Genomic DNA, 144,179 nt, shown 5'->3' on the forward strand with positions numbered 1-144,179 from the left:
CTCTGCTCTTCCCCCCTCACCTCTTAATAATGTCTATGTCACCTCTACTCTTTCAGTCCAGATGAAGGGCGTCCGCGCAAAATATCAACCATCTATTTCTCTCCACAGATGTTGCCTGGTCCATTGAGTTGCTCTGGTAATTTGTGCTTGCTCCAGATTTCAGCATCTGCAACCTCTTTAAGTCTCCACAAGCATTATATATCTGATGGAACTGAGATTTTAAGATGCCTTCTAAACAATGGTTACTATCTGTCTAGGAAGGAACTGATGACGCTGGTTTAAACCGAAGATAGACACAAAAACCTGGAGTAACTCAACGGGACAGACAGCATCTCTGGTGAAAAGGAACAGGTGACATCTTCAGACCCAAAACATCACCTGTTCCTTTTCCATGGAGATGCTGTCTGACCCGCTGAGTTACGCCAGCTTTTTGTGTCGATCTTTGATAAATATCTGTATCTTGACGAGTAAAAAATAAAAGATTGGAAAGCCTTGACCCTTAGATTTTCTCTATTGATGCTGGAACTCTCTTTAAACCTCTCCACATCTACAGGTCTACATGTCTCCTTAAGGACCTTACTTCTGACTGAGTTGCACAATGTAACTTTCTAGTCAGTCCTCCCCAGAGGGCTCATGCCGAGAAAGCTGCCTCCCACCGATTGTCCCATTTGCCTGCGTTTGGCCCATATTCCTCGTGTATCCACTTACCTGTCCAAATGTCATTTAAATGTCATACTTGTACCCACGACTACCATTGCCTCAGACAGCTAGTTATACCCTGTCCCTATACCTCCTCCCTCGACTCTCTCCAGGGACCCTGACTGTCCTTTCAGGTGAGGCAGAGGTTCACTCGCACCTCCTCCAACCTCATCTACTATATCCGCTGTTCCAGGTGTGGACCCCTAAATATCGGTGAGTCCAAGCGCCGACTGGGCAATCGTTTCACTGAACACCTTCGCTCAGTCCGCCTTAGAAACACAGAAACATAGAAAATAGGTGCAGGAGTAGGCCATTCGGCCCTTCGAGCCTGCACCGTCCAATCATCCAACTCAGTATCCCGTACCTGCCTTCTCTCCATACCCCCTGATCCCTTTAGCCTCAAGGGACACATCTAATTCCCTCTTAAATATAGCCAATGAACTGGCCTCAACTACCTTCTGTGGCAGAGAATTCCAGAGATTCACCACTCTCTGTATGAAAACTGTTTTTCTCATCTCGGTCCTAAAAGACTTTCCCCTTATCCTTAAACTGTGACCCCTTGTTCTGCACTTCCCCAACATCGGGAACAATCTTCCTGCATCCAGCCTGTCCAACCCCTTAAGAATTTTGTAAGTTTCTATAAGATGCTCTAAATTCTAGCGAGTACAAGCCGAGTCTATCCAGTCTTTCTTCATATGAAAGTCCTGACATCCCAGGAATCAGTCTGGTGAACCTTTAGAAGATTGAGGGGGGATCTTATAGAAATTTACAAAATTCTTAAGGGGTTGGACAGGCTAGATGCAGGAAGATGGTTCCTGATGTTGGGGAAGTCCACAACAAGGGGTCACAGTTTAAGGATAAGGGGGAAATATTTTAGGACCGAGATGAGAAAAACATTTTTCACACAGAGAGTGGTGAATCTCTGGAATTCTCTGCCACAGAAGGTAGTTGAGGCCAGTTCATTGGCTATATTTAAGAGGGAGTTAGATGAGGCCCTTGTGGTTAAAGGGATCAGGGGGTATGGAGAGAAGGCAGGTACAGGATACTGAGTTGGATGATCAACCATGATCATATTGAATGGCGGTGCAGGCTCGAAGGGCCGAATGGCCTACACCTGCACCTAATTTCTATGTTTCTATGTTTCTATCTGCTCCCAGGATGAGGCGTTCCACACCAGGACATTTAAAATGTCCTCATTCGTCAGGGAACGGGGGTTCCCCTCCTCCACCATAGATGAGGCTCGCACCAGGGTCTCTTCCATACCCCGCAACACTGCTCTCTCTCCCCATCCCTGTACTCGCAACAAGGGCAGATGTCCCCCTAGTCCTCACCTTTCACCCACCAGCCGTCACATACAACAAATAATCCTCCGTCAGTTTCGCCACCTCTAACGTGACCCCACCACTCGTCACATCTTCCCATCTCCCCCCCTGTCTGCCTTCCGCAAAGACCGCTCCCTCCGCAACTCCCTTGTCAATTCTTCCCTTCCCTCCCGTACCACCCCGTCCCCGGGCACTTTCCGTTGCAACCATGATGCAACACTTGTCCCTTCACCTCCCCCCTCGAATCCATTCAAGAACCCAAGCAGTCGTTCCAGGTGCGACAGAGGTTCACCTGCATCTCCTCCAACCTCATCTACTGCATCCGCTGCTCTAGATGTCAGCTGATCTACATCGGTGAGACCAAGCGGAGGCTGGGCGATCGCTTCGCCGAACACCTCCGCACGGTTCGCAATAACCAACCTGACCTCCCGGCTCAGCACTTCAACTCCCCCTCCCATTCCCCATCCGACCTTTCTGTCCTGGGTCTCCTCCATGGCCACAGCGAGCAACACCGGAAATTGGAGGAACAGCACCTCATATTTCGCTTGGGGAGTCTGCATCCTGCGGGCATGAACATTGAATTCTCCCAATTTCGTTAGCCCTCACTGTCTCCTCCCGTTTCTCAGCCCTCGGGCTGTCTCCTCCCATCCCTCAGCCCTCGGGCTCCTCCTCCTCCTTTTTCCTTTCTTCTCCCCGCCACCCCCCATCAGGCTGAAGAACGGTTTCGGCCCCAAACGTTGCCTATTTCCTTCGCTCCATAGATGCTGTTTCTCCAGCATTTTTGTGTACCCAAGAGAACATAGGTGAGAGGAGAAAGATTTAAGAGGAACTTAAGGGGCATCTTTTTCACACAGATGGTTCACTAGTTCACAAATTGTAGGAGTAGAATAAGGCCATTTGGTCCATCAGGTTCACTCCATCATTCAATCATGGCTGATCTCTGCCTCCTAATCCCATTTTCCTGCCTTCTCTCCATAACCCTTGACACCCACTCTAATCAAGAATTTGTCTATCTCTGCCTTGGGTGATGGGTATATGGAACCAGCTGCCAGAGGAAGGTACTATAACAACATTTAAAATACATTTGGACAGAAACATGGATAGGAAAATTAACAAGGGATATAGACCAAATGGACTAGCTTAGATGGAGTATCTTGGTCAGTATGGATGAGTGGGTTGAAGGTCCTGTTTCTGTGCTGTATGACTCCATGACTCTAAACTCAAACGAGCTTTAGATTGACCCCTGTCGATATCTATAGACATTCAACAGTGCATTTACTGTGGCTGTTAGCTGCACAATGCCATTGTGTCAATTGCTAGTCAAAACAAAGCTGGAATGTAATCTGTATCAGAATTCATGGCTGCGGAAGTCAAAGAGCCGCTCAGCATGGAAACAAGTCATTGGCTCGCCGAGTCCTGACGGATATCATCCACTCATTGGTGCTGACTAATCCCACATCATGATCCCAGCAAAATGAACCTGGGCCCCAGCTCTCCTGGTCTTCCCAATATGTCATAGGACATAGATTTACGGTGAAGAGATTTAATAAGAATCTAAGGGGTAACTTTTTCACACAAAGGTTGGTGAGTGTATGGAACCAGCTGCCAGAGGAGGTAGTTGAGGCTGGGACTATCCTAACATTTAAGAAACAGTTAGACTGGTACATGGATATGACAGATTTGGAGAGATATGGACCAAATGTGAGCAGGAATTCTTGATTAGTTCAGGTGTCAGAGGTTATGGGGAGATGGCAGGAGAATGGGGTTAGGAGGGAGAGATAGATCAGCGATGATTGAATGGTGGAGTAGACAATGGGCTGAATGGCCTACTTCCGCTCCTATCACTTACGACTTGTCTCTTATGACTAGTGTAGCTGGGACATGTTGGGCGGTGTGGGCAAGTTGGGCCGAAGGGCCTGTTTCCGCAATCAATCACTCTATCACTATCTGTCACCGGATGAAACTTCTCTTTATACGAGGGATGGGATGTTGGATGGGAAGACAATATAGGGGGAGGCAGAAGGTGACCATGCTGTAGAGACCAATTGTCAGTTGACGAGGATCTAATGTAGGTTTAGGTAATGGTGGTGAGAGGCTGAATAGGGGGAGATGAAAGATAGAGTGTTGGGAAACATCATTCTTACGAGAGCTGGGAAAGCAGCCCATGTCATCTGGTTAGACAATGGCCGAGAGACACTGGAAGAGGGTGGTATATAATCAACACTGTTAAAGGCTGAGGATACTTTGTGATGTATGAACATGCACCAAGGGCTCACAGTCACTGGGAATAGTATCTGTCACTTTAATAGGAGCCACTCCAGTGCAAACGGGAGTTTAAGAATAAGGAGTAAGCCATTTAGAACGGAGACGGGGAAACACTTTTTCTCACAGAGAGTGATGAGTCTGTGGAATTCTCTGCCTCAGAGGGCGGTGGAGGCCAGTTCTCTGGATGCTTTCAAGAGAGAGCTAGATAGGGCTCTTAAAAATAGCTATAGAGTCAAGGGATATGGGGAGAAGGCAGGAACGGGGTACTGATTGGGGATGATCAGCCATGATCATATTGAATGGCGGTGCTGGCTCAAAGGGCCAAATGGCCTACTCCTGCACCTATTGTCTATTGTTTATTGTCCATTGATCCAATGCTGGCCAACCCAGTCACTGTGTTAGATCATTTACAAATATTAATGGCAATGAAATTCAAAACATAAGCCATGACCTTTATCAGACATTAACATGTATTAACTCTGAATTTGTACAGTTATATACAGTTTAACTGGGGTCTACAATCATCACAAGATCAGATTAATTTTCACTGCTCAGTCTCAAGAAGTCATCAGCAGACCTGTGATAAAAATGAGGACCAGGCCTTCAATGTCAGTAAGTAATTGAGCGATCGGAGGCAAGGAATCATCCCAACAGAATCACTGCTTCCAGAAGCTTTGCTGCAGTGTAACCAGGCCCACTGAAGCATGTGGTGGATTGGATCCAGTCAGGTATAGAAGCAGGCTTCCGCTGCCTTGAAACTTGTTCAACAATTATCACTGTGGGCTCAACTCCAACTCACTGTTACCTCCATTAAGTATTAGCATGAGTCTCCAGTGGATGTAGGAGATGATGCAGACCAGGCACAGGTTGTACTGTTGTAAACGCCGGCATCTCCACATAGGTGACTGGTTGAAGCAAAGGGCTGTTTCATCGGCTGGAATTGAATGGAGAGGGGCCATAGAAACCCTGGAACATTCATTGGATTGTGAAGATCAACATGATTTTCCTTCCCCTTTGAAGGTTGTTTAATGTCAGGGTTTTTGGTCACAGCTTTGTTCATACTGAGTTATACCTGGTCTGGGGAAAGAGATAACGGAGTATAGTCTCTCTGCAAAACACAAAGGGCAGGAGCGAGCTGTCCCTCTTCCCTCAGGCTGCAGCAGGCTGGAGGCAAGCTGGGCTTCCAGGGTGACCCGTGTCCATCCCCTCGAGGGTACTTGTTGTTGAGGATACTTCGTGGACACCCTGTTCTTTGTCTTTGTCCAGCAGCACATTGTTCACCCTTCACTAGAGGCTCTCCGATGCTTCCTGTCCTACTGTGCGGTGTCCCGACTGCACTCGTTATATCTGACGTTCCTTTGGGAGACGCAGCGATTCCCACTCGGACAAAAGCAGCTGCTTGGGAACAAACTAGAAGTCAGGTTAACCGGTCCATTCTGTGCCCCCCCTCCCCACAGATGAACGGTGGAACACTTTTCAGACTTTTACAATTAAAACGCTGCCTCCCGTTTTCCCAAAGGACTATCGAGTAACCTGGAATACAATAAGGGTGAATAGAATGTCACACACCAGCTTCTAGTTGAAGAAAGCTGATGGCCCATGGATTCCAGCTCGCAAATGCTGGCCCACAAGCCTCTGAAAACCTGTATCATCACCATTGCGATTCATCCAGCTCTTTGTCATTTTGGAACTTCTTCCATTCTAATGTAGTGCATTGGCCCTTCACAATATGGCCTCCTCTACATTGAGAAACCAAATGGAGATTGAGTGATCGGTTTGCCCAGCTCCTGCATTCAGTTCCCTGGAGCCTTCAGTTGCATGCTATTTTAACTCCTCATCCCACCCCCACCCCCATTATCTTTGGGCCCTGCACTGTTACCAATCAAGCTGAAGGAACAACACGTCCTTTATCTGGCCACATTGAGACTAGCTTGGATAGACACATTGGTCGGCATGGGCAAGTTGGGCCGAAGGGCCTGTTCCTCTGTTGTATTGCTGCCTGCAGGACATCAACCTTCATATCAGCACTGGGCATTTATGTCTGCCATCCTTTTTTCCCTCCTGCTGGCCATGTCCCAGTGGACCAGACTACCCAGCATCACCGAGTCTTAGGGCACCACAAGGGCGCAAGCTGGTAGAGCTGCTGCCTCACAGCGCCAGAGACCTTGGTTCAATCCTGACCTTGGGCGCTGCCTGTGTGGAGTTTGCTCGTTCTCCATTCTGTGACGGCGTGGGTTTCATCTGGGTGCACTGGCTTCCTCCCACACCTCAAAGACATGTGGGTTTGTAGGTTAATTGGCCTCTAAAAAAGTTGCTTCCAATATGTAGGGAGTGGATAATATAAAGCTTGTATGAATGGGTGATCAATGGCCTATGTTATATTTCCAAATTAGCAAAACATTAGACAGTCATATAAGAATTTAACAGCCTCTTAACGACCACATTATTTCAATCTATCAGAGACATCCTCTGGGTTTCACTCATCATGTTCCCCACCTCCTCTACTATCGGCACTAATTTGTTTTCTCTTTCTGTTCTGACAAGGTTCTTTGACCCTAAACATTAACCGTTTATCTTTTCACAGACGCTGTCTGACCTGCTGAGTTTCCTAACATTTTCTGTCCTTATTAACAGCAGAATAGCCTCCGCCTGTGCACAACAAATCCATGATTCCCAAAGGGCAAGACCAGCAAGTCTGCAATAAAAGATTTGGATCTGGGGTGGAAATGTCAAACCAACTGTGATCTGATTAAATACCATTAGCATCCACTCAGCACACTATCATGTTACACCATGGAGCTGGAAGATTGAAAAGCTTGCCCTTCACATTGTCCTTCAATGTATCCTTCACTGTGCTTGGCCCGACACCAATAGATTTCTGGTAGACAAGAGTGCTGGAGAAACTCAGTGGGTGCAGCAACTCTATGGAGCAAAGGAAATAGGCAACGTTTCGGGCCGAGAATGTACAAACTCAATGCAGGCAGAAACTATACTGCTCCGCCACTGTGCTGCCCACAAATCGATGTCTCCAGATCAATGGTCCATGCCAATGCATTTCAATCCAGTAAATGAAGCACTATTCTACAAAACCTCTATGGAACTACAACCTCTAGAGTTGCCCACATAGCTAACTGACATCCAATTACAACAATAAAAAAATGACATGTGTAGGAAGGAACTGCAAGTGCTGGTTTGCATCGAAGATAGAACACAAATTGCTGGGGTACCTCAGCGGGACAGGCAGCATCTCTGGAGAGAAGGAATGGGTGGCGTTTCAAGCCGAGACCCTTCTTCAGAAAGCTTTGCCATAGAAACAGAAAGTTTGGCTCACTGAGTTTGCACCAACAATCAAGCACCTATTTTGGTGTGTCCCCCCCAGGATTTCCGCCCATCACCCCAACACAGAAGGGGAAGAGTTGTACAGTTTGATAGCCACAGGAAAGAAGGATCTCCTGTGGTGTTTTGTACTGTATCTTGGTGGAACCAGTCTACATTAATAAACTCAAAACAAGCTTCACCATATTTTCAAGGACATTATTGCACTCAGAACTGATGATGACCTGGACTCATCCACACCTAACCATGTTCTTGTTGGTTGGCAAAGTGGCATTCAGGGAAGGGTGTGGTGAAATTCGAGAACGTGTCGGATTAATGTCGGATTAATGTCGGATTAATGTCGGATTAGTCTAAAATGGGTGCAGGAAATGTTCTAGCAGGATTAAAGGTGGATGAGTTGTACTGCACAGAATTTGGCCCTTTGTTCCTATCACATCCATGATGACCTTTTGCCAACCCACACAAATCCCATGTGCCAGCACTCCATGTCCTTCAATGCCTAGTCTAAGTGGCTGTCTATATGTCTATTAAATGTCTCTCACGCTGCCTCAGCAAGGCCAGCAGCAACGAGTCGCACCCTTGGCCTCTACATCATCTCCCCTCTCCCATCGAGCGAAAGGTATAGAAGTGTGAAAATGCACACATCCAGATTCAGGGTTAGTTTCATCCCAGCTGTTACCAGGCAACTGAACCATCCTACCACAACTAGAGAGCAGCCCTGAACTACTATCTACCTCATTGGAGACCCTCGGACTATCTTTGATCGGCGTTTACTGTCATTATCTTGGTCTAAACATTATTCACGTTAATCCCTCTATCATGTATCTGCACACTGTGGGTGGCTCAACACTAATCATATATTGTCTTTCTGCTGACTGGTTAGCACGCAACAAAGGCTTATTACTGTATGGATTGATCCTTAGCTTACTATCTGTGCCTCTCATAATTTTATATATCTTGGGTTACCCTGCAGCTTCCTTCACTCCAGCCTATTCAATCTCTCGCTGTTACTAAACTACTCCAAACCAAGCACCATCCCAGTGAATGTCCTTTGGACTCTTTCCAGTGTAATCACATCCTTCCAACAGTGTGGCACCCAGCACTGCACACAACACTTTGTGCAGTCTAACCAATGCATTACATCAACTGTGACTTTCCAAATCAGCTCACAAACAAAAGCTACTTTTAAATCCAATCATTGTGGTTCTGCGGGCGGGCTGTACAAAGTGCATGGCCACCCCTGCAGTTGTCACTCAACCCGCTGTTGCTAATGTGGGTTGCCAGAGGTTTGGTATCTGGGAGAATTCCTATCAAATAACACCATGCCATTTTTTTTACATGTTGAACGTCTCAAACAATTATTGTAACAACTAGAGGAACAGCACCTCATATTCCATTTGGGTGGCTTATAAGCCAACTATGTGAACAGCCTGAAGAAGGATCTCGACCCGAAACATCACCCATTCCTTCTATCCAGAGATGCTGCCTGTCCTGCTGAGTTACCCCACCATATCGTGCCAATCTTTAATATGAACATTAAATTCTCCAATTTTAAGTAACACCCCTCCTTCCCCTTTTGAACCTTCTGAATTTGTAGTCGACAGGGCAGTACTCTGCATATCGCCAGCTTGGATGTGTTGTGCATACTAACGTGCTGTTAGTTCTCCCTTAAAACTGTCTAGGGAAGGTGATTTGACTATTTTGTTGTCTAGTTTATTCCATTCCCTTAAGGTTCCTACAAAGAATGAGTTCTTAAAAATACCTGTCCTGGGATTTCTATTTGCATATCATTTCTCTTTCTTGTTCTCCTTTCTGTCGAGTATGTTATGTATCTAACTGCAGTTCTGCCCGCAATCCCCTTTTGAATCTTGTACAACATGGCTAGTCTGTTCCTTGCCCTTCTTGTTTCCAGCGTTTCCCACTCCAGGTCGAACAGCATCTGGGTGACACTGCTAACCCTATTGTAGTTCCTGATGCAAAAGCGTGCTGCTTTCCTCTGTACACCTAGTTTGTTGATATGACCAGTTGTGTATGGGTCTCAGGCGCATGAAGCATATTCCAGTAAGGGCCTAACCAATGTTGTATATGCTGTGGTTTTCACTTCCTTTGGGCAGAACCAGAGGTTTTGTCTAAGGAATCCTAGTGTCCGGTTGGCTTTAGTGACCATGTGGTCCATGTGTTCCCCCCACGAAAGCTTGCTATCAAGATGAACTCCAAGGTATGGTCGTGAACTTGTACGATGAAGTATTTGTCCACGGAAGATGTAGTCTTGAGTAGGTGGTCTCGAGGTGTCCCTTTCTCATTCCTGTACCACCACCCCACCATACCACTGTCCACCCATTTCTCCCATTATCCTGTCCCTTCACCACCCACCCCCACCCCACACTCCCCCACCACCTCACCCCTCCCCACCCCCTCCCCTCCCTCCACCCTCCCTTCCACCTGTATCCCTTCCTCTGGTATACATGTCATTCCTCTTCTCGCCTAATCCAACAGACATTTACAGTAACTTCTTATCACCTCTAGTCCTTGTCCACCCACCTGCCTAATCAATTCCCCACATCTGCATCCACCCATCACCTGCCAGGCTTTGCCCCATCCCCACCTCTTTACCAGCTTTCCCCCTCTTCTACAATCAGTCTGAACAAGGATCCTGACCCGAAACATCTCCCATCATTCCCTCCACAGATGCTGCCTGACCTACTGAGTTACTCCAGCACACTGTGCTTTGCTCAAGGTTCCAGCATCTTCAGTTCCTTGTGTCCCTATTTCTAACAACTCATTTGGCATCTGTGACTCTATGACTCAGTTAGCAGAGCTGTCCATCAGGGCTGAACTACGAGTGTCAACCTGAGTTTTGTGTTCTCAACCCACGACTGTATATTGAAATGTCAGACGCAGAGATATCAATTCATGTGCAGATTCATTCATCCAAATCTGCTATGCAGCGAAATGCTGCAACCAAATCGTGCCTTCAGAATATGAGCCTCGCAGTATTTTGTGCATCGGCTGGGAATTTCCCTGGAGCTGTTCCTTCCCCATCATCATAACTTTAAAAGGGCTTGGGCAGGATTGATGAATGTCCCTCCTTTGGCCAAGACATATTATTAAACTCAAGGAAGACCAGTTTCCCATTGCATGTCCTACACCATAACTCATACCATGGAGAAATTTGAAATCATCCCATGAAAGTGGCTAAAGCTGCCTTTGGCCATTGAACATAAACGCATGGAGCTTTACACCAATTAGAAGAATCATCTAAGGATTAAGATGAAAAGTAGAATAGGCATTGGGTCCTTTAATAAAATTTCACTTGTTTAAGAAGGAACTGCAGATGCTGGAAAAATCAAAGGTAGACAAAAGTGCTGGAGAAACTCAGCGGGTGAGGCAGCATCTATGGAGCGAAGGAATAGGTGATGTTTCGGGTCGAGACCCCACATCAGTCTGAAGAAGGGTCTCGACCCGAAACATCACCTATTCCTTCGCTACATAGATGCTGCCTCACCCGCTGAGTTTCTCCAGCACTTTTGTCTACCTTGTAATATTTCACTTAATCTGCAATGGAACTATTTTACTGGACATGCTCAAAGATAAGAACCTTTTCCATGATTCAGGAATCGGGGATTGAATTGTAATTGTAATTCACATTAGAATCAGAACACTTCTCTTGGGATTTCACGGCCCAAAAATGGTAACACCTAAATGTATGGAAGCACGTCCCATCTCGATCAGACCCGAGTATCAATTCCAAGCCAAGAACTGGGAAACTGATTCTCAGTTTGAGAGGCTAGACCCCAAATGCTTAATGGAAGAGATTAAATTTAAAAGAATATGTCAGAGTAGCTGAGGAGTTTACCACTAAAATTCCAGGTCAGAGCCAAGGGAGTTAAAAGTGGCAAAAGCAGAAGGATTAAAATCAGGAATGCACTTAAGGCCAATGGTAGAGGGTTGCAGAGACCTTGTAGGTTTACCCGGCTGCAGGAGTAACAAAGGATGAGGCGACAGACACCCTGATGGTGTTTGAATATTAGGATGGAGTTTCCACAATGAGAGGAGAGTACAGAGGACTTGATGTCTACACACACTCAGGGAATCACTAACCTTGGTGGTTTTGACTTTGTTTCCAGTGCTACAGCTCCACCCACTCAGATCTGGTAGAACCCTGCACTCCTCCCCCTCCAGGCATGGTTCCATGTGACACCACCACTTCTGAACAACGATTAAGGCTGCAATGAAAGAGAAATCACCACTGTGAGAGTGGAACCCAACGTCACCTCTAACCTATCCACCCATGGCCCCAAGGCAAGGGCCAAAGATCCTATAGTGGAGCAAGATAGATCACTCCACGAAAAAGACGTAGTACGGTCATGGGCAGATTCATGGGTAATTTTCGGCCCCATTTCCGTAACCGGCTTCCGTCTCCGCACCAAAGATCCCGTAGCGGAGCAAAGATAGTAGTGCGGAGACGGAAGCCGGTTACAGAAACATCCTCGTAAAAATAAAAGTTATTTGGTAAAAATCTTCTCCTCATTTTCAGAATTTTAATTTATTAACACAAACTGTTCCGCCGAAACGTTGATTACACTGCGAGTCGGGTCGGGTCGGGTCGGGTTGGGTTGGGTTTGGTTACGGAAATGGATGAAAAAAAGGTCCACATTCAGTTCCGTTGCGTACTTCACGTCAGCCCATTGCATTTAGCAGGGGTGGTCTATCTTGCTCCGCTAGGCTAGGCTATGGAAACTGATATAGTTTGAGCACTCCTCAGAACTACCTGGGAGCATCAACCTGGATTACAGCTTGAGTCCATGGTGGAGGAAGTGAATCCTCCAAAGATTTGTAATCTTTGTAATTTATATCAATGATTTGGATGAGAATGTACAACACAGGATTAGTAAGTATGCAGATGACACTCAAATTGGTGGAATTGTGGATAGTGAAGATGGTTATCAAAGATAACAGCAGGATCTTGATCAGTTGGGTAAGTGGGCAGAAGAATGGATAATGGAGTTTTATCGCAGATCAAGTCAACTCTATTTGTCACATACACATACAAGATGTGCAGTGAAATGAAAGTGACAATGCCTGCGGATTGTGCAAAAACTACAGAACAGAATCATTATTTACATGTTAGAGAAAAACAAACATTTTAAAAAGACACAACACAACAGTAAATGAGTCCCTGGTGAGATAAGAGTTTACAGTCCTGATGGCCTGTGGGAAGAAACTCTGTCTCATCCTCTCTGTTTTCACAGCTTGACAGCGGAGAAAACAGAGAGGAGTTTTTTTCCCATGTATGCGCGGTGTTGCATTTTGAGAAGTCTAACCAGGACAGATTCTTCACAGTAAATGGAAAGGATATGGGGAATGTTGTGGAGTAGAGCTGTCCCGGAGTGCAGGTACATAGTTTCTTGAAAGTGGCGTCACGGGTAGATAAGGTGGTCAAGAAGACTTTTGGCACATTGACCTTCATCAGTCAGAATATTAACTGTAGTTGGGATGTTATGTTACAGCTACACAAGATGCTGATGAGGCCACAGTTGGAGTACTGTGTTCAGTTTTGGTCACCCTGTTATCGGAAAGACATGGTTAAGCAGGAAAGGGTGCAGTGAAAATTTACAAGGATGTTGCCAGGACTGGGAGGCCTGAGCTATAGGGTGAGGTTAGGCAGACTAGGTCTTGATTCCTTGAAGCGCAGGAGGATGAGGGTGATATTAAAGAGGTGCATAAGATCTTGAGGGGAATAGATAAGGTGGATGCACAGAATCTTTTACCCAGTGTATGGGAATGAAGTACCAGAGTACATAGGTTTAAGATGAAAGGGGAAAGATTTAATAGGAATCTGAGGGGCAACATTTTCACACAGTGGGTATATGGAATGAGCTGCCTGCCAGAGGAAACAGTTGAGACAGAATACATGGGTGGGAAAAGTTTAGAGGGATATGGGCCGACCGTGGGTAGGTGGACTGGTGTAGATTCGGCACCTTCGTTGACATGGGCAAACTGGGTCGAAGGATCTGTATGAATCTATGACTCTATGACTCAATGTAACCAACTATACCACAGCTGACAAAGTGATCTGACATGGTCAACTCGTGCATAACAAGTTAACCTCCTAAACGTGTGATCAAAGTCCATTCGATCGGAAATCTAATGGAGAGGTGTTATGCAATCCTGCCCTGTACCCACATTAGATATTTCCATAGGTTAGGGCTTGCACCCAAACTGGTTCCAGACTTCCTGTACGCTAAGATGAAGAGACAGTGGCACCTATCTGTTTGGGAAAAAATAATCGAGTGATGCATCAGCTACAAAGTGGAATGGAAAATCTGCAATTCTTTCCAATCAGATCCTTGCACCCCAGGGTTCCAGAAACGTGGCAGCTGAAATGAGGCAACGCAGGCTGAGGTCATAAAGTACGAGGTTTCACAGGATTAACTTGTGGCCAAAAAGAACAGCATTTCCCCCAAGCCTAATTAGGCAACTCAATAAATCTTTCACCAGAGTTTGCAAGCTGCTAACTCATCCCACAAAAGATTCCGAGTGTCCCCTCTATACCGATTTTAGTTTAGTTTAGGTTAGAGATACAGCGCAGAAACGAGCCCTTTGGCCCACCGAGTCCGCTCAATCCAGCGATCCCCTAAGGACAATGTACAATTACACCAAGCCAATTAACCCACGAACCTGTAATTAACCTTAACTATCTCATTCCCATCCAAGATCACAGCGAATTGACGATGGATTCCATAAGATAGGGTACTGTGCGGTTCACCTTCACCACATTGAGGACATTGGACTTTGTCCCAGGAACTGATGCGCTACAATGCTTTACAATACAATACTGCATTTTGTGTCTTCCCTGTTGAACTATCTGTTGTACTTGAGTTAAAACAGATTGTATCTATGTATGGTCTATTACCGTCTGTGCCATACACCACCAACATGGATAGGACAACTTTGGAGGGATATGGACCAAACGCAAGCAGGTGGGACTTGTGTAGCTGGGACATGTTGGCCAGTGTGGGCAGGTCGGGCCGAAGTGCCTGTTTCCACAATGTATCACTCTAGGAATCTACGACTCTATAACTCCAAGGCATCTCTTTCAACGAGAGAGGAAGGTCATACCGTCAACACAGGATGGAGCTGCCCGTGTTGTCCCTGCTACCTGGCCAGGAAGGCAGGAGCACTTCACCGTCTGGGAACGTTCCTCGATCTTGTTCTTGTTGCAACATCGATGAGCAGCAATCACCTCGCACGTTCCAGCTTTAACATGAACCACTGCACAACAGAAAAGGCAAAGCGAAGAGTAAATCTTCCAGCACTTACGTGAAATCCGAACTTTAGTTCTAGTTTTAGTTACAGAGATACAGTGTGGAAACAGGCCTTTCAGCCCACCGAGTCCGTGCCGAGCGGGCTGGAGTGTGGGCAGAAACCCAAGCACCCAGAGAAACCCACGTGGTCACGGGGAGAAATTACAAACTCTGCACAGACAGCACCAATGGTCAGGATAACACCCGGGTCTCTGGCGCTGTAAGGCAGCAACTATACTGCTGCGTCACTGTTTCACCCCGAAGAGTGCACTCTTCACACAACAGAATCCAAAATAGAGGTCAGAAATCCCACACTATTTGTCTCAGCACGGTTCAGTGAGGGCCTTTCCAACATGTGAGATATTACGTTGCAGGTTTCAGAGGTTGACCAGAGATCTGAGGTCATAAACTGGACGATCACTCCAGCATAGTTCTCATCGTTGTGTCATCGTTTAGATTAAAATACTTAAATCCAAGATCTACTCTCAGATCAATACTAAAGATTTAGAGTCATTTCAGCAGGAAACCCATTACAAATAAATTGGCATATTGACCGAGTCACATTTGTCTGCATTTGGCCCATAGCCCTCAAAACCTACCTATCCATACATCTGTACAAATGCCTTTTAAAAGTCATAATTTCATCTGCTTCTACTTCCTCTGCAAACTCATGCCAGTTACAGACGACCTCTCTGAGTTAAAGAGTTTCCCCTGAGGTCCCTCTTTAATATCTCTCCTCTCAATTTAAGCCTACGCCCTCCGATTTTAGAATCCTCTACCCTAGGAACTTCAACATTTTGTGTCTATCTCCTTGTCGCTCCATGCTTCTTGATACTACCTACATTACATGGATTGAACCAGTGACAGATGCATTCACACGCATTACATATTGGCGACATTGATATCAGAATCAGATTTTATTCGCCAAGTATGTTTTACAACATACGAGGAATTTCATTGGCCAGGTCAGTCATACAATTAAAAGCAACAGACTCAAAAACATATTTTAACATGAACATCCACCACAGTGACTCCTACACATTCCTCACTGTGATGGAAGGCAAAATAAAGTTCAAGTCCTTCCTTTTGTTCTTCCTCGGTCGGGGGCCTAAAGCCCTTCGTTGACGGGACAGTCTTGACTCCCGTAGCCGGCGGGGTTAGGGCCCTCCGCGTCGAGGCATTCAGTTCCTGTTGTCAGCTCCCCCGTGTCGGGCGATCAAACCTCGCGTTGGGGCTGGTCGAACTTTCTGTGGCGTTGGAGCTCCCGACTAGCCTCTCCCGAGACTGCGAGCTCTTGATGGTAAGTCCGCAGGCCACGGTGGGAGCGATCCCAGGCAAGGGATCTGCTCCGATGTTAAGTCGGTGGGGCTCACGACAGTCCGAGGAGGCCTCCAGCTCCAGCGACGGTAGGCCGCAGAGCGTGGAGAATGTGATCCTGAGAATTGATCACATCTCCGGGAAGGTAGGAACTTGAAAAAAAGTTTCCCCCGATCCCCTCCCTCCTCCCCCCACATAAAACAAACCGAAGTACATTAAAACAAACTTTTAATAAACGCTAAAAATAACAAAAAGATGAAAAAACGAACAGACTGCCGGCAGGGCTGCCATCTCCCCGGCGCCCCTGGTGGTCAGGATGGTAACCAACATACCGAGCTTGAAGCTAGAGGTAAAAAGAAGCTGACTTACACTTGAGCTGTCAGTACTGGTGACCACAAATGCCATTTGAAACACTAATGAGCCTGTCCCACTTACGCGACTTTTTCGGCGACTTCCGGCACCTGTCATAGGTCGTTACAGGTCACCGAAAATGTTCAACAAGTTGAAAATCCAGCGGCGACCAGAACAAGGTACGACTCTTTGGGCGACTACTCACAAGCTTCACCCCGTGTCATGTCACCGGGGTATCGCCTGTACGGTCGTGAATAGTCTCATCAGTCGCCCAAAGAGTCGTAGCATCTTTCTGGTTGCCGCTGGATTTTAAACATGTTGAAGATTTTCGGTGACCTACAACGACCTATGACGGGTGCTGGCAGTCGCCAAAAAAGTTGCGTAAGTGGGACAGGCTCATTACAGTGTTATCATAGTAGAGGATAACTGTGAGTACTGACAAGTACAGGCACAGGAAAGAATATTGGGCAAACTCTGCACTAGGAAGGATAAACTGCATGGCATGAGAGTGCCTCGGGCAGTGACTGGCACAGCTGGTATGGAGAAATGTGGGGCAGATGCAGTATGGCCAGGGCAGTGTCTATACATGTGTAAGTGTGCGTGGGTGACCTGACAGGTCCAGTGCGAATTACATCGTTAATGGTGTCGTAGTTGGTCAAATGAGTCAAAGGCAGACATTAAACTAAACACACTTTAGATAGGCATGAAGCCAACTACACTGATATGTCAACATTTGCTGTAGCAGGAATGGCTTCAGGAGAAGAAGATAAAATGGTTGTTCAGATACAAACTGGTCGTAAAGGAAGCCACAGTGTGTGCAACAGCCATGTGAACCTTCAGTTCATACATAGATCACATGAAAATGTAAATTATGCAGTGGAAATTGATGCTGGTGATGAGAATGTGGCAGCACGAATACGATCGAGAAACAGTTATTCTTCCAACTTCAATGTGATTAGAAGTGTACACTATTTCTTTGCTGTGGAAAGCAATTGATATTTCATTTAATAAAGTGCTATTGAACTGAATTGAATTGAATACATTTTAATAGCCACGTATGTATACATACAAGGAATTTGCCTTGGTGCTTTGCTCGCAAGTAACAACACGATATACAGTAGACAATTAAAGATAAAATAATATAATTTAAACATGTGAAGAACCAAATAAAATACCAGAGTTAAAGAAGGCTACAGACATTTGGCTGTTGAGTAGAGCTACTGCTCGTGGAAAAAAACGTTGTTTTTATGTCTGGCTGTGACAGCTTTGACAATCCGGAGTCGCCTTCCGGAGGGAAGTGATTCAAAGTGTTTGTGGCCAGGGTGAGAGGGGTCAGTGTTGATCTTACCCGTACTCTTCCTGGCCCTTGCAGTGTACAGATATAATAATCCCATACTATATCTTCAGCATTTATGGAAACAATAGCTTTGGAACTAGGAATAATAAGTCTGATATGACTGTTGTTGTGTAGAAAGGAACTGCAGACTCTGGTTTAAGCCGAAGATAGATACAAAAGGCTGGAGTAACTCAGCGGGTCAGACAGCATCTCTGGAGAAAGGGAATTGGTGACGTTTCAGGTCGAGACCCTTCTTCAGACGCCGGACTGGTGTTGACTGTTATTGGGCACATTACCCCCACTAAAACCATATAACCATATAACCATATAACAAAGATCTACATTGAAGGTTCACACAAAAAGCTGGAGAAACTCAGCGGGTGATAGCATCTATGGAGCGAAGGAAATAGGTGTTTCGGGCCGGAACTGCACGACGCTGGTTTAAGCCGAAGGGCACATACCCCACTAAAGGCATATAACCATATATCAGCGGGTCAGACAGCATCTCTGGAGAAAGGGAATTGGTGACGTTTCAGGTCGAGACCCTTCTTCAGACGCCGGACTGGTGTTGACTGTTATTGGGCACATTACCCCACTAAAACCATATAACCATATAACAAAGATCTGACATTCCTGACTATGCTCTGTGACAGGTAAACCAAGTGTAGTTTGATCAATTAATGAAATAAATTGGTTATTAAACATGCATTAATAAACCAGTTGTTAAACATTCATCTCACATTTGATGCTGTTGGCAACTGTGGCTTAGAAAAGTGAAATAATGTTGTCCAACGCAGGATACAAGATTACTCTCATTGGGGAAGTGGAGTTCCAAATGAAAACCTGAAGCAGGTGGGTAAGACTGACACAAATTGCTTTATAGATTCATGGGAGCAATCTTTCACAAGTGTTCTGGTTTAAAATGGCAACTTTGTTTAATTCTCAGAAGGAAAGTCCACCTTTCCCCAGCAGGCAAGTCTAAAGCCAGGCTCGTTAATCAAAGCAATTTCCATAGTGTGATTTCTTCACAGATGGGAAGTTTTCACTCTTTGGTTTTCACAGCAAAAACTTACAGGGAGAAAATCGATGTCGTTTTGAATCTTCTGAGAACAATGGCAAATTGATCTTACTTGACATAGATGGAATCAGCAGCAACAGTGGGAAGCAAATCACCTAAACAAGACAATGATATGGTGGAATGATGATATGGTTTACCCAATTATGGGTAAACACTTTAGCTAAGTACACTCAAGTGGTGTGAAGGTAAAGTACTTAAAACAACACTTTGGCTGTAAATATATTCAGACATAGTACCAAAGGCTGTTGAGTCACAATAGTCAGCAAACAGAATTAACGCTGGGTGTGGCCGTCAGGAGAACTCCTGTGCCAGTGTGCATAGATCACAATCACAATAATATTTCATTAGCCAAGTACATTTTGCAACATACGAGGAATTTCATTTGCCATACAGTCATACCAATAAAAAGCAACAGAACACAATACATTTTAACATAAACATCCACCACAGTGACTCCTCCACATTCCTCGCTGTGATGGATTTACATGTTATTACATAGACGCACAATCAAGCAACACTGTTGGGTAAAGATTGTCTTAGGGCAGCACGGTGGCGCAGCGGTAGAGTTGCTGCCTTACAGCGCTTACAGCGTCAGAGACCCGGGTTCAATCCCGACTACGGGTGCTAACCGTACGGAGTTTGTACGTTCTCCCCATGACCACTTGGGTTTTCTCTGAGATCTTCGGTTTCCTCCCACACTCCAAAGACGTACAGGTTTGTAGGTTAATTGGCTTTGTGTAAAGGTAAATTGTCCCTAGTGTGTGTAGGATAGAGTTAATACGCTAGGATCGCTGGTCGGTGTGGGCTTGGTGGGCCAAAGGGTATGTTTCCATGCTGTATCTCTAAACTAAAAACTAAACAATTGTAGCTGGACTGGAAAGAGTTGTTTGACTAGAATGGGTAAAAAGAAAAATCATATTTAGACCTGTTAGCAAAGTACGCAGAAATATTCCCAGACATCTACATGGGGTTAACCAGTTACTATGCCTATATTTGCACCAAACTAGGGGCAAAACCAATCTAGCGTTAGCCTTGACTTGTTGACCTGTATTGAAGAAATAAGGGTTAGAGAAATTAGAATAAAGCTTTTTCACACAGAGAGTGGTAAATCTCTGGAACTCTCTGCCACAGAAGGTAGTTGAGGCCAGTTCATTGGCTATATTTAAGAGGGAGTTAGATGTGGCCCTTGTGGCTAAAGGGATCAGGGGGTATGGAGAGAAGGCAGGTACAGGATACTGAGTTGGATGATCAGCCATAATAATATTGAATGGCGGTGCAGGCTCGAGGGGCCGAATGGCCTACTCCTGCACCTATTTTCTATGTTTCTATGTTTCTATGCTTTAGTGTGGAGAAGCAAGAGTGACTGGTCGACAGCAACTGAAGTGGTTCTTGAAAAGGACAACATTTTTAGACTGGAGAAACTCAGCGAAACGTTGCCTATTTCCTTCGCTCCATAGATGCTGCTGCACCCGCTGAGTTTCTCCAGCTTTTTTGTGTACCTTCGATTCTCCAGCATCTGCAGTTCCTTCTTAAACATTTTTAGACTTTTTGATGATTAAAAGGTAGTATTGAACAAAGATGAAAGCAAGGCAGACCCATGGCTTCCTTCACAAGATTCAGACCGGAGCTGTCACATCATAGGTTCTGTTGAATGAGGGTCCAAAGTCTTTGACACTGAATACACGTAACTTTTCTTCTGCACACAACTACCTTATGTGAGAACATCACTGAACATGTTATAAGCAACGGTGAGGAACTGCTATAGCTATAAATCTTTTGTCAATGAGAATGTCGAATTGGCATAAATCCCACAGAAGAAAATCTTTGAATATTAAAAATATTTCACATGAACCAAATGTAAACCATGTATGTGCAAATCAAGCAGAAGGAAGCAATTTATCTTATGTTAAATGAAAGGACAAATAGATTGAAACACATCAAAGGTGTAAGTGCTTCCAAGGTGACAGTTTGCATGCCAGCCACAGAGGTAGATCTACAATCACATATTACAATCTCTCCACACCCTTAAACGTTGCCTATTTCCTTCGCTCCATAGATGATGCTGCACCCGCTGAGTTCCTCCTGCACTTTTGTCTACCTTCGATTTTCCAGCATCTGCAGTTCCTTCTTAAACCCTTAAATCTCTATTCCTACAGCAACATCTCTTATCCATGCACTGTAAATGACGGGGAGAACGTACTAACTCCGTGCAGACAGCACCCGTAATCGGGATGGAACCTGGGTCTCTGGCACTGCAATCGCTGGAAGGCAGCAACTCTACCGCTGCACCACTGTGACTGCGATGTTGCTAAGCTCGAACGAGTTCAAAGAAGATTCACTAAGTTGTTGCCAGGACTTGAGGGGCTGAGCTATAAGGAGAGGTTGGGCAGGCTATGACTTTATTCCTTGTGATGCAGAAGGCTGAGTGGTGATCTTATAAAGGTGTATGAATTCATGAGGAGGGGAATCAAGAACAAAAGGACAGGAGTTTAAGCTGATCGGGGAACAATTTAATGGGAACCTGAGAGGCAACCTTTTCACACAGACAGTGGTGGATGTAAGGAATGAGCTTCTAGAGGCAAATAGTCAAATCTGCTCCTGAACAACATTTAAAGGACATTTGGACAGGTATGGGCCCAATGCAGCCAGGTGGGACTTTCGTAGATGGGGAATCTTGGTCGGCATGGGCTAATTTGGCTAAAGCACCTGTTTCAGATACACTGTAACGCCACGTTTTAAGAAAGAAGCGAGAGAGAAAACGGAGAATTATAGAGCAGTTAGCCTTACATCCATAATCCGTCAATTGTTAAAGATGTTATAGATACAAGACACATTTATTTGTCACATGTACCAATTGGTTCAGTGAAATGCGTGGTCGCCATACAGCCATACAAGTAATAAAGAGCACAGGACACGATCGTTTTTTTGATAGCATTTGGAAAGCAGTGGCAGGATCGGTCAAAGTCAGCATGGATTTATGAAGGGGAAATCATGCTCGACAAATCTTCTGGAATTTTTTTGAGGATGTAACGAGTAGAATGGATAAGGGAGAGCCAGTGGATGTGGTGTATCTGGACTTTCAAAAAGCCTTTGACAAGGTCCCACACAGTGTGTAAAATTAGTGCACATGGTATTGGGGGTAGGACATTGACATGGATAGAGAACTGGTTGGCAGATAGGAAGCAAAGAGTGGGAATTAACGGGTCCTTTCCAGAATGGCAGGCAGTGACTAGTGGGGTGCCGCAAGGATCAGTGCTGGGACCCCAGTTATTTACAATATATATTAATGATTTAGGGCGGCGATGGAATTAAATGTGACATCTCCAAGATTGCAGAGGACACAAAGCTGGGTGGCAGCGTGAGCTGCGATGAGGATGCTATGAGGCTGCAGGATGACTTGGATAAGTTGGGCAGATGCAGTATAATGTGTATAAATGTGAGGTTATCCACATTGGTGGCACGAACAGGAACGCTGATTATTATCTGAATGGTGTCAGATTAGGAAAAGGGAAGATGCAATGAGACCTGGGTGTGCTTGTCACTGAAAGTAAGCCTGCAGGTACAGCAGGCAGTGACGAAAGCTAATGGCATGTTGGCCTTCATTGCAAGATAATTTGAATTTAGGAGCAAGGAGATCCTACTGCAGTTGTACAGGACTCTGGTGGGACCACACCTGCAGTATTGTGTGCAATTTTGGTCTCCTAATTTGAGGAAGGGCATTATTGCTATTGAGGGAGTGCAGCGTAGGTTCACCTGGTTAAGTCCCGGGATGGCAGGACTGAATTTAGAAGGATGAGTGGGGATCTTACAAAAACATATAAAATTCTTAAAGGATGGGACAGGCTAGATGCAGGAGAAGTGTTTGTGATGTTACGGGAGTCCAGAACTAGGGGTCACAGTTTAAGAATAAGGGGTAGGCTGTGATGAGGAAACATTTTTTCATCCAGAGAGTTGTGCATCTGCGGAATTCTCTGCCACAGAAGGCAGTGGAGGCCAATTCACTGGATATTTTCAAGAAAGATTTAGCTCTAAGGGCTAAAGGAATCAAGGGATATGGGGAAAAAGCAGGAACGGGGTACTGATTTTAGATGACCAGCCATGATCATATTGAATGGCGATGCTAGCTCGAAGGGCCGAATGGCCTACTCCTCCACCTATTTTTCTATGTTTCTATGTTTCTATACGATTTGCATGAAAATATAGGTAGGCTAATTGGTCAGTTTGCAGACCACAGGGAAATTGGTAGAGTAGTGGATAATGAGGAAGATTACCGAAGGATACAACAACTCGTAGACCAGTGTGAAATATGGGCAGAGAAATAGTAGATGGAGTTTAATCTGGACAACTGTGAGGTGTTACCTTATAGGAGGTCAAACCTAAGAGGAAAGTTACAGTAAATAAAAGGAGCCTTAGGAGCATTAATGTACAAAGAGATAATGGCATGCAAGTCCACAGTTCACTCAAAGTGACAATCCAAGTAGATAGAGTGCTAAAGAAGATATATGGCATACATGGCTTCATTGGTCAGAGTACTGAGCATAAACATTGGCAAGACATGTTACAGCTGCATACAATTTTTTTTAGGCCACATTTGAATATTTTGTGCAGTTCTGCTGCCCCATTACAGGAAAGATGTGACGGCTTTGGAGAGGGTGCAAAAGAGTTTCACCTTGATGTCAGACACAAAATGCTGTAGTAACTCGGGGGACAGGCAGCATCTCTGGAGAGAAGGAATGTGTGGCGTTTGTTGTTGCGGTAAGTTACCCGCTAGGTTACTGCAGCATTTTGTGTCTATCCAGTTTAAACCCACATCTGCAGTTCCTTCCCATACATTTCACCTTAATGTTGCCTGGTTTAGAGCGCATTACCTGTGAGGAAAGAGTGCACAAACTTGGAATGTTTTTGCTGGAGCTTGAAAGACTGAGGTAGAAGTTTAGAGCATTATGAGAGGCAAAGATCGGGCTGATCGTAGACTCTTTTTACCCAGGGCAGAAATGTCAAATACCAGACGGGGTAGATTTAAAGTGAGAGGTGGAAAGTTTAAAGGAGATTTGTGAGTCATGCTTTTGTTAAACACAGGGTGCCTAGCTTACATTGCCATGAGAGGTGGTGTAAGCAGATAAGATGGCAATGGTTTAGATGCATTTGGAAAGGCACATGAACAGGGATAAAATGAAGGGATATGCAGGCATGTGGGACTAGTTTAAATTGGTCTTACTGACATCGTGGGCCAAAGAGTCTGTACTACACGTCCGCCCATTGCATTTAGAAGGAGTGGTCTATCTTGCTCCACTATATGATCTTTGATCAGGATTGTGTGCGGGTCATTAGGTTCCAGCTTCCTAATTGTCATTCGCATACCATTCCACCCTTCTTCTTCTTGCATATGGCGTGCACAGCCTAAAAGTTGTAGGACAACTTGTTCTATTTGATCTTATTTGATTGTGCACGCTGGGTTGATGGCATTCGTCGAAACAGGATGGACCATGTGAAGGTTGCAATCTCCCACCCCAACCATTCCACCCAATATGACAGGAGAACCTCAGATTCAGATTCAATTTTAATTGTCAGTGTACAGTACAGAGACAAACGAAATGCATTTAGCATCTCCCTGGAAGAGCGACATAGCAGACGATTTGAATAAATAATAATAAGTGTCCGGGGGGGGGAGGGGGTGATTGGCAGTCACCGAGGTACGTTGTTGAGTAGAGTGACAGCCGCTGGAAATAAGCTGTTCCTCGACCTGCTGGTTCGGCAACGGAAAGACCTGTAGCGCCTCCCGGATGGTAGGAGGGTAAACAGTCCATGGTTGGGGTGAGAGCAGTCCTTGGCGATGCTGAGCGCCCTCCGCAGACAGCGCTTGCTTTGGACAGACTCAATGGAGGGGAGCGATCGAGGAACCGGTGATGCGTTGGGCAATTTTCACCACCCTCTGCAATGCCTTCCGGTCGGAGACAGAGCAGTTGCCATACCATACTGTGATGCAGTTGGTAAGGATGCTCTTGATGGTGCAGCGGTAGAAGTTCACCAGGATCTGAGGAGACAGATGGACCTTCTTCAGTCTCCTCAGGAAGAAGAGACGCTGATGAGCCTTCTTGATCAGAGTAGAGGTATTGTGGGTCCAAGGGAGGTCATCGGAGATGTTGACTCCCAGGAACCTGAAGCTAGAAACACGTTCCACCTCCGTCCCGTTAATGTGGATGGGGGTGTGCGTGCCGCCTCTGGACTTCCTGAAGTCTACAATGAGCTCCTTGGTCTTCTTGGAGTTAAGGGCCAGGTTGTTGTCAGCGCACCATGCTGCTAAGTGCTGGACCTCCTCCCTGTAGGCCAGCTCATCGTTGTTGCTGATGAGGCCAATCACCGTTGTATCATCTGCATACTTGATGATGGTGTTAGTACCATGTACAGGTGTGCAGTCATAGGTGAAGAGGGAGTAGAGGAGGGGGCTCAGCACACAGCCCTGTGGAACGTCGGTGTTCAGGGTGAGGGTTGAAGAGGTGTGCTTGTCTAACCTCACAGACTGGGGTCTGTTGGTTAGAAAGTCCAGTATCCAGTTGCAGAGGGAGGGGTCGATGCCCAGGTTACCGAGTTTGGTGATCAGTTTTGATGGTATAATGGTGTTGAATGCTGAGCTGTAATCGATGAACAGCATTCTTACGTAAGTGTCTCTGTTGTCGAGGTGGGAGAGGGCGGAGTGAAGTGCCGTTGAGATGGCATCCTCCGTACTCCTGTTCTTGCGGTAGGCAAACTGATAGGGATCCAGTGTGGGGGGTAGGCAGCTTTTGAGGTGTGCCAGGACCAGCCTCTCGAAGCACTTGGTGATGATGGGGGTAAGTGCAACTGGGCGGAAGTCGTTGAGGCTTGCCGCAGTGGAGTGTTTTGGCACTGGCACGACGGAGGTGGTTTTAAGGCAAGTGGGGACAACTGCTTGGGCAAGTGACAGGTTGAAGATGTCAGTCCAGACGTCTGTCAGCTGCGCAGCACAGGCCCTGAGCACGCGCCCGGGGATGCCGTCAGGGCCAGCAGCCTTACGTGCATTAGTCCTACTCAGTGCCACGTATACGTCGTAGGGGGTGAGTGTGAGGGGTTGGTGATCGGCAGGTAGCACAGCCTTGATGGCTGGCTCTAGATTTGGTTCCAATGGAGAGCAGAGCAGTAATAGGTTGGTGCTGCCAAATGGGGTGCACATGGAGTGAATGTGAGGCATGTACAAGTGGAGCTCAGCTCAACTTGTTACCTTTCTGCTGAGTTACTGAGCCTCAGAACACCTCCAGTTTAAATTCCATTTGGAATATTTTGGAGGACCAAGAAACCAAGAACCAAGAACATGATTCACTTTCTGCTCAACCAAATCTTGAGGGAGAGGGGAAGGGAAGCAGTTGAGCCTAAAACAAAATTATGACTCAAGGTATAGAGAGAAATAATTCAAACAACAAGAGCTAGTGTGTTAGCACCTCCTAACAACTCCAACACGTAATAATGGAATGTAGGAGTTGAAATACATGTTACAAAAAGCTACCTTGTGAAAATAGGAGATGGAATCTGGAGCTAGCGTGTAAGTTACATTTCCAGCAGGAGGTAAAGAGGGGAATAACTAAGTCAGGTGATCATGCATGCATTTCAGACGCTGATCCAGAGAGGACTGCGGAAGAAACAATGGCAGGGATCTGTTCAATATTACCAAGTGACACCTTCCTCAGCAAGATAATGCCAACAATCTGCTCCCATGAGGAGATCAAATAACCCCAGAAAACATCTGCACACACAAGAAATTTTAATATGTAAATCACAAAGGACAAAGCAATGTTTAAATCCCTTAAGTATATATTCCAGAAGATTAGTCAAGCATGATTTCCCCTTCGTAAATCCATGCTGAATCGGACCGACCCTGTTACCGCTATTTCAAATGTGCGGCTATTTCATCTTTTATAATTGACTCCAGCATCTTCCCCACCACCAATGTCAGGCTAACTGGTCTATAATTCCCTGTTTTCTCTCTCTCTCCTTTCTTAAAAAGTAGGATAACATTAGCTACCCTCCAATCCACAGGAACTGATCCTGAATCTATAGAACATTGGAAAATGAACATCAATGTGTCCACGATTTCACCTAGAGCCACCTCCTTAAGTACACTGGGATGCAGATGCAAATCAGCCCCTGGGGACAGGAAAAATGCACTGAGAGTGCAGTGCTCCCACAGTACTGACCATGCCCACTCTATATTCAGCTTCAGCCAACTCCTGTTACAATCCTCTGAGTGTAAAGTCTACCCGCAAGCATTTATACTGAGTTAGTTATTTGACATTCCTCGTTCTAAAATTGGTGCATTTTTGACGGATCAAAACAACAGACGGTTGTCTTGAATCAAATTTATTCGCAATGTGATTCACGGTCTTGACAATTGCCACCGAAAACACAATTGACCACAACGGTGGTCTCACAATGACTGAAGGGCAGAGCCCTGAAAACCGCGCGAAAACACGACCCTTCCTGGAGTCACGTGCGCGCGGATTCCGAACGCAGGGTTCGATACTTGCGAGCACCAGCAGGTGCCGCTACAGATTATTGTTTTGGGGATAGGTTGTCCTTTGATAAAATCAAACAATTCCCAGCAAACATTCAATATTTCATTGGTTTATTTTTAAATGCAGTTGATAAGTGAGAGGCAGATGAGCCGAGGTCGAGCTGCGGAGAGATGGTCGGGCCGTGAGAACAAAGAGGGACTCGTAGGGGATGGGGCCATGAGAACAAAGAAGGATGCGGAGGCGAGGGGCCACTTAGAACAAAGAGTGACCATCAGGATTCTAATGAGTACATTGTCACTTTATGCTAGATATGTGGCGACTCTCACAATAATAAGCTAAACTACAATAAACTACTCAGCTTACACTTAACTCGAATCCTACCTCTTAATCCCTGAGGAAACTACGGTTGGGCAATAAAAACATATTTACACAATTTATGCTTGGGAATTAATATATTTCTGAGTGGATTCTCATTATCTGTAGCTGTGCTCTAACCCTGGCTGTCAATATTTCTGCGGCTGCCTTTTGATAAACAATTAAAAAACAATTAATTTTGATAAATGAGTGGCAGATCAATGTGGATATTTTCAAGATGGGTCACACTGGCAAATGACAAAGGCATTGACTGGTGACTTGTTTCAATCGAAATGAAATGTTTGTAGTAATGAATTCAATTAAGGCTTTTGCAGACAGGTTTCTTTGAGGGTGGGAATATGGAATGGAACAATCTTGCTAATACCTGCTAACACCACTGCTTTATCAGGTACCAGGGAAACAAACCAATAGCTACAAGGACACGTTAATAAATTTTACCAATAGGTTTTACTCCCTCCCATTAAGAACTGTGGATAAACCATTTCTTACATGTGCATTGCACAATGCACCATTGATCTGCTTGGAGAAGTGACTGTCTGCTATTACGAAGAGTTAGTTAAAAAATCTCATCACCAAACCAGTTTCTAACTGCCATTTCAGCCTCTTGGGCATGTAGCCTAGAACACTAGTCAAAGGCAATAGTAGGCCCAGCTCTCCTGGGTGGGAAACACATTTTATTTGCCTCTCAGGGCTTCTCACAGTTCATGACCGGACTCCAACGCATTCAACCAGCAAGGTGCTTACTGGGTTAAAGAGCAGGTGTAGAAGTCAGCTTAATTTTGGCTTATAATCAGTGGGCATTTATCATACCCGCCTAAAAGTGGCTCGATGTTGAAATCCTCGACAATGCAATGACTCCTTGGCCTCAATCTAATCCTATCTTTGTGACTTTCCCCAGCTCTACAGAGTCCCACAATTTCAGCCCTCTTCATTTCCAGCCTTTCACACAGCCCACTTGAAATCGCTTCATCACTTGCAACAATATTTGCAGTTTCTTTAGACTCTTTGCTCTGGAATTTCTTCCTTAAACATATCCAATGTTATTTCCCACTTCCCTCCGATTACATCTACTTATATGACAAGTGCTTTGGTCAACAGTCCTCATCTCTATATGTGTGACTTGGTATTCATGACAGGGTATAAGGTACTGCTGGGATCCAGGCATATTTCCATGCAATAAAGACGATGGATGCTCTCTCCACTGCATCCGAAATGGACACTCACTACACCTAGACCCTTAGAATGAGATGCCTCATACAGGGATATCTCCTTGTGCACACAATGTCACACAGGATAAGGTGTGAGCTATGGGGAGCTGCACAGTAGCAAGCAGTCAGCAATGTTGTCTCGTAGCTCCAGCGACCCAGGTTCAATGCTGACCTCTCATGCTGCCTGAGTGCAGTAGGTTAATTCCCTCTGTCACTTCATGGCTTTCCATTGAGTGCATTTTCCTCCAACATCCCAAAGGTGCACTAAAGGTTTGATTCACCAAAGGTGGGTGAATTAGTTAATGAAAGGTTAGCGTAGATGGGTGGTCGGAGAATTACAGTCATGATGCTTAGCATGTACGAAAATAGCTTACGGGAAAGATTGGCAAATGGGATGGTATTGATTGCTCTAAGAGCCAGCAAAGTAGGTATGTTACAAAACCTACCTGAATCGTGTCTGAGAATCTGTCCCAGCCCCGTGTGTGTGATTTTGGCGCTGTTTAGAGGGGGCGGGTTTAAAACGCGATTTTTACTAGGCTGTTGCAATCGAAAATGTTCAGCCTAGTAAAATCATAAACGGAAAATCGCTGAAAGACCCCGTCGCAAAAAGGTATTATTAGTTTTTATGGCCTTGTATAATAGTTATAGTAATTTAAAAATCACTCTCTCAACCCACAACCTCTCGCAGCCCCAGGGTTTTATAAATCAAACAATAAAAGGTATGTACCTTATTTTTACATTAAAAGGGGCTTCTTAAGAACCCTGTGTATAAAGTTTTCTATAGCGAATAGTTCATTTTGGGCTCTTTATATCCCGCAGTATTTTTCTGGGCATTTGAGGGCACAAATCCAGCGCAATGTGAACGTTCTAAGCCAGCGCGTTCACAGGAACCCACTAGAAAGCCGATTTAAATTGACTTTAATTTACAGCAATTGAACACTAAATTCCTTTCATTTGGCCTGTAAATTGATGTGAAAGATTTAAAAATCATGTTTTATTGTGAATTATTTTGAATTTTAGCCTTTTTGGACACTGAAATTGGCATATTTAAAAATATTTGCATTTATTAAGAAATTGATATTTCTTCCTTTTAGATCCCACTAGTAATTGAACTTTTGAAAGTGCTTTTCAAGCTACATATTGTGGGTAACTAACTAATAAGGTACTGCTGGGATCCAGGCATGTCCTCCAAGTAAAGATTATTTTATATCTTCCATTTCAGAATGGTTCAATCTATGATAGACCCTTGAAAAATTTCATTCAGGATATCTCTTAATTTTTAAGACACAGGTTATGGGCTTTTGACTGTCCTCGATCACAGCTTTTTTGTTATGTCCATAGAAAATCAATAGGGAACAAGATGCTAATTTCCGAGTATGAAAATGGCCATAACCTTTTTATTACTTGAGATATGAAAGTGAATTAGGTGTCAAATTAAACTTATTGTTATGCTTTATCTGATGGGATAAATTGCAGACTTGATTTTTTAAATCTCAAAATTTTGTAACATTGCTAAGCAAAGACTGAATGGGCTGATTAGCCTCCTTCTCTGCCATGAGTAACAAATATCATCCATGTAAACAAGTAGTCCAAACCCTTCCACTCTTGTTCCTCAGATCCCTGGTTTATATGATACGATACGATGCGATATTACTTTATTGTCAGAGCAAGCCTGAAATTTGTTTTTGCATACAGCTAGACAATAAAATAAAGAACACAACACACAATAGAGTCCAACATAAAACATCCCCACAAAGCAGAATCAAAAAGTTTCCCACTGTGGGTGAAGGCACCAAAGTCAGTCATCTTCCTCTGATGTTCCTGATGTTCACCCGTGGACATATAACCCCCTCCACAGTCGTCGCTACGGCCTGGCCCGCCACTCAAGTCCGCTTGCCGGGATGATGGAACTCCGACGTCGGAACGGGAGGCAAACCTCAGTGGCTTGGACTGACCTCCCAGTGCCGTGCTACATGCGACCTGCAACAGCGGATGTGCCCAGTATATTTTCTGCAGTGGACGTGAATAATCCCTTGGCATGATTGTGATGCTCCCAAGAGGTAAATTCCCCAGAATCTTGGTTAATACTTTTCCTTCAATCTACATCAGTCAAAAACCATCATCTAATCTTACCTCCCTCGTCCTTGTTTGTGTGATCTTTCTGTGTTGGTTCTGTTTCCCTACATTGCATCTATTTTCCACTGGAATAACTATTGGTTTGGCTTGGTTTATTGTTATTTTCAGGTGTACCAAGAGAGAGTGAAAAACATTAGTTTCACGTACTGTCCAGTCAATCCATACTACATATGAGTACAATCCAGCGACACACATGTACGACTAGGTAGTGCAAAGTGAAAATACAACCAGCGCTCACAATATAATGTTCCAGATACAGAGAAAGTGCACAGTTTTAAAAAGTGAATGGGCCACAGCAACATTGTATGGGGGAGTGGAGTACACTCCATTACCTTATGAAAGGACTGTTCAGTAGACTGATCATAGTGGGAAAAGTGTCTGAATGTGGCGGAACATGCTTTCAACCCTTTGTATCTTCTGACTGAATGGAAAGGGGAGAAGAGGGAATGGGTAGGATGCAAGTAGACCTTTATTATGTTGAGAGTTGAGATTATGTAGAGAGTTGGGTTTAGCTCTTAGGGCTAAAGGAATCAAGGGATATGGGGAAAAAGCAGGAAAGGGGCACTGATTGTGGATGATCAGCCGTGATCATATTGAATGGCAGTGCTGGCTCGAAGGGCCGAATGGCCTACTCCCGCGCCTATTTTTCTATGTTTACATGGTTCTATGCTGGGTACTTTTCCGAGCCAGCATGAAATGTAGACAGAGGCAATAGAGGGACACTGGTTGTTGTGGTGGACTGGGCTTTAGAATATCATACAGATATTCACACATACATTCTGTATGAATATCATACAGAAACTATTATCTCTATCCACTATTTCCGATCCTCCAAAATTGATAAAGATATTTTGATGAAGAGTTCATCAAATTTGCACTAACTTTTCTGCTTAGCTTCTCAACCTCATGTGCTCTAGCAGAGTCAGTCAGGCCGAGGACGAGACCATTTAGTTCCACAATCCTATGTTACACTGTAGATGAAATGTACCTTGGTCCCATTCACCCATCATATCTCTCGATACTGAAAACCCAACCAAAATAATACATTTCTCTTCTGAAAACTCAATTGAATTCAAGAAATGTAGCTATTTTGAGGAAGAGACTTTCAGATTTCTAATGCCTTAGAGAATAGGTGCTTCCTGAATATACTAGCTCTGAATGTACTGTTTCCTGTTGTTCCTGATCCCCCAATAGGAAAAATGGTATCTCTCCATCTACCCGAACAGAAACTCTCATCACTTTATACACCTTGGTTTTATTTGCCGCCTTCTAAACTCCAGCCAGCTATCTGCAAAGTGCCCTCATAATTCATACCCTTTAAACTCATGCTAGTTGTATTGAGTTGCAGTACCTTCACTCCTGATGTGTAGTTCATTCGTTCATAAGTGAAAGATACAGAATTAGGCCATTCGGCCCATCAAGTGTACTCTGCCATTCAATCATGGTTGATCTATCTTTTCCTCCCAACCCCCTTCTCCTGCCTTCTCCCCATAACCCTGACACCCGTACTAATCAAGAATCTATCCATCTTTGCCTTAAAAATATCCATTGGCTGGGCTTCCACAGCCTTCTGTGGCAATGAATTCCACAATTCATGATTGAATACAAAACTCTAGATGGGACCTGACCAAGTCTATACAAGCACAGCCAATATTATCTAGATAATATTCACATCCAGAACAGTTATACACATGGATAGTAAAGTAAGCACAGAGTATGTGTGTACTTACCCGAGTGGCTACGGTGATGTGTCGATGCTAAGCTCACTTTTCCCAGAGTAGTTACCAGGCAAATCGTGAGCAGGACAATCCACTTACCCACGCTCCATATGTACCTCCCACTCATCCTGCAAGGAATGCATAAAACAGGGACGTTATATTTTTAAATGCTTCCTGCACCTTTCTGGAAACTGCCCATTCATATCAGTAGATACAAGGAACTGTAAAAAAACACAATGTGCTGGAGTAGCTCAGTGAGTCAGGCAGCATCTCTGAAGGACATGGATAGGTGACATTTCGGGTCAGGACCCTTCTTCAGATTGAGGTGGGGTAGAACTAAGACTGGTAAATGATAAGTGGATATAGATAGGGGGTGTTTTGATTAGAAGATGGATGGACAAAGGATAGAGGTGAAAAATAGTCAAAAAGTTATAAGATAAGGACCCTTTTCTCTCTTTTTGTTTCCTTTTTACCTCTCGCCTTTTGTACACACTTCTACTAATTAAACCCCGCCCCCCCTCTCACCTATCCATGTCTTCCAGAGATGCTGCCTGACCTGCTGACTTACATCCAGCACAGTGTGTTTTTATTTTCTCTTATTTGTATATGTTTCAACTGGCTCTATATTAAAACCAGGGTAACAAATTCTCACCAGCTATCCAACTGAAGGCGGTTTCAGAACAAAACCAGAATCGCTGCCTGTTCCAAGTTGACCATTGATATGTGTTCAAGAAGGAACTGCAGATGATGGAAAATCGAAGGTAGACAAAAGTGCTGGAGAAACTCAGTGCATCCGCTGCTCTAGATGTCAGCTGATCTACATTTGTGAGACCAAGCGTAGGCTTGGCGATCGATTCGCCGAATACCTCAGCTCGGTCCGCATTAACCAACCTGATCTCCCGGTGGCTCAGCACTTCAACTCCCCCTCCCATTCCGAATCCAACCTTTCTGTCCTGGGCCTCCTCCATGGCCAGGTTTCGGCCCGAAACGTTGCCTATTTCCTTCGCTCCATAGATGCTGCCTCACCTGCTGAGTTTCTCCAGCACTTTTGTCTACCTTTGATATGTGGTTGTGAACCACATTTTTGACAGCTATACACCATGAGTTGAACTCTTGGAATATCCACAGCGATGTGTATGCCAGGAATTTGACCTAGACATGATGAAGATGAGGCCACTTTATCTCCAGCTGAGGTGGAAGATTGCAACCTTCACGTGGTCCGCCCTGTTTCGACTAATGCAATCAATTCGACGTGCACAAACAGAAGATCAAATAGAACAAGTTGTCCAACAACTTTAGGCTGTGCACGCCACACGAAAGAAGACGAAGATCTCCAGCTCAGATGGTGTGTATTGAAGAGAACCTGCTGCTGTTCCCATCTATCTGAAGCATAGAAACATAGAAACATAGAAAATAGGTGCAGGAGTAGGCCATTCGGCCCTTCAAGCCTGCACCGCCATTCAATATGATCATGGCTGATCATCCAACTCAGTTTCCGTACCTGCCTTCTCTCCATATGATGCTAGCCCACATCTAACTCCCTCTTAAATATAGCCAATGAACTGGCCTCAACTACCCTATGTGGCAGAGAGTTGAGATTCACCACACATGTTTGAAAACAGCTATACCTCATCTCGGAAAGGAACCCTTTATCCTTAAGCCACACCCCTTGTCCTGGACTTCCCTAACATCGGGAACAATCTTCCTGCACCTAGCCTGTCCAACCCCTTAAGAATTTTGTAAGTTTCTATAAGATCCCCTCTCAATCTTCTAAATTCTAGAGAGTATAAACCAAGTCTATCCATAAGACTTTCTTCATAAGACAGTCCTGACATCCCAGGAATCAGTCTGCTGAACCGTCTCTGCATCCCTCTATGCAAGTCCTTCCTACTTGCTGCGCACACTCCATGGAGGTCACAGATCAGGGTGGTGCTACTGAAGAATCATTGGTAAATTTACACGTTGGGTTTGCTGCCCAACATAACTTCACCCGAAACATTGATCAATGAACAACGATTAATTCTACATTTTCCTTGTTCAGCATCTCTTTTGATGTCTCGTTTTCACACCTTACCCTTCCTTATCTCTGTGTCTCCCTTTCCATTGACTCCCAGTCTGAAGAAGGGTCTCGACCCGAAAACTCATTCCTTCTCTCCAGAGATGCTGCCTGTCCTGCTGAGTTACTCCAGCATTTTTATCTATCTTCAGTGTAAACCAACATCTGCAGTTCCTTCCTACACTTTGGTTTCATTGGGCTGTGACTTCTTAGCAAAAGCCACTCCACTAACTTTCAGCCCCTGACTCTCTTGAATATCAGGCACATTGCTGGTGTCCCTCCACTGGGAAGATTGATACAAAAAGCATTCAATTTGCCAGCCATTTCTTTATTCCCCACTATCACTTCTCCAGCATCATTTTCCAGCAGTCCAATGTCCACTCTTGCCTCTTTCTTACTCGTTACGTACCTCCCTCATGCCTCTGTAGTCACCTTTGCTCAACAGTAATACCGACACATCCGATTTCATCTTCCTCTCTCAAATTGCAGGGTGAATATTATCATATTATGGCCACTACCTCCTAATGGTTCCTTTACCTTAAGCTCCTGTATCAAATCCAGTTCATTACACAATACCAAATCCAGAATTGCCTTTTCCCTGGTAGGCTCCACTACAAGCTGCTCTTAGAAACCATTACCTAGGCACTCTACAAATTCCCTCTCCTGGGGACCAGTACCAACCTAATTTTCCCAGTCTACCTGCATATTGAAATCCCCCATGTGTAAATCTGATATTATGATTCTTTAACATTAGGAAAGGGTTTGAGGGAATGAACAGGAGCTCCTGCAGAGCGCAAAACTATTCATATAGCTGTCTTTAATAAATCCAGTGGGGAATTGACAAGTAACTTCTGTGACTGGAGTAGTGAGAATGTAAATCTCTAGCCACGTGAATTAGTTGAAGTCTTTTGCCATAGATGCATTTAAAGTCAAGCTCAATGTATTTGAGAGAAAAAGAAATAATAGGATGTAATTATAGGGCGAGTGTAATAACACAATCTCCAACACTTATAACGTCTAATAATGAATGCCTTATCCAATAGTGTTCAACAATGCATGCTGTTCAGCAATGCATGCCATATTCAACAATGCATGCCAAGTTCAACACTGCATGCCATATTCAACAATGCATGCCATATTCAAATATGTATGCAAGACCAAACAAGATTATTGTAGTTTTGCATCTTTAATTGTCATATGCACCAACAATGGAACAATCACATTCTTGCTTGCTGCAGCATAACAGACGTATAAATGCAATAACCCACAGTCAAAAATAAGTAAAAACAAAAATACTATAAATTAGTAACTAACCGCTACTGTCAACCATAATAATGGAATTATATTTACAATGAATTCAGATGCAATAATGCATGTTACACTTAGAAATGTACGTCAGACCTAAGAAATGAAGCTACATACCAGCCTAACAATGTTGCTGTAATGCAAATGGGAATCATTTGCGAGCAGAGGCAAATTCCTTGTATGTGCACATACTTGGCCAATAAACTTAATCATTCATTCATTCATTCATTTATTCATGTATGTATTACTGAACAATGTATATCCTACTTAATAATGCACCTCATAAACAGAACAGAACGGTAGATAGGCTGAAAATGCTGGAGTAACTCAGCGGGAAAGGCAGCATCTCTGGAGAGATTGAATGGGTGACGTTTCGGGTCAAAACCCTTCTTCAGACTCACGTTTTGGGTCGAGGCACTTATTCAGATTGAAGAAGGGGCTCGACCCAAAATATTACCCATTCCTTCTCTCCAGAGCTGTTGCATGTCCCACTGAGTTATTCCAGCACTCTGTGCCTATCCCTGCCAAACTGTGCCCAGCACATACGTATAATAACAAAAATCACATGGAATATGACCTTCATAGATAGCAATCAGTGCTACTTATAAACACGTGGGAAGTGGAATGGGAAATACCTATCAAGCCTGGACCAAAGAGTCATGAATCAAGAGACTGCATCGTGGCACTTTTCCTATCTACTCGCATGATTAAGTTTCATGATATCACAGTGATTGCAACAAGGCATTCGACAAGGTTCCACATGGTAGGCTGCTCTAGATCCATGGAGAGATAAATGAATGGATAGAAAATTGGCTTCATGGAAGGAAGCAGAGGGTGATGGTGAAAGGTTGCTTTTTGGAATCGAGGCTTGTAACCAGTGGTGTGCCTCAGGATTCGGTGCTGGGCCCGTTGCTATTTGTCATCTATATCATTGGATTTGGATGAGAACGATCATGACATGATTAGTAAGTTTGCAGATGACACAAAAGTGGGTGGTATTGTAAATAGGGAAGATGGTTGTCAAAAATAGCAGTCGGATCTTGTTCGGTTGGGGAGGTGGGCTGAGGAATGCTTGATGTCATTTAATACTGAGAAATTTAACATTTTGGAAAGACTAACAAGGGCAGGAACCACACAGTGATTGGGCTGTGGGGAGTGTTGTAGAGCGGCAAGATCTCGGAGTGCAGGTACATAATTCATTGAAAGTGGCACCACATGTAGAGAGTGGTCAAAAAGACTTTTGGCACAGTGGGCACCATGTTATAGGAAAGATATTGTCAAGCTGGAAAAGGTGGTGGGAAGATTTACGATGATGTTGCCAGGGCTCGAGGCCCTGCGCTATAGGGAGAGGTTGAGCAGGCTAGTGATCTTATAGAGGTGTACAAAATCTTGAGAGGAATAGATCGGGTAGATGCATAGAGTTCCTTGCCCAGAGTAGGGGAATCAAGAACCAGAGGACATAGGATTAAGGTGAGGGGGGAAAAATTTAATAGGAACCTGAGGGGCAACTTTGTCACACAAAGGGTGCAGGTGCATGGAATGATCTGCCGAAATAGGTAGTTGAGGCTACCTCATATATCTCAATTACATTACTATCGCAATGTTTAAGAGACAGGCAGGTCGGACTAGTGCAAATGGGACATGTTGGTCGGTGTGGGTAAGTTGGGTCAAAGGACTTGTTTCCATGACTCTCTAATTCAATGATGATTAAATACAAACCCTACACTCCACCTTTCTTTTCAATGCTGTGATATTGGGCACAGTGGAGAAACACACCTGCTCTTGCCAGAGTCGACAATACATACCACAGTACTTTTGTTCCCCTGTTGTTATTGTCCAACAATAATCTCGATAACATTGCTGAAACACAGTCTGACTCATCCCCAATTCATTCCTCCTGTTTATCCAGCCCAGCACTCAAAGAATTGCCCGAGATTTTATTGCCTCCATCGATTTTTTTGTTTTTTAAGGAATAATGATAAATGAAATTCTTGTTAAGAGCTCAAATGCAGTTGTTGGGTGATCCTGCAGTTTAAATCATGCATTATAAAATAGATGCAGCCACCAGCGCACTTCATGAAAGAAGTGAGTGAATTGTACCTCTTTAGCATTGCAGTCTTACGGAGTGTACATCAGTCGGTCTCAACTGGATGCGCTCTTGGAGAAGATAAGCACATGGGTACATCTAGAATGAAGCAATTCAATTAGAATTAATCCACAAGGCACTCATGCACTGTGATACTCATTAAAACAATAAAGCAATTTCTGAAATCATTGGTAACTTCGGCATTGTTGCAATCCGAATTGAATGTAGAGTACAGTGGGCTGGTGAGTATGTCAGGGACAAGAAACACAAATTTTGTGAGTTCAAAACCCATCACGACAAGCTGCAAATGTGGATTCAATAATTTTGACTCCAGAAAGTGACTTGCATTTATGCAGAGCTTTCAAGGCATCCCAAAACACTTTACACACTTTACATGCGATTTTTGAAAAGTAGTCACAATTGTAATAAATATACTAGTACATAGTCAGCTATTTGTTCCCTCAGGCTCTATCCAGCACTCCATGACACCAAGCTGTTCACCGTATTCCCCATCATATCCCTTACAGTGCAAAATTCAGTTAGTAAATCTTGGATACACTTAATGACCAAGTTTCTGCAGACCAGCATGGTAGAAAATTCCAAGGATTCATAAAACTCTGAGTGAAAGAATTTTTTCCTCATCTTAACTCTAAATTGCCAAACCCTTATCCTGAGACTCTGATTCCAACTCTAGACTCTCCAGTCCAGGACAAAATCTTCTCAGCATTTACCCTGCCAGCTCTTCTAAGAACCATATGTGCAAATTTTTCTAAGTTCTTCTAAGTAATCAATCTAATGTATGTATGTATGTATGTATGTATGTATATCTTTATTGTCATTTTCCTGAGTACTCACATACCCAGAGAAAAGAAAAAAACGTTGCTCAACCAGTGTCCATTCAGTGTGCAGTAAAAAATAAATAGAAATAAAAATACATATATCATGAACAAATTAAGCACTCTACTCTCTACTAAACATCAACAGGCGTTCCGATCGGCAGCAGCACAACAGTGGCTCTGCTGCAGTGTGTCCAGGTTGGTGGTTGGTGCGCAATACTTTGGCAGGGGGCAAAGTCCATTTATCAGTCTTATAGCCTGCGGGAAGAAGCTGAGGAGCATCCTGCTGGTTTTGCAGCTAATGCTCCTGTACCTCTTCCCAGATGGCAGGATGGAGAATATGTGATGCGATGGGTGGTAGGGGTCTTTGATGATGGAGGTGGCTCTGCTGATACATCTCTTCCTGTATATGTCCAGCAGGAAAGGGAGTGGAGCACCAATAATCCTGCTGGCGGTCTTCACAATCCTGTCTAGTTGGTGCCGTTCGTACGCCTTGCAGCTCCCGAACCAGGAAGTGATGCCGTAGGTTAATGTGCTCTCGATTGTTCCCCTATAAAAAGTTCGTAGGTGTGTAGTGGGGAGACCTGCTTTCCGTAGTCTTCGGAGAGGGTGTAGTCGCTGCTGGGCTCTCTTGACCATGGTGTTGGTCATGGACGTCAGGTCATCTGACAGGTGTAGTCCTAGGAACTTCACGCTGCTGACCCTTTCCACATCAGCTCCATCGATGTGCGGAGGTGTATGGTGTTGTTTTCCCGCCCTCCTGAAGTCAACCACCATCTCCTTAGTTTTTCCCACGTTGAGAATGAGGTTGTGGGATTTGCACCAACCTGTGAGCAGCTCCACTTCCATCCTGTACACCGACTCATCATTGCCACTGATGAGACCCACCACTGTTGTGTCATCAGCGAACTTGTTGATGAAGTTGTTGTTGAGTCTAGCAGTACAGTCGTGTGTAAGCAGACTAAACAGCAGGGGGCTTAGGACACAGCCTTGGGGCGAGCCAGTGCTCACGGCTATGGTTTTTGATGTCCTACTGCCCACCCTGACTGTCTGCTGCACTAAATGAATTTAGTGAACTGCTGAGCCCTAGACAAGGCACGTATTTTGTTCTTTAGGCCAGGGGCCAAAACCATAGAAGGTATTCCAACTATGGTCTCACCAAAGGTTTATGTAACTATAGCAATATTTCCTTAATCTTGCACACACAATGTTGCATCTATCAACGGGACAGGCAGCATCTCTGGAGAGAAGGAATGGGTGACTATTCGGGTCAAGATCCTTCTTCAAGGGTCTCGACCCGAAACTTTACCCATTGCTTCTCTCCAGAGATGGTGCCTGTCCTGTTGAGTTACTCCAGCAATTTGTGTCTTTCTTTGGTGTAAACCAGCATCTGCAGTTCCCTCCCACACATCACATCTCCCTACTTATACATGCCGAACAAGATGTCTACTTGAGCAAGTCCCATTTGCTTGCCGTTGGTATTTATCTCTCTGAAACTTTCCTACCCGTGTACCAGTCTAAATGTCTTATAAACATTGTAATTATACCTGCATCTACAACTTCCTTTGACAGAGTGTCCATGTACTCACCACCCTCTGCCTGAAGAAGTTGCTCCTTTGGTCCCCTTTAAGTGCTTCCCCTCTCACCTTTACTATTTGTCTCTAGTTTTAGACTTCTGTACCCTGAGTAAATTTGGTGACCATCCACCTCTTGTACGCACCTCATGATTTTATATACTCACCCTCTATCCTCCTATGTTCCAGGAAAAACAATCCTGGTCTATCCAATCTCCCCACGTAACTCAAGTCACATTAGCATCCACATGAATCTTCTCTGCGCTCTTTCCAGCTTAATGGCATACTTCCTAAAGCTGGACAATTCAAAGGTATTCAGTGGCCTGACTCATGAGGGCAAGCATGACAAGTGCCCTGTTCACCAACCTGCTTTAGTGCGTCACCAATTTAGTGTAGTTTGGAGATACAGTGTGGAAACAGGCCCTTCGGCCCATCAAGTCCACGCCGACCAGCAATCCTGTACGTCTTTGGAGTGTGGGAGGAAACCGAAGATCGCGGTGAAATCACACATGGTCAGGGAGAATGTACACAGTCCATAGAGACAGCACCTGTGGTCAGGATCAAACTCAAGACCCTCGCGCTGTAAGGCAACAACTTTACCGCTGTGCCGCTGTACCGCTGTGCCACCCAAGGGAACTATATACCTGTACACCTCGGTGTCTACGTTCTATAACACTCTCTAAGGCCCTGCCACTCACTGTGTAAGTCCTGCCCTGGTTTGATTTTCTAAAATGAAATACTTCAAAAGGGTCAGAGTACATAGCATTTTCCATTTCTTGCCTACTTCCTCAGTTCCTCCAGACCAACAATTTTAGGTGTCATTTGCAACCTTACCAACCAGATTAGCAACATTGTCACATAAATTGTTAAAGTAGATGACAGAGTGGTCCCAGCCCCGATCCCTGCAACACACCATTGGCAGCAAGCCTCCAATCTTAACGACAACCCTCCACTACCAACTCTGACTCTTTCCACTGAGCCAAATCCAATTGACCATCTCAAGGGGCTGTCCCACTGCAGCGACCTAATTGGCGAGTTTCGAAGAGTTTGAAAAAGTGTCATGTTGATGACCTCCATCAACTATGTGGAAGATCTCCTTCGACTATGTTGAAGACTAGCTTCAACTAGCTACGACTAGCTTCGGGAAAATTGGACATTTACCGAACACTCACCGAATAGTGGAGGGTGAAGACGACCTCCTTCGATCTCCTTCCACCACCCTTCGACTATGATGAAGACTATCTTCGACTACCTTCGATTACCTTAGACTATCTTCGATTACTGACGAATAACATGCCGACCTACTACGACCTACCTCGACTAAACCTACGAGTAAAAAATGTAGCGATTTTTTCCATGGCGACCTTTTTTTACTCGCGGGCAATTTTCAACGTTGAAAAATACGCCGCGACCTAGCTGAGGCCTCGACTACTATGCGGGGACTACTCTCGAGCATGAAGGAAAGTTATAAAGACCTCCTCAGACCTTGTTTCAACCATGCTGCGAGTATGAGTCGAGGGCAAACTCACCAGAACTCGCGGATTAGGTGGTCGCAGTGGGACAGCCCCTTCACCCTGGATCCCATATGATCTAGTGTTCCAGACTAGCCAACGATGCGGGACATTGTCAAACGCCTAGTTTAATGTCCACATCTTCTGCTCTGTCCTCATCAATACTCTTTGTCACCTCTTCAAAAAACTCAATTAAATTTATGACACAATTTCCCACACACACACGCCTGTGCTGAATATCCATATTTAGTCCTTACCTTGCCAAATGTTGGTAAATATTGTCCCTTCAGTAAGTTTCCCACCATTGATGTTTAGACTCACCAGCCTATAGTTCCCGAGCTTGCACTTGCAGCCCCTTCTTAAGGGCCTGTCCCACGAGCATGCGACTGCATGCGACAAGCGCGACCAAACCGGAGGCGGGGGCCACGCGGAGGTCGAGTAATCCCGTACGAGTTGATGTGAAGTTCGAGCGAAGGCGTACGCCGTCAAGACGCTGCGTACGGCGTTGAGATGCTGCGCACGCCCGTCGAGACGCTGCGCACGCCCGTCGAGGCGGTGCGTACAGCCTCAATGCGGCTGCAGGCCGGCAGGCCATTGCCGCGCGGAATTTTTGGACAGTGTCAGTTTTTCAGAGCCCCACGCAACGTCGGGACCAGCTCCGCACAACTCCATACGACTCCGGCGAACTAAGTGGACCGGCCCCGCAAGGCCGTACGGCTCAAGCGACCACGTTAGGTCGCGCTTGCCGCATGCAGTTGCATGCTCGTGGGTGAGGCCCTTCAAGTAAAGGCACAACATTAGCTTCTGGTACCCCACTCATGGGTAAAGATGATACAAATATCTCTGCAGGGTCCCTGCATTTTCTTCCTTAGCTTCTCATAATGTCCTAGGATTTATTAGATGAGTTCCTGGGGATTTATCCACCTAAATATGCCAAGACCTCTAGAAACGTAGAAACATAGAAATTAGGTGCAGGAGAAGGACATTCGGCCCTTCGAGCCACCACCGCCATTCAATATGATCATGGCTGATCATCCAACTCAGTATCCCGTACCTGCTTCTCTCCATACCCCCTGATCCCCTTAGCCACAAGGGCCACATCTAACTCCCTCTTAAATATAGCCAATGAACTGGCCTCAACTACCCTCTGTGGCAGGGAGTTCCAGAGAATCACCACTCTCTGTGTGAAAAAGGTTCTTCTCATCTCAGTATCTCCTCTTTTGTAACATGGTTATGTTCCAATACATCATTATTCATTTCCCTTAATTCCTTACTCCAAGATAAACAGAGATCACAATAATCACAATCACAATAATACTTTATTAGCCATGTATGTTTTGCAACATACGAGGAATTTAATTTGCCAAGTCAGTCATACAAATAAAAAGCAACGGGACAAACAAAACACATTTTAACATAAACATCCACCACAGTGACTCCTCCACATTCCTCACTGTGATGGAAGGCGAAAAAAAGTTCAATCTCTTCCCTTTGCTCTCCTGCAGTCGGGGGCCTCGAGCTTCTGTTGACGGGATGATCTTGACCCTCGAAGATGGCGCTGGGCCCTCCGCATCGAGGCGATCTGCCCCTGCAACGGAAGGATGTCAGCTACCCCGCGCCGGATGATCGAACCCTGCGTCGGGGCTGGTCGAATTTTCCACGATATTGGAGTACCCGACATCCACGGCCTCTCCCATGACTGCGAGCTCCTGATGTAAAGTCCTCAGGCGCCGCTGTTGGAGCAAACCCAGGCAAGGGATTGACTCCGATGTAAGTCCACGCCCCACGGTGGGGCCCAAGGTCAGTCTGAGGAGGCCTCCAGTTCCATCGATGCTAGGCTGCAGAACGACCGGAGAATGCGATCCGAAAATTAATCGCATCTCCGGTAAGGTAAGAAACTGAAAATAAAGTTTCCCCCTCTCCCTCCCCCCACATAAAACAAACCGGAGAGAACATTTTTTTGAAAAAACTGACTGTTGGTGGGGCTGCCAATCGTGCAGTGCCCCTGGTGGTGGATGAGAAATATTTGTTTAAACCTCGCCCATCTTCAAACCTCAACAACCCCATTGATCCTTAAGGGGACCAATTCACTCCCGAGTTATCCTTTTATTCTTTGTATACTTTAATTTAGTTTAGATATGGGATACAACATGGAAACAGAGCCTTCGGCCCACTAAGTCCATGCTGACCAAAGATCACTCAGATACACTAGTTCTATCCAAAACACTGGGGATAATTTACTGAAGCCAATTATTCTACAAACCTGCAGGCCTTTGGAATGTGGGAGGAAACAGGAGAAAATCCACACCAAACCCACAGAGTGAATGTGCAAACTCCACACAGACAGCACCTGTAGTCAGGATCACACCTGGATCTCTGGCACTCCACTGCTGTACTGTACCACTTATAGAGTCTCTTAGTATTCTCCTTTGGCCGATCTGCCAAAGCCACCTCATGAACACTTTTTGCACTTCTGATTTCTCCCTTATGTTTATTCCAACATCACTTATTCTCCACATGGAGAATGGAGTCGACAACAACAACAGACAGGACGGAAGAGGAGATAGGCCGTTAGGAGAGGAGAGGGAACTGGGGTCTGGCCTACTGCCCCCTTGAGGTCAGCTATGGGAGGCTCCCCCGGGGAACAAAGGTGGACAGGCGAGGAGAGGATGCTGGTTGCTGGGCCATGGTTGGAGGCCCACAGCAGCCTAGGGCTCACCTAAATTGAGCACCGCAATTAACAACTAGAGCGTGGACTGGACTTGGAAAATGGCGCCAAACATGGTGTCTCTTGCATGCGGGCTCAGTGGACTATGTCTGTACAATTGCTAATCTGGGGTGGAGTGCTGATACTACTGGACTGTTTGTAAGAAAATAATTTCACTGCACATTTGCATTTCACATGTGGTAACAACAAAGCACCATTGAAACATTGAGCGCAGGATTTGCTTGATGCCAGCTGCCTATACTTGACAAACGCCTCTTTTTCCTAATAGTTTCTCAATAACCTTGTGAACCAGGGATCCATAAGCCATGCCCTCCTCTCCATTAGCAACATGCCGTTCTTGAACCTCAGGTCATGCACAGGCAGAAACCAACAACAGGAAAGGAACGTTTGTAGGGAGGAACTGCAGATGCTGGTTTACACCGAAGATAGACACAAAATGCTGGAGTAACTCAGCGGGATAGGCAGCATCTCTGGGTAGAAGGAATGGGTGATGTTTCGGGTTTGAAGAAGGGTCCCGACAGGAAAGAACAGGTGATTGATTACTCAGTAAATTCATGCAAAATCTTCCACAAAACAAATTATGCTGTCTCTTAAAAATTAAAAAAAAATGGACTAATGAAATGAAGGTAAAATAATAATCTTGAAGTAATAATTGAAGAGCCAATTCTGAAAGGCCAGTATAATTTTCAGTTAATATCTCACAAACTGGTTCTGCTGCTGCAGACGGATGGTTGCCAATGGCAACGCCTCCCAGACCTCACACTGACTGATTGAAACACATGTGCAGATTCAGGTCGAACTGGCTGTGGGTTGTGTTCAAGGATCAAGAGCCCAAAATGTTTAATTGTCATATGTACCAGCAATGGAACAAATACATTCTTACTTGCTGCAGCTTACCAGGCTGATTAACACAAATAACATCACAAATAAATGTACAATAATCAATAATACAAAAATAATAATCAACAATGATATTAGGTAACCAGTTCCTAATGGTGAAAAACTGAAGTACACAGTAATGCCCCGGTCCCACTTAGGAAACCTGAACGGAAACCTCTGGAGACTTTGCACCCGACCCAAGGTTTCCGTGCGATTCCCGGAGGTTTTTGTCAGTCTCCCTACCTGCTTCCACTACCTGCAACCTCCGGCAACCACCTGCAACCTCCGGGAACCGCACGCAAACCTTGGGTGGGGCGCAAAGTCTCCAGAGGTTTCCGTTCAGGTTTCCTAAGTGGGACACGGGCCAACAAAATCCATAGTAGAACCTAGTTGCCAAGGTAGGGTTGCATCAGCAACTGTGTCAACCAGTATCTGCATTTCCTTCCTGCACATTTCATCTGCTCCACTGCAAAATCTCCTCAAGGTACGCCTACTTCTCCAATGAGAGTTATGTCTTGTTTTCATACCGTACCCTTCCTTGTCTCTGTGCCTCCCTTTCCCCTGACTCGCAGTCTGAAGAACGGTCACGACCTGGAATGTCACCCAATCCTTCTATTCAGAGATGTTGCCTGTCCCGCTGAGTTACTCCAGCATTTTGTGTCTATCTTCGGTGTAAACCAGTCTCTGCGGTTCCTTCCTACACATAAAGGGCAAATTCTGTTCAAGTACTTGTATCATTCGACATCCATATCCCCATCCCCCACCCACCCAACCTTGTTTCATTCCATGTTCTTTCACAGAACATAGAAGGGTGCAGCCCAAGAACACGCCCGTCTGTCTACCATGTTCTCCCATGGTCCGTATCCCTCTATTCTCTGCCTGTTCAGTCTCAATGCCTTTTACACAGTGCTGTAGGGTCTGTTTCTACCATCTTTGCTGGCAGCATGTTTCAATATAGAAAGCTCTCGTCCAATGTAATTACAGGTATACAGGTAACCCTCGTTATAACAGACCATGTGGGGAGGATGGGGTCTGTTATTGGTGATTTTCCGCCATAACCAAGTAAAAGGGGGGTAAATGAGTACAGTATTGGAAAAACAACCAATAACCATACATTAAACAAGATACACAATAAGCATGAAAAGTAAACTCAGACTGAGACAAGATTCACTCCAACCACCTCTGTGAAAAAGCAAACCTAGTCCTTCCTTCCTGATACATATGGGGGGTGGAAGATTGCAACCTTCACATGGTCCGCCCTGTTTCGACTAATGCAATCAACTCGACGTGCACAAAGGGAAGATCAAATAGAACAAGTTGTCCAACAACTTGTGCACGTCACACGAAAGAAGAAGAAGATACACATGGAAGCCTCGGTTACAAAAGATTTCACCAGCTGTAACCGAAACCCATTATTAAGAAGTCTGTAATAACAAGGGCAGACTGTATCTACATGTTCAAAATCCCAACTATCTAAACTCAGGTCTTCTATTTGACATAACACAATGTTTCCCATATTACAAAGACATGCGGGTTTTTAGGTTAATGGGCCACAGTGAATTGCCAGAGTGTTTAGGGTGGAACTAATGTGAATGGACGATTGCTGGTCGGTGCGGACTCTGTGGGCCGAAGGGCCTGTTTCTACGCTGTATCTCCAAACTAAACTAAACTAGACTAAACTAAACTAACCATTTCTGTAACTGCTGATCTGCCGCATCTTCACCCACACCTTTGATGCTCTGGTCCTGGTCCTATTGAAACTTTGATGCTTGTCAGCTTGGCACTCGATCTCTTCTCTTTATCCAAGGGTCACAGATTTCAACGGATAAGGCGGAGAATTAATTTGGTCATTCCCTGTCAAATCTGGCTGCACGACATTAAGCAACACACTTGCTCTTGTCTGACAAAACTGTTCACCATTCCCCAATCACACTGGAGCACGGCAACATCTCCTGGATTATTTTCTCTGTTGCACCCATTTACTCAACTCTCCACCTTTGCCGCCAACATTACAGCCACTGAAGCTCTAATTCTGTATTTGTCTCCTTTAAGGGCCTGTCCCACTGTACGAGGTAATTCAAGAGTTCTCCCCTGATTCGAACTCGAAGAATGTCCGTAGTGGGTCCGTAGGAGTTTGTGGATGTTCCTTAGCGGCTCGTAATGTTAACGGTAGGTACTCGGGAAATCCGGTAAATTCGTGACGTTTTTTCAACACTGTGAAAAATGTCCACGAGTAAAACAATACTCGTGATGAAAAATATTGTTACTTTTTACTCGTACGAGCCGCTACGAGACATCCACGAACTCCTACAGACCTGCTAATGACATTCTCCGAGTTTGAATCAGAGGAAAACTCGGGAGAACTCTTGAATTACCTCGTATAGTGGGACAGGCCCTGAAGTTTCTCTGTCCCTTTCCCTCCTGCAAGATGCTTATCAGAGCCCATCTTCCATCAATCAGCTGTGATCGTACGTGACTTCTGGCATATTTTGTTTACTGCGCACATTTAAACTATTTACTACAAGAAAGGTGTTACATAAATACAAGATGTTGATGCCTAAAGCCATTCAGTGAATGTTGGAATAAATGGCTGATTATTTCACTCAGAGAGATTCTTCATCAGACTGTACCTGCCTTACTTCTGGATGGAGCAATAGCCCCCCTGAAAAATGTGCAGAGGTCATTCTCCGTGAAGACTCCAGGCATTTAATTATGCTGCATTACTCCGGCTAATATTTATTTGAATTTAGATAGATTGAACAGGGTATTGGATCAAAGTGCTTAAATTATTGAAAGAATTCAACAAAGTCAATATAGAGAATCAATTTCCTCTGTCAGGTAAAATCAGAAACAAAGCAACATAATCCTAAATTTCAGCTAACCTGTTCAAAATTGAAATGAGAACCTATTTTTTTCCACACAACTGGCTGTGAATGTTAAGGAACAAGGGACACGGCAAAGGCTGCTGGACTTTTTGTTGATTAAATGTATTAACAGATTCAGTAGAGAAACAATATGTAGATTTGACAACACACAAATAGATGGGCTGAATGGCTTCCTCCTGTCCCCGCTGTTCCTAAATTCAGTTTAGTTCAGTTTAGTTTATTGTCACGTGTACCGAGGTACAGTGAAAAGCTTTTGTAGCGTGCTAACCAGTTAGCGGAAAGACAATACATGATTACAATCGTGCTAACCTCAGTGTACAGATGATAAGGGAATCACGTTTAGTGCATGATAATGCCAGTAAAGTCCAATCAAAGATAGTCCAAGGGTCTCCTATGTGGTAGATAGTAGTTCAGGACTGCTCACTAGTTGTGGTAGGATGGTTCAGTAGCCTTGATTACAGCTGGGAAGAAACTGTCCCAGAATCTGGAAGTATGCATTTTCACACTGCTGTACCTTTTGCCCGATGGGAGAGGGGAGATGATGAAGTGGCCTGGATGCAACTCATCCTTGATTATGCTGCTGGCCTTGCCGAGGCAGCGTGAGGTGTAAATGGAGTCAATGGAAGGGAGGTTGATTTGTGTGATGGTCTGCACAAGTTAAAAAAACATGATCTATGGTATTAAATGCATCCATCAAATTCCTTTATTTCACGGTTAGAGTAATGGTCTGGGGAACAAAAGTCAATGAGAAACCTACTATGTTTAAGTTTGCATTGATTTTAATATCAATTCCGGTGCTAAATAAACATCCAGGATTAATTGCCATTGGATTGTTAACCTTGAAAAGGTAATAATGGGATTTTGTTTGCCACATGAAATTCCCCCAAATTGAGCTTCAAGATTATGATCCAATAACCATGATGAAACTGCCAATGTATCCCCCCCCAAAAACCCCACAAAGTGCTGGAATAATTCAACGGGTCAGGAAGCATCTCTGGAGGACATGGATAGACAACATTTTGGGTCTGTAGATGGGTTCCGAACCGAAACGTCACCTGTCTATTTCCCACAGATATGACGCCTGGCCCGCTGAGTCACTCCAGCACTTTGTGTGTGCGTGTGTATTTTTAATAAACCAGTATCTTTAGGGCCGCACTGTGGCGCAGCGGTAGAGTTGCTGCCTTACAGCGCTTACAGCACCAGAGACCCGGGTTCGGTCCTGACTACGGGTGCTGTCTGTACGGAGTTTGTACATTCTCCCCGTGATTGCGTGGGTTTTCCCTGAGATCTTCGGTTGCCTCCCACACTCCAAAGACACAGAGGCCTGTAGGTAAATTGGCTTGGTGTAAATGTAAAATTGTCCCTAGTGTATAGTGTTGGTGTGCGGGGGTCACTGGTCGGACTCCGGACCCCATCCGGACTCGGTGGGCGGAAGGCCCTGTTTCCGCGCTCTATCTCTGAACTAAACTAAACTAATCTGCAGTTCCTTGTGTCTCCAATGTATTCCCAATTCAGATTGGTTTGTGACATGGAGCAAGGGTTGGAGGGGGCAGCGAGTTGCCATTTGCCTACTGGCCATGGCCTTGCAGGTCATGGGTTGGGAAGTGCTGTCGTAAAGGCCAGTATGAACTGGTGAAGATCATGCTGTGGAAAGTGTACCGCTGTTGGATGAATGAATGTTTCAGGGAATCATAAACGTTGCAATGATATGCACTGGACAGGGAGGGAGATTAAGTTATTGTGTTAGATCAGATGCTCATTTGATCCTGAGAATGAAGCACAAAGGAATAAAATAACTTTCTCAAGATCCATCCACCCCCACTACAATTGTGACCTGACCATTTTTAGAAATTGGAGGGCTTGCCTGACATTAATATTTTTCATCTGTGCTAAGTATGTTCCACTGGGATAAGTATTCAGGAGAGATATAAACCGAGATGCCAATACGACTCTTGCATACATTTTAAACTATTGCACTCTTAGTTTTATCCCACAGCATCCACCACAATGAATAGAAGTCAATGTTTAAACAAAGAATGCAAGAATTTACAGTTTCTTCACAATGATTTCCTCTTGAAATGTAGTCATGTCAATTTTCACATAGTGATCTTACAGAGATCAAAGATAAATGATGAGTTCTGCTTCTGTAAAATGCTATCCAGCACACATTAGAATGTCTTGCAGTCTTGCCACAGCTTCTTGACATGCCTAGTGGAAGGGCAGTCTCAACCCAAAGACATGTTGAGTCCTGTAATAGAGGTTTGATGTATGAAGAAAAGTCAAGCAAGTTGTCTCTATACTCATTGGAAGTTTAGAAGATTAAGAGGTGACAATGAATCATAAAGGATTCTGAGGATGGAGAGAGTTATAGTGATATACAGTGTGGAAACAGGCCCTTCGACCCAACTTACCCACACCGGCCAACGTCCCAGCTGCACTAGTCCCACCTGCCTGTGTTTGGTCCATATCTCTCCAAACCGGTCCATGCTGAGGGAACGTTTCTCCTAATGGAGTTATCTAAAGCTTGGCTACAATTTCAATAAATGCTAGCCCATTTAAGACAGGAGTAAGGAGGGATATCTCTCAAAGGGTCTTGAATCATTACAACTCTTGGCTCTAGAGAGCTGTGGAAACAATGTCATTGATCAAGCCAAAGATTGACAAACATTTAAACTCAAGGGAGTCAATGGGTATGGGAAAAGAGCAGCAAATCAGTAATAATGCCAATTTAAGATAAGCCATGACCTTACTGAATGGAGAATTTGCCTTCCCTCCTCCAATTTCTTATGTTCTTACTTTCTTAATAATGATTAAACTTATGAGGACTTTATATGGGATAAATAATCTGCCCACAGACTGTCAGGATGGGGTCCAATTACTCCCCAGTCCTGACGCTCAGCACAGGAGCGCCACAAGGTTGTGTGCTGAGTCCCATCTTGTATACAATATACACTTATGACTGCACACCAACACACAGTACAAACAGGATCATCAAGTTTGTGGACGACACGACTGTGGTGGGACTGATAAACAACAACGACGAGTCTGCCTACAGAGATGAAGTCCAAAAACTGACTGTCTGGTGTACCAAAAACAACCTGGTACTCAACCCATCAAAGACAAAACAACTGGTCGTTGACTTCAGGAGGAAGAGTAGAGAGGAACCTGCTCCTTTATACATCAAAGGAGACATGGTGGAGAGAGTCACTGGCTTTAAGTTCCTGGGAATAAACATCTCCCAGGACCTCAAATGGCAAATGAACACCGTCACTCTCATGAAGAAGTCACATCAGCGGTTGTATTTCCTGAGGTCTCTGCGGAGAGCAAACGTCTCACAGCCGCTGCTGCTGTCCTTCTACCGATGCGCCGTGGAAAGTATCCTCTCCTATGGCATCCTGGTGTGGTTTGCTAGCTGCACTGTGGCTGAGAGGAGGGCGCTGCAGAGAGTTATAAAAACTGCACAGAGCATTACAAACGCTCAACTGCCCTCCTCGGATGATATATACAGGGCCCGATATTTGCGCTGGGCCACAAACATCAAGCAGGACACATCCCACCCTGCCAACCACATTTTTACTCTGCTACCCTCTGGGAGGCGATTCAGGTCTCTGACGGCTCGCACCAGTAGACTAAAAAATAGTTTCTACCCATGTGCGATAAAATAACTTAATTCCAACAGAGAACACTGGGGAAGCAAAATGTAATTCCAAGAAATGCAACATTCTTTTAAAAATTCTTTTTAAATACTTATTTATTATTTTTACTAATAAGTGTACATATGTGTCAATGGCTGTCGTGTTTGTATTTTTTAACCGGAGGAGATGCAATGAAATTTTGTTGCACAGTATTGTGCAATGACAATAAGCGTACTCATTCATAAGATGAAGAAGCTTCTACAAGCCAACTGGTCAACAAAATAGAGAGAGTACAGAGGAGATTTACTAGAATGTTGCCTGGGTTTCAGCAACTAAGTTACAGAGAAAGGTTGAACAAGTTAGGGCTTTATTCTTTGGAGCGCAGAAGGTTAAGGGGGGAATTGATAGAGGTCTTTAAAATGATGAAAGGGATAGACAGAGTTGACATGGATAAGCTTTTCCCACTGAGAGGAGGGAAGATGCAAACAAGGGGACATGACTTGAGAATTAAGGGACAGAAGTTTAGGGGTAACATGAGGGGGAACTTCTTTACTCAGAGAGTGGTGGCTGTGTGGAATGAGCTTCCAGTGAAGGTGGTGGAGGCAGGTTCGTTTTTATCATTTAAAAATAAATTGGATAGTTATATGGACGAGAAAGGAATGGAGGGTTATGGTCTGAGCGCAGGTATATAGGACTAGGGGAAAATACGTGTTCGGCACGGACTAGAAGGGTTGAGATGGCCTGTTTCCGTGCTGTAATTGTTATATGGAAGCATTATGACAATCGATGCCTTATAAACCTTGGCACAGGCAGGTGATGAAGTGAATTTTAGTTTCACCCTGGTGATCTAATATGACCTACCTTATAGGAGCTCAACGGAAAGTTTCAAAAGGGAATCGGATAAACACTGAATGAGAAAAAAATGGTGTTGTTATGGCCCAAGAAAAGAGAGCAGACGGGGAAGCAAGGTGACGCAGTGGTCAAGTTGCTGCCTTACAGCGCCAGAGACACAGGTTCGATCCTGACTACGGGTGCTGCCTGTGTGTAGTTTGTACAGTACTATCTGCATGATGACCAATTTCCCTCCGGGGATGAATAAAGTTTTAAGGTATCGTATCGCATTGTACATACTGCATGGGTTTTCCCTGGGTGCTACCGCTTCCACCCACACTCCAAAGATGTACAGGTTTGCCAATTGAATGAATGAATGATACTTTGTTGTTACATGTGACAAGTCACAGTGATATTATTGGTTTTGCATTCCCAAGTCATGCGAAGAGTCACTACCTAAAGGGTGCCAACAAAGTTACAAGTATCCCGCACCAGGTGCTCCTTTGTCCTCCTCCCCAACCCCCACCCCCACCCCCACTCCCAACCCCCCCCCCTCCCCCCCCCCCCCACTCCCACCCCACCCCACTCCCACCCCCACCTCTCAGCAGTTCCCCCCCACACCAGGTCCTTTTGTTCGGTCAAATTGTTAATTGTCCCCAGTGTATGTAGGATAGTGTTAAGAGCCTGTCCCACTTTCATGACCTAATTCATGACCTTTTTTACTCGTGGACATTTTTCACCAGGCTAGAAAAACGTCCCAACCTCCTTGATGCCACGAGTACCTGCGACTAGCATCACAACCTCCTACGGCCTACCTACGACCTTGTGACGACCATGCTGCGAGTATGAGTCAAGGGCAAACTCGGCAGAGGTCGTGAATTAGGTCGTGAAAGTGGGACATGCCCTTTAGTGCGCAGGGAACGCTAGTCGGCGTGGACTCAGTGGGCAGAAGGGCCTCTTTCCACGCTGTATCTCTAACCTAAACTAAACGAAATAAACTAAAGCTGTAAAACTAGTGCTTTTTAGTGATGGGACCCACAATCTAATTAATAACTAGATTGATATACAGCAGGCAATAGCATCAAGTGAGCTGCTATATATGTGCCAGCAGGTTTTCGTCTACAAAATAGCATAGAGTAAAACCAAGGAGACAGCTCTTTCAAAGAGCCAGCCAACCCAATGAGCTGAACAGCCTCATTCTACACTGTACCATTTTGTGATTCTATGGGTTTGAAGCCAAGAAGAAGTGCTCATTAAATCCAATCCCTGTTCGTTAAATTCACGTGGCATGTTTATATTCAACAGGAATCAAAAAGAACAGCCAGTCATGGCTGCCAGCCAGTCAGATAAAATGCCATTTTAGCATTTCAAATGGAATGCAGAGATTAATATTGGAACTTTCCACTAATTAACTTGTCAGTTCAGGCAAATGTGAAAAGAAGCCAAAATAATCCATAATTAGATAATGCATCTGGTTTTCAGTTCAGTAATAGTAATTAGCATTCAAATCATTAATTAATAATCAGAGTTAATGGGCTGTAAATGTTACCCAGCATTTAACCTTTTGGTAACTAATCAGCAGACCATCTTCTTGTCCCGTGCTTTTTAACCCGTAGATTTATCATCTCTGCGAAGGAAATCTTGTGTTACAATGTAATGACCTCTGCTGCTGCAGCATCCAACGTGAATCACAAGTTGTGAACAAGACTCTTGGTTCACGAGGCCACTGGCCCATCCGACCTCATTACACCATCCCATTGTGTTGCCAATGACTCCACAGCCTCCACCCCACTAATAGGTCCAGTGCAGAAGATACCTGAGGGCACCACCATCTCCTCATTCCACTTCAAGACGTACAACATTTTAACATCATTCTCTGTTCCTTCACCACCTCACTACATAGTCTGCGATCTTCAATGCCAAGGAACAAGGAACTGGAGGTGCTGATTGTCACAAATATACACAATGTGTTGGAGTATCTCAGTGGGTCAGTCAACATCTCTAGAGAACATGGATAGATGACGTTTCGGGTTGGGACCCTTCTTCAGATGGATTGTGATGGGTGGAGGTGGGGGGGGTGCAAGAAAACCGGAAGAGAGAAAGGGCAAGGGCAAGGACAAGACAAAGCCTGGTAAGTGATGGGTCACAGGTGAGGGGGCGAGGTGCGGGGGCGAGGGGGAGGGGGCGGGCGGGAGGGGGGGGGAGGGGGGAGGGGGCGAGGGGGAGGGGGGGCGAGGGGGAGGGGTTGGTAGGCCGACGTGTGGACACGGCTAGAGATGAAAAGGCAAATTATGTGAGGTAAGAATAGATGAAGTGCGAATTGTGAACCCAAAGATAGGAGTATAGGTGGAAGGGAAGGGGGAGAGGAGAAATGGATGTGTATCCAGGTGGGGCATCGGGAAGGGGGATGGGAGGAGAGGAAAAGGGAGGGGTTGTAGGTTCGTGACCTAACATTCAAGAATTCAATGTTGATACCAAAGATCCTATAGCAAGCAAGATAGCCCACTCGACGAAAAAGACGTAGTGCGGTCATGGGCAGATTCATGGGGTAATCTTCAGCCCCATTTCCGTAACCGGCTTCCGTCTCCGCACTCCTATCCAAAGAAAAGATCCTAAAGCAAGATACTATAGCTTGCTATAGGATCTTTGGTTCAAAGATCCTAGTGCAAGTTGAATACAAACATCAACTCAAACACAGCACATGAGCCATTTAAAAATAAATTTTAAAAAAAAACTTTAAAAAAAAGAAGATTTAAAAAAAACATTAAAAAAAGAAAATTAACAGAATTAAGTTATTGACATTAATCATTAACAAAAAATAGCAGAATTATGAAGTCTGAAGAAGGGTATCGGTCCGAAACGTTGCCTATTTCCTTCTCTCCATAGATGCTGCTGCACCCGCTGAGTTTCTCCAGCATTTTTGTGTACCTATGAATATACAGAATTATGAATAATGGGTCTAACACTATATCACACACACAAACGGTTGATTACACTGCAAGAGGGATTTACAAAGTCGGGTCGGGTCGGGTTTACTGAAATGGTTGACGTTCCGCTCCGTAGCGTACTACACGTCAGCCCATTGGTTTTCGCAGGAGTGCACTATCTTGCTTGCTATAGTATCTTTGGTTCATATCATACAGTTGTAAGCTGTTACCAGACAACTGAATCATCCTACCACAACCAGAAAGCAGTGCTGAACTACGATCTACCTCTTTGGTGACTATCCTTGATCGGACTTAGCTGGCTTTATCTTGCACTAAACGTTATTCCCTTATCATGGATCTATACACTGTTAATGGATTAATTGTAACCATTTATTGTCCTTCTGCTGACTGGTTAGCATGCAACAAAGCTTTCCACTCTACCTCGGTACATGTGACAATAAACTAAACTGAAACTCAAGTAAATACGAGGTGCTGTTCCTCCACTATGCATGTGGCCTCACTCTGGCCATGGAGGAGGCCCAGGGCAGAAAGGTCAGTATTGGAATGGGAAGTGGAGTTAAAACAATTGGCAACTGGGAGATTCAGTCGGCCTTGGCAGACCAAGTGCAAGAGTTCCACAAAACAGTTGCAGAGTCTATGCAGAGCATGGTCAATAAGCACCAGCCTTGTCAGTGAAGCTCACATCCTGAGAATGAATACTAAAATAGAGAAGTACGATATTTTCTTTCTTTCCCTGCACTCAAAACCCTCAGGCAAGTTACTGCCAGCAGGCAAATCAAACAAAGTGTGATTTCTACAGTGGTGCATGCAGTGACCTGGGTGAATCAGATAGACAGTTGAATGAATGAATGCATGATGCATGAACGAATGAATGCATGATGAATGAATGAATGAATGAATGATTGAATGATTGAATGATTGAATAATTGAATGATTGAATGATTGAATGAATGAATGAAAGTTTGAATGAATGATGAGTATGTTTATTCGCCAAGTGTTCACATGCAAGGAATTTGCCTTGGTGCTCCACCCACAAGTGACAACATGGAATACAGTGACAGTTAGGAATGACACATAAAACATTAAACATTAATAATAAAACATTATTGATAAAACATGTGATTGAAATAAAAAACCAGAGCAAAAGGAGGCTACAGAGTTTTGGTTATTGAGTAGAGCTACTACTCGTGGAAAGAAGCTGTTTAGACATATTAGACAGATAGACAGTTGTTTGGCTTGATTTGATTTGATTTGATTTGATTCAACTTTATTGTCACTGCACACAGGTACAACAAAATGCAGTTTAGCGTCTGATCAGAGTGCAAGATAGTAAAAATACTGGTTAAAACAATATGTGCAATGTGGATGAATTGAACTAGTACATAGGCAAATAAATGCATACAGATAAAAGAGTATAAAAGATAGCTATCGTTGGGCCTGTGAGTTCAGCAGGGTGATGGTATTTTGGAAAAAGCTGTTCCGCAGCCTGGTTGTGCGAGACCTGAGGATCCTGTACCGTCTCCCTGATGGGAGGAGGGCAAATAGTCCATGGTTAGGGTGAGAGGGGTCCTTAATGATTTTCCCGGCCCGTCTCAGACACCGTTTGCGGTGGAGGGCATCCATGGCAGGGAGCGGGGCACCGGTGATGTGCTGAGCGGTTTTCACCACCCGTTGCAGTGCCTTCCTGTCAGCTGTTGTGCAGCTGCTGTACCATACCGTGAAGCAGGTGGTCAGGATGCTTTCCATGGTACAGCGGTAGAAGTTGGACAGGATCTGGGGGGACGGGTGAACTTTCTTAAGTCTCCTCAGAAAGTAGAGGCGCTGCTGCGCCTTTTTGATCAGTTTGGTGGTATTGAGGGACCAGGACAGATCCTCTGAGATATGTACCCCGAGGAAGTTGTAGTTGGCTTCTTCACCAAGCAAATAAAAAATGATTATTGAGCATCGTGGAGCCTAAACGGGGAGAGAAGCACTGAGGAAAGGAACATTTGGAAAGAAGGAAAGAATGGGAAATAGAAAAAGGATTGAATTCAGATTGAAAGAAAGAAGAGCAAAATAGATTTTGTAAAATATCCCATAATTAAACTCTGAATGAGCCCACACATATGTTAAAGAAAGAACTGCAGATGCTGGAAAAATCGAAGGTAGACAAAAATGGCGGAGAAACTCAGCGGGTGAGGCAGCATCTATGGAGCGAAGGAATAGGTGACTCGAAGGGTCTCGACCTGAAACATCACCTACAATACAATACAACAATACAATATTTATTACATGTCAAAGGAAACTCCATTTCTACAGCCATACAAACAAAGACAATTCCTACAAGACACACAAGCAATTCAATTTACACAAACATCCATCACAGTGAATCCCCTCCTCACTGTGATTAAAGGCAAAGTCTTGTCTCTCCCCTGCACCATTTCTCTCCCGATGTCGAAGCCCCAGGCGGGCGATGGTAAGTCGCACGGCCATTTAAGGCCACGCCGGGCAATATACAGCCCCACTCCAGGCCCAAAGGTCACAATGTTGAAGTCCCCGGCAGGCGCTGGAATGTCCCGCGGTCATTAAAGCCGCGCTGGGCGATGTACGGCCCCGCTCCGGGTCGTTCCAACCCCGCGACACGGGCTGGAGAAGTTGCGTTGCGGGAACTCCGGAAAGTGGTCTCCACCCGGATCTGCGAGCTCCCGATGTCCTAGTCCGCCGGTCTGCAGCTGGAGCCTCCAAGCTCCGGAGTCGGGCCGCAGCAGCGAGCCACCACCGCTCCCCACGCTCGGATGGTAAGTCCACAGCTCCGCGACTGGAGCCCCCAGGTCGTTCCGGCTGGAGGCCGCTCCACGGTGCTAGGCCCCAACGACAACGGAGACCCGACAGGGAAAAGGTCTGGTCTCCTGTGCAGGGACTTTTTACAGTTTCCCCCTCCACCCCCGCCCCCCACATAAACATAATTAAAGACAGTATTAAAAAACACGAACAACTACATTTAACTAGACAAAAAATAAAAGTACAGTGTACCTATCCCTTCCCTCCATAGATGCTGCCTCGCCCGCTGAGTTTCTCCACCATTTTTGTCTACCTACATATGCTAAAGGTGATTCTTGGAGATGTTACAGAGTTACGGGGGCCATGCAGCACAGAAACATGCCATTTGGCCCAACGTGTCCATGCTGACCAGGATGCCCCATTTGTCTGGCTGGCCCCATTTGCCTGGCTTTGCCCATATCCTTCCAAATCTTTCCTCTCCATGCACATGCCAAGCATCTTTTAAATTCTGTTTTCATACCTGCCTCAAATACCTCTTCTCTGTGAAAAGGTTGCCCCTCAGGTACCTATTAAATGTTTCCTGTCTCGCCTTAAACCTATGTCCTCTGGTTCTTGATTCCCCTATCCTTGGTAAAATACTCTATGCATTCACGCTATGAATTCCAATCATATTTTTATACACCACTATAACATTACTCCTTAGCCTCCTGCGCTCCAGGGAATAGAGTTCGAGCTTACCCAGTCTCTCCCTATAGTTCAGGCCCTTGGGTTCTGGCAATATCCTCATACATCTTCTTTGTACTGTTTCCAGCTACTTGGTATCCTTCCGAGAGCAGAGTTACCAAAACAATAGTTACACAATATTCCAACATGGCCTCACCAACATTTTGTGCAACTATAACACAGCATCCCACCTTCTTCACTCAGTACCATGACTGATGAACGCAGATGCACCAAAAGCCTTCTTGACCACCCTAGCTACCTGTGATGCCACTTTCAGGAAACTCCTCCATTCTACAACAAACTCGCAGGGCTACAATCACCGTAAAGGTGCTGCTCTGGTTCGACAACAAAAGAATGGATGTGGAGGGGATTATTCCACTAATGGGAGAGTCTAGGACCAGAGGTCATAGCCTCAGAATAAACACATTCCTTTAGGAAGGAGATGAGGAGGAATTTCTTTAGTCAGAGGGTGGTGAATTCATTGCCACAGGAGGCTGTGAAGGCCAAGTCAATGGATACAGTATTTTTAAGGCAGAGATAGATAGGTTTTTGATTAGTATGGGTGTCAGGGGTTATACGGAGAAGGTAGGAAAATGGGGTTAAGAGAGGAATGTGGATCAGCCATGATTGAATGGTGGAGTAGTCATGATGGGTTGAATGGCCTAATTCTGCTCCTATCACTTATGAATTTGCAAAAATGCTACACTTCACACTTTATCTGCATTAGCCATTCCTCAGCCCACTTGCCCAACTGATCAAGATTCTGCTGTAATTTTTGATATTCATCTTCACAGTCTACCTCCTACTTGTAGTTTGATCTGCAAACGTACTGCTCACCTTGGATATACTCATGTAAATCATTGACATAAACCACAAACAGCAATGGGCATTGCACTGAACCCTGAGGCACACCTCAGAAATAAAGGACGTTCCTTTAGGAAGGAGATGAGGGAGAATTTCATTAGTCACACGGTGGTGAATCTGTGGAATTCATTGCCACAGAAGGCTCTGGAGGAAAAGTCGTTGGATATTTTTTGAGGCAGATAGATAGATTCTTGATTAATATGGGTGTCAGGGGATATGGGAAGGCAGGAGAATGGAGTTGAGAGGGAGAGATAGATCGGCCATGATTGAATGACACTTGATGGGCTGAATGGCCTAATTCTGTTCCTATCACTTATGAACGTATAGACCTATGAAGATCGAACTTGAGTCCTTGGACCTGTGGGCAGCAGCAGTACCTGCTGAGCCACAATTGCTGCTTGATTTTCACATAAATGACAGTGTATGCTGTTAACATCACCAGTCTCTCACAGGATGAAGCTCTGCTCACTGCAGGTTGGTTCTCGGTGAATCTGAAAACGGTCCCGGCCCAAAGTGTCACCTATCCATCGTCTTCTGAGGTGCTAGCTGACCCGCTGAGCTACTCCAATGGTCTGGTTTTAAAGAGTCAGATCACAGGGTTTCTAGGCTGGTTGATTCAAGGGGGAAGTATGTTTCATGGACTTGAAAGGTGGTAGAATTACTTTTACTGGAGGTTTGTTGTTTTGAAGGAAAGCTTTGAAAGCACGGTCCATAAAGGGTTAAAGAGGGAACTGCAGATGCTGGAGAATCGAAGGTTACACAGAAAAGCTGGAGAAACTCAGCGGGTGCAGCAGCATCTATGGAGCGAAGGAAATAGGCAACGTCTGAAGAAGGGTTTCGGCCCGAAACGTTGCCTATTTCCTTCGCTCCATAGATGCTGCTGCACCCGCTGAGTTTCTCCAGCTTTTCTGTGTAACCGTCCATAAAGGGTTGTTTCTTACAAGCAACAAGCCCCAGTATCCAGAGCCACAACCGCACAAAAGCAGCAAATATTATCCTTATTTCCACACTCCCTATTGAAAAGGGTGAAAGGTTCGCCACAAATGTCACAGAGATAGGCAAATTTGTGATTAGAATGAGAGTCAAGGGTCATGGGGAGAAGGCAGGAAAATGGGACTAGGAGGTAGTGATCAACCATGATTGAATGGCCGCATGGGCACGATGGGCCGAATGGCCTAATTCTACTCCTATAACTTGTGAACTTGTGAAATGTCGGCCTGGACATGATGCAATGGTGCGAGACTGCTTCTAGGCATTCCTGGATGTCCCTAGTGAGGCTTGTAAAGAATTCTCATCACCACAGGGAATTGCAGCCTCTGGTGGCAGCGTCTTGGTACTGCAACATCATCACATTCTACGGCAGACAAGCCTTTCCGACTTGAGCACTATTGACATGTCCTTATACAATGTAAGGAGAGTTCAAACTGCTAAACAAGTGAGCCGTTACATTAGCAGATCCGATGAACATTGCTCCAAACCTTACATTTCAATTGACGGTAGACACAAAATGCTGGAGTAACTCAGCGGGTGAGGCAGCATCTCTGGAGAGAAGGAATGGGCGATGTTTCAGGTCGAGACCCTTCTTAATTGACAGCTTTGTCAGCAATCAGACACTAAAAGCAGTAGCAAGCAGCTTATGATTGACACTGCAGGCTTACGGTATGGTACGCACTTTAGCTGTTAATCGATTAAATACAGAGATTTTTAAAATCCAGCTCTTTTTTTTAATGAAGGTCCTGTCACTCACAATTTTCTTTATGTCTGTTAGTTGTAGCACCCTTCAGTCATGGTGAGACAAGATTTGCCACTGGATTTTAAGTGTAGATTAATTCTCTATCCAATACCGAGAGCATACTGACCTGTCGGAAACATCGTCCTTTAAAAGAGATATTGCACTATGGCCCTATCTGAGTCCTTTCAGATAAACATAAAAGATCTCTCGTCGCTATTTCAAAGAAGAGCAGGAGATTTATCACTAGTGAAGATAGACACAAAAGGCTGGAGTAACTCAGCGGCTCAGACAGCATCTCCGGATAAAAGGAATAGGTGACGTTTCGAGACCCTTCTTCAGATTTTTCTCCAGAGATGCTGTCTGTCCCGCTGAGTTACTCCAGCTTTTTGTGTCTATCTTCAGTTTAAACCAGCCTGTGCAGTTCAGATTCAGATTCAATCTTTATTGTCATTGTGCAGTGTACAGTACAGAGACAACAAAATGCAGTTAGCATCTCACCCAGAAGAGTGAACATAGAATAATGGAACAGTAAAATATATATATGTACATACAGTAGCAGTAGTGCAATTTTTCTGGGGGAAGGAGTGTCCGGGGGGAGGGGGGGGGGGGGGGAGGCGGTGACTGGCAGTCACCAAGGTGCAGAGTTAAGTTGTGTAACAGCCCCAGGGAAGAAGCTGTTCCTGAACCTGCTGGTCCGGCAACGGAGAGACCTGTAGCGCCTCCCGGATGGGAGGAGGGTAAACAGTCTGTGGTTGGGGTGAGAGCAGTCCTTGACGATGCTGAGCGCCCTGCGCAGACATCGCTTGCTTTGGACAGACTCAATGGAGGGGAGTCAGGAGCCGGTGATGCGTTGGGCAGTTTTCACCACCCTCTGCAATGCTTCCTACACATGATGAGATTATCATTAATGTTCTATCTAGTATTTATCCCTCAACCATCATCAATAAAATAAATAATAATTTAGCAAGTTACAGCCGATTATGATTCTCGCTGAACACAAACTAACTGCAGTTTAACACATCTATCCTTCAGAAATCTAATCCTTAAGCCTTTTGAGAGATTCCACAGGTTTGAAAGGTGCAATATATAGACCTTCTTCCCAATTTGATTTTTTTTTTTAATTGATTCTTTGGCTTTTGAACCTGCCTAATAGTTATCAAACATTTTGTACATCAACACTCACTTCTTGCAGAATATTTAAAAATCGACATATTCATGTCAAAGACTAAAAATTTCCAGTTAATACCTAATTTTCCCTGTGATATGCTCAGCACGTTCTTCAAATATACATTTATTTAAGGAGTTCGACCTTTATGTAAAGAAAAACCCCAGGGTTATGATTTATGACGTGTCATTGAAGGCTTGCTGTGTCATTTTCAACTAATCAAAAGTAAATGGCTTTGGTGAGACAGAGGAAAGCAAAATTTTTGTACAGCTCTGTCAAGAAAGGATTCAAATTACACGGACTTAATTTCCTGTGCAGGGGAGACAGACATTTAATTAAAACGGGGAGTTTAAGATGTTGGACAAATCAGGCAGCCATAATTACGGCAAGGATATTAGTGCGATAGGAAAGACAATCTCCGCAAATGATATATCGTTTGACCCTTGAAACTGAATAATAATAAATGGGTTTGCTACTAGCGGTAAGCAATGGGCGAGTACATTATAATGATCTTGGCAACTCCATCAGTGCGGAAGGAAGGCTGAATTATTGAAGGGCATAAATGTATGCATCTGCTACCCCGCCTGTATTTGCCTCCTCTGCTTCCTGATGAGAGGCTGTCACAGAAGAAGCAGTGTCTCTCATTGTTGATATCCCTACGTTTAATACTGCACGAGGGATGGGGACATCGTGAGGTGGCTGGAGAAGAAACAACCATCTCAGCCATCGCCTATGACAGGATCGATACAGCAGCGATGCAGCATATATGGCAACTCAAACCTACGATGGCTCACACCTCCACTAGCCACATTGTCTGATCCCACTTTGCTCACTTAAATACCCCACCAGCACTAACCTGTATCCAATGAAAAATAAAAATTCAAACTGTGGATGTTGCACGAAAAACAGAAAACACTGGAAAAGTTCAGCAGATCAAGCAGCATCTGTGGAAATTAACGTTTCAGGCCTGGAATCCTTTGACAATTCCGATAACAGGTCTTGGACTGAAATGGCAACAGTTCTGTTGATGCTGCCTGATCTGCTGACTGTTTCCAGAATCTGCCACTTTGAAACCCTCTCTCACATGGATGGATTCAAATCCCAGTGCAGCGACAGAGTAAATAGAGTAGATGCTGTCACCACACAGTGCAATGCTGATGGAGTGCCACACTACCTAAGTTGCAGCCATTAAGATGAAAACTTAAAACTACTCCATTCCCTGCTCCACATCCTTTGGGGCAGAAGAACTAGGATGTTTCCCTCAGGTCGCTATCATTTACAGCCCTGCCAATAATGACTGCCCACATTACAACAGGGATTTCAAAATTACTTTGGTGTTTCTAAAGCAACTTTGGGGCTCAAGAAAAATACAACCTAACGTTTCTGTAGACCACGAGTCCATTCATACTCATGCTCCTTCATGACTTAACACAGGCTCTGTTAAACATTAACCAGCTAGAAGCATTAATGATAGATCAACCACAACGACAATCCATTTGAGCAGCTAAGTCTGTTAAATTTGCATTAAACTTAATGTAAAGCATCCAATATATTTTTGATTCCATTAATAAGGCAATTGATCAACTATCTCCTGTCTGTTGAGGTATGCCAACTCCCCAGACCTGGACCTTCTCGGAACTATTAGTTGTTCATTTCCTTGACACTGCAGGCAAAAACCCCGCGAAAGATGCAAAAAGACCTTGTTCTCAATATCATGGTGATTAGGAGTAAAGGGCCTGTCCCACTTACGTGTTCTTGGCATGCAAATTACGCGACCTCGTGGTTGCGTTGAGGGCACGGGCATCGAATGGCCGCACGGGGCCGGTCCCACTTAGAAGCGCCGAGGGGTATGTAGTTGTACGCGACATCGCACGTGGCTCCGAAATGTTTGTAGTGAACGAAATCTTCGCGCGCCAACGGCCTGTCACAGAACTGACGGCCAAAGTGGGACAGGCCCAAGACCCTGGCGCGATGCAGCGTCTCACCTTCAACAGCAGCAGAAGCAGGCAAACGATCGCCGAGCTCGGCCTGGGGCTCACGGCCGTTGTGGTCTGGACCAAGAAAATTGAAGATAGACACAAAATGGAGGAGCAACTCAGCGGGACCGGCAGCATCTCTGGAGAGAAGCAATGGGTGACGTTTCGGGTCAAGACACCTCTTTTCAGACTAAAGAAGTCTCAACCCAAAAACGGCACCCATTGCTTCTCTCCAGAGATGCTGCCGGTCCCGCTGAGTTACTCCAGCTTTGTGTCCATCTTCAAATGGCGTCACTCGTCCAGACGGCTGTGCGTACGCATGTAATCGCGCCCGACCTTCGCGGGACCATCACGGCTCAACGCGACCATGAGGTCGCGTAATTTGCGTGCCAAGGACACGTAAGTGGGACAGGCCCTTAAGGTTGCTCAACTGGGGATGTAAGGCATGGACTAATATGCTTAAACTTCCATGAAAACATTCAACCAGAGTTGGTAAGCCAAAACATAACCATCTTCCTTTTAATAGAGTTAGGAAGTCAACATGAGTGGAACAAAATATGAAACTGCTGGAGGAATATTGGGTAAGAAATTGTCAACGTAAATTGATACAAGTTACAAGACAGGTCTGCCCCCATCCTTTTAACTTTCTTTGTCCTCAAAATGTGCTCATTATATTGTCTGAGCAATTGTTCTACATGAATCCCAGCTGCTCAGAAGACTGGAAATCGCCCTGTAACCCCACAAACTGGCTACCCCTCAGGGTCTAAACAGAGGAATACCCACATCTGGTGAGTTTAGTTGGCTCACTGACACATTTACAATCAGCCCTTTATATATTCCAGTCGATAACCAAGAAAGATGGAATGCATCAAGGTTAACTGATAGAAGATTTTTGAAAATTATTAGGGGTTCAGACAAGATAAATGTAGAAACATCATATTCCTTATGTCCTTTGGTCCTCCTTACTCTGGTGCCGACTCACCTCACCGTCGCGGAGCTGGCCGAGTCCAGAGCAGATGGAGCGGTGGTGGAGCGCTGCTGCTGCTGCTGCTGCTGATTCGGAGGCTGCAACTGCGGGTCTGCGGACGGCGGCACCGGGAGCCCGCGGGTCCCTGGAGGGAGACCGCTTTTTCAGGGCTCCTGCAACGGCGACTTCTCCCGCCCGAGTTGCGGGGTCGAAGAGCTCCTGGAGCGGGGCCTAACATCACTGCCCCGCGCGGCTTGGAATGGCCGCGGGACTCTGCGAGCGCACGCCGGGGGCTCCAACATCAAGACCCGGTGTGCGACCTCGCACCACCCGGCGTGGCTTTAATGGCCGCGGGACAATCACCATCGCCAGCCGGGGGGCTTTGACTTTGACTCTGACATCGGGGGGGGGGGGGAGAGTGCAGTGGAGAGATAAGTTTTTTTTGGCCTTCCATCACAGTAATGTGATGGATGTTTATGTAAAATGTAAATTATGTCGTGTCTGGGGTCTATTTGTTTGTAATGTATGGCTGCAGAAACGGCATTTCGTTTGGACCTCCAGGGGTCCAAATGACAATTAAATTGACTATTGACTATTGTGAGGAAGACCACATTTGGGCGGTCATCACTAAAAAAATCAAACACGAAATTGGTTGAAAACTGTTTTGCGGAGACTGACTTGAATGTAGACCTTACTGCCAAAGGACACAGTTGAGGTGAAAAGCCCAGCCACACTTACGGGGAAATGAATGAGGGGGAGAGAAAAATGGCGATAATATGATGGACAAGGCAGGAGGAGAGTCATATGGAGCACTGATTCTAATGCCCCTGTCCCACTTAGGAAACCTGAATGGAAACCTCTGGAGACTTTGCGCCCCACGCAAGGTTTCTGTGCAGTTGCCGGAGGTTTTTGTCAATCTCCCTACCTGCTTCCACTACCTGCAACCTCCGGCAACCACCTGCAACCTCCGGGAACTGCACGGAAACCTTGGGTGGGGCTCAAAGTCTCCATAGGTTTCCGTTCAGGTTTCCTAAGTGGGACAGGGCCATTAAAGATGCATTAAAATGCCTGTTTCTGGATCATTGCTTTTTCTCCCCCCCAGTTCTGACCACTAGAGGCTTATTCTGATTGTCACACCCGATTCTCATCGTACATTGACAAAGGGCAGATGATCCAGTCAAACAGTTGAGAGAAGTGATTAGATGTGGAGATGAAGGCACAACATTGTGGGAACATCTTTAAATGCTCAGTGACCTAGGCCTGTAGGTCCTGTATGGAATATGGCCTTACAGCATCAAATTAATTCAGCTTGTTTCTGATTTGTGTGTTTTTTAAATAAATGTATTCTTTGTGAAGCAGAAACACAAGCATAGACCAATTGGAGCATCAGACAATAGACAATAGGCTATTTCTGTATATTTCTAATGTTTCCATAATCTCTGTATTTCCATAATTTCCATAATCAAAAAAATGCCAATTCTCACAAATGGAATGTGAGCACACATTTTTTGGATTGCAAATCGGCAGCAAAGCTTTTCCTCCTCTGAAGCTGCAGTAATGAGTTAAAAATACTGAATGTCAACTCTAAAGGCATCAGTTTTTCATTATGTCACGACTCTCAGAACATTTTGAAAGTTGACACTTGAGTAGGTGCAGATATTGTTATTCTGGAGCACACTCAGTGTGAATCTCACAGTCACTTTATTTATTTGGAAACATTCATCATTGTTCCAAACCCATTCCCTTTTATTTCCAAAGCTTGTCAGGTTGGTCTGTACCGTGAGAGGTATTGTCAAATAAATTCATTTAATGCATTCACACCTAGGAACGTTTGACATATTGCAAACAAACAGTTACAACTAAGATGAAAGAAAATAAACTCTTACATAAGGCAGAGCGTGTCCCAGAAAGATTCATTTTCAGAAAATGAAGAACTTCTGGAAGTTTTGAAAGTGTAAGAAAAAGAAGAAAGAAGTAATGTTTATGCATGGCCTCAGAATGTCACAAAGTAGTCTTTAGCCAATGAAATACTTTTGGAGAGTGCTGACTATTTTCACGGATAAATTGAAGAGAAATTGCTTTCCCATTAGGTTAGAATTGGGACATTCACCATTGATCTTGAGATTCTGATGGCTGGATAGCACCTCGGTACATGTGACAATAAACTAAACTGAGAACTGGTACCTTGATGTGTGTCAAGTATCTAGAAAATGTTTGGTGCCTGTTTGGGTACATTAGGCTCATTTAGGTCAAAGTGGGTCAAAGTAAGAGTTGTGTTCAAGAAGGAACTGCAGATGCTGGAAGATCGAAGGTACACAAAAATGCTGGCGAAACTCAGCGGGTGCAGCAGCATCTATGGAGCGAAGGAAATAGGCAACGTCGCCTATTTCCTTCGCTCCATAGATGCTGCTGCACCCGCTGAGTTTCTCCAGCATTTTTGTGTACCTTCGAAGTAAGAGTTGTTCAGGGATCTGCTGCTGGGCTGTACGGAGTTTGTACATTCTCTCCATGACTTGCGTGGGTTTTCTCTGAGATCTTCGGTTTCCTCCCGCACTCCAAAGACCTACAGGTGTGTAGGTTAATTAGCTTGGCATAAGTGTAAATTGTCCCAAGTGTGTGTAGGATTGTGTTAATGTGCAGGGATCGCTGGTCGGTGCGGACTCTGTGTGCCCAAGGGCCTGTTTCCATGCTGTACCTCTAAACATAGTTTTTACAGCAAACGGGCACTCAGCCAATTGCTGTATAAAGGCCAATTGTCCAGGAAATCCCAGTCCCTGCCCTTTCTGCAATATTTTCCTCAAATATCTGTTTCTCTCAAACTCAGTCAACACCTTCCAAGTGACCCAATTAGTTGATGTTAGTCTTCATTGTGGGATTACAGTTCGGAGTGGCGGCGCGGCTCTGGCTGCAGCGGCTTACCGGCGGTCCCGTTGTCTTTGTGTTTTTTATGTTGTTTATTTGTTTGGTTAGTTTAGTTTTTTGGTTTTAGTTTGTGTTTTGGGGGGGGGGAGGTTTGAAACGGGGTTTGCAGTCTCTCCCTGCGGGGGAATACGACCTTTTTGTCGTATTCCCCTTCTCTGCCTCCGTCTGCGCTGAGGCCTAAATGGAGCTGACGACCTCGAGGCTCCGGAGGCGGAGCACCGTCAGGACTCGCTCTGAGCTTGCTCCCGTGAGGGTGGTCCGACTCAGGGCTGGAAGAGGCTGGGACGCTCCCGTGAGGACGGCCAGCCCGAGGGTGGAACGAGGCTGCCGTCGGAGCGGCCGAGCTCGGGAAGGTGCGGCGGTGGCAGCCCGAGGGAGGTTCGGCGCCCAAGTCGGGGCGACCCGGTCCGGGGGGAGAAGCGACGCCCATGTCGGGGCGGCCCGGTCCGGGGGAGGTTCGGCGCCCATGTCGGGGCGGCCCAGCCCGAGGCTGAAGACGGCGCAGTACTCACGTGAGGGTGGCTGGGACGGTGTTCTGGCAGTGGTGGCCTGAGTCCGGGGTTCGGGCCGCGGGCCAGCAGCTGCGTCTGCAGGACTGGTGGGCGGCAGCTTCAACCACCCGGGCCGCGGTGTTTGAGCCGCGGGACTGTTCTTAACATCGCGGGGTGGGGGGGGGGGGGGGGTATCGCCCCAGCGCAGAGGGAGAAGAGGAGGGAAGAGACTGCGACCTAAGACTTTTGCCTCCATCACAGTGAGGAGATGCTGGGTGGACTCACTGTGGTGGATGTTAATGTGTGTTTATTGTTGTTTTATTGTATTGTATTATATGTATGACTGCTGCAATTTCGTTCAGACTAAGTCTGAATGACAATAAAAGGCTATCTATCTATCTACAGGTACTTGACTATCATGGCTAGACACAAAATGCTGGAGTAACTCAGCAGGACAGGCAGCATCTCTGGAGAGATGTCATCCATTCCTTCTCTCCAGAGATGCTACCTGTCCCGCTGAGTTACTCCAGCATTGTTTGTGTCTATCTATGATTTAAACCAGCATCTGCAGTTCCGTCATACACATAAGTACCATGGCTAATGGCTGGAAAGGAGATAATGGGGAAATGTTCAAAGTGCACCTGTATTGAGCATCCAAGTAGATGCATTAGTTGGACTTCCATCTCAACTGACGCAGTTATTTGTGACCCATTTGTGTAGCAGCAGGCTACAGTAGCGTGAGCTGCAATTTAGCCCCTGCAAATTTCAGTCGTTTCCAAAGCTCAAATATATAGTTGCTGCTGAAAAGAGCAGTTTTCGCAATGGAGGGAAACTTGTAACCCAAGACTGATACAGACGCGGGGACCAAGTAGATGGACTTAAGCAGTGGGTCAGATCCTGGTGGTCTGGCTGTGAGCATGATGAGCAGTCAGAGATGGGGCATTTCCAACATGGATAAGGACCAAGGTCTAGGGATGGAAAGGTAACTGGCTGATTATCAGGATTGGAGTTGAAGTCCATGGGTCTCTGTTTTGGAGGTGGCTTTAGAAACCTTGGGGTGAAAGCATGTGCAGACGGAGGTTTGGAGGATGGGAACCATTGTAGGCCAGAGAGATAGGACTTTGAGCAGTGGGAACTCTGAGGGTAGGGGGCTGTTAAAGCCTAGGTCTCAGCATTGGGTCCAGTAGCAAGAATGGGCATGTACAGACATCATTGACAAGGTTAGAGGGTCTGGGCCATGGTGTGGGCAGTGAGGTACCCAAAGAATCAAAGGTAGGCATGAACCTGACAAGATCCCAGTCGAATCCTGTAGTAATTATCCCCAGAGCATCTTGGACTGTTTTGTCATGCAATGCTCCAAAAATAATTGTGCGTCGGGAAATTACATCAACATATATTTTACTAATGAGAAACGTGTGAAAAGTTAGGGGTGATTCAGTCTGAGCAATGGTCAGTGTGGTTTCCATGTGAAGCAAAACAAACTGAAAATAGTGATGATCACATTTCACGCCGAATGAACTATGGTTTCAATGCATTTGCTAGCTACTGCATTTCAAGACCAATTTATAGTCATGATCTGCTTGTTCCAGTATAAGTATAGGCATAAAAGGTATAGAAAATGCTCACCTCCAGATTCAGAGGCTGTTTCTTTCCAGCTGTTAACAGGCAACTGAATCATCCTACCACATGCAGAGCTTACCACATACCACAGCTTGAACTACTACCTCATTGTCACCCTCAGACTATCCTTGTGGGCTTTACCTTGCACTAAACGTTATTCCTTTTTCATGTTTCTATACATTGTGATGGCTCGATTGTAATCATGTGTTGTCTTTCCGCAGGCTGGTTAGCTTTTCACTGTGCCTCTGTACACGTGACAATAAACTAAACTGAACTGAAATGAGTAGTAATCTTAGAAGGTTGGCATTTATTCATTAATTGATTAAGTTTAAAGTTTTGCACAAGGATTTCACATTGAATCAATGGATTCCACGCATCATGAAAACTCTTTCTGCTAGCAGCAAACAACTTTATCTATCCTTGACCCCAAAATCAAGAACAAGTTAGATTCATGATCATGATGCACGGAGAAAGTGTAACAACAGCTACTCCTTATTCCATTTTACCCAGTACACTTAACCAATAAGTATCAACCATATTGATTTATTTAAGTTCTAATAGCTGGGGCTCTGAATTCAAGGAATGAGTCGTGAAGAGAAACAAGATGTTTCTCCAGCCCTGTCAAACACTCCACTGCAATCAATACAGATGTCCAGCCTTGATAAGATTAAGTCCTTTTTAAGAACTACTCTGTCACCTGTATTATAATAAGGGCTGAATGTTCACTACAGTGGAGCTGAACTTCTTGATTGGTAAATGTGAATTAAAATCTCAAGTTTGAGACATGGAAAGCAAGTAAATCCTCTTGTTAGACTGCAAGTCATAAGGTCATAACTAAGTTATAGGAGCAGAATTAGGCCATTCGGCCTATCATGTTTACTCCACCATTTAATCATGGCTGATCTATCTCTCCTTCCTAACCCTATTCTCCTGCCTTCTCCCCATAACCACCAACACCCATACTAATCAAGAATCTATCCATCTCTGCCTTAAAAATATCCATTGACTTGGCCTCCTTCTGCGGCAAATAATTCCACCGATTCACCACCTTCTGACTAAAGATATTCCTCCTCATCTCCTTCCAAAAGGAACATCTTTTAATTCTGAGGCTATGAACTCTGGTCCTATACTCTCCAACTAGTGGAAATATCCTCTCCACATCCACTTTATCCAAGCCTTCCACTAATCGGTAAGTTTCAATGAGATGCCCCCTCATCCTTCTAAACTCCCGCGAGTACAGGCCCAGTGCCGTCAAACGCTCATCATTTGTTAAGTGACATGAGGTAAAAGGTATCTTAGTGGAATTTCTAGTGATGGCTATCAGGATGCAAGGAGGACGTGGTGAATCAGAGGTGTGGAACAATTTACAAACTTTTCCACAGACTCTGGGTGCAAATTACTTGGCTAAGATTGAGTGACATCTGTCAAAATGTAGCAAAACAAAACATAAAATCAATGGGGAAATATGAAAGCAACCTTTATCTCAAGCAAAACATAAAATATCAAAGATAGACACAAAATGCTGGGGTAACTCAGTGGGACAGGCAGCATCTCTAGATAGAAGGATGGGTAAGGTTTGGGGTTAAGACCCTTCTTCAGACCCTCGTCACCCATTCCTACTATCCAGAGATGCTGCCCGTCCTGCTGAGTTACCACAGCTTTTTGTGACCATCTTCAATGTAAACCAGCATCAGCAGTTCCTTAATCACCACCATAGCAGACACCGTTGGCTGCAGCATTAACGAGGGAATAAAGAACAGGCTTTAATATCTTTAAGGCTCTAGAGAAAGTGCAGGGGACCTGGTGATCCCTTTCAAAGAGTTAGCACAGTCACATTAGGCTGAATGGCATCTCACAGTTTGATAGATTTTTAGGAATGTTAGGAATGGAATCCTATCTATATTATTGATATCTATGTTATTAATATTTCCATAATACCCTGCCTTTTTTAAGAAGAACTTTATAGGGATAGTGGTTGGGGTTGGAGTGATTGTGTTAGGGGGTTGATAGATGCTCAGACAGAGGTAGGGGATGAGGCATTAAAGCTCTGTCAACCTGAACCAACATTGGATGGCAGATAGATCGATAAATCAGACTGGAGCCAAAAGCTCCCCAAGAGTGAGAGAAGGAAAGGAAACCACGCGATGTGAAGAAATAAATTAAGTCATTACGTTTGTTTATGCTCATTATTGATTTCTATGTGTATACATAAATAACTGCCAATCCTGCCTGTCCTTGTGTTGTAATCCAATCTCCCAGCTATCTCTTGTACTCTTGTCCAAATGTTTCACTAATTCTAGGCCATCCGAGTCATCATTAGGTTCAGAACTACACTGAATTAATAATTTATGACGGAACCTTGTGCATATATATTCAGACCCTTTCCCCGATCTCCCAGGCCCTCTCCACTAGGTGGCGCCAGCAATGGCTGCCTCGCCAACAGTCTGTCTGTCCTTTCTTTCCTTGTTTTTTTTTGTATGTGTTAAATGTATGTTCTCTACTTTGTTTTATTTGGGGGGGGGGGGGGGGAGGGAGGGGGAAACATTTTTTATTCTCTTACCTCGACGGAGATGCAAGTTTTTTCCATATCGTATCTCCGTCCGCACTGCGGCCTAACATCAAGGGACTGCCATTTTTTAATCTCTTACCTCGACGGAGATGCAAGTCCATATCGTATCTCCGTCCGCACTGCGGCCTAACATCGAGAGCTGGAGGCCTCTGCTGCACACAGACTTCGAGAGCTCCAACCATGGGAGACTGCAGGATTTAACATCGTGCAGCTGGCGGTCCCTGTCGGAGCTTCGACCTCCCCGACACGGAAGCTTCGATCGCCCCGACGGCGAATGGTTCAACTACCCCGACCACGGGAGAATAAGGAGGAAGATTTATTGCCTTCCATCACAGTGAGGAATGTGGGGAATCAGCTGTGGTGGATGTTTATGTTAACTTTTATGTAGTTGGGTGTCTCATTGCTTTTTTTAGTTTGTCTGTGTGGTCATTCGAGTTTCACTGTACCTAAATTGGTACATGTGACAATAAACAAACCTTTGAACATCCCTAAACACATGATTTCCTTATCCTCCACATTATCATTGGGGGCGGAGTAACTCAGCGGGACTGGATTCGAGGAATGGGTGATGTTTCGGGTCAAGACCCTTCTTCGGACTTCGGGTCTCGACCCGGAACATCACCCATTCCTTCTATCCAGAGATGCTGCCTGTCCTGCTGTGTTACTCCAGCATTATGCAGCTATCTTCGGTGTAAACCAGCATCTGCAGTTCCTTCCTATACATTACCACTGGGGGCCCAGGTTCCGTAACGGGAAGGCAGTGACTTACCCTTGGGAGGAAATGATCCACAAGCGTCTTGAACCAGGAATTGAATTTGTGACCTCTTGTGTAAATTTCCCTTTTCCTGACATCACATGCTCTTTGACTTGGGTTCCAAAGGATTCAGTGACAACGTCTTCAAACTGATTTAAACAGCCAATCACACCGAGGATTTCACGCTGACTACAAATCAAGAAGTCAAAATATCCAGTTTTATCTCACATTTTGAATATTTCCTGGGCCACAAATTATAGATTACAGCACAAATAAATGTAAACCGTAAGATGAAAAACTATATAAAGTACTATTTTTGTAATTATACATCAAGTATCCATAGTTTTTTTGCGGTGGGGCAGAAAGGGTGCTTGATGTAATAATGCTTTACTAGGACATTAATATCTCAGTTACATCTCATGTAAAAGAAAGCACAATATCTTCAGGTTTAAACGAGAGGGATTATACAGTTTGGTTTTTAACAATTCGTTGACTTCCGCAAATTATGCCGACAAAGGCCACAACCACCACACCTTGTGGAGGAGCAGAGAAGCACTGAAACAAACCTTGAGTTGGTTGTATTTATCTGAAGATATGCTTGGTTTGGAAATTACAGTCAGTTGTACAGTTATAACAGTGAAGATAGACACAACATTTTGGAGTAACTCAGCGGGTCAGGCAACAGTCTGGAGAGAAGGAATGGGTGACGTTTCGGGTCGAGACCCTTTTTCAGACCCTTCCTCCATTATAACACTGATAGCATTTACTCCGAGCGGACAGGACAACAGACTCCGGTAAGACCAGAGGGGGGGGTCTGTGCATTTGTGTAAATAAAGCATGGTGCACGGACTCCACCATCATCGAGAGTCACTGCTCAGCTAATCTTGACTTCCTCTTGGTTAGATGCAGACCGTTCTATCTGCCCAGAGAGTTTACCTCCATTGTTGTGAGTGCAGCCTATATCCCTCCTGATGCTAATGCCAAGCTTGCAATGAAAGAGCTGCATACTGCCATTAGCAAACAACAGACGCACAACCCCGAGGCAGCCTTCATTGTTGCGGGTGACTTCAATCACTCCAACCTGAAGACTGTACTCCCCAAATTCCACCAACATGTCTCCTTCCCCACTAGAGTAGACAAGACACTGGACAAAGTCTACACCAACATGGCTGAAGCTTACAAAGCCGTCCCCCTCCCCCACCTTGGTCAGTCTGATCACCTCTCATTGTTCCTGCTCCCTAAGTACTCCCCACTCATCAGACGGGTTAAACCCACTGTGAGGACAGTTAAAGTCTGGTCAGAGGAAGCGGACTCCACACTTCAGCAGTGTTTTGGAAACACTGACTGGAAGGCGTTTGCAGCCCAGGCCACCCTTGACTCCCACACGGACATTGATTCCTACACATCCTCTGTTCTGGACTTTATAAACTCCACCATCAATAGTGTCACCTCCCTCAAACAGGTGACCATATTCCCGAATCAGAAGCCATGGATGAACAGCGAGGTCAGGCTACTGCTGAAAGCACGGGACACCGCTTTCAGGTCAGGCGATGCTCGAGCCTACAGTTCATCCAGGGCTAACCTGAAGAGGGGCATCAAGAAGGCCAAGCACTGCCATAAGCTCAGGATTGAGGAGCACTTCAACAACAACTCCGACCCCTGACGCATGTGGCAAGGCATCCAGGCCATCACGGACTAAAGACCCTCTAACATCACCCCCACATCCAGCGACGCCTCCTTCCTTGAGGAGCTTAATCACTTCTATGGCCGCTTCGACAGGGACAATCTAGAGACAGCCATCAAGGCTGTGCTACCTGCCGATCACCAACCCCTCACACTCACCCCCTACGACGTGTACGTGGCACTGAGTAGGACTAATGCACGTAAAGCTGCTGGCCCTGACGGCATCCCCGGGCGCGTGCTCAGGGCCTGTGTTGCGCAGCTGACAGACGTCTGGACTGACATCTTCAACCTGTCACTTGCCCAAGCAGTTGTCCCCACTTGCCTTAAAGCCACCTCCATCGTGCCAGTGCCAAAACACTCCACTGCGGCAAGCCTCAACGACTTCCGCCCAGTTGCACTTACCCCCATCATCACCAAGTGCTTCGAGAGGCTGGTCCTGGCACACCTCAAAGGCTGCCTACCCCCCACATTGGATCCCTATCAGTTTGCCTACCGCAAGAACAGGAGTACGGAGGATGCCATCTCAACGGCACTTCACTCCGCCCTCTCCCACCTCGACAACAGAGACACTTACGTAAGAATGCTGTTCATCGATTACAGCTCAGCATTCAACACCATTATACCATCAAAACTGATCACCAAACTCGGTAACCTGGGCATCGACCCCTCCCTCTGCAACTGGATACTGGACTTTCTAACCAACAGACCCCAGTCTGTGAGGTTAGACAAGCACACCTCTTCAACCCTCACCCTGAACACCGGCGTTCCACAGGGCTGTGTGCTGAGCCCCCTCCTCTACTCCCTCTTCACCTATGACTGCACACCTGTACATGGTACTAACACCATCATCAAGTATGCAGATGATACAACGGTGATTGGCCTCATCAGCAACAACGATGAGTCGGCCTATAGGGAGGAGGTCCAGCTCCTAGCAGCATGGTGCGCTGACAACAACCTGGCCCTTAACCCCAAGAAGACCAAGGAGCTCGTTGTAGACTTCAGGAAGTCTAGGGGCGGCACGCACACCCCCATCCATATCAACGGGATGGAGTTGGAACGTGTTTCTAGCTTCAGGTTCCTGGTGGTCAACATCTCCGATGACCTCTCTTGGACCCACAATACCTCAACTCTGGTCAAGAAGGCTCACCAGTGTCTCTTCTTCCTGAGGAGACTGAAGAAGGTCCATCTGTCTCCTCAGATTCTGGTGAACTTCTACCGCTGCACCATCGAGAGCATCCTTACCAACTGTATCACAGTATGGTATGGCAACTGCTCTGTCTCCGACCGGAAAGCACTGCAGAGGGTGGTGAAAATTGCCCAACGCATCACCGCTTCCTCGCTCCCATCCATTGAGTCTGTCCAAAGCAAGCGTTGTCTGCGAAGGGCGCTCAGCATCGCCAAGGACTGCTCTCACCCCAACCATGGACTGTTTACCCTCCTACCATCCGGGAGGCGCTACAGGTCTCTCCGTTGCCGGACCAGCAGGTCCAGGAACAGCTTCTTCCCTGCGGCTGTCACTCTACTCAACAATGTACCTCGGTGACTGCCAATCCCCCCCCCCCCCCCCCCCCCCCCCCCCCCCCCCCCCCCCCCCCCTCCCCCCCCCAGGAACACTCACTCCCACTGTATACATGTAAATAGATTTATTTATTGAAATCATATTCTATGTCACTCTTCCGGGGAGATACTAACTGCATTTTGTTGTCTCTGTACTGTACACTGACATTGACAATTAAAGTTGAATCTGAATCTGAGCTGGTCCTCATTTCTCACTGCAAATCCCGTGGCAATATAATGTTGTCTTCCTCGTTTTGTCTAATTCCAAAATGGCGGCTGCCCACATCCAAAGCAGTGACATGTATAGTATGTCATAAGATCAACAAAGATCAATTGATACCTTTCAATAAGAATGGGTCGACTTGGCTTGTATTCACTGGAGTTTAGAAGGATGAGGGGAGATCTTATAACAACATATAAAATTCTTAAAGGATTGGACAGGCTCTATGCAGGAAAAATGTTCCTGATGTTGAGGGAGTCCAGAACCAGGGGTCACAGTTTAAGAATAAGGTGTAGGCCATTTAGGACTGAGATGAGGAAAAACTTTTCCACTCAGAGAGTTGTGAATCTGTGGAATTCTCTGCCAATTCAAACAATTTACTGGTTGTTTTCAAGAGGGAGTTAGATTTAGTTCCTAGGGCTAAAGAAATCAAGGGATATGGAGAAAATGCAGTAAATGTGGTACTGATTTTAGAGGTTCAGCCATGATCATATTGAATGGTGGTGCTGGCTCGAAGGGCCGAATGGCCTACTCCTGCACCTATTTTTCTATGTTTCTATGAATGTTAACAAAATTACGTACTGCAACTCATACCATCCTTGATATTTTATTATTTACACCCTTAAGAAAGTGAAGGATGATGTAAAGGCCAAATGCTTCTAGAAAACTCATTCTGCTGATGGATCAGATTAAAATATTGGACCATATCCAGGGAAAGTTAAGCAGAATAACAGGGAAGAATTTAAGGAACTGAGTGCTCTCGAGGAGTGTTCAATGGTGACTTTTCCCATTAGACTGAGTTGAGCTTACAAGTTGGTGGTTCACAGATGAGCAATGTTGTGACTGGTGGCCTAATCCGCTTTTGATGTCCAGTGTTTATCAACCATAATATGGCAGAGAATGTAGACTTAGTATGAATAACCTGATCTAATTCATAAATCTGTCTACTGCACCTGTGTATAACATACTGGTCATTACCTACTAGCAGCCCCCACGCTGTGCATTTCAGCACTAGCCCTTGCATTTTCTTCAGCCGAATATTGTGCCCCTGTTTGGTCCAGGTCATCCCACACACACCATGTGGACACCCAAATTGAACTCAACAATGAGGATCATCACAGGAACAATCCACTCAACACCACTCCCCTGGCTCCCTGTCCTATCCAACATAGCCCCTCCACACATCCGGCGAGTAGTCCTCACTCAAAGGATGCTCCAAAAGACCAAAAACTCCCCTCACCTGCCAATTCACATGGACATCTTCAACCCACCCACTGCTCGACTTCCATCTAGACGACCAATTTGGAAGAACCCACCACCAGCTGATTTCACCATCCAATCAGCTTGGAAAAAGGAATGGGAGTCCAAGGACGTCCCAAATAAACATCTGGTGTCAGACCCCACCCTACCGGTCCCTGGCACCAATCTCCCAAGGAAGCAGTGGACGACGCTGAATAGATTCAGGACTGGACATGGCCCCTGCTTGGCCAGCCTTCACAAATGGGGCAGCAGTCCAACCCCACGGTGTGCTTGTGGAGAGCAGCAAACAATGCAACACATCATTGAAGCATGCCCTCAACAAAGACTCAAAGGAGGACTTGTCACCCTTCATACAGCAAATCAAGAGGCAACTGCTTGGCTAAAGGACTTTGCATTCGCTAAATAAATAAATTACCTCCTAGGGTTTCTGGCAACTCTGATTAGTCATATTTTAGTGGTTTCATTAAATGCACCTCCCATCTCCATACTCCCCCTATAAGATGTCCATCTTCAATGACTTGACGACTTGTGTCCATCAGATACCAAATATTCACCTTTTAACGCAACTCGATGGAGCTTGACACGAGGGTAAAATATGAATTGAAATATCAATCTTTAAACATATTTATTCGCAAACTATTTTCATTTTTGTTGATATTTTTTATCTTTTTCTATTTTACTTAAATTATGTCCAGGAGAATAATCAAACTTACTTCTCAGGCAATTGAAGATAGGAGAGGCGCACATTCAAATAAATTCATAAGTGATAGGAGCAGATTAGGCCCTTCAGCCCATCAGGTCTACTCCGGCATTCAATCATGGCTTGGTGCCTTCCCTCATAATGGAATCCATTGTGGGGGGATGTTTTTTTATGTTAAAGTTCTTTATTATTGTCATGTTTGTATTCTTTTTGCTGCATTGGCAACAAGAATTTCACTACACGTAGGTGTATGTGACTAATAAAGAAACCTTTGAACCTTTGATCTATATTCCCCTCTTAACCCCATTCTCCTGCCTTCTCCCCGTAACCCAACAGCAGTACTAATCAAGAATCTATCTATCTCTGCCTTAAAAATATCCATTGACGTGGCCTCCACATCCTTCTGTGGCAATGAATTCCACAGATTCACCACCTTCTGACGAAGGAAATTCCTCCTTATCTCCTTCCTAAAGGAATGTCCTTTAATTCTGAGGCTGTGACCTCTGGGCCTAGACTGTCCCACTAGTGGAAACATCCTCTCCACATCCACTCTATCCAAGCCTTTCAGTTAATTGACGCAGGCTGCTACAACATTCAGTTAGATCATAGTCAACTTATAGAAGAGCATCGTGGATCATTCACTGAGCTGAAACAGCACAGAAGGAAACACCCATCAGGTCCATAGGAGCTGCCAGAGGAAACATTCTTCCCATTGCGCTGTATTTTTCATAGAGTACGCATATTATTCCACTGCAAATTAAGCCAGTTTTGGTTTGTAATCTTCTGCCCACGAAACAATGGACGCTTCATTGCAAATGACAAGTGAGGCAGAATCAATACATTGTTCAAAAGAGAGCTTAACAAATTAAAAGAAGAATAAAAAGTAATGGGAAGCAGAGGAAAAAAAGAATTAGCAAGTGCATGAGAACCTACCAAGGCTGCAGATTTGATGACATGATATAAGCCCGTAGATTGATTAGTAGGACTGGATGTTACAATCCCTAAGATTGCATTACAATTGACATTCTTGGGTATGAACACTAGGTGAATTTGCTACCAATCAGACACATCTTCTGTTATGTACCTCAACGTCACTGGGTGTTTCAGCCTTTTATCACAAGACACCCTCAGTCGAGGCAGGCCCACCGCAGGGTGATCAGACCTGGGTGTGTGTCTTATTGTTAGCCTCTAGATGGTCACGTGGCAGCCCAAGGCTGCAGATTTGATGACTCACGACATAAGCCCGTAGATGTTATGTACGTAGATGAACACAATAAACCACTCTAACTTTACTTTGGTGGAATTTTAGAGGTCATAAGGTCACAAAGAATAGGAGTAGAATTAGGCCATTCGGCCCATCAGGTCTACTCTGCCATTCAATCATGGCTGATCAACATATTCTTCCTAACCTGATTCTCCTGCCTTCTCCCCATAATCTCTGACACCTGTAGTAATCAAGAATCTATCTATCTCTGCCTTAAAAAATCCACTGATGTGGTCTCCACAGCCTTTGATGGCAAAGAATCCCACAGATCGACCACCCTCTGACTAAAGAGATTTCTCTTAATCTCCTCCCTAAAAGAATGGCCTTTAATTGGAAACATCCTCTCCACATCCATTATATCCAAGCCTTTCACTATTCTATAGCACTATAGCACTTCAGCACCTCATATTCCGCCTGGGGACCTTGCGTCCGGATGGCATTAACATTGAATTCTCCCAATTTTGCTCGCCCTTGCTGTCTCCTCCCCTTCCTTAACCCTGCTAGCTCCTCCCCTCCTAACCCTCCCACCCTCCCACCCTCCCACCCGCCCTCCCTCGGGCTCCTCCTCCTCCCCTTTTCCTTCCTTCTCCCCCCCCCCCACCCTCCATCAGTCTGAAGAAGGGTTTCGGCCCAAAACGTCGCCTATTTCCTTCGCTCCATAGATGCTGCTGCACCCGCTGAGTTTCTCCAGCAATTTTGTGTACTTTCACTATTCTGTTTGTTTCAATGAAGTCCCCCGTCATTCTTCTAAACTCCAGCACGTACAGGTCCAGAGCTGACAAACGTTCATCATAAGTTAACCTACTCAGTGCTGGGATCATTCTTGTAAACCTCCTCTGGACCCTCTCCAGAGCCAGCATATCCTTTCTCGCATATGGTGCCCAAAATTGCTCACTATGCGGCCTTACTAGCACCTTATAAAGCCTGAACAATACATCCCTGTTTCTGTGTACAAGCCCTCTTGAAATAAATGCTAGAGCATTGAGCTTGCTTTCTTTACCACCGATTCGACTTGCAGATTAACTTTTTGGGAATCCTGCACCAGCTCTCCTAAGTCCCTTTGCACCTCCGATTTCTGGATTCTCTCCCCATTTGTAAAATAGTCTATGCCTTTATTCCTACTAGCAAAATGTATGACTCCACACTTTGCTACACTATATTCCATCTGCCACTACTGTGCCCGCTCGCCCAATCTGTTCAAGTCCAAGAAAGATTGCATACTTTTTTAATATATATGATTTAGAATACATGTGAAAATAGAAAGATGTCGGGCAACTTTGAGGAAATCCTCTTTCTGATGGAAAACTCCCAATCCAAATTAACTGGTCAAGGTGCAGATCAGCCATGAACTAAATGAATGGCGGATTAGACACATGACGATGAATACATTGCCTTTCCTGTTTCTTGCCTTCCCCATTCAGAACATTCTCATCTATCCATACCTGGGAAGAGAAGGTTTTAGTGGGGGTGGTAATAGGTGAAGATAGATGATCATGTAGTCACCCCTGGTGTTACCAGCTCTGGTTAACCATGTTCCTGCAGTGCGACCTCTTGCCTTGAATCGCCCCACTTGGTTAAACAACATTTCTCCTCAACTCCAAAGTTTCAATAACTATTAAATAATTTGGTAAAAAAAATGCAACCTTCACTTAAAACTCTAATGACATTAATTCTCCCGCGTTTGCTCTCGGTAATCCAGGAGACTAATTTTCCAAGGCATTCCTGGTGACTCCAGGAATATGGTGGAAGATTGGCATCTCTGGATAAGGCCATTTGCTTGTCAGTGAGGGGGACTTGAAAGGCATAGCACAGAGCCAAGTTTAGTTTAGAGATACACCGTGGAAACGGGGTCAAGGAAAGAGCTTTCACATCGCGGCCCTGTTTCCACTAATCTTTCCACCACCATGCACAAGAAGCGACAAGACAGACACCATTGTGCAGATGCTCTGGCTGAACAACTTCTAATCTTGTGTGTGGACTCGATAAGAAGACTGTGGAAACATGCCCTTTGGCCCACCAAGTCCGCACCGACCTAGATGCAGGAAGATTGTTCCCGATGTTGGGGAAGTCCAGAACAAGGGGTCATAGTTTAAGGATAAGGGGGAAATCTTTTAGGACCGAGATGAGGAGAACATTTTTCACACAGAGAGTGGTGAATCTCTGGAACTCTCTGCCACAGAAGGTAGATGAAGCCAGTTCATTGCCTATATTTAAGAGGGAGTTAGATGTGGCCCTTGTGGCTAAGGGGATCAGGGGGTATGGAGAGAAGGCAGGTACAGGATACTGAGTTGGATGATCAGCCATGATCATATTGAATGGCAGTGCAGGCTCGAAGGGCCGAATGGCCTACTCCTGCACCTATTTTCTATGTTTCTATGTTTCTATGACCAGCGATCCCCGTGCACTAACACTATCCGACATACACTAGGGACAATCTGCACTTATACCGAGCCAATTTACCTACAAACCGTCTTTGGAGTGTAGGTGGAAACTGAAGATCTCGGAGAAAACCCACGCGGTCACGGGGAGAACGTACAAACTCCGCACAGCCAGAACCCGTAATCGGGATCGAACCTGGATCTCCGATGCTACAAGGCAGCAACTCTACCGCTGCGCCACCGTGATTAAAGTTCACTGTGAACTTAAAGTTGTGAACATTACCTGGGGCAAGGGAGGTGGGAAGGAATCAGCAGCCCATTGAATGCTCAGAGCTGCATTGGGTCAGCCCTAGGCTCATTGCACAGTTTGCTTGCTCAAGAGTCAAAATGATGTGTGCTACAGGCACATCCAAAGACCAAGCAATAATATTTCAAATAAATTGCTGACAATTCAAACCATTGTGCAAGAGTGGTACGTGCCAGAGTGTCTGTCTTTGAGGTTAAATAAAATCCCATGCCATTCAATGTGTAGCAGAATAGCTCACTTCACGCCTGCTGCCTGGGTCAATAGTTTCTTACCCATTTTAACAAAAAAGAGAAGTTTTCAGGCAATTTATCTCCTTGTTGTTTTCACAAAACCAATGATTTATATCTAATATAGTAAAAAATGTAAATATTAAAAATAGAATGAATGAATTAGTATATTCTATTAACAAAACATATGGTAGGGGCTGGTGGGACATTACTATTGAGAAAGGCTAGACATCCACTTGAGAATCCCTCGTAGACTCATGGTAAACTAACTCCCAAATGAACATTCTTGGTGTACCTCTGATTTATTAGCAATTCAGTTTTTTTCATTTCTTCATATTGTTAAACACCATGAGATTCTCTATCACAATATGACATCTCTGCGCTCTCAAAATATTATGGTTTTGGACCTACCCAAACCAAGAATCATTTTGACGATAGAAATGTGCCCATTGTTTTTATATTTTATTATCTCTAGTTTAGTTTAGTGTAGTTTAGAGATACAGCACAGAAACCGGCCCTTCGGCACACCGGGTCCGCTCCAAACAGTGATTCCCGCACATTAACACTATCCGACACACACTAGGGGCAATTTTTACATTTACCAAGCCAATTTATCTACATACTTGTACATCTTTGGAGCGTGGGAGGAAACCCAAGATCTCGGAGAAAACCCACGCGGTCAAACTCCGTACAGACAGCACTCATAGTCGGGTTCAAACCCGGGTCTCCGGCGCTGCAAGCCCAGTAAGGCAGCAACTCTACCACTGCGTCACCGTGCCGCCATTTTCTGTTTGTTTTTGAGTGCGAACGCAGTCCCCCACTACCACAAATGTTGCGGTTGAGTATCCTGCATTTGGGGACATTGCAGGCGTCAGCACACCCGAAGTGCAAAGGGATAGCCGCGTCCTGGGAGAACTGCCTTTTTGATCACGGTCTCTCCCTTCCTCTTCTCTCTACTGAGTCTTCGGTCTACTTCCATTCAATAAGCCTGCTCGACCCTCTAGATCAGTGGTTCCCAACGTGGGGCGTATGCCCCACAGGGGGGCAATTTGATTTTTAAGGGGGGCAATTGAGCGTGACTGAGGAGGTCTGGGTCCAAATTTTCGATTTTTATTTTTTTGGATTTTCCATCAGGTAAACATATGTAGTTTATGTTTCAGATGTTATTTTGAGTAAATATTTTTTTTGGGGGTAAAAAAGGTCTTTATTGTGTAGTTATTACATAATCACCGCGCCATCGCTCTTCATGCACGTCGCACGAAGCGCGCGAGGCCATGGGAGAACCTTTTTATTGAATTGGATTTAGAAATGAGATTCAAAGAGCTTTTGCTAAGTTACCCTTATAATATCTATTTCCTCCGTTTTCTCTCAAGGGAAAGCAAGGGGGGGGGGCATCAGGATTTTAGAGGTGATTAGGTGGGGCATGGCCAAAAAAAGGTTAGGAACCACTGCTCTAGATCAATGCAAACCTCCCAGTTTCACCAGTGGGAGATCCACTTTCTTGGATGATAAACAAGCTTCTGAACTCTGAACTTAACTTTTTCAATTGCCATATTTTCATTGCAGGTCAGTATTGGAGACGTGGCCACTTCCTGGCTAGGAGAGTTAATGCGTCATGAGAAAATGATAAGCCATTATAATTAATATCTGGTATATGCAATCTCCTGGATCAATTTTGACTGTCTCAGGTTCTTAAATGCCACTATCGTATCTGCCTTCACCATCTGTGTAATAGGCACCCATCATTCTCTGAGTAAAACAACGTTTGCTTGCACATCTCCTTTGAACTTTGTCTCTCTCATCTGAAATCTATGACCGCTACCCTTTAACATTTCGACCCCGGCAAAAAGATTCTGACTTTCCACTTGATCCATGCCTCTCATAATTCTATACATTTCCACCTATGCTCCGGAGAACACAACCCAAGTTTGTCCAAACCTTCTTCATAGCTAATACCATGTAATCCAAGTAGCATTCTGGTAAACTCTCTTATTAACAATTAGTAATTAGAATGGAGAATGGAATTGTTCAGAGTGGGATGGAAGCAGAAAGCGCAAATACCTCTGAAAAGTGACTGGACAAATATATTTGCGAGCCACTACTGTAGTTCTACGCATTGCTGAAAGGCAGGCAAGAAAAAAACATAAAAGTCCCGTGGAAAAGAAATGAGATGAATGTCCGCATTTCCTCATAATGTTGTTGATTGAAGAGAACTGAAACACCCTCACTATCTCCGAGTAGATCCACAAGATCTTTTATACTTGTCCGAGCTGTCAATAAATAGTGCTGTGATATATTAATATAACACCACATTGATAGTGTTATTAATACCCCTGACTCTAGTCATAAGTATCAGATACTCCTGCATCAGAATAGGACAGGTTAAATGTAGCGTAAAAAATCCATTTGTACACTCACGGGTTAGATCCAGAAATAAATCCTCCTCCACATCAAACATGAATATAGACTGGGTGGGTGGAGCACAAGTTATATGCAAAGCAAACTTTGTTCCATGTTGTTCATCAACGGTTGCCAAAGTAGGTACAGAAAACTGTTTCAGTTCAGTTTAGTTTATTGTCATGTGTACCAAGGTACTGTGAACATTTTTTTTGTTGCATGCTAACCAGTCAGCAGAAAGATAACACATGATTACAATCGATCGATTTACAGTGTGATAAGGGAATAATGTTTAGTGCAAGGTAAAGCCAGCAAAGTCCGATGAAGGGAAGCCCTCGGGTCACCAAAGAGGTAGACAGTAGTTCAGGACTGCTCTCTGGTTGTGGCAGGATGGTTCAGTTGCCTGGTAACAGCTGGGAAGAAACTGTCCCCGAATCTGGAGGTGTGCGTCTTCACACTTCAGTACCTTTTGCCTGATGGGAGAGGGGAGAAGAGGTGCGACTCGTCCTTGATGATGCTGCTGGCCTTGCCGAGGCAGAGTGAGGTCTAAATGGAGTAAATGGAAGGGAGGCTGGATATAACTTAAATTTACATTGAAGCATTTTTAAGGCAAATGACCATAGTTTAGGTGCAGCGCAAATCTCCATCTACATCACTGTTGCAAACGCTCCCAAGATTGATACGGCCTGGGTTAAATGCAGAATAAAGTGCTGTCAATATATTTCCAACAAACCCCCTCAGGGCAATTAGAGCCTAGTTTGGAACAAAGATCCCTCGACATTATTCCCAGCCTTGCATCCCTTTTATGTCCTCACCACTTTATGCTGATTGGCAGTGGCATTCAGCTGAGATGAATTACCCAAGGTTAAGACTGAATAGTATGTGTGGAGACCATGAATCAATGAGCATGGTTTTGAAGCGCCACGCATCCTCTTCCTTGACTTGGTCATCTATTTAATCATACATTGCTGAGTAACTCATTCACATCAGTTTTACATAGTAAAACAGGCATGTCTGCCCCAGTGTCAGCTTGTTAGACTTCCTCGTACGAAAGAAAGGTCAGCTTTTTAACTGGGAAAGAAGTAACCAATATGTAGCAATCTCATCAGTGGAAAGTGGATAAAGGTTATTTCAATATCCAATACTAATTGCACGGTGTTGAATTGGCTCATTATAAACTGTGCTGACATTTCTGAGAGTTATAAAATCTCTGAATTATACAAAGAAAGGAAGGGCCATTTCGTCCCTCGTCCTTATGCTAAGTCTTTGCCACCCTTGTCTTTTTCCCACTGTAAATAAGATCATTTTTTTAGGACAATATTAAGATGGTATTGAAGAAACCCTCCTCCTCCTGAAAGAATGGATTGACTGGGCTTATATTCACTGGAATTTAGAAGGATGAGAGGGAATCTTATGGAAACAAAAATGATTCTTAAGGGATTGGACGGGCTAGGTGCAGGAAAAATGTTCCCGATGTTGACGGCTCCTGAACCAGGGGTCACATCTTTCCTGGACCCAGCACACCGATGCAATTGTAAAGAAGGCACATCAGCGACTCTACTTCCTGAGAAGATTACGGAGATTCGGCATGTCGAAGAGGATTCTCCTAAACTTCTACAGGTGCACGGTAGAGAGCATTCTGACTGGTTGCATCGTGGCCTGGTTCGGCAACTTGAACGTCCAGGAGCGAAAAAGACTACAAAAAGTTGTGACCACTGCCCAGTCCATCACCGGCTTTGACCTCCCCACTGTCGAAGGGATCTATTGTAGTCACTGCCTCAAAAAGGCAGCCAAAATCATCAAGGACCCACACCATCCTGGCCACACACTTATCTCACCACTGCCATCAGGAAGAAGGTACAGGAGCCTGAAGACTGCAACGTCCAGGTTCAGGAACAGCTTCTTCCCCACAGCCATCAGGCTATTAAACACAACAAATAAGCTCTGAGCTCTGAACTGCAAAAGACTATATTATTATTTGTTATTTGCACTATATTTGTTATTTATTGAACTTTTTCTTTTTTTCCCCCATTATATACAATGTTTACATATTCACATATTCTGTTGTGCTGCAGCAAGTAAGAATTTCATTGTCCCGTCCAGGACATATGACAATAAAACACTCTTGACTTGACTCTTGCCAGTTAGGACTGGGTCTCTGGTGCTGAAAGTACTGTAAGGCAGCAGCTACACTGCTCAACCACCCTGCCGCCCTGTCTGAAAACGCCTACTTTCTCCAAAAACGGGTCCAAAATGGGTTAGATTATCACCTCCTGCCCCATCAACTTGTTTGATTTTACAATTTTCTGAAGAGGAGAGTGACAAAATATTTGACCGGAAAACACATAACAATTGGGGGAACAGAGAACAAATAGGATAGACATAAAGCTGGAGTCACTCAGCGGGACAGGCAGCATCTCTGGAGAGAAGGAATGGGTGATGTCTCTCCAGCTTTTTCTGTCAATCTTTTGGTTTAAACCAGCAACCAGCAGTTCCGGAAGTGGCAGCGCTGGGAACGGCTGCGGCTCGCCTGCAGTCCGTTTGTCTTTTACTTTTTTGTGTTTGTTTTTTTCGTTTTGTGTAGTTATGTTTTTGGTTTTTAGGCTGTGTTTATGTGGGGAGGGGGGTGGGGGGTGAAACGGGGGCTGCTGTCACTCCCTTCGGGGGAATACGACCTTTTTGTCGTATCCCCCTTCTTTGCCTCCGTCTACGCTGAGGCCTAGCGGAGCCGGCGACCTCGGGACTCTGGAGGCAGCTGACAGGACTCGTCCTGGGCTCGCTCCCGGCCCAGCCCGGGATGGAACGGTGCTCCCGTGAGAGCGGCCTGGTGAGGGGCTGGAGTGGCCCAGCCCGAGAGAGGAACGGCACTCCCGCTGGAGTGGCCGAGCCTGAGGGAGGAACGGCACTCCCATCGGAGTGGCCCAGCCCGAGGGAGGAACGGCACTCCCGTCGGAGTGGCCCAGCCCGAGGGAGGAACGGCACTCCCGCTGGAGTGGCCCAGCCCGAGGGAGAAACGGCACTCACGTGAGGGCGATCCGGTCCGGGGGCTGGGACGGTGCTCCGGTGGCTGGGACGACGTTCTGGCGGCGGTGTCCAGAGTCCTGGGTTCAGCCGCGGGCCGGCGGCTGCGTGTGCTGGACTGGAGGTGCGGCGGCTTCGACCACCCCGGGCCGCAGTGTTTGAACCGGCCCGTTCCCGGGGTTCGGTGAGCTGCGAGACTGTTTATACCATCGCCCGGTGGGGAATCGCCTCAGCGCAGAGGGAGCAGAGGGAGAGACTGCAACCCTAAGATTTTTGCCTCCACCACAGTGAGGAGGTGTTTGGAGGACTCACTGTGGTGGAAGTTAATTTGTGTTTATTGTTGTTATTATTGTATCATTGTATGTATGACTGCAGGCACAAAATTTCGTTCAGACCGTAAGGTCTGAATGACAATAAAGGAAATTCAATTCAATTCTTTCCTGAACAAGCAGGATAGTATTTGTGCTGTTTTATAGTGCGATATATATATATATGAAAACATGTCCTTCAGACCCACTTGTCCATATCATCCATGCTGCTACATGAGCTAGACACATTTGCTTGTATTTGGCGCATGTCCCCCTAAACCTTTTCTATCCATGTACCTGTCTAAATGATCCTTTGAACATTGTAGTTGCTATTGCACTTGTCTTTGCCACTTCTGGCCGTTCACTCCACACACCCACCATCCTCCATGTGAAAAAGTTGCTGTTGAGATCCCTATTAAATCTTTCCCACTCATTGTAAATTCGTGCCCTTTAGTTTTAGATTCCCTTAGTCTAGAAGACTGTGATAAATCACCTTATCTACCCTTCTCATGTGTTTATATATACCTCTTTAAGGTCACTCCTCAGCCTCCTACGCTCCAGAGTACAAAGCCCCAGGCTATGCAGCCTCTTGGATGGGATGGGTGGATTGCATGTATGTATAGCATGTTCCTCTGAGTTCGTTTACAGCATCCAGCCAAATAGAAATTTTGAAATCTTTCACTTTAAGAACTTTCTGGAGCAAATGTAGCTGTTGTTTTGAGCGGAATGGTATTTTCTTCTCAGGCAATTACAGCCACAAGGTTGAGAAAGCAACATGTCCCATGTGATTTTTGTTTAAGAACTTTCTGGAGCAAATGTAGCTGTTGTTTTGAGCGGAATGGTATTTTCTTCTCAGGCAATTACAGCCACAAGGTTGAGAAAAGCAACTTATGTCCCATGTGATTTGTTTAACTGGCTCTATTCCTGTCACCACTGTTGGATTTACAGTTAGTACATCTCAGTCCAATTGCTGCTCTGCCGTTACAGACAGCTCGGAGCATTCATTCTATGGAAAACATTTGTACAGATATCACCAAAGGAATTCCAAGCCAGGGATTTACTACCCACCTCTGTCGAGTGAGTGGACACATTCAAAGACAACCTGTCGATAACTAAGTGTAACATTTTAAATCTCACAGCTTAAGAAAAAATTAGTGATTAATAAATTCCTGTTAGCAAAATCGTTCTGATATCTAGTCCCTTTTCTATCTTATGAAGGCTCACTACACTGATCTCTGTGTCTGGTATCTGTGTTTGTTAAGATAACTCTGGTAAGCTGTATGAATTTGCTTTGCTCCCTAGTGGAGAATTTTACTGTGGTAGACAATCCTTGTCTGACAATAGGTACAGGTAATTCTCTGATTGAGAACCGTTCCCTGTTGGACTACAGTTTGATTGTAAATCATGCGGTAATAGACAACTCCTGTCCAATAGACAATTTCTAAGGCTCAGTTGTTCTCTGATGCACAATTTCTAACATTCATTGGATCTCCCTTAGTCAATTTCCGGTTAGACATTCTTTATTCGATGACAAACCTTTTCTGTTAGTCAATCCATCTCTTTGAGACAATCGATCCCGGATGAAAAATTGATCTCTAACAGTAAACAGATCTGATAGTAAATTGTTGATGTACAAATTCTAATAGCCAATCATTCTCGGAGAGAGAATTTCTCATTCACCATTGGAATATCATTCTCCAATTCATAAACTGGTCTCTGATTGTAAATCATTCTATCGTAGACAACCGTTCACATATAGATACTTTTTTTGTAGTTGTAAATCGTTTGAAGCTAGTTTTTGACAATCATTCGATCTCTAATGGAAAACTATTCTCTGATGATCGTTCCCTAATGACAATCATTCAACGATAAACAATTTCTGACCGACAAGTCTGCTCTTAGATATTATTGTTCCTTGCGAGACAGAGTAAATTGTTCCCTGACAATCAATTCCTTATGGACAGTCTTTTTTTGGTTGGCAATCATTCTACAGTGCAAAAATTATTCTCTGAGAAATCATTCTGCTTTGGCAATTTTTCTCTCATGGAGAATGGTGCACTCAACTTCAGCCTCCAACAGCTTGTACTCTGAACGCAATCTTTGAACTTGACAGCAAGAATTTCAAGGATTTCAACAATTTACATTCTGCATCAGATCCCACTATCAACATTTCAGTCTCAAAGGGTACACAAAAATGCTGGAGAAATTCAGCGGGTGCAGCAGCATCTATGGAGCGAAGGAGATAGGCAACGTTTCGGGCCAAAACGTTGCCTATCTCCTTCGCTCCAGAGATGCTGCTGCACCCGCTGAGTTTCTCCAGCATTTTTGTGTGCCTTCGATTTTCCAGCATCTGCAGTTCCTTCTTAAACACTTTCAGTCTCAAAGTGTCAATAAACTGAGGAAAAGTCATAATCAGACCCCAAACACAGCATTCTATATGATCGCTTTGTATAAGCATTCAGTTGAAACTTACATTCACCCTCTTCATGTCTCAGCTATCAGTTCCTGGTCTTCAGTCTATGAAATTGCTTAAGATAGACACAAATTGCTGGAGTAACTCAGCGGGCCAGGCAGCATCTCTGCAGAGAAGGAATGGGTGACGTTTCGGGTCGAGACCCTTCTTCAGACTGGGCTTACTTCCCTTAGTCTCAGTCTCCGGCTGAGTATAGTTTTTGCCACTGGACTTCATGAAGAAAATTTGCATTTATTGATTGGGATACAAGAAAGCAATTGGATTATGGCAAATACTTATGTCATAAGTGCCATGTTCTCATGAGAAAATTAAAGGGTAAGGGTAACTCTGGTTGGTGTTCCTGAGACTTCAAAGGGACTCGTTAATGCTGACCATGCTAAGTTGTTTCACCTTTTCCGTAGCAGTGAAACCAGGGTCACAGCCTGCACAAAGAAAATAATATTAAACTGCGGAAACAATATTCTGGTGAGTGAATGGTCCACTATGGTTCAGGTTCCGTCGGGAGATGATAGTATCAGTAAATATTGATTTATGCAAATTCAAATGCAGGCTAGAATATTTTGAGAAACATGATATGAGTAATTTGAGACATGGCATATGGTGTGTGTTGGAAAAAAAAATCCAGGATAGATTTAAGCCTGGCTTCCAATTCACTAACACTTATTAAACTTTCACAAAAGGTCAGAATTACCTTCGAAAACGCAAGATTGGAAGTGAATAAAATGGATCTTCTGTGTTGGGTGAAAGGAATTCTTAAACGTGAAATTTTGTTTAAAATTCACCAAAGCACAGTTTAAAAACTGGGCCAAGGATTTTACGCAATCACACAATGAAAAATAATTAAGTTCAGGCAATCGACAGCAGAACCAATGGAGAACTTTTGTAAATGCTGTGACTTGTTATGAAGTGGGATGTGCAGTCCTCATTGTAAAGGCAATGGAAGCTGATGTAATAATAACCTTCAAAAGAGAAATGGTTACATAGTTACAAACATTTCTGGGGCTGTGGGGAGAGAACAATGGAGAGTTTAATTGGATAGCTCTCAAAGAGTCAACGCAGGTATGATGTGTGAACGCTCGCTTTCTTTACTGATCTTTCCGCAAAAATATAATTCAGTTGTGAATAATAACACAGAACAAAGTGCACTCAGTACCAGGAACATAATAGACTCACTCAAATAGTAAGACTGCAACGCATTATAGTTGATGTCATAAAAATATATTTTATCCTTCGAAATGTAACCTGGAGTCGACCATCCGGGGATTTATTAGGGCGATCGGCTGATTGTGTCTCAGTTAAAGAAAGGAAGAACTACTGCCAGCAGCAGGTCAGTGAGGCAGAGCTTTGATGATCAAAATCAAGAGATTAAGGGAACAGTGAATGGGCCAAGGATGTTTCCGAAAAGATAAGTAATTGGAATAGAAGTCTGGAGTCATGAATTATTGACAATGTAATAGTCAAATGTTTAGTGTGTGGGTTATTAACAGAAAGTGTATTGGAAACATAGTAGTGGTGTTACTAGACTAGTATCCAGAGACCCGGGCTACTGATGAATGAATATGTGTTTACACCCCCAGTCAAAGAATTTTAAATGAAATAAATTTGGATTAAAAGCGGCAGAGACCATACAACACATCTGGTTCACAAATATTTCTTGGCAAAGGAAATCTGTCATCCTTATCTGATCATGCCTGCCTGTAATCCAGATCCACTGATGTGGTTAATTTTTAATGGTTGTTACAAGCCACTCAACTCAAGGGACAAATAGGATAGTCGATGGATGCATGTTACGGCTTGTGATACGCATATCGCATGAATGAATACAAAAAAACCTTTCTCTATTCATTTTCTAACATGTACAAAAGCATTCAAATTTATCAGGTTGATCGTCACAATGTAGTCGCCAGCAGAGTAATGTCAGATCAACTTCTCCTGTTCATCCACGCAACATTTTTAAGCTACAGAATGTACTGTGGCTATTCAATCTTTCTTGCTCTTTAATTGCAGCTAAACCAATTTACTGATTGGGGATGATCAGCTATGATCATATTGAATGGCGGTGCTGGCTCGAAGGGCTGAATGGCCTACTTCTGCACCTATGGTCTATTGTCTAATTTCCCTGCTTTTAGCCATTTACTTTTATATCATCTCTATTTAATTTCCCAGTTCCCATTTGAGCCTTCTACCATAGCTTCTACCATTGTAACTCTTTTTTTAGAGCAGTTCCCAAGTGAAGTAAAAGCTAACAGTGCCAAGCATAGAATCAATCCATTAAAAATGTCATCATCTCAATAACCCTTGGGCAAGAGTGTTAGAGGTCAGGGAATCAAGACAGGACAATGTTAAGGCACCTTTCAGCCATGATTTACAACACATGACTAGAGAAGCCAGTTGGCTACGTTGCTTCTGACTGACTCAAATTGTGGGACAAAAGTCTTATGAGAGTCAGTGTGAAGAAAGGTCCTGACCCAAGATGTCATCTGTCCATTTCCCTCCACAGATGCTACCTGACCCATTGAGAATCTTATGCAGCTTGTATTTTGTTCATGGTTCCAACATCTGCAGTCGCTTGTGTCTGAAAGAACTGCAGATGCTGAAGATAGACACAAAGTGCAGGAGTAACTCAGCCGGACAGGCAGCATCTCTGGAGAGAAGGAATGGGTGACGTTTCAGGTCAAGACCCTTCTTTAGACCCTCTTGTGTCTACTGACTACCTTACTTCCTGATGCAGATACGAACATATGAGCTTACATATTAGGAGCAGGAATGTGCTACTTGGCCTATTAAGTCTATTCCACCATTTAATATGATCATGTATGATCACATTGTAACCTCTATATTGTATTCCCTCCTATCCAGAGTCACCGTGCTTATCAAATATCTATATACCTCAAAAGATTAAGACTGTTTTAAACCCTTTTTGTGCAAGTGTTCCAAACACTCATGACCCTCTGAAATATATATTTTTTTGCCTCATCTCTGTCTTAAGTAGGTGGCTTCTGATTTTTAAACAATAACCTCTGAGATTTCCCCGCAAGTGAAAATAATCCTCATCACATCCACCATGTTCAATCCTTCAGGATCTTATATGTTTCAATCAAAACCCCTCTTCTAAGCTGCATTGGATTCAAGCATTGTCTGTCTAACCTTTCCTCACAAGTCAACCTGCCCAATTCGGATATTGAAAACAAATTTCTGGAGGAACACAGCAGGTCAAGCAGCATCTCCGGAGGCAAAGGGGTGGTCACGGTTTCTGGGTGAAACCTTACATCAAGACATCTAGGGTCTCGAACCAAATCGTTAACCATCCATTAGCCTCTACAGATGTTGCATGACCTGGTGGCATCCTCCAGAGTTTTGTTTATTGCTCCAGATTCCAACGTTTGCAGTCTCTTGTGCCTCCAATCCAGTATTAGTCTCATACATTTTTCTTGAGCTGTTGCCGATGCATTATATCCGATTCTTCCAAACATTCTTGATTATTTTGTTGAGTGATACAAGTTTTGCCTGTAAATGTTTGAAGGATCACAACCCACTCCAGGACAAAAACACAGCCTCATCCGATACTTCAGTGAAATGAATAATTTCAGTGGCGCTCATAGCCATCCTACGATTGGAAGCCTGCTGCGCAAACTGTGCTGAGGAAGTGAGATAACAAACATCGCATTATCCTCTTGGTTGGATTATGAATTGGATTATTTCCTGAACACATAGGCTATTATTGCATTCTGCCAGATAGAGGAACACAAATTATGCTTTAGCAAGCCAACAATATTAACACGCTTTTGAGACTGATTTCTGTCAAGTGAAAGGAAAGTTAATATGTTTGCAGAATTGAGAGATTATGGCCAATGGGACAGAATGAACAGGCTGAAGCTCTTTCCTTAGAAAGAGGAAACAGCAAAGTAATAAGCTGTGCTGTTCAAATTAAGATACGATATGATACCAATACGATACAATATGATAACGATACGATACACTATGATATGATAGAACTATATTTATCCCAAGAGGAAAATTGGTCTGCCAACAGTCATAAAACACATCAAGATGATTAAATTAATGAAATTAAAGTGACCGATGGAAAGCCAAGGATTGGGGATGATCCAGCAATTTGTGGCAAGGCGGAGGCATTGGAAATCCCATAAAAGTTTCTGGATAATTTACATCCTCCACCATAGTCTCCTGAAAAAAGCAACTGCTCTTAAACCCTCCTCTGAGTTCCACAAATTCACTGCACCTGCATTAATTGCCAATTAATCTAACCACGCAAAATTAGAATCTAATTAGAATCACCTTTATAATGTTCCGAGATGTATGATCCTACAATGCAAATTCAACCTGTCCACATTGGGGGAAGGAGCAAATGAAACAGTGAAAATTGAATCCTCTAACTACAAAATTGTTATTTTATAAGATAGATACAAAATGCTGGAGTAACTGAGCGGGACAGGCAGCATCTCTGGAGAGAAGGAATGGATGATGTTTCGGGTTGAGGCCCGTCTTCAGATTGCTACGCAATTCTCATCTGTTTATGTTTCATTTTCTTCCGACTTTTAAAAAAATTCTTTACCAATTTCTCTTCAGATCTTTTCTGCCCCCCCCCCCCATTTGTTTTTCTGTGCCATATCATTCTACTTCCTCCTAAATTGGTCTTTTTTTTGGAATCTTTAAATTTCATTGATGAAGGAGACTGGCCTCATTATTCACACATTTCCCAAGCAGGCCTTTATCAATTTGCTCATCCTGTGTCATCCCTGGTCAAAACGAGTTTAAATACAGTCATACAGTGTGGAAATAGGCCCTTCAGCCCAACCCTGCCCACACCAGCCAGCATCCCAGCTACACTAGTCCCACCTGCAGCATTTGGTCCATATCCCTATAAACATGTCCTATCCATCTTAGTTAGAAACCCTGATCCAGTAGAATGTTTTTTTTTTAATATATTGACTACATCCCCAGATCTCTCTGCAAATTGACGATATTAAGCAGCTTCCTCATCAAGATACAATATCTTTCAGTACATTTTCAGCCAAAGTTCTCCAGTTATCTTTATTAGATTTGAAATGGTCTCAGTCAAGTCTCAAACAAGAGAAGGACCAATGGATGGAATTCTTGCCCTCGCTCAAGATATAAGATGTCAAAAAGCCTGAGAAAACACATTGTCTGCAGTGAAGGAATGGATGATGTATCTGATCAAGACTAGTCTTTAAACTGGATAATTCAGAAGAAGGGTCTTGACCCAAAATGCCACCCATTCCTTCTCTCCAGAGATGCTGCCTGTCCTGCTGAGTTACTCCAGCATTTTATAGGAACTCTCTGCCACAGAGGGTAGTTGAGGCCAGTTCATTGGCTATATTTAAGAGGGAGTTAGATGTGGCCCTTGTGGCTAAGGGGATCAGAGGGTATGGAGAGAAGGCAGGTATGGGATACTGAGTTGGATGATCAGCCATGATCATATTAAATGGCCTACTCCTGCACCTAATTTCTATGTTTCTATGTTTATGTCTATCTTCAGTGTAAACCAGCATCTGCAGATCCTTCCCACACACTTTGTGTCTACAATGACTGCCTAGGCTCTTGAATATGAAGAATGGCCCTTTAGGTAGCATACAGAAATCTTTGCCCATCCAATTATTTAATTAATCATGTGACACCCATAATTCCGTTCTTTAAAGTCTATAAACAATGTATAAGTGACCGCTTGTTCCCAGACCCATCCCGTATCAGGTGACTAAATCTATTCCGTATCTACCATCCTATTCCAGACACTCCTCATCTGCCAAATGACAGATTAATAAGCAAGGTGGAAAGATACTCAGAGAAAAATATGTAACATTCTACAGTAACTATCTAGAAGTTGCAGATTGGTTGAATCATTGAAAGATACAGCATGGAAACGGGCTCTTTGGCCCACTGAGTCCTCCACCCTGTCCATCAATCACCTGGTTTGGAAGACCAGTAGTCAAGGTGGTGAAGTAGAAGCCAGAGCTCTGGATCATTAATCTCGAGCCACAAGTTTGATTCCTACCATAGCAGCTGGAGGAGTTAAATATTAATCATTAAACTTTTTAAAAAGCAGATACTACAAAAACCAAAACTCATTCAGTTACAGAACCATGATACAACTGACAGTCAATAATGTCAATAAAGAGACCTGATCTGGACTATATGTGACTCCAGATCATCAAGGTGGTTGATTCTTAGCTGCTTATTATGGATGGATAATTATAGATGGATAAAAATTGTGCATGATATCCACACCCCATGAATATATAAAAACGCAAGCTTATGGAGAGGTTGTTCAGTTTCTTAAGGGCCTGTCCCAATGTATGAGGTAATTCACGAGCTCTCCCGAGTTTGAAAAAAAAATCAAACTCGTGGTTAGCACGTAGAATGTACATAGCGTGTACATCGGAGCTCTGGACGTCTCTTAGCGGCTCGTAACGCTAACGGCCGGTACTCGGGAAACGCGGTAAACTCGTGAAGATTTTTCAAAATTTTTTCAAAAATGTCCACGAGAGCCCCGAGTACCTACGAGCGGCTATTACCGTAATTCTCCGAGTCCGAATCGGGGGAAACTCGGGAGAACTATAGAATTAGCTCGTACTGTGGGACAGGCCCTTAGTCTATTTCCCTGATTCCTGTGTAGGAAACAACTGCAGATGCTGGTTTAAATCGAAGATAGACACAAAATGCTGGAGTAACTCAGTGGGACAGGCAGCATCTTTGGAGAGAAGGAATGTGTGACATTTCGGGTCGAGTCCTGAAGAAGGGTTTCGACCCGAAACATCACCCATTCTTTCGCTCCAGAGATGCTGCCTGTCCCGCTGAATTACTCCAGCATTTTGTGTCTATCCCCGGAATACCTTTTCTCTAACAGTGAATTAATGCTCCTTATTCTGCATTGCACCACTAAAGGAATAAGACCTTGTCCCTTGAGAAGTCTCTCCATCTTTGATTGCATTTGTAGGGCTTGTGAACCATAAAGTAAACCCATCCAGAAGACAAAAGGTAAAACATCCCGTTACTTGAAAGAACACTTGGCTATTGCTTCACCAGTTTTTGAACCGGATGCTGGAAATTAAAAATAAAAGCTTGATGTTTTCAAACGAGAAATCAATCCAATTTTCCCCAACACTTGCAGTGATCTGAATTCTACAGAGAAAATGCAATTTAAAACTATGGGCTACATCAAACAAAAATGAAATTCAGATTAAAATTTCAGATTACCAGACTTTCCAGTGGGTGTTAGAACTAGTTAGTTTAGTTTTGTTTATTGTCACATGTACCGAGGTACAGTGAAAACCTGGCGTGTGTGCTAACCAGTCAGCAGAAAGACAATACATGATTACAATCAAAGATAGACACAAAAATCTGGAGGAACTCAGCGGGACAGGCAGCATCTCTGGAGAGAAGGAAGGTGTGATGTTCCAGATTGAGACCCTTCTTCAGACATTCTTTCTCTCCAGGGATGCTGCCTGTCTTGCTGAGTTACTCCAGCTTTTTGTGACCATCTTCAGTTTAAACCAGCATCTGCAGTTCCTTCTTACACATAATTACAATCGATCCATTTACAGTGTATAGATACATGATAAAGGAATAACGTTTAGTGCAAGGTAAAGCCAATTCTGATGAATAGTTAACTCTATATTTTTTTTTCTCTCAAGACGCTATTTAACCTGCTGAGTATTTCCAAATTGCTTTTATTTCATTTCAGATTTCCAGCACCTGCAGTGTTTTGTGTCTCAGAACATTTTTTATTCTCACCTCTGTTCTCATTCATCTATTTTCACCTCTTCCAAGCAGATCATTCTGCCTCACAGTCTCCACAGACAATCGTTTGTTCTCCCCATCCCTTCCCCATCTCTGCAACTTAAAATACGTTTGATAGTTTTTACTTTTCCCAGATTTGTGGAGGTTGCCAACTCTCATTCTCTCTCTGTAAATACTGCTTCACCTGCAAAGTATTTGCTACATTTTCTGATTATATTTTGGATGTTTCCTGGGTTAGATGATGAATGGATCGCACCCTACATTGTTCCATCAAATGCTCATAAGGCAGGTACATTCTAGATTGGATATGGAATAAAGATCCCTTTGCGCCATCTCAGTAAATACTCCCTAGGCTGAGATTAGCAGAGATTAGATATAGAAAGTTCCTCTTGCATAGTCCCTACACCCAGGACAAATAAAACACAAAATAAGGTACAGAGTAAAGCTACATGTTTGGATATGGGATTAATATCAACTTATATAACCATATAACCATATAACAATAACAGCACGGAAACAGGCCATCTCGGCCCTACAAGTCCGTGCCGAACAAATTTTTTTCCCCTTAGTCCCACCTGCCTGCACTCATACCATAACCCTCCATTCCCTTCTCATCCATATGCCTATCCAATTTATTTTTAAATGATACCAATGAACCTGCCTCCACCACTTCCACTGGGAGCTCATTCCACACCGCTACCACTCTCTGCGTAAAGAAGTTCCCCCTCATATTACCCCTAAACTTCTGTCCCTTAATTCTGAAGTCATGTCCTCTTGTTTGAATCTTCCCTATTCTCAAAGGGAAAAGCTTGTCCACATCAACTCTGTCTATCCCTCTCATTATTTTAAAGACCTCTATCAGGTCCCCCCTTAACCTTCTGCGCTCCAGAGAATAAAGACCTAACTTATTCAACTTAAATGCTTTAACGTAATGATCATCATTCTATTCAAAGTAGAGTGACCTGTCTTACTCTTTATTTATTCTGTTCCTAAAAGGAACATGTCAGATGGAGTATTGATTCCATGATCAGTTCAGTTCTGTTCAGCTTCTGTTTTGTTTATTGTCACGTGTACTGAGGTACAGTGAAAAGCCTTTAGTTGTGTGCGAACCAGTCAGCAGAAAGACCTTCTCAAATGCAACATTTCGGGTCGAGACCCTTCTTCAGACTGACAGTCGGGGAGAGGGAGACACGGAGATATGGAAGGGTGCGGTGTGAAAATGAGACATCAATGGGGATGATCAAAGAAAATGTGGATTAGACCATTGTTGGCGAGGGGAAGGTGACAATGAAGCATACAATGTAATCAGGAAGACAGTCAGACTGGTCGAAGAACGGATAGCGGAGGGATGGAGAAAGTGGGAAAGCAAGGATTAGAGGAATTAGATAAATCAATATTCATACCTCTGGGTTACATATAGCTTACAACCCAGCGGAAAAAATATCGACCTCTAACTTCTTTATGCCAATTCTCTTTGGTGTCACTGCCTATCTAGTTTGTCCAAGGTAAGGTCATCCCAGTGAGGGCAGTATGATTGGTGGAAGGCTGCCTTCAGGAAATAAAACCTTGGAGCTGTAGTTTCAGACCAAGAGTGACAACTCAGTAACCCTAGTAATCTGAAATCTGAAGAAGGGTCTCGACCCAAGACGTCACCCATTTCTTCTCTTCAGAGATGCGACCTGGACCACTGAGTTACTCCAGCATTTTGTGTTTAATCTTAGGTTTAAACCATCATCTGCAGTTCCTTCCTACACAACCCTAGTAATCTGCTGTTTGACAAATTATTGGACTCCAGTAGCCCAGAACAGAGCAGGCATCACATTGCAAAACAAACCAAAACTGCAGATGCTGGAAATCTGCAATAAAAACTGAAAACGCTGCACAATCTCAGCAAGTCAGACAACATGTGTGGAGAACAAAACAGATGTAATGCTTCAGGTTGATCACCTTTCATCAAAATTATTTATTACAGTGATGGTCAGGACAAAGTGGGAAAGATGAATATATGGTAATCAAAGGGTAATGTGTTTTTAGTGTGTTTCCCGACACAGCCACCAGGCTACTAAACACTACAACAAATAAACTCTGAACTACATAGACTATTATTGTGGAGGAAGGAACTGCAGATGCTGGTTTAAATCAAAGATAGACACCAAATGCTGGAGTAACTCAGCAGGACAGGCAGCATCTCTATGCTACCCGTCCCGCTGAGTTACTCCAGCATTTAGACAATAATTGTTATTATTGCATTATTATGGATTGTTTTGTCCGTGTGTGTTAGATAGATAGATAGATAGATAGATAGATAGATAGATAGATAGATAGATAGATAGATAGATAGATAGATAGATAGATAGATAGATAGATAGATAGATAGATAGATAGATAGATAGATAGATAGATAGATAGATAGATAGATACTCCGCTGCATTTCCTTTTCTCTCTTGCTTGTTGATCCATTTAACCCCTGGCTACAGTTTAGTTAACAAGGAGCATGAGCACATTGACTGTGTAAGGAGGAACTGCAGATGCTGGTTTAAACCAAAGATTTTTTATGTTATTTTCTTTTCTCTATTTTCTCTCTCAACTTTCTTCATTTACTCGTTTTCTTTCTTCACACACTATATATTTCACATCTTTCTATCCTTTACTATCTAACTTCTTTTTCTTATTCTCATCTTTTTTCAATGTAACAAAAAAAAAAAAGAAGTTGTACATAAAATGTATTATGAAAATATATATTAGGCACTTTGGTGCCATATGACTGTACTTACTTCTGATAAAATAAAATATTTAAAAAAAAACAAAACCCAAAGATTGGACACAAAATGCTGGAGTAAGTCAGCGGGACAGGCAGCATCTCTGGAGAGAAGGAATGGGTGACGTTTCAGGTCGAGACCCTTCTTCAGACCATGAATGGCCGGGCGATGACAACCTGCAAAGGTTTGATTGATCTACAGTTACATGTGAGGGATTGCCCAGGTACATGATCTACAACTCTATCCTTGTTCACAAACCTGCAAAGCATTTTACCAATTCTGAAAGAGAAAGAGATTATGTGAAATGGGGAGGGAGGGAGACGGAGCGAAATTTCAGGAAAAGGGGAGGAAGATAAGGTAGAGAGGAGGAGAGAGGTAGGAATTTGAGAATAGGGAGAAGAAAATGGGAGGGGGTATGGAAAGAATAAAGGAATGGAAAGTGCAATAGTGTGAAGAGAAATATGAAGCGTGATAGAATGATATCTATGCGACAAGTTGGCTAACAAAAACAGATAATTTGAAATTCATCCCTGGTTGGAAATAATAACCACATTATCTAGTACCATCTGCGCATTGTACCCTGCCTCCAAAATGCACTCCAGTGACCTAATGATTGTAAATTTAATGTGTTCGGGTGAATTACCTGGTAAAATTGTAACGGGAGTGTTAAACTGAACAAATGTATTGAGAACTGGGGCTAATTAAGCACCAGTACCATTTCAAGCATTCTCCCATCTTTGGGTACACTGTACCAACAAATGGGACATTATCTAAACTAAAGCTGGATTTATTCTCCTGACAACAGAGAAGCTTAAAGGAGAATTTCCAAATGATGATGATTTTTGAAAGTGATGAACTGTTCCTAGCGAAATATAACTGGCTCAAAAAAAAAAAAATCTGGGAGGAGGAGAGAATTTTCTTTCACAGAGTGAATTGCAATGATTCAGAACTGGTTTGCCTGGAAGAACGCCGGTGGCAGATTCAATAGTGATTCTCAAAAGGTAAATGAATGATAAGTACAAAGGAGAAATCTGCCTGGCTGCGAAGGGAACGAAGGCTAGGAAATGGGGCCCCTTGAAAGGCTGTCCCACCGAACCCACACAGGAACTAGAGGCCGAATGGTTTGATTTGCCAAATTGGACGAAACTTTAGAAAACATGGTTAACTTTGCGGCTGATGCAGCTTCCTAGCAAACTTAAAGACAATCTGGACACGAGAGACTGCAGATGCTGGAATCCTGAGGAAAAAAAAAACAGACAGCTGGAGGAACTTGTGTAGGAAGGAACTGCAGATGCTGGTTTAAACCGAGGATAGACACAACAAGCTGGAGTAACTCAGCGGGTCTGGACTGAGATGCTGTCTGACTCGTTGAATTGCTCCAGCCTGTTGTATCTCGCTGGAGGAACTTGATCGGCTGAGTTCATCCAGCAGTTTGTTTAAAGAAAATCTATTTCCCCCACGTAGAGGACTGAACGACTGAGCTGTTGACTACCAGGCTGAATATAGACACACACACACACAACGCTAGCTCAATCCCACACTCAATATACTGTACTCGAGGCAACTTCAAACTTAAAGTCAGACGACAAAATCGCTCCTATTTCAAGGTTTTTCGAGGAAATATATTACAGTAACAGCTGTGAATGGACTTACAAACAATATTCGCCCCTCCCAAATGTTGCATGCAGTGTGCGGGACGATGCGGATTGTTAATGGCTGGTATTTTGGTGGCACTGATGTTTTAGTCATTGCCTTTCCACCGACACGATCGAATCAAACGCCATAAACTGGGAACAATGTCCCAACTAATTGCATCGTACGTTGCAAACCGTTCAAAGTTCCCAAAGGATAATCTTTGGTGACACGTTGGTCGCCCAGGAGTCTCGTCTCGTCTCGTCTCGTCTCGTCTCACCCGGCCACTGACTTACCTGTTGTGTGATTCTCCCTCTGTCCCGTCAGTTGCTCCCAGTAGCGACTGTCATTCCGGGGCTGGTCCGTGAGGCGACCAGTCGCTCCTCTGACTCTTGTTGTTAAACCAGGGGGCAGATTACGCCACAGGCAAGGGGCAGATTTTGGACGGGTTGCTTTCTGGAATATAATTTCTTCCAACTGTCAACATTTCACGGCGGTGTCGCCTCTCAGAGTCTTCACCTTAACCTCCAAAGGAAAAACATGGAAATGCTAATAACTGAAGGACGAGTGGGTCCAACGCCAACTTCTTGCTGATCTGTGCTTGGAATTTGTGCGAGTTTTCCCAGCGTGGCGAGATATTGCTGATAAGGACCCGGTTGTGGCGACCCTGTGTGTATGTCTGTGCTGTTTAGCGGAGGAAATAAGCTTCTTCAGATGCTGATCTTGGAGCTATTGTGGACTCCGGTTAGAGGGAGAGTGAATGGGGAGTAGGGTTGGGCTACGCGCCTGCTGCTGCTGTTGCTGCTGCTGCTGTTGTTGCTGTTGTCGCTCTAGAGGGATCCCCGAACTTCATGTGTTAGGGCACAGTGCCACTCCGAGCCCGTTTCAGCAAAGTGCAGCCAAACAACGCGAATCCCATCTCTACTCGTGGCAAGGGAGAATACAGCTGAAATGTTTCCAAAGGAGATGAGATGACCCTGAACGTGTAGAGAGAGAGAGAGAGAGAGAGAAAGAGCGAGTTCAGATCACGACTGGACCAATGTTTAGAATGGATGGGTTGTCTTATGAGGATTAAAAAGATAGACACGAAAGCTGGAGTACTTTGTAGTAACTGCTACAAAAGTTACTTCAGCATTTTGTGTCTATCTTTGGTTTAAACCAGCATCTGCAGTTCCTTCCTACACATGGTGTCGTATGAGGATACTTTGGACAGGCTCGGCTTATATCCGCTGCAGTGTAAGTGCAGTAAACAAACTGTTGGAGGGGCTCAGAGGTCCACAGACACAAAAGATCCTGAGGGGGTCTTGACCTGGTCCATGTGAAGAGAATGTTTCCTCCTGTGGGACTGTAGAACTTGTGGAGGGGGCTAGTTGTATTACTGAAACTCTTCTCTTGTTTGTGTGTATGTATATATATGTGTGTGTGTGTGTGTGTGTCAGTCATCTGGGCACAATCTATTTTCTTCCAAACGCCTGGCCACAGCCTTCCCATTTTCACACATCCTACTCACATTTTTCCCGTCAAGGCAATAAATATCTCCCTGTTGCATTCCCACCTATATTTCCAAAGATTTTAATCATTTAAAGTTTTAAAAACAGCCCGAAACCCCCATTTCGGAAAGAGAACCTGAGTGACGTCACAATGCACTTGCAAGGCAGGACGGGGCACTCTGGGAGGGAGGGGCACCAGCGCTCACGTGGCGGCGGCTGCTGGAACACGACGCCCAGTGGGGAGGGTGGAGCTGGAGTGAGGGTGGAGCCCGGGGCTTGGGGTGGGGCCGTGACCGGGGCCAAGAAAGAAGTCGCTGCTGGATGAGCCTGGGTCCGGAGTCAGGGACGAGCCCGGAGATGAAGCCCCCCCCCCCCCCCCCCCCTTTACCCACCTACCTCTCTACCCCCTCCCCCCCCCCCCTCCCTCTCTAGGGATTGGAGGGTAAAGAGGAGGAAGAGGGGAGTACTGGGGGATGAGGAGAAATGAGCCATGCCTGCGCAGTTGGGGGCTATGCGTGAGTGGTGGAATATTGCATTGGGGGCTATGCGTGAGTGGAATATTCGGTGATGGGGTAAAAGGGGCAGATTAATAATATTGGGGGCTATGCGTGAGTGGTGGGATATTGCGTTGGGGGCTATGCGTGAGTGGTGGAATATTGCGTTGGGGGCTATGCGTGAGTGGTGGAATATTGCGTTGGGGGCTATGCGTGAGTGGTGGAATATTGTGTTGGGAGAGTCTGCACTTGGTCTAGTATTGTTTAAAAATAAAGGTTGTGCATTTAAGACAAAGAATAGCTGATTTGTTTTTCATTCAGTAAATCTTTGCAGCAGTGTCTTAAAGGAAGTGCAAGCTGAGGCTTTCAATATCTTTATGGCTGAGGTAGCTCAATGTCTGATAAAATAGGGATAAAAGGTTACTGGGGTTGGGTGGGGAACTTTATAGAGGTTGCAATCAGCACAGCCTTGATCTTATTGACTGTCAGAGCAGACGGAAGGGGACAAATAGTTTAGTACCAGTTTTTATTTCACACATATGTGTGCCCGCTCATAGACATCAATCCAGACCTGATTTTCATTTCTCTGCCATGTTATCGGCCCCAAACGTTGGAATTGCTTCCCAAAATCCCTTCCCCTCACTACCTCTCCTTCTGCCCTCTTTTAAACCAATCCTTTCAGTTTCTCACCTAACATATGGTCACCATATACGTTATATATATATATATCATCATAATATCAGCATGTTGATAATGATTTTGTGGGGTACTTGGGATATTTTACAATCTGAAAGGTACTATATCAATCTAACTCACTTCTGACTTTAGTAAAACACATAAACAAAGATAGATGTATACAAATAAGGAGGAAAAGCCCACTTCACTATTCAATAAGATCATGGTTAAACTGACTATAATCTCATTTCAGTGTTCCAAGCTAACACCACCCCATCCCCTCAACCCCCTTCACCCTGAACCCTTGGTTATCAAGAATTTCCCAGAGTCGGGCCCGGACTTTCAGCAGCGGGCGCAGCGTGGACTTTTCCGTCACGGAGCGGGCGAACCCTTGCCGGGGGTTGCCAGAGTGGAGTGCTTCGATCGCTCACCGGGGATCCCTGGAGAAGAGCTCAGACTGCCGGCCTGCGGCCTATAACATCCTGAAGCCGCGGTCTGCGGAGCTTCTAGCCGCAAGCGTGGCGTGGACTTAACATCCAGAGCCTGGGATCCCCGGAGAAGAACTCCACGGAGGGATCCACGGTGTGAACAAGGAGGAGGCCTGGCTGAACTTTGTGCCTTCCACCACAGTGAAGAATGCTGTGGTGGATGTTTGTGTTAAATCTTATTGTGTATTGTGTGCTTTTTTAATTGTACCGCTGCTGGCAAATTCATTTTACTTCGGAGTCACGTGAGTGACTTCGTGAAGAAGCCCGCCCCAGGACGCATTGCGGCATTACGTTTCAGCAGGCAAAGCGGCAGCCGGGAGTCAGGGCTCCCGAAGAAACGAGAAAAAATCTAAGTTTAGGTAAGTACTTACCTTTACTGTTACAGCCCCTTTGCGTCTGCTTGTTTCCCGCAGGGCGTGCAAGCGGCCCCCTTGGACTCCGGGAGGAGTTTTCCGTTCGAGGGAGGGGAGGAAAGACGCTACTAGGGAGAGAGAGCGCCGGCGGACCATGAATGGGAGCTGTGCCGGTGCCGGTAAACTCTCCACAGGGGCGACATTGAGAGCGCAGGAGACGGCGCTAGCACTGTGTTGGGGTTCCCCTCAGTCCTCGCTCGCTCACGAGTACTGTCCAGGTGAGGCAGGCAGGCGGGCGGGAGGAGGCTTCCGACATTTGCGGGGCCTTCAGGGGGACCCACTGTACAGTGCTGGCGTGGAGTGCGCTGCAGCCCGAGTGCAGGTGAGCAGCAGCCCGAGTGCAGAGAGAGAGAGAGAGCAAGGACCGCTAATCAGCGCCCCGCTCCCGACTCTGCACCAAGCCGTCAGCATCAGCTGCGGGCTGGGGGGGGGAAATGCTGCACCTGCCCGCTGGACGAAAGGACGTCGTTGGGCAGCAAACAGGGGTGGACCGCTTAGCCAGCAAGAATATACAGCACCAGAGAACTATGAGGCCCTTAAGGGGAATAAGCCTAAAACAGCAAAATCTGGAAGTTGTGGGGGCCCTTATGCGGGCATAAAAACTCAAGCTACAGCGGATCCGAAGGCTCCTGATGTCAGCTATCACAGCCTATGCTTGTTCTGTGGAGATAACGAGATCAACACATGCCACCAGAAAGTGCTGGTATTAAGGTGTACCACGATTCGAACTAAATAATCTCTGAAGGGAAATACAACACCTGCCCTCAATCTCAAAGATGCAGGCTTGAGCAAAGCCCAGCAGCGGAGGCAGACTCACTGCTATTTGGGAGAGATCTGAACAAAAAGCTGAAGGAGATCGAAGAGGTATCAAAAATCTTCGGCATCATGAGGGCAGGCCAAGGGACGAGCAAACCACGACTTTCGATAACCTAACAGCAGCACCTCACGGCATCTACCAGTCTATGTCTAGAATATGGGACTGGTGAAAGCTTGGGGCCGCACTATCCCCAAAGATCTTTTAGATCAGGGCCCGCCGCGGACCCCCTGGAAAATGCGCCCCCCCCCCCCCAACGTCGCCAGCACATCCTCAGAACAAAAGCACTCAGAAAACAGAAAACACAAAACCGCCAATAACCATGGAGGTAGGTGGGTCTGGTTCCTACCAGCATATAGAGCGCTTTCTTGGACTATCTTGGCTTTCATATTAATTCAGTCCACGTAACTATAAGGATGCCAAGAGACAACATAGTTCAATTGGCACAAACAAGCACAAAGTAATGGTCAAACTACCAACTACTCGACAAATAACAGAGTAATTGGGAAAAAATGGTACCATTTCTGTCTACATCATTCAGATGTTAGTATCAAAAACAACATATAGGTTGTCATTGAGCATCTCATGAAGTTACCCACTGAAGTAATATCAGAAAGACAGTGGTGGGGTTACCACTTATACTGGGCATTAATTATCTAAAAAATGTTCGGGTGAATTTTATGAGTTTTAAAGCACTTGCATGTATGGGTATAAATAGACTACACTATGGAGGTGGCCTATATTAACCATATGGCAGCATAAAGTCGGTATCATATGAGAAGTTGGTCAAACCAATTTGGCAATGGTATATCCATAGATGTATTTGACTATCAACAACTTACCTGGGTGGTAAGCAAAATACAGTGACAGACACCAGGTCACATAATATTAAGGACTACATCAATTAGATGTTTTCATATAAAGTTAACAAAACTATTAAGCTATATGATGCAACAGATATTAATGCATTTCATTGTCGCTGTACTGTACACTGACAATGACAATTAAAATGGAATGTGAAACTGATATCGATTATTTGCATTAACGCTATATCACCAGGTGTTCGGGGATGTCCTATGTATGTCGCGGGGGGAAACCAGACCCTGGGCCAGTGGAATCCTCATTAAAAAAATTTCTCTGGGACAGATAGTTCCAGCAGAAAGATCGTCAGCTATATATATTAACTTTTCTGACCTATACGTCATGTTGTCATTCAAGAATGTATTTATAATATTGATAGACAAATGCGTTCACGCTGCATTGGTGAAATTAATTCTATGTATTTTTCCCTTCTGCCTCACCAATCGAGAACAACGCACAGTAAAAAAGGATTCTGCTTCAGGTATTTGATAGTACCTGACGGACTTACGCAGCCCTTGTTTCAATTCACGCCATGACATGGCTGTTGAAACTTGGATGGTGTTTTCCAGTACCCAGAATTATTAATATCGGAGTCGGGCACAAATCAACCTGTGCCATGAGAAATAAGCTCCTGAGCTGCAGATTCTGCGCAAGCCTCTGGGACTGGGATTGTTATACTGAATAATCGACACCATGTCAGCATCCTTTTGAACATCCACTGGACTACAACAATTGTCCAGCATCAAGAGAAGTACTGCAAGGATAAAGGGGAAAACCTACTCATCCGATACAGGTACTACGAACTGGAATTCCTGGAGAACCTTCATCATGATGAAGGATTCGGCTACAGTGCCATCAACACAGCTAGAATTGCCCTGCCTGTTCTTTTTCAAAACAGCTACAGGACAACAGGCTATGGGGTCACTGGCTGGAGGTAAATTTGAAGGGTATTAAAACTCTAAAACCCTAGACTAGGTACACCTATATATGGGATGTCACAGTGGTTAACCACACTTCAGGGGATCCCACCAGCCAGAGCCCTAAACCTGAACCTTCTATGCACTAAACACATTGTTGAAGGTACACGGAGCGGCACAGAGTGTCCAGTCATTACTCCTATTTTCAACTGGACACCATGCTCACAGCTTCAGACCAGATCTCTATCATTTGTTCAAGGAATGGTCAAACCAGACCAGGAACACCTTATCCAGTCATAAAACCGGGCTACCCGCCAGAAAACACGGTATGTGCCAAGACCCTATTACCTTACATAGACACAACCTAATTATGCGAGGGAGATGAAAAGCCTTGTGGGTTGGTCACAAAACACCTTGTGGTCGGGTAACAAGCCTTTTTTGGAATGGCTCAAGCAGGTTGAAGCTTCTGGGATAAAACTAACATGTATAAAGTTGTCATCCCACAGGAGAAGCTTCCACGTCAACGGCAAAAGAATGGACGTGCCTGTAAACCACATCCTGGCTACAGCAGAATAGTGGGGGTAAAACGTTCAGAGAAATAAATTATTATAAACTGTTGACAAAACCTGTTTTTTATTTGCAGGAAGATTCCAATCTGCAAATATTCAAATTAGCCAAGGGGAGCATTTAAAATTCTTCAGTGTTATTGTAAAAATACCATTGTTTTTTTCTATAAACAGAATCATTGGTTGATTATGATAACACGCTTCCTCCCTCAAAGGCTTCGGCAGCGAGTGATATAAAGCTGTTACACGGTTTGAAATCACAGAGCTTTGAAATCTTCACGAAGTCACTCACGTGACTCCGAAGTAAAATAGTAAGATTAAACGAGAACTTACCAGTTTGAAGTTTGATCTGTATTTTATGAGGAGTTACGATGAGGGATTACGTGCCCTCCGCTCCCACCCTCATTACATGGATCAAACTGATAATTGATGTCTCTTTATTCTTTACTATGTTACTTCAAATACGTGTCTGTCTGTGATTCCACACCGCTGCTTTGAAGTTATGCCGCAATGCGTCCTGGGGCGGGCTTCTTCACGTAATCCCTCATCGTAACTCCTTATAAAATACAGATCAAACTTCAAACTGGTAAGTTCTCGTTTAATCTTACTATTTTACTGCACTTGCGGGTGTATGTGACGAATAAAATTGACTTTGATTTGACTTTGACGTACTTTGAACGTAAAAATCTGAATGAACCATTCTTTGGTGATAATAAGTCCAAAGATTCACCATCCTTGAGAGGAAAGAAATTCACCTTCTGTCTATTTCACAGCAGATAATCTCGCACTCCTTTATATTGAAACCTGAGGAAGAAACATCCTCTCCACATACATCCTGTCGAGAACATTCAAGATCTTAAACGTTGCGATCAAGTCCCCTCTCACATTTCGATGTTCCAGCAGATATAAGCCATGATAAGCAAGGCAATTGAGGAAATTCAGAGTGTCTCCGAGGATTCTCCAGTGCTTCTACTCAGCGGCTGTGGGAAGCATCTTGTCCGGAAATATTACCATCTGGTTTGGGAATTGCTCTGCCCAGGACAAGAAGGCTCTGCAGAGAGTAGTGCATTCGGCCGAACGCACTATGGGAACCACACTTGCCCCCCTGCAGGAACTATACATCAGGAGGTGCAACTCCAGAGCCAATAAAATCATGGGAGTCCCCTTCCACCCCTGCAACGGACTGTTCCAGCTGCTACGGTCAGGCAAACGCCTCCGTTGCCCTGCTGTGAGAACGGAGAGGTTGAGAGGGAGTTTCTTCCCAGAGGCCATTCTGACTGTAAACTCCTATCTCACCAGGGACTAACTTTACTGAACCTTTTTCCTTCTGCATGGATCTGTGTGCATCTACCTGATCTATTCCTCTCATGATTTTATACACCACTATAAGACCACCCCTTATCCTCCTGCGTCCCAAGGTATAGAGACCCAGCCTACTCAACCTCTCCCTATAGCTCACACCCTCTAGTCCGGGCAACATCCTCATAAATCTTTACTGTACCCTTTCCTGCTTGACAACATCTTTCCTATAGCATGGTGCGCAGAACTGAGCACTTGTTAGAAAATGCTTAATCACAAAAATAACACTGAGTGCAGAAAGGAACTGCAGATGCTAGTTTAAACCAAGGATAGACACAAAAAGCTGGAGTCACAACGGGTCAGACAGCATCTCTGGAGAAAAGGTCTGAAGAAGGGTCTCGACCCGAAACGTCACCTATTCCTTTTCTCCAGAGATGCTGTCTGACCCGCTGAGTTACTCCAGCTTTTTATGTCTATCTTCGGTTTAAACCAGCATCTGCAGTTCCTTCCTATACGTGACTTACTGAACTGTTGCAATACTCCAACTTTTGGTATCTATCTTAAATAAAATACGTCATTGTTTCCAGTGAGAATTTGTTGATAGGACTATAGAAAACTGAAGAACTAAGGAATGTTCTGAAGAGTAAAGATTGTCGACATTGTAACATTGAGGAGCTTCATTGTTTAGAGGTATATTTCACTGTTACTTGTCGTCATTCAAACATTTGGCTACCCACACTTATACTGTCATCATTTCTTCTCATAGAGTCAAAGAGTCATTCAGCATGGAAACAGGCCCTTCAGGCCAACTTGCCCACACCGACCAACATGTCCCATCTGCACTAGTCCCACCTGCCTGCGTTTGCCCCATATCCCTCCAAACCTCTCTTATCTATGTACTTGTCTAATTGATTCTTAAATGTTGGGATAGTCCCTGCCTCAACTACATATTCTGGCAGCTCGTTCCATACACCCGCCACCCTTTGTGTGAAATAGATTCCTATTAAATCTTTCCCCCTTCACCTTAACTCAAAATTAAGTCCCCAACTTAAAATTAATATTTTATTTGCCTCTATCTCAATCTCTGTCTTTCCTTGTCTCCTTTGCTTTCTCACCATGAGGGTACTTTTAATCATTAAGATATATATGTAAACATTGTCCTCATAATATACCAGGGAAGTAATGAAATGAACAGGAAATATATCTTAAGTACATTAGGAAATGGAGAAACCTTGACATGCAAGTACGTACGTCATAAAAGTGGCAAAGTAATTTGAAAATAACTTCAATCTGACAATTAGCTTCATGCATTAAATATCTCAACATTTTACAGTACAATACAATACAATGAACTTTATTTTTCCATTAGGTACTTTGGTTTCTGCAGCCACACAACAAAAAAAGAAACAAAATGAATAAACAATTTTACAAGACACACAACCAAACTCAATTCACACAGACATCCATCACAGTGAATCTTCTCCTCACTGTGATGGAAGGCAAAGTCTTGTCTCTCCCCTGCTCTCCATTCTCTCCCGATGTTGAAGCCCCTGGCGGGCGATGGTAAGTCCCGCGGCCGTTAAAGCCACGCCGGGCGATGTCAGGCCCCGCGCCGGGCGATGACAGGCCCCGCTCCGGGTCACCCTGAGCCCCGCAACTCGGGCGGTAGAAGCTGCCGCCATGGGAGCTCCGAACATTTTGAACCAGTTACCGCACTGTATCTCTAACTAAACTAAATAAAATCTATTCTAAAAGCAAATGAGAAGTTTATTCATTAAGATGACGCCAGGAATCAGAAAGGAAGGGATGTTAGTATGTTGGATTTGCATTCATTAGAGTTTTAAGTTTAAGAACGACTTGACATACACCCTCATAATTTCACTTGGATCTGGAGGCTCAGCAGAGCAGATTATTTAGTTCTCAAAGACAATGGGCTGAAAATTCCACAGCTTCTACAATGATCTGCAACAGGCTACCTATGTAAACATCATTTAAATAATGCACAATTGGCCTCATGTTGGGCTTGGTAAAACACAGTAACTGATATAATACCTTGGAAATGGCAAGGGAAAAGATTTTTAAAAAACTGTCTCCTCTAATTGCACAAAAAATGAAGGATAGAAATGGTTCTTTCAGGGAAAGCAGTGATTAACTTCAGCCACCACATTTGGCCTCCTCTTCTCACAGGGCATTTTCATTCAGTCCACAAGCATGACGCAAGCATCCAGTTGTCTGTCACTTTCATTCCCCATTCCACTCCGAGCTCGCCTCCTTCAGCCTCCTACATTATTCCACCGTGGCCAAGAGATGAAGAAATGGTACTTTTCATCCTTCTGCTCTCAGCATTAAAGTCAAGAATATCTGACAATCAATTCCCTCATATCTCAATCCCAGCTCTCTCAGCTCAGATTCCATCTCCACTTGTCCTACCTTCACTAATGTTTAAAAAAAACCTTCATTAATATGTCATTGATGCATCTGATCTTCACTATCAGCCTTTTCTTTGTGTTCTCTCCTCTCCCTGTTCCTGTCCTGAGGGGCTGCAAAGGCCAAAGGACATCATTAATCATGTTCGATCAGTTTGATCAGTTCTGACCTGGTCAAATATCTTCACGTCAATAGTTAAGAGAGCGCAGCAGCGGTTGCACTTTCTGCATCGGATGAGAAGAGCTCACCTCCCCCATCCCATCCTCACCACTTTCTACAGGGGCACCACAGAGAGTATTTTGACCAGCTGCATCTCTGTCTGGTTTGGGGACTGTAAAGCATCTGACTGGAAGCCCGTGCAGAGAGTGGTGAGGACGGCTGAAAAAATCATCGGGACTTCTCTCCCCTCAATCGGGGACATTGTGAGCAAACGTTGCTTGTCTAAGGCCAGCAGTATTATAAAGGACCCCACACATCGCCATCATGGACTGTTCACTCTGCTGCCCACGGGCAAAATATGTCGTAGCATAAGGAGCAGAACGTCAAGGTTTTGCAACAGCTTCTTCCCACCCGAGCCATCAGACTCTTGAATGCCATGTAATGGGATGCCACCATTATCTATTTTATCTTTTTATCCATTTTATCCTTCTGTTTGTTTTGTGTTGCATGGAGAGCCAAATGCAACGGAATTTCGTTTAGAATTGCATATATCGATGTATTTCTAAATGACAATAAAATTTTGAAAGTTTTTTGAAAGTTTTCTTTTATACTTAGTCTCCTATGAGCCTGAGTCCTACAATACCTTTCCAGCAGAATCTGTAACTTATTGAAACTTTCTACGTACTTTGAACATGGTAAATGGGAAGTTGTCAGATCTGAAATTCAGATCCCTACTAGCTGGCTTCATTGGAAAAGGAAAACAACCCTGATATCCATTTTCCAGATAAATCTGCTTTAAAATGTGTTGCTGCCTACTTTAAGCTTGGTTTGTGTACATATGTGTATTTCCACATTTGGCACAGGCCTAGCATGTGTTTGCATGTGTGCATCACATACATGTAAATGCTCATGTGATTGTATGTGTATTGTATTATTGGTTAATATTTTATATGTATTGTGTGTTATTGCATTAATAGGACTGTAAAGTGACAGCAAGTAAGAATGTCATTGTTTCCTTGTCAGTGCGTATGACGTCCCCATAGCAGAAGCGTGCAGGGCTGGAAACTGGAAGTGTCCTGAGCTAATTCTGCCACCACCATCATCTATCGCAACAAGTGATGGCTCCCACTGATTGTCGCCGGAAGCTTGTGTCCTTTTCAGGACGGGCAATGACAGCGATGTCAACATTTGAAACATGGAAGATGGACACGAAACAAGAAGCACAATTAAACAATGACAATTAAACATTTTTTACCCTTATGTGTAGGAAGGAACAGCAGATGCTGGTTTACACCGAAGATAGACAGAAAATGCTGGAGTAACTCAGCAGGTCAGGCAACATCTCTGGAGAAAAGGAATGGGTGATGTTTTGGGTTGAGACCCTTCTTCAGACTTTACATTTGCTTGCTTCCTCCGGTGTGAAAAGCTACATTAAATATAAAATGTAGGACAAAGACAAAATGAGCAACAACATGCCAGACCCTGTGTTCATCATTAGGCAGAGTTAATACTTAAGCCCCTGTCCCACTTACGTGTCCTTGGCACGTTAATTACGCAACCTAGTGGTCGCGTTGAGGCACGACGGTCCCTCGAAAGTCGCGCGTGACTTCATGCGTTCGCACAGCCGTCTGGAGCGCGTGACGTCATTTGTAGATGGACATAAAATGCTGGAGTAACTCAGCGGGACCGGCAGCATCTCTGGAGCGAAGCAATGAGTGACGTTTCGTGTCGACCCAAAAAGTCATCCATACCTTCTCTCCAGAGATGCTGCTGGTCCCTCTGATTTACTCCTGCATTTTGTGTCCGTCTTCAATTTTCTTGGCCCTGCTCTGGGAGTAGAAGTGGGGGCGGATCCGGACCGCAACGGCCGTGAGCCCGAGGCTGAGCTCGGAGATCGTTTGCCTGTTTCTGCTGCTGTTGGAGGTGAGACGTTGCGTCGCGCCAGGGTCTTGGCCGTCAGTTACGCGACAGGCCGGTGGCGTGCGAAGATTTCATTTGCTACAAAATTTCGGAGCGCCGCGCGATATTGCGCACAACTACATAACACTCCGCGCTTCTCAGTGGGACCGGCCCCGCGCGACCACACGATGCCCATGCGCCTCAACGCAACGACGAGGTCGTGTCATTTGCGTGCCAAGGACACGTAAGTGGGACAGGGCCTTTACTCAACTGGGAAAGAGGGAAAGTTAATAATCGGCACATTGGAGCAGCAGAGAGCGCTTGCAGCCCCGGGTTAAATCCCGACTATGTTTGTACGTTCTCCCCATGACCTGCGTGCGTTTTCTCCGAGATCTTTGGTTTCCTCCCACACTCCTAAGACCTACAGGTGTGTAGGTTAATTGGCTTGGCATAAGTGTAAATTGTCCCTAGTGTGTGTAGGATAGTGTTAGTGTGCAGGAAACAAAAAGAGAGTGGTGTCTGTGTGTTGCCAATGGTATCCTGCTGCCCCCATGTGGTGATCTCATGAATTGTGACAATGGCCAACTTATTTCCCATTATTATCTGCACAAAAAAGGACCTTGAACTTTTTAACAATCATTGGTGATTTTTGAAAAAGATGCTTCAAAACTTTAATTCTCAGCAAGAAAAAACATTTGGTAGCAATCAAAGAACAAAATTACCTTGTAAACCAGATCAAAATATTAAGTGAGTTATATAATGTTGTTTATAGACGCAAAATGCTGGAGTAACTCAGCGGGACAGGCAGCTTCTCTGGAGAGGTGGAATGGGTGATGTTTCGGGTCGAGACACTTCTCAACCTGAAACGTCCCCCATTCATTCTGAGTTACTTCAGCGTTATTTGTCTATCTTTGGTGTAAACCAACATCGGCAGCTCCTTCCTGCATGTTTGGTATTGTTTATTATGTGCTGTGCTGGCGTGCAGTAGTGGCCACGTCTGTAACAGCAATATTTTCAATGTAAAGCTGAAAATCTTGGGTGAAAAAAAAAGGCAAAACTCAGGACACTTTATTTTCCCCTATCTATTATTTTGAATGATTTTTTAAAATAATAATCCACTGCTCTAGTGCTACCCAACCCTAGATTGCCATGACCCTCTTATATGTTTCTTCCTCCTCCATTCTCTTTGGCCACTTCATCTGTAGCTATCTACCGGCTTCTTCAAATCCCTTCATTCTGAGTACACAAAGCACAAAGGTTTAAGGTGAAGAGGTAAAGATTTAATAGGAATCCGAGGGGTAACTTTTTCATACGGTGGGTGTATAGAACAAGTTGCTAGAGGAGGTAGTTGAGGCAGGGACCATGCCAACATTTAAGAAACAGTTAGACAGGCACATGGATAGGACAGGTTCGGAGGGATATGGACCAAACGCGGGCAGGTGGGACTAGTGTTGCTGGGGCAGGTTGTGCCAAAGGATCTGCTTCTAAGCTGTATCACTCTATGACTCCCGGACTGGATCGCAATTTGGGTGGTTCCTTAATTAAATTAAATTGTACAGTCATGTTACATTGGCCAGTTCGGGGCACCGCACGATTGGCAGCCTTGCCCACTGTTTTTTCGTATTTTTATGTTATTTTTAGTGTGTTTCAAAAGTTAGTGTTAATGTTCTCTGGTTTGTTTTGTGTGTGGGTAGGGGGAGGGGATCGGGGAAACTTTTTTTCAATCTCTTACCTTGCCGAAAATGCGATTGTTTTCCGGGTCATATCTCCGGATGCTCTGCGGCCTAACATCATGGAGCTGGAGGCCTTCTCGGGACTGAGCCCCACCGCGGGGATGTGGACTTACCATCGGAGCCGATCCCTTGCCTGGGATTGACGCTCCGACCACGTCCATCAGACTTTACCATCGAGAGCTCACAGTCTCGGGAGAGGCTGAGTCGGGAACTCCAGCGATGCAGAAGGTTCGTCCGCCCCGACCCGGGATCTGATCGCTCGGCGCGGGGAGCTGAGATTCCCCCCCGATGCAGGAACTTGATCGCCCCCGACACAACGGCAAAATCACCGCCGGCTACAGGAGTAAGATCGCCCCCGTCAACGGAAGGTTCGAGGCCCCCGACTGCGGGAGAACAAAGTAGGGAAGCGATTGAACTTTTTTTTGCCTTCCATCACAGTGAGGAATGTGGAGGAGTCACTGTGGTGGATGTTTATGTTAAAATGTATTTTGTGTGTTCTGTTGCTTTGGATGTGTATAACTGACTTGGGAAATGAAATTCTGTGTATGTTGCAAAACATACTTGGCTAATAAAGTATTATTGTATTGAGACTTGATTAAAGGATGCCCCAATTGTGATTTTTTTTTTTTTTTTGAGGAGTTGCTAGGATTAAGGTGAAGAAACGATTTCCTTTACTGGTACATGACCTCCATAGACCACCAGGGGAACCGTACAATTAGCAGCCCCGCCAACAGTCTGTTCTTTTTTTTTGTCTTTTAGTGTGTGTTAAAAGTTTGTGTAAATGTCCTCCGGTTTGTTTTATGTGGATGGAGGGGGAGGGGCGGGGGAAACATTATTTTTCAGTTTCTTGCCGGAGATGCGATTAATTTTCAGATCGCATTCTGTGGTCGCTCTGCGGCCTACCATCGATGGAGCTGGAGGCCACCTCGGACTGATCTTGGGCCCCACCGGGGGGCGTGAACTAACATCGGAGTCGATCCCTTGCCTGGGATCGCTCCAACCACGACCTGAGGACTTTACATTGGGAGCTCGCAGTGTCGGGAGAAGCCGTGGATGTCGGGAGCTCCAATGTCGCAGAAGGTTCGACCAGCCCCGACGCGGGGTTCGATCGTCCGGCGCGGGGGAGCTGACATCCTCCCGATGCACGAGCTGAGGGCCCGCTGCCGGCTATGGTTCATCCCGTCAACAGAGGCTCGAGCCCCCCAACCGCAGGAGAGCAAAGGGTAGAGATTGAACTTTTTGTCACCTTCCATCACAGAGAGGAATGTGGAGGAGTCACTGTGGTGGATGTTTATGTTAAAATGTGTTTTGTGTGTTCCGTTGCTTTTTATTTGTATGACTGACTTGGCAAATGAAATTCCTCGTATGTTGCAAAACATACTTGGCTAATAAAGTATTATTGTGATTATACTTGTGGGAGGTGGTTAAGAACCATTCCTTCACACAAGACCAGTAGAAATGTGTTTGTATGTACGGAGTTTGCACATTCTCCTGGTGACTGCATGGGTTTTCTCCGAGATCTTCTGTTTCCTCCCACACTCCAAAGACGTGCAAGTTTGTAGGTTAATTGGCTTGGTATAAATTGTCCCTAGTGTGTGTAGGATGGTGTTAACATGTGAGAATCACCTGTCGGTGCGGACTCATTGCCAACGGGCCTGTTTCCTCGCTGTATCTCTAAAACAAAAAAACTAAAACAACAAAACTAAACATAGATCCAAAAATCCTCTAGGCTCATAGAGTGAAGGTCAATACACAACTTCAAGGAGTGAAGCGTATGGGAGCATAACTATGGAACGTAGGGCAGTGCCTACTTTAACCCAAGTGCTTCGCTCTCTTAAGATATGCCACAAAACTTTCCTCCTTAACTTTTTTCATCCTCTTTGAATTGGAGGCCTGTGACTAGTGGTGTGCTTCGGGGATCATTGCTATTTGTGGTTTATGTCAGTCATTTGGATGAGAATGTACAACGCAGTTTGCGGATGACAATAAAGTGACTGGCATTGTAAATAGCAAAGATGGTTATCAAAATGTTCAGCAGGATCTTGATCAGTTGGGCATGTGGGATGGTTAATGGAGTTAAGTGTGAGGTGTTGCATTTTGGGAAGACGAACCAAAATTGTCTTCACAGTGAATGGTGGGTCTCTGGGGAGTGCTGTAGAGCAGAGGGGTCTAGGAGTGCAGGTTGCTTGAAAGTGGTATCAAGGGTAGATAGGGTGATCAAGAAGCGTTCAGCACATTGGCCTTCATCGCTCAAGGTATTGAGTGTAGAAGTTGGAATGTTATGTTGCAGTTGTACAAGATGTTGTTGAGGCTACACTTGGAGTTTTGTGTTCAGTTTTGGTTACCGTGCTACAGGAAAGATGTTATTAAGTTGGAAAAAGTGCAGAGAAAATTTACGAGGATGTTGCCAGGACTAGAGGGCCTGAGTTATAAAATGATTGTGTAAGAAAGAACTGCAGATGCTGGTTTAAATCAAAGGTAGACACAAGGTGCTGGAGCAACTCAGCGGGTGAGGCAGCATCTCTGGAGAGAAGGAATGGGAGATGTTTCGGGTCGAGACCCTTCTCAGAAAAATTGCCCATTCCTTCTCTCCAGAGATGCTGCCTCACCCACTGAGTTACTCCAGCACTTTGTGTCGACCGATAAGAAGACTAGGACTTTATTCCTTGGAGCGCAGGCAGATGAGGGGAGATCTTATAGAGGGGTATAAGGGCGATAGAGAGGGTAAATGCACAGTCTTTTGCCAGAGGAGGCAGTTGAGGTAGTTACTATAATAATATTTAAAAGACATTTGAACAGGTACACTGATATGAAGGGCTTAGAGGGATATGGGCCAATTGTGGGCAGGTGGGACTCCTGTAGATGGGGCATGTTGGTCGACGAGGACAAGTTGGGCTGAAGGGCCTGATGACTCCATGACTCCATAATAAGCTTTAGGGTACCTACACAAATATCTGCTCATACTTCACTCTTGTTTTTCTTCCCGGAAATGTTTCTTCAAAAAGAAATTTTACTGTGTTGCGTGGCCTATCATAAAAACATAGAAAATAGGTGCAGGAGGAGGCCATTCGACCCTTTGAGCCAGCACCGTTATTCATTGTGATCATGGATGATCGTCCCCAATCAATAACCCGTGCCTGCCTTCTCCCCATATCCCTTGATTCCACTAGCCCCTAGAGCTCTATCTAACTCTCTTAAATCCATCCAGTGACTTGGCCTCCACTGCCCTCTGTGACAGGGAATTCCACATTCACAACTCTCTGGGTGAAACAGTTTTTTCTCACCTCAGTCTTAAATGGCCTCCCCTTTATTCTAAGACTGTGGGCCCTGGTTCTGGACTCGCCCAACATTGGGAAAATTTTTCCTGCATCTAGCTTGTCCAGTCCTTTTATAATTTTATATGTTTCTATAAGATCCACCCCCCCCCCCCCCCCCCTCAAAAACTCCAGTGAATACAAACCTAGTCTTTCAATCTTTCCTCATATGACAGTCCCACCATCCCAGGGATCAATCTCGTGAACCTACGCTGCACTGCCTCAAACACAAGGATGTCCTTCCTCAAATTAGGAGACCAAAACTGGACTCAATACTCCAGACGTGGTCTCATCAGAGCCCTATACAACTGCAGAAGAACCTTTTTGCTCCTATACTGAAATCCTCTTGTTATGAAGGCCAACATTCCATTAGCTTTCTTCACTGCCTGCCGTACCTGCACGCCAACTTTCAGTGACTAGTGTCAAATTCCTTCGCTTGTTCTGCCTTTGTGAACAATATAATGCCCCACTGTGTGATAGGACCTACCCACATCACCCACCTCCTGTACAAGATTCAACAAGTACTTTGTGTCTTCATCCAACAATTCCTGCACCCACATCTTTGCCCTTTAAACGTTGGAAGGATTGGATAGACTGGCCTTCTTTTCCCTGAAGTGAATGGATGACCTTATAGACACAACGTGATATTCTGATACTCTGGTAGACACACGGTGACATGATAGATGTATTTAAGATTATGGAAGGCATAGGAAGGATATATAGTCAAAAGATTCTTCAATGATAGAGGAATCAGAAACAAGAGGGCACAGATTTAAGGTGGGAAGCAGGAATTTTAAAGGGAATCTGGGGGGGGGGAGTTTGTTTTACGCAGTGATGGTTGATGCCTGGAAAGGGCCAAAGGGCCTGTTTCCATGCTTGTAGGGCTCCACGACTCTCGTTTGCTTCCCCAAACTAATTTGGAATTTAGTCACTGAAGAGTTTTATCCTCTGTCAAATATGGTTGCCTGATAGCTTGTAAATTCAGGCTGGAGACTTGAACATGGTGAATTATTTATAACACGAAGAAGCAAAGCCTACAAATCATTGACAAATCTGCTCTCCTGAGTCATAAACATTCATGAGGATTATTCCCAGAAACAAAGGTTCTGAAAATCTGACTTGGTCATTTGCCAAATTGTGATACTCAATTCCATGTGGGTCGGGAACGAGGGGTAGGGACGGGTGGAGGTCGGCACAAGAAGCTGGGGTAACTCAGCGGGACAGTCAGCATCTCTGGAGAGAGGAAGAAGGGGTGACGTTTCAGGTCGAGACCCTTCCTCAAACGGGTGGAGGGGCAGTTTCACTCAAGATACCAGCATCTGCAGTTCCTTATGCCCCTGTCCCACTTAGGAAACCTGAACGGAAACCTCTGGAGACTTTGCGCCCCACCCAAGGTTTCCGTGCGGTTCCTGGAGGTTGCAGGTGGTTGCAAGTAGTGGAAGCAGGTAGGGAGACTGACAAAAACCTCCGGGAACCTCCGGGAACCGCACGGAAACCTTGGGTGGGGCACAAAGTCTCCAGAGGTTTCCGTTCAGGTTTCCTAAGTGGGACAGGGGCACACTTACATTAACTGCAGTAACCTTTTCCCTCCTGTAAATGTAGTATGGGCACTATTCCATTAAATCTATTATTCATATCTCGTTAATTGTAACACATTTACACCCATTAAATGCAGTGACTGAAGAACCTTACAATTTTCAACTGTAATACAGGCATATCTCAACTGGAGCAACTGGAGTAAAAGTTCTTCTCTGTCAACCCAGTTGGAGCCACATCTTCTATGACTGAATACAGTCACACTTCTTTGTAACTGTAGCTGTCGCAGCTCAACTAATTGTAGAAGAGATACACATCAATTCAATGTAGAAGGAAATTAATCTAACTGTAGGGTCACGCGTCCATTACCTGACAGTGCATCTAATTAACAGCAGAAACGCAATGCCTTCATTATTCGTAAAATAGTTAAATCTCTTCTAACTGAGGCAGTAACAACCCCATTGACTATTTCAGTCGCACTTTGATTAAAAAGTAATAGAGTCACTGCGCCAGTCCTTCAGAAAAGTTAGACATCTTGCAATTTGTGCACAGGGATGATCCACCTCTCTTCCACTACATTTACAGTATGTCTGGATCACCTTGGTAATAAGAACATCTATTTCAGGATGTTATTCACAGACTACAGCTCAGCTTCAACAGTCAGCTCCGATTAATGAATAGGCTTACCTCTAAACTCCTGGTCCTTTTGGCTTTGGGGATTCCATCTGCAACTGGCTCCTTGACATCCTGACCAACGGACCTCAGACTGTTATTTCCTCCATCTTCAACCTCAATGTTGGTGTTCTTCAGTGTTGCATTGTTTAGCTTTTAGAGATACAGTGCGGAAACAGGCCCTTCTGCCCAATGAGTCCGCTGCGATCCTCGCACATTAACACTACCCTACACGCACTAGAGACGAGTTACATTTATACCAAGCCAATTAATCTACAAAACTCTATGTCTTTGGAGTGTGGGAGGAAACCGAAGATCTCGGAGAAAACCCACGCAGGCCACGGGGAGAACGTGCAAACTCCGTCCGGACTGTTGTGAGCTGAGTTCACTGCTCCACTTCCTGAACTGCCATGACTGTACGGCCAAGTGTAGCGCTAACTCTAACTTTAGTTCATCGTTATTGTTGTTGTCGGCTGGATCAACTAGTGATGGATCAGAGTATAGGAAAGGGATGGATAACCTTGCATCATGGTGTCAGAACAACAGCCTAGTCATTTACCTCAGCAAGGTGAGAGAGTTGGTTGTTGACATGGAAAAGGGTGGTGCCAGTGAGTTGATTAAGGTACCTGTGCCCTTATCTATGCAACTGCTATAGTAATGATTGACAGCTGCTACCTCCTAGGCATCCATATCATCGCCAACCCAACCTGGTCCCTTCACACCGATGCAGTAATCAAGAAAGCACATCAGCGTATTTACTTTATTAGGCATCTGAGAAGATTTCGCACATCCACTGGGATTCTTTCGAACTTTTACAGATACACTCTAGGTGCACTCTCAGTCATAGGAGCAGGATCAGGCCATTTGGCCCATTGAGTCCACTCTGCCATTCAATCATCGCTGATCTATCTTTCCCTTTCAATCCCATTCTCCTGCCTTCTCTCCATAACCATTGACACTTTACTAATCTCGAATTTGTCAATCTCGGCACATCCGTTGCTGTATGTGGCTATGAATTCCACAGATTCAGCCCCTCTAACTAAAGAAATTCCTCCTCTTCACTTATCCAAAGAATTAGAAGAATGAGCGGGGACCTCTGAAACGTACAGAATAGTGAAAGGCTTGGATAGAGTGGATGTGGAGAGGATGTTTCCACTCGTGGGAGAGTCTAGGACTAGAGGTCATAGCCTCAGAATTAAAGGATGTTCGTTTAGGAAGGAGATGAGGAGGAATTTCTTTATTCAGAGGGTGGTGGATCTGTGGAATTCTTTGTCATAGAAGGCTGTGGAGACCAAGTCAGTGGATATTTTTAAGGCCGAGATAGATAGATTATCGATTAGTACGGGTGTCAGAGGTTATGGGAGAAGGCAGGAGAATGAGATTAGGAGGGAGGGATAGATCAGCCATGATTGAACGGCGGAGTAGACATGATGGGTCGAATGGCCTAATTCTACTCCTAAATCTTATGATTTTATGACTTTTTTTGTTATACTGTAGCACCATTTAGTTTAGTACAATCAAAGGTCCTAAAGCTATAGTTATCACATCTCCATTAACCATATTTCTCCAGTACTGCAATCATACCTCCATTAACCGTGGGTGGGAAACTGCCCCCTAGCTGCATATGAGTCATGTCTCCATCAACCATCAGGTTTATCAACCAGGAGCACCACACCCCTCTTGGAGATAGCTGAGAATCTGCTGAAAGTGTAGAAGCCAAGCCAGGAGGTGATACAGGACGCAGGAGTTTGATTATTTAGGTACAAGTTCTATTAGGTACCATACTATTAGGAGGTGAGTGCATTGTTGATTTATTCACTGGGAGATATGTCAAGGACATTGGTGAGATCTCTGGCCATGCTCTGTCCTTGTTGCTATCATCAAGAATATGATATAGGAGCCTGAGAACTGTAACCTCCAGGTTCAAGAACAGCTTCAGGCTCTTGAATCATCCTGCACAACCCTAACCATAACCTTAGCTCCGCACTGAACCACTACAGGTTTTGCAACACTATGTTTGCTTTACGTTCGTTTTTGCACTATCACGGTCTAGAAAACAGGTGCAGGAGGAGGCCATTCGTCCCTTCGAGCCAGCACCGCTAGTTTAATTGGAGTAACTGGAGTAATTGGAGTAATTACAGTTAATTGGAGTATTTGGAGTAACTGTGAATTAAAAAAAGATTTGTGGTAATTGCTGTATTACTGTTCCTGTAAAGCAGCAACAAGTAAGAATTTCATTGTTCCAGTTCATATCTGAGAAAAAACATTCTTGTATAAGAAGGAACTGCACATGCTGGTTTAAACCGAAGATAGACACAAAAAGCTGGAGTAACTCAGCGGGACAGGCAGCATCTCTAGAGAGACTGAATGGGGGACGTTTTGGGTCGAGACCCTTCTTCATATATTAGCAACTACAGTACATTACAGCTCTATTAACTAGCACACACACACAATCTTTTAATTGTAGCAGTCACACTTCTAACAGTCGTTTGGTCACTCTGTCATAAACAGAAATATTCAGTTCTGCGATAACTGCATAACGTCATGCCACTGTTAAGGGTAGATGAACCACATTTCTATTAACAACAGCGGTGCCACACGTTTTGAGCATTGTGGGCATTACTGGCAAGGCTGGGATTTATTGTCCACCCCAAACTGCCCGTGAGAAGGAGGTGGTGATCTGTCGTCTTGGTCCACTGCAGTCCCTTTGGTGAAGACACCTCAGTGCCGTCGAGGAGAAAGGTCCAAGGTTTAGAATTTGCAATGAACGAACTGCAGTCAGTATATTTCCAAGTTGCAGTTTGATGGGCAATCTGCAGGCTGTTCCCATGCCCCCTTGCTTTGGGAATCTCCACTCTCTGCAACAGACACACGTCTCTATGAACTGCAACCCTGTCCCACTGTACGAGTTCATTCAAGAGTTTTCCCGAGTTTGCCCTAATTCAAACTCGGAGAGTTACGGTAATGGCCGCTCGTAGGTACTCGGGGCTCTCGTGGACATTTTTCAACATGCTGATAATTCTTCCCGAGCTTACCGCATTTCCCGAGTACCTGCCGTTAGCGTTACGAGCCGCTAAGAGACGTCCCCAAACTCCGACGTACCCGCTACGTACGTTCCACGTGCTTCTACGAGTTTTTTAAAAACTTGGGAGAGGTCTTGAATGAACTCGTACAATGGTACAGGGCTTTAAGAAGGAACTGCAGATGCTGGTTTACACCAAAGATAGACACAAAATGCTAGAGTAACTCCAGTACAGAACTGCAGTACAGACACAGCTCGTTTATCAAACTTTAAAAGTCAGATCACCATTAATACTAATAACAATCACACCTCCACTCAAAGTAAGGGTGTGACAGCTCCATCAGTGCAGTCTGGCGTTTGTACGTTCTCCCTGTGACCTGTATGGGTTTTCTCCGAGATCTTCAGTTTCCTCCCACACTCTAAAGACGTACAGGTTTGTAGGTTAATTGGCTTAGTAAATGTAAAAATTGGCCCTCGTGGGTGTAGGACAGTGTTAATGTGCGTGGATCGCTGGTCGGCGTGGACCCAGTGGGCTGAAGGGCCAGTTTCTGCGCTGTATCTCTAAACTAAACTAAAGAGGGGAGATGTCAGTATAAAGGGGAGAGGGGGGGGAGACAGAAGCAAAAGCTGGTTGGTTGGAGGATGGGAGGGATGGAAATACATCGCTCCTATCTCACTGTTCCTCCACTCCTCGTCACACCGGAAGTCTCCTCGCTCCCCACTCAGCCTTGATTCAACCCAAAACGTCAACCATCACTTTCCGTGCACAGCTGCTGCTCAACCCATTGAGTTCCTCCAGCAGATTGTTTGTTGCTCCAGATTCCAGCTTCTGCAGTCTCTTCTACCACCCTTCCAGGTGAGATAAAGATTCATATGCAGCTCATCCAACCTGGCCTATTGCATGCGGCGCTGGTGTTGCAGCCTCCTCTACATCAGCAATACCATGCATGGACTAGGCGACGCATTGTTGACGACCTCTGCTCTGTCCACAATGGCCATCAGGAGCAAATTATTTCAACTCTCCATCCCATTCTCACACCGGCTTTCATTGGGTGGTACTGGTATCAGACGTTATAGGGAGAAGGCAGGAGGATGGGGTTAGTAGGGATAGATAGGTCAGCCATGATTGAATGGCGGAATAGACTTGATGGGCCAAATTTCCTAATTCTCATCAGCACTGGATATAGTAACGTTATTATCTGTCCCTTTGCTCCCCATTCCCTTGTGTAGAGTCACCCCCGTCCCTTATCAATGATACATTCACATTCCTCATTAACCAGCAGTCATGCTCTTTCATAAACTACAGTAGTTATATACTCCGTGACTATTGTATAGTCATACACACTAAATGTACAGTAAACCCTTGATTTAACGGATCCCTTTATATTGGAGATTGCTCACGCCATCTCCCCCGCCCCGGCCTCCAACGCCACGCTCGGCTCGCAAGGTGCACCAGCGACCCCATCTTCATGATCACAATTCCACAAGATCAAAAATACCACAATTGATTTAAAGATGGAGGACCACATCCAGTTAATCCAAGCGCCCATAGGCATGTCAACCAGAAGCTTTACCGACCTGGAAATTGATTCATTCCGCACGGCACCTCATTAGCACTTTCACTTTCTAACTTTCTTATAGAAACATATAAAATTGTAAAATAACTGGACAAGTTAGATGCAGGAAAAATGTTACCAAATTTGGGCGAGTCCAGAACCAAGGGCCACAGTCTTAGAATAAAGGGGAAGTCATTTAAGATTGAGGTGAGAAAAAACGATTTCACCCAGAGAGTTGTGAATTTGTGGAATTCCCTACCACAGAGAGCAGTGGAGGCCAAGTCACTGGATGGATTTAAGAGAGAGTTAGATAGAGCTCTAGGTGCTAGTGGAATCAAGGGATATGGGGAGAAGGCAGGCACGGGTTATTGATTGGGGACGATCAGCCATGATCACAATGAATGGCGGTGCTGGCTCGAAGGGCCGAATGGCCTCCTCCTGCACCTATTTTCTATGTAACTCTATCTATGTAACTCGTTTTTCGTCAAGACAGCAAGGGATTGGAATACTCTACCAGCCAGCATCAGAGATCTCCAAAACATCAACACATACAAAGATGCAACTCCAAAAGCATCTCCATCTTGACTACCGTGTCCACCACCATCATAGTGCTGAGTGATGCTCTACCAGGAGCTTTACAGCGTATTACATCCAAATCCAGATCCTGATCCAGACCACCGCACGGTCCAGTTGACGTGGCTGTTGTTGCAGCCCCTGTGGACAACGCTTTGTTCAGGCCGATGCCACCAACAGGATGCGTTTGGTCACCATGGGGTCCCCTCCCCTCTGACCAGCTTCCGAATCTTCCTGTTGGTCATCGCTTTGTCCACTCGGCATCTTGACCCCTCCTCCTCACCCTGCCCCCTCCTCCCCCTTCTCCCCTGGAGTCAACGACATACCCCACCTTGGAAGATGTCAGCAACTGCGGAGGAGAGGGAGGCGGAGACAGTGGGGGAATGGGGACGTACGACCCAGTGAAAGGGGAGGGAGCTCCATGGTCAGTAATGGCAGCCTGAAGAAGGTGCATCCTGTCGGGGACTACAATGTGAGCAACAACAGTAATGACAAAGTCAAGAAGGTGCAGGACCAGCGTCATCGGCTCCTAGTTTTACGGTGAAGCAACACAAAGTGCTGGAGTAACTCAGCAGACTGAATGAGCCTGAAGAAGGGTCCCGACGTCACCTATCCATGATCTCCAGAGATGCGGCCTGACCTGCTGAGTTACTCCAACACTTTGTGTTGCTTCACCTTAAAACTAGGAGCCGATGCCGCTGGAGGAGTCTGTCTCATGGTCAACTCTGTGTGGTGCGCAGACGTGGCAGTCCTGTCCAACTCCTGCTCTCCGCACCTGGGACATCTGGCGGTGAAGTGCCGTCCCTTCTACCTCCCAAGGGAATTCATCTCCATCATCCTGACCGCGGTCTACATCCCACCCCAGGCAGACGTCCGTCTGGCACTGGACATCTGCACGCCATGGTCAACAAACACCAGACGTCTTACCCCGAGGCATTCACCACCATTGCTGGGGACTTCAATGAGGCAAACCTAAAGAAATCACTCCCTAACTTCCACCAACATGTCTCCTGCTACACCAGAGGACCAAACACCCTCGACCACTGCTACACCACCATCAAACATAGAAACATAGAAAATAGGTGCAGGAGTAGGCCATTCGGCCCTTCGAGCCTGCACCGCCATTCAATATGATCATGGCTGATCATCCAACTCAGTATCCTGTACCTGCCTTCTCTCCATACCCCCTGATCCCTTTAGCCACAAGGGCCACATCTAACTCCCTCTTAAATATAGCCAACGGACTGGCCTCAACTACCTTCTGTGGCAGAGAATTCCACAGATTCACCACTCTCTGTGTAAAAAATATTTTTCTCATCTCAGTCCTAAAAGATTTCCCCCTTATCCTTAAACTGTGACCCCTTGTTCTGGACTTCCCCAACATTGGGAACAATCTCCCTGCATCTAGGTCGGTGCGGACTTGGTGGGCCAAAGGGCATGTTTCCACGGTCTTCCACGGGGGGGGGGCAGAGGAAGAACTCCAGGACTGTTTGGAGTCTGTAGACTGGGCAATGTTCAAGAACTCGGCAACGGACTTGAACGAATATGCCACAGTCGTTACAGACTTCTTAAAGAAATGTGTAGAGGACTGCATCCCTACAAAAACCTTCCGAGTGTTTCCCAATCAGAAACCTTGGATGAACTTTGAGATCCGCACTCTTCTGAAGTCCAGACACCGGGCATTCATGTCTGATGATACAGTGGCCTACAAGAAGTCCAGATACGACCTTGGTAAGGCCATCAAAAAGGCCAAAAGGGACTTCTGCTCCAAACTGGAGGATGAGACAGATGTTCGGCAGCTGTGGCAGGGCCTGAATGCAATCACCTCCTACAAGGCAAAACCAGGAGGCAGCTCGAATGTCGGCGAAACATCACTCCCTGACGAGCTCAATGCGTTTTACGCGCGTTTTGATAGGGTGAACACTGATGTGCCTTCTCAAGCCCCCATTCGCTGTGATGGTATTTCAGTCTCAGTCACAGAGGCCGACGTCAGGAAATCCTTCAGAGGGGTGAACCCTCGAAAAGCACCTGGACCTGATGGTATACCCGGTCGTGTTCTAAAAACCTGTGCGGACCAACTGGCTGGAGTTTTTACGGACATTTTCAACCTCTCACTTCTGAGGTCTGAGGTCCCCACCTGCTTTAAAAGGGCATCAATTATACCAGTGCCCAAGAAGAGCAAGGTGACGTGCCTCAATGACTATCGACCAGTGGCACTAACGCCAGTGGTGATGAAGTGCTTTGAGAGGTTGATCATGGAGCAAATCAACTCCTACCTCGACAAAAACCTGGACCCACTGCAGTTCACTTACCGCCACAACAGATCAACGGTGGATGCGATCTCGCTGGCCCTCCACTCCGCTCTGGACCACTTGGACAACAAAAACTCATATGTCAGGCTGTTATTCATCGATTACAGCTCGGCATTTAACACAATCATCCCCTCCAAGCTGGATATCAAACTCGCAGAACTGGGTCTCTGCGCATCCCTCCTGAATTGGATCCTCGACTTCCTCATTCACAGACCACAGTCTGTTCGTATTGGTGGAAATGTGTCAGCCTCGATAACAATCAGCACGGGAGCACCTCAAGGCTGCGTGCTCAACCCCCTACTGTACTCACTCTATACTCATGACTGCATAGCCAGTCACAGTGCGAACTCCATCATCAAGTTCGCTGACGACACCACTGTTGTGGGACGTATCACTGATGGGGATGAGTCAGAGTATAGAAGAGAGATCGAGCAACTGTCCATATGGTGCCAGTGCAATAACCTGGCCCTCAATACCAGCAAAACCAAAGAACTGATTGTGGACTTTGGAAGGAGTAGGAGGGGGACCCACAGCCCCGTTTATAGCAATGGGTTGATGGTTGAAAGGGTCAAGAGCTTCAAATTCCTGGGCGTGCACATCTCTGAAGATCTTTCCTGGTCCGAGAACACTAATGCAATCATCAAGAAAGCTCATCAGCGCCTCTACTTCCTGAGAAGATTACGGAGAGTCGGTTTGTCAAGGAAGACTCTCTCTAACTTCTACAGGTGCACAGTCGAGAGCATGCTGACCAGTTGCATCGTGGCTTGGTTCGGCATCTTGAGCGCCCTGGAGAGGAAAAGACTACAAAAAGTAGTAAACACTGCCCAGTCCATCATCGGCTCTGACCTTCCTTCCATCGAGGGGATCTATCGCAGTCGCTGCCTCAAAAAGGCTGGCAGTATCATCAAAGACCCACACCATCCTGGCCACACACTCATCTCCCTGCTACCTTCAGGTAGAAGGTACAGGAGCCTGAAGACTGAAACAACCAGGTTCAGGAATAGCTACTTCCCCACAGCCATCAGGCTATTAAACCTGGCTCGGACAAAACTTTGATTATCAATAACCAATTATCTGTAATTTGCACTTTATCAGTTTATTTATTCATGTGTGTGTATATATTTATATCACGGTATATGGACACACTTATCTGTTTTGTAGTAAATGCCTTGCGTGCTTAAGCAAAGCAAGAATTTCATTGTCCTATACAGGGACACATGACAATAAACTCACTTGAACTTGAACACTTTGTTTCCTTCTGTGTATAAACCATCATCTGTAGTTTTTTGGTTCAACTATATACAATGATAATAACCTCCTCGGTTATAGCGGATAATCGGTAATAACAGGCATCTACCCCTCACCCCCCTCCCCTGCCCCTCATGGTCCTTTATAACGAGGGTTTACTGTATTAAACTCGTGCCACATTCATTATAGTTCAGCCACACCCCATTCGTTATGGAGATAAACTCTCCTATTAACTGCAGTACAGCCAAATCCTATTAGCTATGCTATAGTCACACCACATTTTTATCTAATCAAGGAGGAACAGCTCACATCTCTTAAACTTCCAACTTTGGATGCCAAGATTGCCCAATACCATAAAGAGAAGGAAGTAAGTGGAAGCATTGCATAAGCATAATAGCTTCTGAGGTTAACTCAAATGATTCTGCAAGAAAACACTTGATCCACTCTTATAACGGCCCATTCTTAATGGCTAACCTATGCTTGTAAAGCTGTCGTGAGCAGGATGCTTGGGAGAAGTTGTGGTTTATGGCAGAATCAAACAGAAGCGTTCTCTAAGGATGATGACAAACGGCAGCATTAGATGCAACTTGAAGTAGTACATTATAGAGCAGAGAAACTGCTTAAAGCATCAAGCTGGCATCAGACTGGACCTTCCTGCAATTTAACACTGGGTTTCACAGTTTCAAGCCGTTAACCACTGAGATACCAGGTGAATCATGCTGTCTCCACAATCCACAACACCATCTGGTGTTCATCTCTGCGGCCATGGCCATGGTGGAGGTATGAGGAGTCGTCCCAGAGTTGGTGTCTGTCCGCAACAGTGGTCAGCGTGCCAGACCTCATTGGAACCTCTCTAGTCGGCGGGCTTGATAATAATATTTGGATTGTTACTGAGTGAGTGGAGGCCTGTGCGTTCAGAGGGAGTGGGAATCCAGTGGGTGAGGGAAATGGAGACGGTCAAGATGGTCGATGTTGTGACTGGAAGTAAAAGGTCCACAGTGGGTGGAAGGCCGGCAGGGGAAGTCCCCGAGGGGGAGGAGTGTTAGAGAGAGAGGGGAAGGAGTGCGAGGAGAGAACTCCTTGCCAGAGAAAAAGCCCAGAGGCGGAACAGACCGAAGAAGAGCTAAATGTCATGCCAGACTGGGAACTCATTAAGGTGTGGGAATATGGGTACAAAGGTAAGGCCTCTACTGTGGACAGACCTTTCTGCATTGGAAAGGGGGAGGTCAGAGGGGATGGTGAAAACGTGACAGGGGTTAGGGTTTGGGTCAGACGTAGCCTGTGAAGAGGGCAGAGGGGGAAGCAGGGCTCGGAGGAGCTATCATGGAGGGAGGATGAGGGCTCAGAGGGGAGCAGGGTGTGAGGGGTGGTGTGGGGGGGGAGGTGAGAGAAATAGCATGGTTGACATGGGATGTAGAGCATCAGGATGCAGCGGTGTCAATATTGAGGTCCCTGGATAGAAGCGGGGAGCAATAGGGAGTAGGAGAATCGGTCAAGGATAAAGTCGGCAGCATTGGAAGGCCCGGAACTCAGCCTGGAACCCAGTTGAGAATAAGACCCCATCCTCCATTGGCAGGTCAACAGGCAAGAAAGATCCAAGGACGCATCAAAGCTTCAGTGATAACATTGTGAGAATATCCTGCTGCGTGCTTGCTGTGACCAAATTAGATGAATCATTGTACGGTCAATGGTGTGCAATGCTTTACAGTATATCATTGTTTTTCCTGTCTCATGATGAGCATTTGTCAGCACCAGACAAAAATAACCTGGCAGCATTTCTACAATTTACATCCTGCAACATTATTGAACATTGGAAAAGGTGCCATGAAATCCCTTGAAACAAATCCATTCCTTCGTGGCTGAAAAATCTCAGTCCCATACATCAAACATTGCTGAATATCAGAAAAATCTGCAGACGCTGAAAATCTGACACAAAAACAGAAAATGCTGCATATGCTCAACAGATCATGGTGTTCCGTGGGAAGACATCGACTCCAATTCGCTTCACACAGATGCGTCCTGACCTGCTGAGTGTTTCCCGCATTTCCTGGGATGGTTTCAGCGCTTGACAGCATTGGGCCTCTACTCGCTGTAGTTCAGAAGGTTGAGAGGGGGCCTCATTGAAACTTACAGAATGGTGAAAGGCATAGATAGAGTGGATGTGGAAAGGAAGTTTCCACTGATGGGAGAGTCTAGGACCAGAGGTCATAGTCTCAGAATTATATGGAGCTCTTTTAGAAAGGAGATGAGGAGGAACTTCTTTAGTCAGATGGTAGTTAATCTTTGGAACGCATAGAAACATAGACATAGAAACATAGAAAATAGGTGCAGGAGTAGAGTAGGCCATTCGGCCCTTCGAGCCTGCACCGCCATTCAATATGATCATGGCTGATCATCCAACTCAGTATCCTGTACCTGCCTTCTCTCCATACCCCTGATCCCTTTAGTCACAAGGGCCTTGGAGGGCTGTGAAGGCCGTCAGTGGATATTTTTAAGGCAGAGATAGACAAATTCTAGATTAGAATAGGTGTCAAGGGTTATGGGGAAAATGCAGGAACATGGAATTAGGCAGCAGAGATCAGCCATGATTGAATGGTGGAGTAGATTTATTGGGCCGAATGGCTTAAGTCTACTATAATTTGTGAAATGGGTGAACTTGTGAATATCATCTGATATCCTTACTGAACAAGATTTTAACCATTTTTCACAGGTTCAGAAGCCACAGGCTTTTGGGAGAGCGAGTTCTCAGTTTCCATTATCATTTGTTTGATGACGGGCTTCTTCATACAGGAGGTAGGTAGCAGGTCTGTGGAAGTGTTTCAGAGTAGTCAATATAAATTGAAAGAAAATGTCATGGAAGAGGTGTGATGAAATGGCTCACAGCTCAGGTTTCAAAGCAAGACTGTCCAGTTTGACAGTGCAGATACTGATCACCCAGTTACTGAAGGTAGCAGCATTGAAGCAGTAACTCATAATTAATTTAATATTTAATATTTAAACATAATTTAAAACCCCAGCTTCTTGGACCCCATATTGCTGCATTAATTTAAAAAAAAAGCAGGCTTATTTTAATTGAAAATCTTTCAAATTAACAGAAGCAGATTAGTGAATTTTGTTTTAAGGATAAGGAGTGAGCCATTTAGAACGGAGACGAGGAGACACTTTTTCGCACAGAGAGTGGTGAGTGTGGAATTCTCTGCCTCAGACGGCGGTGGAGGCAGCTTCTCTGGATGCTTTCAAGAGAGAGCTAGATAGGGCTCTTAAAAATAGCGGAGTCAGGGGATATGGGGAGAAGGCAGGAACGGGGTACTGATTGGGGATTATCAGCCATTGAATAGCAGTGCTGACTCGAAGGGCCAAATGGCCTGATCCTGCTCCTATTGTCTATTGTCTATTGTTTTTTGCTGCAATTATACCCAGAGGAGAAAGAAAACTCTATACATTTTCCACTTGCCCAAAGACCGACATAAATTGCTGGAGTAACTCATCGAGACAGGCACCATCTGTGGAGAGAAGGAATGGGTGAATTTTCGGGTCGAGACCCTTTCTGCTCACACTCACTATTCGATTTCGTAAAATCCTCATGTTAACTAGTGCAAATAAAAAGAAGATTCTCTAAGGAAGTCAATACTCAGACCCATCTGACTCAGAGCCATGTGTGAAGAAGGATCCCGCCCGAAATGTCATCTATCCAGTTTCCCCAAAGATCCTGCCTGACTCGCTGAGTTACTCCAGCATTTTATGTCTATCTTTCTGAACATTGTCTCCTAGTACTGACACACCCTGGCCATATTGTGCACCAACTACGTAATCTGTTGCTGCAACACGAATTATCAACGGCACTTCCCTAATCCATAACTTCCAGCGGGTTGAGAGGCAAGTGTACAAGCACTTAGAAACACAATCTCCCATGTCACATATTATGTTGTCTTAGAAATATTCCTTCATTGTAGTTTGCTCTAAATCCTGGAACTCTATAGTGACAGCACCAATAACTAGTGCAAAGACCTCACCCATCAGACTGAAGAAGGGTCCCAACAGGAAACATTGTCCAACCACCACATTTTCCTCCACAGATGCTGCCTGACACGTTGAGTTCCTCCTGCGCTTTGTTACTTTGCGCAAGATTTCAGCATCTGCAATCTCCTACGTCAACACGAACAACCTACCGTCAACAATTCATAGAGACACATCACTGCCGCCACCGCCATTAGTCTCCCCTAAACTGTGAGCATCAGACTAGACTAGGAGGCCACAAAGCCGCAGTCACTCTCTGGGTCGGTGGAGCCCCGCGGCCAGACTCCGCGTCAGGAGGTGACCTAGCAGCGGTTTCCGAGGAGGTGGGTGCGCCGGCCGATGAGGGCGCCAGTCGCCGAGATCGGTGGTCGAGGTTGGGCCGGTGGCTGAGGTTGAGGATGGCACCAGTGGTCAAGGATAGGCAATGTGAGATCTTACGACTGGCCACATCGTCCAATCTCCACCCCTTTCTGCTTTCCGCAGAGACCGTTCCCTCCGAAACTCCGTGGTCAATTCGGCCCTTCCCACCCGAACCATCCCCTTCCCGGGTACTTTCCCCTGCAACCGCAGGAGATGCAACACCTGTCCCTTTGCCTCTCTCCCTCTACCATCCAAGGACCCAAACAGTCTTCCCAGGTGAGGCAGAGGTTCACTTGCACCTCCTCCAACCTCAGCCACTGCATCCGCTGTTCCAGGTGTGAACATCTCTACATCGGCGAGACTAAACGCAGGCTCAGCTCAGTCCGTCTTAAACCTACCTGATCTCCCGGTGGCTCAGCACTTCCCCCCCCCCATCCCCAATCTGAACCTTCTGTCCTGGGCCTCCTCCATTGTCAGAGTGAGGTCCAGCATAAATTGGATGAACAGCACCTCATATTTCACTTGGGTAGTTTACACCCCAGCGGTATAACCATATAACCATATAACAATTACAGCACAGAAACATGCCATCTCGGCCCTACAAGTCCGTGCCAAACAACTTTTTTTCCCTTAGTCCCACCTGCCTGCACTCATACCATAACCCTCCATTCCCTTCTCATCCATATGCCTATCCAATTTATTTTTAAATGATACCAACGAGCCTGCCTCCACCACTTCCACTGGAAGCTCATTCCACACCGCTACCACTCTCTGAGTAAAGAAGTATGAACATTGACTTCTCTAACTTCAGATAGCCTTTGCTTTCTCTCTCCATCCCGTCTCCCTTACCAGTTCTCCCACCAGTCTTACTGTCTCTCCTAATTCTATATTTGTCCCGCCCCCTCCCCAGACATCAGTCTGAAGAAGGGTCTCGATCCGAAACGTCGCCTATTCTTTCTCACCATAGATGCTGCCTCACCCGCTGAGTTCCTCCAGCATTTTGTCTACCTTTGATTTTTCCGGCATTTGCAGTTCTTTCTTAAATATAATTTTCTGTAACTTCTTTAACATAGTGGGCTGGATCTGACTGGCCAGTAACAGAACAAAGGACGTGACTATCTAGATTAGGCCAACTAAAATTATTCAACATACAATATAGTGTGAATGAAAAGAAAATTGATTCCAATTAACATGTTTAAAAAATGTCCTTTAATAATAAGGTAAGTGGACAGACTTTTTGGAGGGAATTTCATACGAAAGGAATTAGGCGACAGAAGGGCAGAACACCAATGATAGAAAAAGTAATACTGAAATATAGAAAACTGAAGGAGTAAAGGGGCTGTCCCACTTGGGTGACCTAATTGTAGAGTTTAGAAGAGTTTGAAAAATGACCTCCTTCAACTATGTAGAAGACCTCCTTCGACCTCCTTCGACTATGTAGAAGACTAGGTTCGACTAGCTACAACTAACTTCGGGAAAACTGAACGCCGAATAGTGGAGAGAGAAGCCAACCTCCTTCGATCTCCTTTGACTATGATGAAGACTATCTACGACTACCTTCGACTACCCTCGATTACCTACGACTAACATGCCGACCTGCTACGACCTACTACGACTAAACCTACAAGTAAAAAAACTATCGATTATTTTCCATGGCGACCTTTTTTTTTATTCGCGGGCATTTTTTAACATATTGAAAAAACCGCAGCGAACTAGCTGATGCCTCGAGTATGCGGAGACCACTCTCGAGCATGAAGGAGAGTTACAAAAACGTCCTATGACCTCGTGTCGACCATGCTGCGAGTATGAGTCGAGGGCAAACTCGCCAGAACTCGCGGATTAGGTCGCCCAAGTGGGACAGGCCCTTTAGGAGAATCCAGAGAGTTGTAAGGTTGTAGCATATTGCAAAGAACGGAAAAGAGTAAAAAATACCATAGATTGCAAACTCTCTTAGAAACGAGGTTTGAAGTGTGAAGTGTTCAGTCTGCAAATGCAAAGGGTGTGAAAATTAAATGGTACATGTAATTGAACTCTTCCAAAAATGCAGATATCAAAGAATGTTGAATGAGTACAGGCATTGTTACGCTGCATACCGACAGTCTCATTAACAAAGTTTACTTTGATGCGTGCTACGATGAAACAAAGCCTAACAGTTCAGCCTCAAATCCTTTAATAAAATAATATCAGGGTACCTGCTGTGTGAGTGTTCAACAGCGTCGCCTCAATTTGTGGCTGTCAGCTTTCACATCAGTGTAGTGCTCTGTATCGTCTATCCAGCCACCTCTCTAAGATCATGCACAAAGAGTACATGCTTTAGTTCTAGATGGACACAAAATGCTGGAGTAACTCAGTGGGCCAAGCAGCATCGCTGGAGAGAAGGAATGGGTGACGTTTCAGGTCAAGACCCTTCTTCAGACTTGTCATCCATTCCTTCTCTCCGGAGATGCTGCCTGTCCCGCTGAGTTAATTCAGCATTTTGTGTCTATCTTCAGTGTAAATCAGTATCTGCTCATTCCTTCCTACACTATTCCTTAGTTCATATTGCACCAAGAGCTAAAACCTTCAAGAAAAATAGAGAAATACAGGCTGATTTGAAGAGTTGGTGAGTGTAAGGAACGGGTGAAGTTTGGTGGTCACTAAAATGTTCTTATAACCTGATCTCACTCAAAACCACAACACTTTTACCAGAATGTGTTGAAAGGAACTGCAGATGCTGGTTTACACCTAAAATAGACACAAAAAGCTGCAGTAACTCAGAGGGACAGGCAGCATCTCTGGGGAGAAGTAATGGATGATGTTTCGGGTCGAGACCCTTCTTTAGACTGGAGAAGAGTCTTCAGACTTGAGTCTGAAGAATGGTTGCGACCCAAAACGTCACCCATTCCTTCTCTCCAGAGATGCTGCCTGTCTCGTTGAGTTAATCCAGCTTTTTGTGCCTATCTTACATTTACCAGAATGAAGCAAGGATTAGGGAGTATTAGCTACAGGGAGAGGATGGACAGACTTGGATTGTTTTCTCTGGAATGCCAGAGTTTGCAGGGAGAACTGATAAAAGTATATAAAATTATGAGAGGCATAGATTAAGTAGGCAGTCAAAATGTATTTCCCAGGATGGATAACTCAAATATTAGCAGGCATAGATTTGAGGTGAGAGGGGCAAAGTTTAAAGGATAAGTGCGAGGCATGTTTTTGACACATAGAGTGGTGAATGTATGGAATATGCTGCCAGGAGTGGTGGTTGCAGCAGATACATTAGTAATGTATTAATAATTAGTAATAACATACATTAGTCTGTGGAATTCTCTGCCTCAGAGGGCGGTGGAGGCAGGTTCTCTGGATGCTTTCAAGAGAGATAGATAGGGCTCTTAAAAATAGCGGAGTCAGGGGGATATGGGGAGAAGGCAGGAACGGGGTACTGATTGGGGATGATCAGCCATGATCATTGGGGATTGGGGATGATCCGTCATGATCACATTGAATGGCGGCGCTGGCTCGCAGGGCCAAATGGCCTATTCCTGCACCTATAGTCTATTGTCTATAGTAATATTTTAAAGACTTTTGGATAGGCAACTGGAAGGACTGCTGCCTCACAGCACCAGAGACCCAGTTTGATCCTGACCTTGGGTACTAACTGTGTGGAATCTGCACATTCTCCCTGTACCTGCATGAGTTTCCTCTGGGTGCTTCAGTTTCCTCCCACGCCCCAATACTAGTGCTTTTGTAGGTTAATTGGCCTCTGTAAAATTGCCCCTTGTGTGTAGGGAATGGGTGAGAAAGTAGGATAACATAGAAGAACTAAAGTGAATAGGTGACCAACGGTCGGCATGGACTCAGTGGGCTGCAGGACCTGTTTCCATGCTATATCTCTAAACTAAACTATTGTAAACCCAATTGTTGACCACCCCCACCCCCCACCATGAATAACTGCAGCAAGTCATTAGATTGTATCACAACTCCAATGTGGGATCTCGATACAAAATGTCGACAATTCCTTTTTCCCCCCACTGATGCTGAGTTCCTCCAGCAGTTTTATTTTGCATTATACAGTATAGTATCAACTGTTGTCCTATTATGTCCTAACGTAGAAATATGTCCAAACCCTAATATTGATAAATCTACCTGCACTATAACATATTCAATGACTTCACCCTATTTTAATATAATATTCATAATTCCTCCTGAAAAACTGTGATAGCGTTTTACTCTTGCAATTCCCTCTAAATTATGATCATCTGGCTTTTAATATTTTCGGGTACAGGTGGATGCGGGCATTAATGACCAGACAAGCATTTGTCACACATCACCCTTCAGAAGGTGATGAGCTGCTATGTTGTTTTCAAGATATAAACATTCAAATTGTCTGATTCATCCATTGCTGGTGTTCACTAGAACACTCGCCTATCAACAAGGCCTCAATTTTAGGATAGACAAAAGTGCTGGAGAAACTCAGCGGGTGAGGCAGCATCTATGGAGCGAAGGAAATAGGCAACGTTGCCTATTTCCTTCGCTCCATAGATGCTGCCTCACCCGCTGAGTTTCTCCAGCACATTTGTCTACCTTCGATTTTCCAGCATCTGCAGTTCCTTCTTAAACATTTACTCAATTTTAAGATTATTTCTTTACTGACCTTTCCCTCCCTGTTTCTGCCTCCTCCTCCAACCCTACTCTTCTTGTCACCCACCATGTAGCTAGTAGCGTGGATAGGGGAGAACCAGTGGATGTGGTGTATCTGGACTTCCAGAAGGCTTTCGACAAGGTCCCACATAAGAGATTAGTATACAAACTTAAAGCACAAGGCATTGGGGGTTCAGTATTGATGTGGATAGAGAACTGGCTGGCAAACAGGAAGCAAAGAGTAGGAGTAAACGGGTCCTTTTCACAATGGCAGGCAGTGACTAGTGGGGTACCCCAAGGCTCAGTACTGGGACCCCAGCTATTTACAATATATATTAATGATCTGGATGAGGGAATTGAAGGCAATATCTCCAAGTTTGCGGATGACACTAAGCTGGGGGGCAGTGTTAGCTGTGAGGAGGATGCTAGGAGACTGCAGGGTGACTTGGATAGGCTGGGTGAGTGGGCAAATGTTTGGCAGATGCAGTATAATGTGGATAAATGTGAGGTTATCCATTTTGGTGGCAAAAACAGGAAAGCAGACTTTTATCTAAATGGTGGCCGATTGGGAAAGGGGGAGATGCAGCGAGACCTGGGTGTCATGGTACACCAGTCATTGAAGGTAGGTATGCAGGTGCAGCAGGCAGTAAAGAAAGCGAATGGTATGTTAGCTTTCATTGCAAAAGGATTTGAGTATAGGAGCAGAGAGGTTCTACTGCAGTTGTACAGGGTCTTGGTGAGACCACACCTGGAGTATTGCGTACAGTTTTGGTCTCCAAATCTGAGGAAGGACATTATTGCCATAGAGGGAGTGCAGAGACGGTTCACCAGACTGATTCCTGGGATGTCAGGACTGTCTTATGAAGAAAGACTGGATAGACTTGGTTTATACTCTCTAGAATTTAGAAGATTGAGAGGGGATCTTATAGAAACTTACAAAATTCTTAAGGGGTTGGACAGGCTAGATGCAGGAAGATTGTTCCCGATGTTAGGGAAGTCCAGGACAAGGGGTCACAGCTTAAGGATAAAGGGGAAATCCTTTAAAACCGAGATGAGAAGAACTTTTTTCACACAGAGAGTGGTGAATCTCTGGAATTCTCTGCCACAGAGGGTAGTTGAGGCCAGTTCATTGGCTATATTTAAGAGGTAGTTAGATGTGGCCCTTGTGGCTAAGGGGATCAGGGGGTATGGAGAGAAGGCAGGTACGGGATACTGAGTTGGATGATCAGCCATGATCATATTGAATGGCGGTGCAGGCTCGAAGGGCCGAATGGCCTACTCCTGCATCTAATTTCTATGTTTCTACCAGTGCGGCACCGGTGCTTGACATTGCTACGTCACAGCTCAAAAGGCCTGAGTTTGATTTTGACATTGAATGTCATCTGGAAACAAGGAGCTGCAGATGTTGGATTACAAAGAAGGACACAAGTGCTGGTTGTAACTCAGCTGGTCAGCCAACGTCCATGAAGGATAGGGATAGGTGACTTTTCGGGTCGGGACGCCTATGAGGCGTGAGTTAAATAGCACCGAAACAGACCCTTTAGCCCAACTCATATCTGGCGACCAAGATGCCCCATCTAAGCTGGTCCCATTTCCCCGTGCTTGGCCTAGATGCCTCGCTTTCCTATCTACCTACTTGTCCAAGTGTCTTTTAAATGTCGTTATGGTACTGCTGTCATTATAGCGCCCTTCTCCAGACTGATTGCGCAGGGGTGGTGGGGGGAGGGGGGGAAGCGGAAAGAGAGGAGCGGCAAGACAAAGCATGGTAGGCAATAGACAAACACAGGTGAGGAGGTTTTTGATGTGGTTGGACAAAGGCCAGAGATGAAAAAAATAGGTGTGTGACGAAAGAATTGAAGAGTTGTGAATTATGATGCCATGAGAAGGAATGTAGGTGGAAGGGGGGGGGGGGGAGAAATCGGTGGGACACGGGTTTCAGAGCAGGGGAAGAGAGGGGATGTTCAAGGG

General features: G+C 44.9%; 1 protein-coding gene across 3 annotated transcripts; it reads right to left on the reverse strand.

The window, feature by feature from the left end:
• Positions 1 to 4,725: 4,725 nt before the first annotated feature.
• On the reverse strand, positions 4,726 to 105,679 carry LOC129708585 (chemokine-like protein TAFA-2). Of its 3 annotated transcripts, none has more exons than XM_055654409.1 (6): positions 105,049 to 105,679; positions 38,435 to 38,519; positions 32,986 to 33,101; positions 14,745 to 14,897; positions 11,724 to 11,848; positions 4,726 to 5,696 (listed from the first exon to the last, which is right to left on the reverse strand). In XM_055654409.1, exons 2-6 carry the CDS (start codon positions 38,443 to 38,445, stop codon positions 5,628 to 5,630), a joined length of 474 nt encoding a protein of 157 aa, XP_055510384.1. In that variant the 5' UTR covers positions 38,446 to 38,519; positions 105,049 to 105,679; the 3' UTR covers positions 4,726 to 5,627. The 3 variants fall into 3 exon arrangements, with proteins under 3 accessions (XP_055510384.1, XP_055510386.1, XP_055510385.1); XM_055654411.1 differs by having other exon boundaries at positions 4,726 to 5,681; positions 105,049 to 105,668; XM_055654410.1 differs by lacking the exon at positions 38,435 to 38,519 and having other exon boundaries at positions 105,049 to 105,678.
• Positions 105,680 to 144,179: the final 38,500 nt, after the last annotated feature.

Source organism: Leucoraja erinacea, chromosome 24 (genome assembly GCF_028641065.1).
Source record: "Leucoraja erinacea ecotype New England chromosome 24, Leri_hhj_1, whole genome shotgun sequence".
Classification (NCBI taxonomy): domain Eukaryota; kingdom Metazoa; phylum Chordata; class Chondrichthyes; order Rajiformes; family Rajidae; genus Leucoraja; species Leucoraja erinaceus.

What these genes read in the sequence shown, in the direction of transcription:
- LOC129708585 (XM_055654409.1), bottom strand. An exon ending in ACATCACCGTAGCCACTCGG is followed by an intron (nt 14,898 to 32,985) that starts GTAAGTACACAC and finishes TCTGTTGTGCAG; the next exon opens with TGGTTCATGTTAAAGCTGGA. An exon ending in AGCTCCATCCTGTGTTGACG is followed by an intron (nt 11,849 to 14,744) that starts GTATGACCTTCC and finishes CTTTCATTGCAG; the next exon opens with CCTTAATCGTTGTTCAGAAG.